Source organism: Aedes albopictus, chromosome 2, assembly GCF_035046485.1.
Source record: "Aedes albopictus strain Foshan chromosome 2, AalbF5, whole genome shotgun sequence".
In the NCBI taxonomy this organism is placed as follows: Eukaryota; Metazoa; Arthropoda; class Insecta; order Diptera; family Culicidae; genus Aedes; species Aedes albopictus.
Window position 1 is genome coordinate 104,933,071 of NC_085137.1, and position 144,179 is coordinate 105,077,249.

At 40.4% G+C, this 144,179-nt stretch overlaps 4 protein-coding genes and 1 long non-coding RNA gene across 6 annotated transcripts in view; 3 read left to right on the forward strand and 2 right to left on the reverse strand.

Annotated features, from left to right (window-relative positions):
* LOC134287690 (uncharacterized) overlaps nt 1–21,469 on the forward strand; it is a 303,954-nt gene extending 282,485 nt beyond the window's left edge. The window contains exon 2 of the mRNA XM_062850187.1: nt 10,590–21,469. Coding sequence (XP_062706171.1) covers nt 16,173–17,624 — 1,452 coding nt within the window. The 5' untranslated portion in view covers nt 10,590–16,172 and the 3' untranslated portion in view covers nt 17,625–21,469. The remainder of the gene's footprint in view (nt 1–10,589) is intronic.
* LOC134284001 (uncharacterized) overlaps nt 1–22,437 on the reverse strand; it is a 25,090-nt gene extending 2,653 nt beyond the window's left edge. Inside the window, exons 1-2 of one of the 2 annotated variants that reach the window (XM_062850189.1) lie at nt 21,476–22,437; nt 1–366 (exon numbers count right to left, since the gene is read on the reverse strand). The exon at nt 1–366 is cut by the window's left edge and continues 2,653 nt beyond it. In XM_062850189.1, the coding sequence (XP_062706173.1) occupies nt 158–366; nt 21,476–21,878 (612 nt within the window). In that variant the 5' untranslated portion in view covers nt 21,879–22,437 and the 3' untranslated portion in view covers nt 1–157. The remainder of the gene's footprint in view (nt 367–21,475) is intronic. The other variant, XM_062850190.1, reaches the window with a different exon arrangement.
* A 4,837-nt stretch (nt 22,438–27,274) lies between these two features.
* On the forward strand, nt 27,275–39,418 carry LOC109417135 (geranylgeranyl transferase type-1 subunit beta). The gene is made up of 4 exons (XM_019691262.3): nt 27,275–27,856; nt 27,929–28,079; nt 28,142–28,459; nt 38,620–39,418. Exons 1-4 carry the CDS (start codon nt 27,747–27,749, stop codon nt 39,139–39,141), a joined length of 1,101 nt encoding a protein of 366 aa, XP_019546807.1. The 5' UTR covers nt 27,275–27,746; the 3' UTR covers nt 39,142–39,418.
* A 16,173-nt stretch (nt 39,419–55,591) lies between these two features.
* On the forward strand, nt 55,592–113,250 carry LOC109417125 (thioester-containing protein 1 allele S3-like). The gene is made up of 14 exons (XM_062850184.1): nt 55,592–55,879; nt 67,541–67,721; nt 67,785–68,147; nt 68,207–68,534; nt 68,593–68,891; nt 74,934–75,037; nt 75,151–75,412; nt 75,479–75,691; nt 75,757–75,799; nt 75,869–76,282; nt 76,344–76,637; nt 111,520–112,784; nt 112,853–113,006; nt 113,083–113,250. The coding sequence occupies exons 1-14, from the start codon at nt 55,779–55,781 to the stop codon at nt 113,169–113,171; spliced, it is 4,110 nt and encodes a 1,369-aa protein (XP_062706168.1). The 5' UTR covers nt 55,592–55,778; the 3' UTR covers nt 113,172–113,250.
* LOC134287689 (uncharacterized) lies at nt 92,024–106,925 on the reverse strand. Its single transcript, XR_009997457.1, has 2 exons — nt 92,638–106,925; nt 92,024–92,563 (listed from the first exon to the last, which is right to left on the reverse strand). It is a non-coding gene; the product is annotated as an uncharacterized LOC134287689 (long non-coding RNA).
* Nucleotides 113,251–144,179: the final 30,929 nt, after the last annotated feature.

Genomic DNA, 144,179 nt, shown 5'->3' on the forward strand with positions numbered 1-144,179 from the left:
ATTAGTATATAATTATTCCGGCTATTGGACAACACAATACATGATTGCAAACAACACTAAGTGTACTTGACTATGGAATTAAGCGGCTTGTTAGTACGCGTGAATAAGCACCCAGCACCGTAGAGCCATGCGGAGTTAATTTCCCGGGGATAAGCACTCAACCTAAAAACCAAACAAAAGCTAAACTAACGTAAAAACTAATACGAAACCAAACAAAATAGCAATCTGCCTTCCTACCGAACTTTTTCTGCAGCCAGTCCTCCGGCACGGCACAGTACGAACCGGTAGGATCAACGTCCCCGAGGGCTGGTTTCAATTTGGCCGGCCGTCCGAACCTGCTTCGCCACACCGTTGCCGCCAACTGTCCTGGAAGTTGTCGATGAGGCGAAAATCACGGTGTTTTTTTTTTGTTTGTGGCGGGTGGGTGGTTGTTCCCCGTTTGTGTGTTCGTGTTTGCGGGTAGGCGTGTTTGTGGGTGGGCGTCGTCGTTGTGGTGGTGGCGGTGCGGGAAATCATGCGAGCGGAAAATATAGAGAAAGTCAGAAAGAGTTGCGTTTGCCATTTAAGCATAAAAGAGCATGATTAGACAGGAGTTTCCTTAAGTGCTATTATTGTTCTGGAGTTTTCATTGGAAAGATGGACATGATTTTTTTTACACGTATAATGTTTGTGATAATAAAATAAAGACTGTCATAGAAGGACGGGTGATATAAAAAGCTGCTCAAAACGTTTTTAATCAGTTGGTAAACTTTGTTCGCCATGTGATATTTGAGATTTTGGGCGGAATATGTGATAGGACTTTTCGGATATACCTAGGTAGTTGCTCACATCAAATTGAAGCATTAAAATCCCACATAAGAATAGCTATTCCTTCTGTTTGTTTGAAAACCTAATAGAATTACAAAAAAAAATCAAGTTGCGCTGCCTGTTTATCAGAAAAGGGTCCACGTGAAGTGCAAAAGGTACTAAATAAGAGCTTGTTTCTCATAAAATGGTATCGTAGATACTAATACAGGCCATCAACCTAAAATCTTCGGGTGCCTTTGAAATGAGAACAGCCAATTTCCCTCGACTTTTCTTCTTTTCGGAGGGTCATTTCTGATGGTAAACTTCCAGCACAGACGATAAGCTTTTTGCTTAGAAAAGAGCCCATCGTCCGATGATGGCGATAAAGAAAACCGGAGGTTGGATGGAAAGTGCCGATAAGATGGAATTTGTGCTACACAGCACGGCAAGTCAACAACACACGCAGATGCTGGTGACAAAAAATCTTAAATTGAAAAAAGGCAAAAGGCGGGAAAACGGAACGGCGCTGCTAGCTGCTTCCGAACGTTACGACTACACGATAACGATATATTAGATCTACCGTTCCGTCTTTCCGGCAGCTAGTAAACGGAATCTGGTTTCAATTACCTCGTAATCACGTTTTTATGGCGCTGCATCAAGAATGATTCTGGGATTGCAGCGAAACACAATTTTAGCTGATTATAAACTTTGATTTCCTGAAGAAAATGCTGGAGTTGAAGTATATAGTACGGACGGAGGAATTTGGAGTCTTAACCACTGCATTTTTTTACATAAAATGAACAGAACGAAAACATCATCTTCCGCTTTCCTCTCAATTCCCTATCATACGATTGGCTCTGACGCAGCAACTGCTATTCATTCACGCGAAACCAGTCAAGTACGGTCAAGGGTACGGTAAACCTTAGGAAAGATTGGAGCGGATGATAATCGCCCAAATCCAACTTCCACGCTGAGGGATGTTAGGGATGTGATTCACCTGCTCAAAACTAACAAATCAGCAGGTAAGGATAGTGTCGCAACAGAACTCATAAAGATGGACCCTTAAAAGTTTCCCAAATGCATGCACCGATTAATAGTCAGGATCTAGGAAACCGAACGGCTACCGAGGCGGAAGGAAGGGGTAATCTGTCCCATTCACTAGAAAGACGACCACTTGGAATGTGAGAACTTCAGAGCGATCACTATTTTGAATGCTGCCTACAAAGTGCTATTCCAGATCATCATCCGTCGTCTATCACCTAAAACGAAAAAGTTCGTGGGAAGTTATCAATCCGGCTTTATTGATGGCCGGTCAACAACGGACCAGATCTTCACCATACGGAAAATCCTCTAGAAATGCCGTGAATACCAAGTCCTAAAGCATCACCTGTTCATCAACTTCAAAGTGGCATACGACAGTATCGACCACGCAGAACTATGGAGAATCATGGACGAAAACGACTTTCCCGGGAAGCTGACTAAACTGATTAAAACAAAGATGGACGGTGTGTAAAACTGCTTCAGGGCTTCGGGTGAACTATCTAGTTCATTCGAATCTCGCCGGGGACTGCGACAAGGTGATAGATTCTCATGCCTCTGGAAGATATGATGCAACGAGCCGGGCTCAACAGCCGGAGAACGATTTTCACAAAATCCGGTCAATTTGTGTGCTCCGCGGACGGCATGGACATTATCGCCAGAAAATTTGAAACGGTAGCAGAGCTGTACACCTGCCTGAAAAGCGAAGCAGCAAAGCTCGGACTGAGGGTGAATGCCTCAAAAACAAAGTGCATACTGGTAGGCGTAACCGAACACGACCGGATCCGTTTAGGTAGTAATGTTACGATAGACGGGAATACCTTCGAGATGGTAGAGGAATTCGTCTACCTCGGATCCTTACTGACGGTTGACAACAAGGTGAGTTATGAAATTCGAAGGCGCATCATCAGCGTAAGTAGGGCCTATTACGGGCTCCACAAAAATCTGTGGTCTAAATAGATCTACCCACGCACCAAATGCACCATGTACAAAACGCTAAGACCAGTGGTCCTCTACGGACACGAGAGATGGACCATGCTCGAGGAGTTATTGCAAGCACTCGGAGTCTTCGAGCGACGCGTGCTAAGGACGATCTTCGGCGGTGTGCAGGAGAACGGCTTGCTGCACTTTACGGCGAACTCAGCATCCAGAATGTGGTCATACCCGGAAGAATACGACGAGCAGGACATGTTGAAAGAATGCTAGATAACAACCCTGCAAATTTGGTGTTCGCTACTGATTCGGTTGGCACAAGAAGGCGTGGTTTCAAAGTTTAATTCTTATATTTTGCCGTGTCAAAATATGCTGATATTCTAGATAAAGCGTGTTTCGGTGGCCAACATCTTAACGATTAAGTGAATTCTCATAAAGCCCCTGATTCTTGGATAATTTATCCTACCTCGTTAAATTTCCGTTTCTATGCGAACAAAATTGAACCTAAAGTAACCAAAACAAATAACGCAGCTTCACCCTCATCAAACATTTGCCAAGCGAGAGCATTTCTTTCCACACAGGTTGACTTCCACTTGGGGCTGGCTGTGTAGAGGTACGGCATCAGCGTACACTTCCGGAACCGCTCTATTATTTATTCAACAAACAACCTCCTCCACGAGGAAAGGGCAACTTCGGCGAAGAATCACTGTGTGGTGCAACGTTGTTACTTAGTGTCGACATCAGTTCCGGATCGACTCAAGAGAACGAGAGAAGATTGCGACTGACTGACTAACTACAGACGCCGAATCCGAGTAGGAAGCTGCAAAGAATTCCGCTTCTCAACTGTTGCAGAGTGGAGCTTACCGTAGTTAATCGTTTTCTGGTCCACATTTGGTTCAGGGTTCTGTTTTTGTTAGACACTACCGAATCAAGTTCGTAAAGATGCTGAACAACGCGTAAACTCGCCGGAATTCAATCCCCAGCGGTTCCTCAAAGTCAATTCGGAATTCAAAAGAACACCGAAAAGAGTGCCAAGAAAATCCAAACCGACGAAAATTTCCTACCAGCTGCTGTTTGCCATTCCCATCCAAGCCCAAGCCGCTCGCTGGCTGACGCACCATGAGTCTTTCCAACAGAAAGTCATGAATATTCAGTAACACTTTGCTGGATGCTGGATGTTGAATGCTGCTCGTACAAAAATTAGATCCCGGGTACTATAATGGGGAAGGGGGACTTGGGTATTGCCACATCTCACTCACCCAAAAACGACGTAAAGAATGAGTATGGCGCCAAAACAAGAGGAAATTACATTTGATATAATGGAAATTCATTTATTAGCTAACCGTCCTGTCAGATGAAATGGGTCGGAACTGGCACCACTACATAATTGGGTATAATCAGGAAGCACTGTGTATGCTAGGGTGCCGATGAAATACAGGGAATGGCGATTTTTTTTGGATAGGCAACTTTTTTCTTTCAGAAAAAAGTTCAATAAGCTGTAACTTTTCATAGAGTGCATCGAATATTTTCAAATTTAGAGTGTTTTCCAACCTATTAGGGTCTTGCACCATTTGGGCATGTGTACCTATTTTGAGCACTAGCCGCTCTAACTAAGTCAATTTCAATCCATTGATTTGAATTTTTGTACAGAGTTAGAAACTGTACGTGCCTAACTCTATACAAAAACTCAAATCAATTCGTTTGAAATTGACTTAGATATAGCGGCAAGAGCCCAAAATAGGTACAGCTGCCCAAATGGTACAAGAACCTATATGTGCATCATTGGTTTAAATTTGAGCTTGATTGATTGATCTTTCGCGAAGCTAGATCCGTTTTCGTAAATACTATTTTTTAACTGTATAAATTCACCCGTTCGATAAAACAGAATACTGTCTTCGGCAAAGTTTTTGCAAATTGAGTCCTCTATTAGGGAAAATAAGAATATTTGTATTTGGGACTTCATTGATAACCTAGAACATCCTGAACACCATGAAATTAGGAAAAACGAAATAATTGACAAACCAGTTGATCTAAAAGCTGAACTTGGATGTGGGTTGTGTTTATATGTATTCATTTAGCCTTCGTTAAGAATATCAAATGGTGTTTTATATTCTGGGATGTTCAAGGTGTTTCAAACTGTCCTATAATTAAGTCCTTCAAGTCTACAAGAAAAATTTAATGTATTTTCGTCACAAATAATAGCATTGCATAACTTTCTGGGATCCGTGAAGCTCTTGACATCTACAATGTCATTTATAGACACTATAGGGTTATTCCAGGTCAGCCAAACTACATTGGAGTTCAGAACTACAGGTCTACAGTCGTAACAGTAGCCATATCTGTTATACTGAGTAACTTTGCATAATCAATCGCGGTGACTGGAGCAATCTGAAGTCTACTAGCTTATTATAAACCTTTGTGACATTTAGGGTCGCCCAAACTGTTCTATAATGAAGTCCTTCAAGTCTACAAGAATAACTTTATGTGGTTTCACCATAAATAATAGTATTTCATAATCTGCTGGGAACCGCGAAGCTCTTGAAATCTCAAATGTCAATTATAGACACCACAGGGATATTCCAGGTCAGCCAAACTACCTTAGAGTTCAGGACTTCAGGTCTACACTCGTCGCAACATCTTCTAAAGCCTGTATCCGCAATAATCGGGACACAGAAGTATGGCTGTAGCTCTGGAATGAACCGATTAAATTGGCCAAATAATTGACTGAGAACTCTTTGGAGTATGTTTATTATTTGTGCCAAATTTCATAAAAATCGATGCATTACTTTTAACTGTGGATGAAAAACAAACAGACGTGGTTTTAAGCATTTTGTACAATCATGACCAATTTTCATTCGCATAATAGATGGTTCTTTTACGCTACAGTTCAAAGTTCTGCGATGACATTTATGAAATTTCGTTAGCAGTTATGATACTTATAGAAACACTTTCTTGCAAAACATCATCAACTTTGATCAATTGGTTTGAAAGCTGCTGGTGTTGATAGGGGTGAGTGTTAGTGAACATTTTTCGTGTTTTTCATGTGCGATGTTTGCCTATTCATAACTTTTGAATTTCTCTGCCAATTTTCATGAAATTTTCACACAAGGTAGTTGATTATGTGTTTGTTATGCCTGCAAAATTTGATGATTATTGGTATAGTACTTTCAATAGTACAATCGAAACAATACAGGCTACTGACTAATTGCTGTCTGAGGGGCTAAAATCACGTTCGGTCCCAATACATGTTTCGACTGTTAAATTGTTGATAGGGCATCGATTTTTTTGAAATTTTGCCTATGCATTAAATGTAGATTGAGAGGTTTAAGTTCAAAATTTCAGCCATTTCCTTTGGCAAATTCAAAAGTTACAGCGCTAACAAGCAAAACTAGGGGCTGTACAAAATTCAATGGCGCACATTTCACTCTTTCGTTGCTACAACAAAAAGTACAGCACCGATTCACATGAAATTTTGTAGGAGAAATGAACACATGTTAAGATGCTATTAGTCAAAATTTGAGCAATTTTAATGCATCTATTGCAGAGTTACAGCTGTATTTCTCTGTCCCGATTATTGCGGATACAGGCTTTACACTGAGTAACGTTACATATTTATCCGTGGTTATTGTATCAACCTGAAGTATACTTTTTTTTATTATAGACCTTTGGGACATTCAGGTTCGTCCAAACTGTTCTATAATGAAGTCCTTCAAATCTACAAGAAAAACTTTATGTGTTTTCGCCATAAATAATGGCATTGCATAATCTACTGGGATCCGCGAAGCTCTTGAAATCTCAAATGTCATTTAGAGACACTACAGGGATATTCCAGGTCAGCCAAACTACCTTGGAGTTCAGAACTTCAGGTCTACCTTCGTAATAGAAGCCACATCTATTATACTGAGTAACCGCAGTTACTGGAACAATCTGAAGTCTAATGGCTTATTATAAACCTTTGGGGCATTCAGGGTCGTCCAAGCTTTTCTATAATTAAATGTACAAGAATAACTTTGTTAATCGTATAATCATGACGTATAATCGTAGCTTTGTATAATGAAAGAAGTTACCATTACATCCGTAGACTTGAGGATATAAACTCAAGAACAGTTTGGATGACCAAGGATATCCCGACTGACCTTATATTGTCTATTAACCTTTCAGGAGACATTCTGAACATGATAGATTACAAATAATAGCTTTGTATAATGATTGAAGTTAACGTTACACCCGTAGACTTTAGGATCTAAATGCAAGAACAGTTTGGATGACCTAGGATATCTTGACTGATCTGATATTGTTTATTAACCTTTCAGAAAACTTGCTGGACATAGATAGATAACAAATAATAGCTTTGTATAATGCAAGAAGTTACCGTTACACCCATGGACTTTACTATCTAAACTCAAGAACAGTTTGGATGACGCAGGATATCTCGACTGATCTGATATTGTCTATTAACCTTTCAGGAGACTAACTGGACATGATACATTACAATTCGTAGCTTTGAATAATGAAAGAAGTTAACGTTACACCCGCAGACTTTAGGATCTAAGCTCAAGAACAGTTTGGATGCCGTAGGATATCCCGACAGATCTGATATTGTCTATTAACCTTTCAGAACACACACTGGACATGATAGATTACAAATCGTAGCTTTTTATAATGAAATGAGTTAACGTTCCACCCGCAGACTTTAGGATCTAAACACAAGAACAGTTTGGATGCCGTAGGATGTCCCGACTGATCTGGTACTGTCTGTTGAACTTTCAGAAGACTTGCTGGATATGATAGATAACAAATCGTAGCTTTGTATAATGAAAGAAGTTAACGTTACACCCGTAGGCTTGGGGATCTAAACTCAAGAACAGTGTTGGTAAAAACTCAATTTCTCAAATCTCATGGTTGAGTTGTTTCACGCGCGATTCTTGATTCGCCAAACTCACCGCCGAAAAAATCATGCATGAGTTGACTCGTGATTTCACTCATTGCTTGATTTCTTGGTGTTCTTATTATTTACACCGAAGTTTTTAGGATTGTATGATAGAACAAAAGCAAATCTAGCATACACCAACATTGAATGCCGTTCAAATTAATAAGGATTCGTTTTATAAGCGAACGAGATTTTGACGCTTGACTCGTGAGAGCGAGATTTTGCATGAAAATCTCGCGCACGATAAAATGATCCAGAATCGCGTGCGAGTTTGCTCACGCAGGAATGGTTCATGAGTGCGCTTTGAGTGTGAGTTTACCAACACTGCTCAAGAATAGTTTGGATGACCTAGGATATCCAGAAAAAAATATTCTTCATAATTTTCTACCGTTTTTGTAGAAAAAAAACTCCATAATAAAGCTTGGAAAAATTCCGGCTTCAAAGGGTTTAAACAATTAATTTTTGAACTGTCAAGTCTCCGAAACCAGTGAATCGAATTTAATGATATGTATTTTAAGCATTCATTAACAATAAATTGATTCTTGATATAATTGTTATAAAATGTATTATTTTCTCACAACGAATAAAGTTATACCGGTTTGACATTTTCAATCAGAAAAATAAGGCAAATTCACAACACCACACAAAAAATACTAAATGTGTTGTTCCTTTAATTCAAATAGAATTTAACATATCAGTTTAAAGATACATATCTTGAGAATAGAAGCCGACAATCTTGGGATATCAAAACTTAAATGCAATGACATTGATGTAAAAAGTTAACTTTTTTTCGAGAAAGATCCAAAAAGTGTCAATCTATCACAACTTTTATCAACGTTAAAAAAAGTACCTACTTTTTAAAGACTTTTAAAGCATTAACATATTGTTGATAAACGTTCAAAATTTCATTCGATTCGGTTCACTGGTTTCGGAGATATGACCGTTAAAAAATTAGTTGTCTAAAAAGTAGTGTTTTACGAGAACGGTTCTGGCTTAGCGAAAAATGACCCAACAAATCCGAAATTTGTACCAATGATCAACACATATAATAAGTTGACAAAAAGTCAAAATTTGAGAATTTTTGATGCACTCAGTGAAAACATACAGTTTGTTGGACTTTTTACAGTCGCACAATTATGGGTCACTCTGTCACAATTATTAGTCAGTCAGTTCTCCATGCAATTCTAATAGAATTGACCCATAATCATGCGTCATTGTGTGCCATGACTATTACTGCCCATATCCGCATAGTCGATGTAACCACCACTGGCAATGCCACCGTACAAAAGCTAATATCTAACGCGTGTGCATATTTGTGACCAGTTTTATTCAAAAGATCACCAGATCTAACCCTTAGTTAGATGTCAACGCGGAAAAAATCTTGAACTTTATATTTATTCATTGTTAAAATTCAAAAAAAAAGTCTATCCCAAACATTTTGGAAAACTGTATGGTATCAAAATAGTTATTTATGTAACGAGTTGCAAAAGGTTGAATTTTTCAGCACGAGTCGTGGATTTATACAACAAGGATTGAATGTGGAAGTATGCATTTTTGACCCATTCTTACCCCCAACGACGGTACTAGGCTTTTGTAACTAGTCATTTTTGGGTAACTTTCGCTGAGACCGTCCCACTATTTACACCGTGTCTTCAAAAATGTTTGAGGTGGAGATTTTCTGATAGTCCTCCCCAAAAAAGTAAGGAAAATGCATTTGGTTAATGAAATTGGTGGACCCCCCGTTAGTTAGAGCCACAAGCATTTTGGCGGACCCCTCGATTTTGGTCAATTGTTGGCTCATTTAAACCGTTATAACTCGAAAGTTTCGCCAGAAACCACTTAAAAACTAAATGTTGTTGAAAAGAGAAAAGGTAGAGGTACTCTTTGCAGTTATAAAAAGTTTGGTCGGCCATATTGGTTTCGGCCGCCAACTTGAACTTATATACCAAAACATTTTTTTCACCATGTTGGCAACCACAAATTTCTTGCGTCAATCGAAAGCTGGGACATTTTCATACAACATATTAAAAAAATTAGAGATGTATCTTTTTCCTATCAAAAGTTATCTGCACTTAAGGTTTTAGAAAATTTGGACCTAATTTTCAAATGAATACATTTGATCACTTCCATTGCGATATAAATTGAGAGGTTTTGAAGCAAAGGGGTGTAAATCACAATACCCCACATACGAATAAATAAGGTATAAAGTTATTCACCGATTTTCCATCCCATACAAAATGTAAAGAGTTTCTATATCCACTCAATTTACTGCGGTTTATTGTAATTTTTATAATGAGTATCTTATTCTTACAAATATTGATTTTTTTTTTCAATTTGCAGTGCACTTTACGTGTTTTGATAAAGTTACAATCAAGTTGAGGTGCCTTATTAATCAGATTCAGTAAAAAAATGGCAAAAAGTTGGCAAGGTTTTAAAACAAATTTACACATTCCATGCAATACTGCAGAACTTCACAGATTTTAGAGCTGCTGTTCTGACTTCGGTAAAAGTTTAGATTACCGAAATTCAGCAAAAAATTACTGAAGAAGCAAAAACTAAAATATCATTAAATAAACTGATAATTCGGTGAAAGTTTTCGATAGTTTTTAGTATTCTGCACACTCAATCTTCATAAGTGCGAACATCTGTAAGTGCGCGATCACATCAAATTGGTGTCTTTAGCACACTTATTTACGTTTTAGCAATCTTGAAAAGTGTGTGATAGTCCAGGCATTGGTTTAAATATGGGATGGTCTTCTGATGTAATCGAAATCTAATCGAAAGCTAACTGAAAATAAATATACTATATACTTTGAACTAACACTCATAATATAAAAGATTGAATAGAATTGGGGGAAACCACATTTCTAGAAATAATTGTAAAGATTCTACAAAAGAGTAGGTACAGTATCGGACAATAAAAATGCACCAAAGCCGTTTTCCCATACAAACTAGTCAACTTTGGATTGCCATATCTCAGTTATGTCTCAACCGATTGTCTTCATTTTTCTATGACGAACTACAAAACATTTCAATTTTCAAAAACTATTGAAAAAGTTCAGTGATAACTATTGTTACAAAAGTTACAGATAGGTTGAATTTTGACAATAAAAATGCACCAAGACAAAAAATTGTGTAGCTTAAAATGTTGAAGTTAAATATCTATGGTGTCTTCAGCAAAATTATTGGTCATCACACAAGAAACATATTTGCCGAAGCCACCATAGTGATTTGACTTCAGCATTTTTGGCTACATAATTTTTTGTCTTGGTGCATTTTTATTGTCAAAATTCAACCTATCTGTAACTTTTGTAACAATAGTTATCACTGAACTTTTTCAATAGTTTTTGAAAATTGAAATGTTTTGTAGTTCGTCATAGAAAAATGAAAACAATCGGTTGAGACATAACTGAGATATGGCAATCCAAAGTTGACTGGTTTGTATGGAAAAACGGCTTTGGTGCATTTTTATTGTCCGATACTGTAGTTGTAAATTTGGAGGATAACTAACATTACTATTTGTTATAAGCTAAAGAAGGCATTTATTACACTATTTATCGCCAAAACCTTCGCGACTCACCTAGAATTAGTTTGAGAAACGCTGGATTAACCAAATGCATTTTCCTTACTTTTTTGGGGACGACTTTCAGAAAATCACCACCCAGATTTTTGAAGACATGGTGTAAATAGTGGGACGGCCTCAGCGAGGGTTACCCTTTTGCTTTTCAAAGCTTGGCGGCATGTTCTATTCTTATTGGCACCCTAATACAATGATATATGGTACTATATGTGATATAGCAAGAGCGATTGCTCTTAGTTCAGATGGGTTACCTACACAGCACAAATTGTTTAATCCTTGGCGAACCCGAAACGGTAAGCCGCGCGCTCCTAATGAAGATGCATGGTTATTTGTTTGAATGAGATACTAAGTATACCTTCATAGATGCTTTAGAGTAAGTACGGGCCGGGCAGTTCGCTACCACATGTTTTAAAGCACGATAAGATAGGTAGATAGACAGTGAGGTAAACGAGAATGAGTAGGTTTAGAAAAAAAGGGAAACGAAACAATCGAACGACAATCAGAGCTCGTGCGAATTTGAAGTGGGTTCGTACTATACTCGAACGGATAACATCAGTTCGATTGACCCATTCAGGTACGTGCGACAGGATTACCAACGCAACTGACAGGTATAGATAGATAAGGTAGTTTGCTGCAGAGAGACGTGATAGATAAGAAAATTATGACAGTGATTTTTTTTTGTGATGCATAGAGATAGAGAAGAGACGACTGGGTTTGTTTCATTTAGATGTAGCCATGTACAACAATGCAGATATTACACAACTAGATATAGAGAAACGTCGAACAGCAAAGATTAAAGATTCGTTTTGTTCAGCAAAAGACAATTCACATGAGCTGAGTTTGCGATGTTTCAATTTTATTTTTCAATTTCACTTGGGTTGTTTCAGTATATGAGTTGCGATACAGTAAATAAATTATTATTAGTTGCCAAGTCCCTACCAGATGATCATGAGATAGTGTTCATCAATTATAACGTAATAATGATGTCACTCGTGGGTGTAACTGGTTTACACCGCGTATCAGCACGAGATGAAGAAAAGTGCTTCGTAGTTTGGCTATGCAAGCATGTGCCGGTGCCATTCTATCGAAACCGCATCATCCGCTTCGTTGCGGCGAACATTTTCGATTTGCTACGTTTCCTCAGCAGCACAAACACACATTCCTACTTCTCTCTATACGCGTGGTGGGAATCAACGAACAATGTCAATGCTTATCCAAATATTTGCCAAAGGCAATTGCGGATTCTATTTATAGAAGAGGCATTCCATGCCAAATCGATGAATGGTTTAGCAAAGGCCATTTCCGATATCTCATAGAATTATTCAGCATCATGTAATGCAATTTATAATGTGTATAAAAATGACTAAGGCACATTTTTTTTTGAAAAAAAAAGCACGAAGAAAATAAGTATATCTGCAATTATTAAGGATTCCCAACCAACATATTACACAGCCCAAGTAACATTTTGATGACCAATTAGTCTTTTTATGTTGGTTTTATGATGGTTTTAAGAACCTCGTCTAGTCGATTTGAATAGAAAATGTTACTTGGCAGCACTACACTGCCTCGATTCGCACAACAGTCCCATGTGAATAGGAAACCCAGCAAACATGGGATTGTTATGCGAATAGGGGCAGTACAGAAGGCTTAAAAATAGCGTCAACTAATAGCGAAAAATACAAAACCTGTCAAGCAGTTTGGAAGTCCGCATAATTTCAGCATGGGTCTCACTAGTCCAATATAACATAAGGTAGGTCTTTATTTCGAAAATATTATCAATCACGAGATTAAAATGGAAGAAGGTCCAAATGGAACAGGCTGACGAGAGCTCTGTCCCCCTCTTTGAGGAGAGAGACCTCACTATCTCCAGTAGTTTTTTCTCAAATAACTGATTGTCATAAATACAGTTTCAGCATATAGTTTCTGTAGTTTGGTATCGGAACGGAAAGTTCCCATTTTAACTGAGTTGATGGAAGTAGTCCAGCAGTTATTCCAATAACTTCGTTATATGTTGGAGCAAGGCAGGTGATTAGCGTATCTCCAGCCAGTCAGAAGACTTTGCTGTTCTAACAAGGGTTCCACTGTTGCTACATTAATGCGGTTTAGACAAGGTACGGAGGATGTTCTATCTTGTCTGACGGTTCTTCCTGATTCCATTCAGATGAGCTTCAAAATGTAGCTGGCGATTGAGTTGCACTCCGAGTACAGCTATTGGTCTTCTTGTAGGAATCGGTGCTCTAGTAATGTCCAGTGCGTTTGCATGCTGAAATAACGGGTCCAGTTGTGAGATGTTGAAATAACGGGTAGCCGAGATCATCAGGGCCGGCTAATTTACCCTTGGAATGATGTAAGACGAAGTTCAGTTTCTCCACACGGTTCGGAGAGTTATCAAAAGACGTGCGTTTTCATCCGGTATTACTAGGTTTGCTACGCTGCCAATGGATGCTTGATCCCTTCGAATGAAACTGGTATTGTATTGATCTATTTAATGATGGTAACGATTCCAAGTGGTCAGCTATAACGTTGGCTATCGTGAGTGTGTCTCGTGTAAGTCTTTCTGACAATCGTAATGTCAAGCCTGTGGTGCTTCGTTTGCCGCTTAAATCGTAAACTCGATTTCGCAGTTCAGAAGCTGTTTGGTTGTCATTGATTCAATCAATGAAGTCCTCAAATGTTATTCTATTGGTCTCTCGAATTCGTTTCGTGTTGAGTGATGAGCGTCTATTCATATTCGTATACGAATTGAGATTTTACCGGACGACCTTTTAGTAAACGTTTAGCAGCTCGGAGCTGTTTAGCTCTTTTTGATCAGCTTCTTGATGTCTACATACCACCAGACCTTCGACCTGGATTTGGAGCAGTTCGAGGAACAAAAGATAACGCCGTTCGATGGATTGTACTCAGAAAGCCTTCAATATTATTAGGTGCTGTGCTGTGATACTTCAGAGTCTACTATCTCTTGGAAGTGAGGTCTTGGCCAGTCTGGCTGATTAACTATTAACTATGTTTGGGCTGCCATCAACCTTAGGCTCTTGTTGGCCTCTGATGAATGTTGTAGCTCCGTTATTAAGAACAACCAAATCTAGAGATTCTGCAACTTCCATAACGAGAAGTCTCCTGTCATTAGATGATCGACTTTTCCCACCGAATATAATTGTGAAAGGGAGCCGGTACTCGAGTCCCACTCCCACTAGGCGTAGATTTGTGTTGAGTTGAAGCGTAGAATAACGAAAAGTGTACAAAACAGCAATGGCAATTGAGTGGTAGTTGTTTTCGTTGCATTTTAGGCTCCACTAGGGTAGGTAATCAAAAGTTGAACCAAATTTGCGGCTTTCTGAAGCAGCGCAAATTTTGAGTGATTTTTTCTACCACATGGAAATAATTCACTACTATAAAATCTTTTGTACATGAAAGCCACGGGTATAAGCATTCTGTTAAATGGTGAAAAGTTTGTATTTGCACCGAATTTTATTGAAATATTCGAATATTTATCAACAATGATTTTTATCTTAATTTGAACCATCCTAATCATAATTTGAACCAATTTTAATCTTAATTTGAACTACTGGCGGCAGCAGCTCGAGCAGCTCCCAGAGCAGCCAATTTCGTGCTGAACAATAGAAAAACACATGAATCTGCTAATTCCCATAACTATTTTTCATTAGGCAGTGGAATTTCAACTAACAATGTTCAAAATTCTTCAGGAATTTGGAAACAAAATTTGGAAATTTTCATCCTCCAAGAGTAAACAAAGCAGCGCAGTCTGCTGGCCAATACTAGAAGCTTACTAGTTCAAATTTAAATTACACATAGTTCAACTTAACCCTATCCCGCCCATGACTTCTTTTAGTGTTTAAAAATAGTTTTTATTATTTTTGCTCAAAATGGTAGAACAAAATCTTATTTTCTAGGCCAAAATTATCGTTTAAGGCTATTACAACTCAAATATGAGGTGGTGCTCTGGAGCACCACCAGGCATTTGAAGACCTTTTTTTCATGATTTTTCTCGTTAAAAATGGTCAAAGCACAGGATGCTTCGTTTTACAATCCAAGAAAAGTACTTTCCGAACCAGTTTTATACAAATTTATTACAATTCGAGACAAGTTGTTCTCAAAAACTTCAAACTTTTTGCCAACAGAATTCTAGAATGGGATGCAAACAATGATTACATTGGAAAATTGCTTATTTTTTGCACGCCATGTGCCCAGTGGTGCATACATATATGCACCATGCATATTGTATCAAATTAAGAGTTTAAATACACATTTCAGATCTTTTAAACGTATGACTACACAAAGAAATAGTAAATCTGCTTGGGAACTATTTTTATTTCAACCCATGAGGATAACTATGCCATTGATTAACACGTCAAAGTTAGTCATTATTTTTTTGTATTATTTTCCAGAGCTATGTAATCCATTCTCCTTGGCTGAGTTTAATCTGGCTTTATCTATTACCAAAAATACAGCTCCGGGTATTGATAACATAAAATTTATTGTTTTAAAAAAATTGCCTGATGAAGGAAAACTTCATTTACTTTCGATATATAACAGCTTCTTTCTTCAAAATATCATTCCTTCCGAATGGCGCTCCATCAAAGTAATAAGTATTCTTAAGCCTGGTAGAGATCCTTCATTGGCTGACAGCCGAAGACCTATCAGTTTGCTATCATGTTTACGTAAACTCATGGAGCGAATGATTTTAAATCGTCTTGAATTTTGGGCGGAAGAAAACAACATTTTTTCTCCTTTGGATTTAGAAGGGGTTGTGGTACGCGTGATTGTGTTTCACTTTTAGCTTCAGAAGTTCAACTTGCATTTAATCAAAAACAAGATGTAGTTTCTACTTTTTTAGATGTCTCTGGAGCTTATGATTCTGTTCTGATTGATTTGTTGTTCAAAAAAATGAACAATTTGAAAATTCCATGTTTAATTTCAAATTTTTTATATAATTTATTTTCATTTAAAATTATGCATTTTTTTCATAATAATTCTTCCAAAACAATAAGATATAGTTTCTTTGGCCTTCCACAAGGATCATGTTTAAGCCCGTTTTTATACAATTTATTCACTAGTGACATGGCATCCATTATTCCTAATGGTTGCTATTTGCTTCAATTTGCTGATGATAATGTTCTTTCCATACGTGGAAAAAATAGAGATGTTATTGAACATTTTATGCAATGTGCTTTGGATAATTTGGATATGTGGGCTCATGAAAATGGATTCTCATTTTCAGTTCAAAAAACCAAATTTATTTTATTTTCGAGAAAACATTCGCCCATTAGCATTAATTTATTTCTCAATGGACTTCAAATAGAACAAATTGATGAGTATAAATATCTTGGTATTTGGTTTGACTCTAAATTAAATTGGAACACTCACATTATACACATTCAAAAAGTTTGTTCAAGAAGAATTAATTTTCTTCGTACAATTACAGGCACTTGGTGGGGTGCAAATCCTTCTGATTTGATAACGCTATATAAAACCACTATTCGTTCAGTAATGGAATACGGTTGCTTTACTTTTGGTAGTGCTGCACAAATTCATTTTTCAAAACTTGAAAGAATTCAATACCGTTGTTTGAGAATTTGTTTAAAACTAATGAATTCCACTCATACTCAATCAATAGAAGTTCTTGCTGGTATTGTTCCACTTAAAATTCGTTTTCAGGAGTTAAATTGTAAATTTTTGATAAATTGTTTTGCAAATAATCATCAAATCATAAGCACATTGGAGTCGTTATACCAAATTAATCCTTCGAATAGAATATTTGATTCTTTTACTCACTGTAAAAATCAAAATCTTTTACATGTGCATTTAAATAACGTTTATGATTTCAAGTTAAACATACATACATATGAACCATTAATTGACTTGTCCTTATTTTATGAATTGCGGCAAATACCAAAGTTGCTTCATTCGCATTTTGCAAATTTTCTATTCCAACGTAAATTTGAGGGATTCAACCCTACACAAATGTATTTCACAGATGGTTCTCTGATTGATGGCATTGCAGGTTTTGGAGTGTATAATTTATGTTTAACTCATTTTCATAAATTACAATCTCCGTGTTCTATTTTCATTTCAGAACTAATTGCTCTGTATTTTACATGTACAATGATCAGAGATTGTCCGCCCAATTTGTATATCATATTAGCGTGGTTCAAAAAATCGTTTTTGCTCCACACCGCTTATTCGATCCCTAACCAGATTATATGCCTTCTCACAAAATTTGAGCTCATTTGGTTGAAAACTGAGACTGCACAAGCCCGTCAAAGTTTGTATGGGAATTACTATGGGAAAACGATGTTTTTCATTCAATCAACCGTAGTATTTCCCCAAGTGCCCTAGTGGGTTAGTCGACCCTTGGTAATCCAAGGCACCTCTATCAGCTGCAACTTTGCCGAAGACCGCATTCAAATCGGACGCCTCATTAATTAGTTACCGATTTTTATCCAGAATCGAAATCTTTGCTTATGATGGTTAAACTATTCGGTGGGCATCACTGCATTCTGCAGTGGAACATAGTAGCCATGATTTCAGTGTGCTATCTTTGGCGCCATATGCAGCAATGTTGCCTGCTGGGAAGCTGGAGGATCATAGCTAAAGTTTGCCCAGTTGGATACAAATCGATAACTAATTAATGAGGCGTCCGATTTGAATGCGGTCTTCGGCAAAGTTGTAGCTGATAGAGTAGCCTAGTATTACCAAGGGTCGACTAATTCAATAGGGCACTTGTGGAAATGCTACGGTCGATTGAATGAAAAACATCGTTTTCCCATAGTAATTCCCATACAAACTTTGACGGGCTTGTGCAGTCCCAGTTTTCAACCAAATGAGCTCAAATTTTGCGAGAAGGCATATAATCTGGTTAGGAATCGAATAAGCGGTGTGGAGCAAAAATGATTTTTTGAACCACGCTAATCATATGCTCTGATAGTTTCAGTTGTCTGAGTGCTTTGAATACTATTAAATCCAATTTTAAATCACATCATATCATGTTGATGTTGAGAAAAATATTATTTGATTTGCATTATGAAGGATATGTTATTAAATTTGTTTGGGTTCCTGCTCATTGTAATATTTATGGCAATGAACAGGCGGATTTATTGGCAAAATTTGGGGTTATGCGTGGACAAATTTATCATCGTGATATATTTCCTTCTGAATATTTTCCCAATCTGAGAAATTATTCTCTAAATGCTTGGCAAATCAATTGGAATTCTAGTGATAAAGGGCGATGGTGTCATTCAATATGTCCCAAGGTGAATCATTTTCCTTGGTTTAAAAATGTATCTGGGAGTAGAAATTTCATTTGTGCTTTTTCGAGATTGATATCCAATCATTATATTTGTAATAGTCATTTGTATCGTATCAACATTGTAGATTCAAACTTATGCGAATGTGGCTTATCGTATGAAGACATTGATCACATTATAATTAATTGTTCTCGGTTTATTGCACCGAGGAAGATACTATTTGATAGCCTAATTGCAGCAGGTTTTTCAATTCCTGTATCTATACGGGATATTTTGGGCTTAAAAAATGAACATATATTGAAACTTTTGTTTAAATTTCTAAATGATATTGCTTATTTTGTTTGATACTGTTCCCCTTTTTTTGTTCTCTTTATTTTCAGCCTTGAAGATTGGTTTTTGATGACCCCCTGACCCCTTCTCCTTCCCCATTAGGATTTCTGGATTTCTGAAAACTCGTTTTATGATTTGGCATGATGTCCTCTTTCAAGATATCGGCTCCGTTATGGTTCACTGCCGTGTGAGCCTTTAGTTTTAAGTTATTTTTATAATGTTTTTTTGAAAAGAAAAAGAGGTTTTGTGCCTCTTTGAGAAAGATTTCGTTTTTGAAATGCCGAAATCACTCAAAGGGGTTTTTCCCTCTTTCAAAATTTCAAGTTAAAATAAACAATAACAATAACAATATTTTTTTTTTGTCGAAAAAATAGCTATTCGTGAAAACTTTTTTTGACAAAAACATTGAATTTTTATGCGCATACTTAGTGTAATGCTTTTAGATAGACAACAACATGTGAAATCATGATTTACAATTAAAAACATTCAAAAAACTTCACTAGTTTCAGAGATACAAGGGTTGAAAGTTATGGTGCTCTACAGACACCATGGGCGGGAAAGGGTTAAGATAACATTCTCCAAGTAAGAATTACTTAAATTTGATAATGTTTTGACAAATAATGCGAAATATTATTCGGTTGGTCGATTCTACGATAAATAAGCTTTCATTTGACGTATTCACTTGCGTGTGATATAATGCATGAGCTGTACGAGTGCACCGAAAATGTGCTTTCTTTGGGGGAAAATGGGTGTAATCACAGTGATTTTTCAATTGCTTATTTTCGATGACAAAAGCGCTTTTTTCAATGCTTTTAAAGTCAATGTTATCAGGTTATATTACAGAAAACTGTTTAACATCTTTTTCGGGACAATGTTTGCCCAAAAAGTACGTCGTTTTAATGAATTTCAAAATGGTTCAAATTAAGATTACAATTTGACTAGTTCAAACTTTGATTTCTTACCCTATACATAATTCTCCCTGGCCAAGTTCGCAGGGGTTGACGGTAGTAAAGTGAAGGAGCTTCATTTTGATTATTGTAATATAGTGTTCTTTAGTGAAACATATCACCTTTTTAACACTTTAATGCGCCTCCAATGCACTTTAACGCGCCTCCTTTTTAACACTTTAACGCGCCGTGGCTCAGTAGAGTCTATTCCTAAGCAATAGTTCCAAGTCGGTTGGATTGGAGAAGGTTTTGATGATCGTTGCAAATCCTAATAAAGGTATTATAGGATTTGTAACAGGTTTTGGAACCTTTTACAGCCAACTGACTTCAAAATGTTGTTTGGGCTTTCTTTCCCACGTTTCTCGGTTGATTTTGATTAATAATTTATTATTGCCATAGACGCTTTTTCGAATTTTGATTATGTTGGTCATATTTTCTTTAAATAAAGCAATTAAAATCAACCGACGAATTAATAGTGGGAAGGAGATTTGCAGCACTTAATTGTGCTGATAGATTTGAAGCTAACGTGCGAACACTTAAACGCATTGTTGACGTCAACGCGTTCGACGTGACATTTTGGACAAAAACTGACTGCTTTTTACTAACTGAACAACGTTACTTGTGTATGACTAGGTTGACATTTCTAAGCTATAGCGTATACGCTTGGGAAAATGACATGGCTTATCTAGGGAGGACCGACAGGACAATTGAACGAATTTGGAATATTTTTCATAGTTTTTGTAGGGGGATTAAAGCATAATAGTTGACAAGCAATCTTTATTATTTTCAAATTTTAACGAAATCAACTGACCAGCTTGGTGTATTTTTGTTTATCTCTCAGATGGTATTATCACATTAACAGAAACATATCAATCAGGAGTTCAATTACATATTTCTGTGGATCTTGGACCGATGACAATTTAAGGACACAATATATGAACACAGAGAAGTAGGAAACGATTAGCGAAATCAAGAAAACAATTTGACACAGGACCGACTATATATTAACAAACGGCACGGGTTTCGAATGATTCGATAAAAAAAAAACAAACATACGAAAACTGACTTAAAAAGGCAGAAAAACATTAAACCATACCACAAAACCAAACAAGAAGACAAATACAAGACGTGTGAACATAACACTACATAGGCAAATCCTGACTGACTGATCAATTGAACACTTTCCAATCTTCTACCGTAACTTTCTGAGTCAGTTTGCAACAGTGTCTTAATGGATATCATTTTCCGCGTACGTCTGACAAATTGCTTCTGAAAGGTTACGCACTCTTTCCTATCTTCAGGTCTAGTGTAGAAGTTTCAACTCTATTCAGAGTGCAGCTAGATACGTAGTAAAAAATATAAATAATTCTCTCAAACTAGTATGGAATGATAAAGGCGGTTTTTTCCAATACCAATAGACAAATTGTTCGTGCCCATCATAAAACAAGAATTGATTAGAAGAAAAATCGAAACATCGCAAACTTTTGCTCAAGAGTGTACTGTTAAATCGGTGATGGAACGACTGAAGACTTATTCTCCTAACATGAAAATAAAAACCGGAATGATAGCTGTTTCAATGCTACCATCCGAAACATCAAGGCAGATAGGTGCTGAAATATACGTTTTACCTAAGTAACTTTCCTGAAAATAAAATCCAACTCGTTACCTTCAAATTGAGCCTTCTGCTTGTTGGACTCGAACTGCTTAAGCGTGTTCATCAGAAGTTCCCGTTCGTCCTCGTTGAGACGGTACACCAAATCGTGCAGTTGCTCTCTTGTCAGTGTGGACGCTGCCTGCGTATAGCCTCTTTGACTGCTTTGGATCGCCCACAGCTGCCACGGTGTCCCTCTGTGGCCGTTGATGTCACTCCGACTGCTAATCCTACAGGTGTTCTTTGTCAAGCTTCGCCTGCTACTGCTCAAACTGCTGAATCTACTTTTTTGTGCTCGTTCCACACAGGGCATCCCACTGCAGGCCACTTGGACCACCATAGTCCCCGTCACAAGTTTCGAATACTGTCCAAGCATCGAATTCGATACCCGGACCAACGACGAAACACTGGCATTCATTTTGCTTCTTATTCGTAGATCAAACACAACTTTTCGAATTCTTTCACCAAATTCCCGGAATCAATCCACTTTGGCCAAACAAAACCCTTCCGAATTCGGCAGAATAACACTCACAGGTTCACTTTATTTTCTCACCTCGGCCACCCACGAGATTTGTATCACTGCCGTCGCACACTGTACATCCAGAAAAGGCAAGGTACTTCACTGTTGATAACAACCCTTAAATGCCACCAGAGCAAAGCAGTGGCCACAGGATTCTGCCTTCCGCGGGGAACGATGACGACAACACTCACGCACGACGACCGCCACACCTCGCAACTATACCAGCAGCACTCGAGGAACGGAACGGAACCGATTGTATGCTTGCCGCACGCACGCACGAGAACGAGAACACTACTGAACCGGATCGGTCGGGCCCACGTCGAGTTTATGCTCGGCGGATCGGGTTGAGTTTTTCCTCTCGGATTTTCCTCGCACCTGGAGGAGAAGGAGGTTTGCTCTGAAGATTATGGATGATGGAGTTTTGTTTTGATTCTCCCAAGCGCACTGGGCAGGAAAAGCCAAAACAAACAAAGCAAGGTGTCAAATCGCGTAGACACACGGAGATGCGAGCCGATGTTGTTATGGTAAAATGTGGAGCATTTTGAGGTTTTGGCGATTTTATTACCAGTACGTGAAAATTATAGACACTATAGATTCCATAGACTCGCGGAGACATGGTTGAGCAATTTAATTTTAGTGTGTTTTACCGTCAATTTAGAGTGTACCGAGCGAATATGATGTCACGCAATCCATTGTCGCTATTGAAATCGTGACGTCATGCTCGTTTGGCTACACGAACTGACAGTTCGTTTGGCTACAGTTGTCTACGTCTCCGCGAGTCTATGGAATCTATAGTGTCTATAGTGAAAATGAGCCATTTTTCGAAACGACCAATGTTGATAATGATATAGCGCATTTAGTTCCCCACTGGACTATCGCACTAGTTTTCACGAGTGCGAAAACGCTAATCAAAGTGCGCGATTTCATCAAATCAACTCGGTGTCTTCAGAGCACTTGTTCACCATAGATTGAAGAAATAGTGCGCCGAAGACATCAACCTGATTTGATGCAAACGCGCACTTTTATTTACGTTTCCGCAATTATGAAGTCGCAGTTCGCAGTCCAGTGGTGAACTAAATGCGGTATATTACAAATCAGCACAAACTTCATCGACTCTCTTTTCTGCAACTTAAAGTGACAAGATGCAAATTCAATCGATATTTTTTACAATTCTAGATTGAGTTTAAATAAGGGCAAAAGTAACATGAGAGAGTTCTCTTCATCGACTCTCTCTTCTTCAAATTAAAGTGACAAGATGCAAGTATGGTTGAACTTTTTGGTTATAAATCGCTAGGTTGCGATGAAATCTAGCGTCTTAGTGTAAAAAAGTTCGATTTAATTTTCATCTTGTCACTTTAATTTACAGAAGAGAGAGTCGATGAAGAGAACTCTCTCATGTTACTTTCGCCCTTATTTAAACTCAATCTAGAATTATGCCGTTTTTCTTTTTGAACCTGGGTTGGAACTGGATTGGCGGAAAATGTGTAATGGCTAGTTTCCACTTCGTACGTACTGTGCAAAAAGATAGGACAAGTATTGGTCAAGTAATTATTCCGCTTCAAAATTACTTGTGCAGTTCGCAGATGGCAAGTAAGGAAAAAAGTGTAACACTCGTAACGCCTCCCATGCGAATCAAATGGAGCTGTCATTTTTCCTTGCGGAAAAATATAGTCCGCGCTATTATTCCGTAAGGAAAAGTAACGTTTCTCCCCATACTGGAGCAGTTGTCAAAATTACTTGCGGAAAAAGGTGGAATTTTACTTGAGCGCTCTACTTGGCAACAAGAAACTAAGCTTAAACAAACAAACGTCAAACAAACTCAAACAAACTTTAGTACAAGCGAAACCGAAGTCGGGTTGGGGTTGAAACTGTGATCTCATCCAGTTCCAACCCAGGTTGGCAGGGCCGGATCTAAGGGGGGCCGGGGGGGGGGAACAGGGCCCCGGGCCACCACATTTTTGGGGCCCCCACAAAAATCATTTTATTGCTACAAATTAACATTTCTGTTCAAAAACAAGGAAAAACTTTTTTGCTCATCGCTCCGAGGGGCCTCCACATCTGTTCTGGCCCCGGGCCCCCACAATCCTTAATCCGGGCCTGCAGGTTGGAACTGGATCAAAAAGAAAAACGGCATTAGACGCTCGCTGAGACGCTAGATTGCATCGCAACCTAGCGAATTATGACCAAAAAGTGCAACCATACATCTTGTCACTTTAATTCAGGCCAAACATTTCAATAGGTCCTATCTGCATATGAGAGGCTCTCTTTGTTCACTTTCTATTTCAATCATATAATGATACACTTTTCAACTACTTTTGCAGTACAAATCAAAATTGTATTGACCATCGTTCTATGAAAGGAGACAATCATAATTCAAATAAACAGCTGAGATATTAACGAAAGAGAGGGAAACCACAGAGAGCCTCTCTTCTGCAGAAATGTTTGGCCTGAATTTGAAGAAGAGTCGAGGAAGAGAACTCGCTCATTAACTTTCGCCCTTATTCAAACTCAATCTAGAACTATTTTTTTGCTTTTTCTCACTAATAAATGAATATTAGTGGGAGTTTACCTTGGTATTTAGGGTCTGTGTCAATTGGCGAATTAAAGTTAATTTTCACTTAAATTTGACAGTTCAACACTTAAACTTGACAGTTTTCCTAAGGAATTAATTATCGAACTGTCAAGTTTAAGTGAAAATTAATTTTAATTCGCCAATTGGCTTTCAAGGGCAAAACAAAACATACTGTTACCCATCTTTGCTTCGGTAGCGCAACTATCGAACTGATGATGTTTACCTTTTTTTACATACCTATCAACATAATCTGTTGGGGGAATTATTTTATTTTTCCTTCTTACAACCCACATCCGATCATTTTTTTAAGTGGGAATGGTAGAACTTTCAATTCTCTCGGTCGCACGTACTTTAATTTTGCATTTTGTTCCACCATTTCCGTGAAAAATGAAATCCGGCTTGTGCAAGTGAGGAGTTGAGGTTAGAATTGTATGATATTCTAGGTTAGATTTGCTATCCACTTCGCCTGAACGATTTTCAGACCCAGAAATATCGTACTTCTAATTAGTTTTCACTGCAGTAAAAAATACTGTTATGCTCAGAATAAACAGTTATACCTTCGGATCACACTCATTTACTCGTAAATCTCAATCTGACTATAAAAATAATGAATTTCTTTCCAATGTTTTGAAACCCCGAACGAATTTGACATTGCTCTCGGGAAGCATCATCACGACGACGACAACACTCCCAAGCGGTCGAATCGTCGTTTTGGGGGCGAATTGACACAGACCCTTACACGCTCGCGTCAGAATACCCATTTTTTCATTGCTATCTCTGTCGCTCTTCAAGAGGCCCCATTTAAAAATACCCATTTTCAAGTTGGGCCGCCCAACTTGAAAATGGGTATTTTTAAATGGGGCCTCTTGAAGAGCGACAGAGATAGCAATGAAAAAATGGGTATTCTGACGCGAGCGTGTACACGGAGAAAAATGGATATACTTTTTAGTTTATTACTTAATAAAAATTTTGCATTTTACTGTTTTAAACTTTGTCATGCGTAAAAAGTATGCATTGCAATCATTTACATTATGCAATCCCCTGTATTTACAGCATTTATTGGTTTCCGTGAATATCAAAGCCCATATCTTAATCTTAGGACTTGAGAAAATTTAACTCGACCACCGCCATTGCTAGAAAGTTAAATAAATCATCCGTACTGTTATATCTTGTTTGTCCGCGAGTTCCTCGAGTGTTCAGAGTCCTGTTGGAAGCCGGAGAATCGCCGGTTGCAGTTATTCGTTTCATTCACAGTAAGTACTTAGCCATTTGTTTTTCTCACGGACATTAAATTTGAGTTACCCGCATCAGATTCCGGCAGCATCGGAAAGCTGTATCGACCAAGTTCCTGCCGAGGTTCCTGCTCCTTGAGTGATCCGAAGAACAGGTGGAGCATTAAGCGATGGAGAAAGAACGTTGCGGAAAGGAAAACGATGGAGATGGAACCTTTCCGGATGATGTCTGAGTCCTACCAAGGATGCTGCTCATCAGTTTAAATATCATCGATTCATACGTCATATCCCATGTTTAGAGTTAGGTGAATTGTATTTAGTTTATTCAAATTATTGTAATGTATATCTAAGCAAAATGATAATAAATTTGATAATCTTCTCTCCGATCTTGCTAAACTACTTATTTTTCTTCTTGGTTATTGTGTTTATTAAAAAAAAAACAAAAACAAATTCGAATATGCATTCAGCAACGAATAAAGCCGGTGTATGCATTCCAATGCATAAACGATTAAAAACTATGGGATGATAAACTCTAAAATATGCATTCCAAAGGGTGGGCAGATCGAATATGGTTTTAGTATGGAATGTATGCATTTTAGCATTTTCTTTTTTATCCGTGTAGATACGTTGCTGCGCTGTTGCTTAAAAACGCCTCACATCTTGCTAAATCCAAGGGGTTTTCCAAAGGAAATATTTATGATTGTTTAAATTTTAGTTTTATTTTCAAGATTTTTCATAAATATTTTTTTCATCAGGATTTCCCACTTTATTACGCATTGTTATCACTTGAAGAAAATATTATACCTAGTATAATACTAAGTTTATTGAATATATTTTCTTTTCGCTATAATAATGATCGTCATTGAGTGAAAAATCTTTTATTTTCTTTTCAGTTATTTATATTGAATATTTATTAAATTTTATTTATGAACGCAAATTTCAATCTATTTTACGAGCCGATTTTATGAATGAGTTTTGACAGGAGGTAGCGTCCAATAACCCGTGAAAATCAATATTTTATCATCAGCAACATTCGCCTTGACGGAGGCTCTCTGAGAGAATTGGGCTGTGCGTGAAAACAATTTTTTTAACATGGGAAAGGATAGGAGCTGCATTTTCAAATGCTTCTAATTCTTTATAGAAATTTTTTTAAGCAAAACGTTCTTAATGTTATCGAATGAGATTTTGATACGCTATATTATAGACATAACATTGTGATTTAAAAACATTTTGTCTAAAACCAGTTATAGTGTAGCTAATTGAAAGTATATTGCAAAACATTAACTCTTTTTTCAATCTGAAGTCCCTAAAATATTTTAGAAGCATTTGAAAATGCAGCTCCTATCCTTTCCCATGTTAAAAAAAAATGTTTTCACGCACAGCGCAATTCTCTCAAAGAGTTCCGTCAAGGCGAATTGATGTCACTTCGTAAAATGGCTCATTGTGGGAGAGCCCCTCGGCCATATCAATCATTTTTTGACAGTAAACATTGTAAATAAAACCTTCAGCTCGTCCATCGTCGTCGTCATAAAAAAACGCGAGCTAAAATTTTTTTTACCAATTTCGTCTCTGGTGTTTCTAGTGTCTTTTCTGTTTCTGTATGACTTAATTCTGATTAAAGTCTACCTCACAATTCTCACGTACTATCTGTGTAAATATTGGATTTATCATACTGCTGGTGCTGCTGGAATTTGTGAGTGCAATCAACACCTCCGCACAATGTTTTGACTCGAGAGCAGAGATCTTCCGCTGGCTGGCTTCCACGACGACGGCGTCCGAGCCACATCAAGAGATTGTGCTGCAAGGCAATATAATTCGGTCCTCGGGCGTTATCATTATCAGCAACAACAACAACAGCAAGACTCTCTGTTATCAGATCGCAGTCGTGTAGTTTAGTTTTTTTTTTTGGTACGGTTGAGCCACAGCTAAACAGGAATCCTGGGTGCGCTAGCCAGTCTCATCATGGACGCGGCCACCGAGGGAGACGAAATTCTGTTCCAGAAACATGCCAAATACTTTGTGCGGTTTCTGAACATTCTGCCGGCACGATTGGCCTCCCATGACTCAACCCGGTAAGACGATGTGATGCTGGTTGGTGACTTGTGATTCTACTATTAACGTTTGATCATCGATTTTTTTTTCAGAGTGACGATTGCATTTTTCGCCGTAAGTGGACTGGATGTGTTGGATTCACTGCACCTGCTTTCGGATCCTTTCAAGAAGGACATCATCAACTGGATTTACAATCTACAAGTAATACCGAAACCCGGGGGAAGACCATGCGGAGGAATTCAGGTATGTCGTGGTCTAGTATTTGTGTATCCAATTTTTATTGTTAATCATTCTTTATCTTACAGGGATCCAGCACATTAAACATCCTAAATCCTCCAGACTGCTGTGGATTGGATGCATATCGCTGGGGTCATTTGGCCATTACCTACACAGGAATTGCAGTTCTGGTGGCGCTAGGGGATGACCTGTCACGGTTGGACCGGAAAGCGATAATCGACGGAGTAGCGGCGGTTCAGCGGGAGGATGGCAGCTTCAGTGCGACCATCGACGGGAGTGAGCACGACATGCGGTTTGTGTACTGTGCGGCTGCCATCTGTGCCATGCTCAATGATTGGGGCAAGGTGAACAAGAGAAAAATGGCGGAATACATCCAGAAGAGCATCGTAAGTTTTATCATGTTTTATAGCCAATGTGCAATTTTTCAGAAATCCGATTTACAGGTATACTTCGATTTAGTGGACAATTCAATTTTCGAAATGTCTATAAAATCGAATTTTACATAAAATCGAAGCATTTTTTTATTTAATTTGTGTTTGAATTATAAACTAAAATGTACCAAAACATATAAAACAGCATGATAACTGAGATTTCGATAAAAGACTCGGAGTTTTTGGCATATAGTAGTAATCCTCGATAAATAACGAATAAACTACTATCTCGCTTCGATCGAAATCTTTGGTCCTCAAAAATATGTATGGTTGATTCAAAAGCCAATATTTTGAGCACTGGACATTCACAATAGTAAATTGTATAAATGGGATTGACGCAACTCCCCGACGGCAGCAAGCAGGGTACCGTGCCGGAAGATCCTATGTGGACCATATTGTCACGCTCCGTATTATTCTGGAGCAAATAAATTAATTCCAAGAGTCTCTCTACCTGGTGTTCATTGACTACGAACAGGCTTTCGACCGTCTCAATCACGAAAACATGTGAGAAGCCCTCAGGCGCAAGGGTCTCCCTGAGAAAATCATCGGCCTCATTGAAACACAGTACAGGGCATTTTCGTGCAGAATACTGCACAACGGTGTTTTGTCCGATCCCATTCGGGTCGTTGCTGGAGTGAGACAAGGATGTATACTATCACCGCTACTATTCCTCATCGTAATCGGCGAGATCCTGGTATGTAGGTGCGATTGACCATGAATCAAATCGTGGATTGCTGTGTTACCATGGAGCACCTAATATGACTCGATGATCTTGCCAATCGCTCCTCAGCGGCAGATCTTGCCATCAACGCCAACAAGACCAAATCGTTGGATGTAAACACGGTCAAAGGGTCAACCCTTCCAGCTTTACGATAGCTGGGCAATCAGTAGAGAATGTTGAAAGCTTCTAATATCTTGGTAGCCAAATGGCGGCCGATGGCGGCACCAAGATCGACATAGGTGCACGGATCAAGAAGGCAAAAGCTGCTTTTGCAAGTTTGCGAGCTGTATGGAAAAACAACCAGATCAGTCGTCGCACCAAAATCCGAATTTTTAACTCGGACATGAAATCTGCGCTGCTAATACGCCAGTGAAACCTAGTGTGTATCAGTGGAGAACACTTAACGGCTGCGGGTCGTCATCAATAGATGCCTGCGGTATATAATTCGTGCATGGTGGCCTCACAATTGGATCTCCAACGTAGCGCTCCATCGTCGATGTCATCAAAAGCCGATAGCGACAGAAATTCGGGAGCGCAAGTGGTGGTGGGTCGGCCACACTCTACGCAGGGGCGGAAACGAAATCTGCAAGCAAACGTTAGATTGGAATCCAGCAAGACTTTGCAGCAGAGGCAGACCCAGAGGCTCTTGGCGCCGCAGCCTCAACAAGAAAATCAAGCAAGTTGACAGAAGTTTGACCTGGCCACAGATCAAGGCGATGGCTGGCAATCGCCCAGGATGGAAATCTTTCAATTTGGCCCTCTGCACCACCGTGGGTGCCCAGGACCAAGGGCATAGCCAGCTTTTCGGTCAGGGGGCAAGCACTCTTAGCAAATTTGTACTTAGTAACTGAACGCAATACTAGGAAATTGAATGTACCTAATTATAACATTATATTCTAAAGGCATTATTTATTCCTTCAGCAGTCATTCTGTTGTATTTTGTACAATACGTTAAAAAAGACTCGCCATATATACATAAATCAATATGGTTGTGGTAGCGGTGACCAATTTCTGGAAGATTACGGATTTTCATTTACTTGTGCATTATTTTGCTCTGATTTTTTTTTATGAATGTTTATAACATTCATGAGAAATTATAGCTGAACTCTTTTGGGAATTACGAACTCTTTTGAAGACTAATCTAGAATTTCCTGGTTCCTGTATGAGTCCTTTATAAATTATCTTCCAATACTATTCGCTGGATGAATTCTTCCAGAAAAGTTTGAAATAATCCAAAAAAAGACTCATCAGGTAATCCTGGAGAAGTTCTTGGGTACATCCCTGAAAAGGTGATAGAAGGATTTCTTAAATTTCCGAAGGAACTCCTGAATGAATTTTTCAAGAGAACCTAAGAGGAATTTCCGAAGAATTCATTCGAGGAATTCCTGTAGCAATCCCTGGATGAATTCCCGGAGCAATCCCTGGAAGACTTCCTGGATAAATCGCTGAAAATACAGCTAGATGAATCCCTGGAGCAATTCCTACAGGAATGCCTGAAGGAAGCCCTGTAGAATCCCTGGAGCGATTACAAGACCGGAACCATCCCCGGATGAATTTCTGAAAGTATACCTGGAGCAGTTCCTGTATAAATTATGGAAGGAACACCTAGAGAAATATCTGAAGAGATCTCACGAGAAAATCGTACAAGAAACCCAATATAAATTTCTAGGGGATTGATTCCTTGTAGGAAATTCGGGAGAAATTCCTGAAGCAATTCCTGGGAAAATTTCTACAAAGAATCCTGGATAAACGTCTGAACAAATTCCTGGCGTAATTCCAGGAAGAATTCCAGAAAGCAATCCCTGGAGAAATCTCCAAAGCAATTCTGGGAAGAATTGCTGGAGAAATTTCTGAAAAGAAATCCCTTGAGAAATTCCAGGAGGATTTTCTGGTGGAATCTCTGGGAATATTCCTCGAATAATCCCTGAAGCAAATCTTGGACGAATCTTTGGAGGAAAGCCTGAAAAATTCCAGAAAATATTCCTGGGAAATTTCCTTGAAGAATCTCTTTGAGAAATCCTTAGAGGATTTCCTGAAGAAATTCCTGGAGGAATTCCTGGCATAATTTTTGAAGGATGTCCAGGAGCAATTCCTGGAGGAATTCCTGGGGTATTTCCTGGAGAAATTCCTGGAGGAATTCCTGAAGGAATTCCTAGAGGTATTCCTGTTGGAATTGCTGGAGAAATTTTTGAAAGAATTACTGGATGAATTTCTAGAGGAATTCTGGGAAATATTTATTTATTTTTCTGTTATTTTTCTATTTCTAAAAAAAAACCATTGAGAAATTCCCGGAGGAATTTCTAGAGGAATACCTGTAAAAATCCTCGATAAAATCGGAAAATCCTTGAAGAAATTTGTGTAGGAATTCCTGGAGGAATATCTGGGGCGGACCCATGATAAATTTATGAAGGTATTCCTGGTGAACATCCTGCAATTTCTGAAGAAATCCATAGATAATTTCCTGGAAGAATCCTTCTGGAGGATTTCCTGATGGAATTTTTGAAGGATTTTCTGGAGGTATCCATGGCAAAATCCCTGGAGAAATTCGTGGAGAAATCTCTGGAGGAATTCCTGAAGTAATTCCTGATGGCATCTCATGAAAAATTCCTGGAGAAATGTCTGGAAGAATTGCTAACATAGTTTCTAAAGGATGTCCAGGAGCAATTCCTGGAGAAATTCCTGAAGAAATTCCTGGGGTAATTCCTAGATGAATTTCTGGAGGAGTTCCTGGATAAAATCCTGGAGGAATGCCTGTGGGAATTGCTGGAGGAATCTGTAGAGAAATTCTTGAAAGAATTACTGGATAAGTTTATAGAGGAATCTCCAGAGGAATTCTGGGAGATTTATATTATTTTTATATTTCTGAAAAAAAAAATCCTTGAGAAAATCCAGGAGGAATTTGTAAGCGAAATTTTTGGATTGATTGATTGATTTGTCTTTATTAAAGAGACTTTCAAAATTTTTGGAGGAATTCCTGGAGAAATCCTAGAAGGAATTCTTGACGGAATCTCTGGAGGAATCCTTGAAGAAATTTTCGAAGAAATTCCTGGAGGAATCTCTAGAGGAATTCCTGGAGGAGTCATTGAAAAAATCCTGATGTTATTCCTGGCGAATTTCCTGGAAGAGGTTCTTAAGAAATCCTTAGAGGATTTGCTGGAAGAATTCTTAGAGGAATTGCTGGAGGATTTCCTGCAGGAATCCCTGGGAGATCCCTGTAAAATTACGTGGAGAAATCCCTGAAAAAAATCCAGAGGGTAATATTGAAACCTTTAAAAATCTCCACAAGGTTTTCTGAAAAAAAATCCTAGAGAAATTGCTGACATAATTTCTAAAGGATGTTCACGGGCAATTTCTGGATCAATTCCTAGAGAAATTGCTGGAAGAAATCCTGAAGAAATTCTTGAGGTAATTCCTGGAGAATTTCTAAGTGGAGTTCCTGGATAAAAATCTTGGAGGAATGCCTGAAGGAATTCCTGGAGGTTATCGTTTGGGAATTCCTGGAGGAATCTTTGGAGGATTTTTTTCAACAATATCTGGATGAATTGCTGGGGGAATCTCTAGATGAACCTTGCACTATGGGCCAGAAATCAAAATTTCGCGACAAAATTCAAAAAAGTTGTTTTTTTTTAGATATTTCTATTTTTATATATGTATGATTGTTTGGGCTATGTTTGATTGTATGCCGACTGATTTTTTTTTATTTGTAACAAAATTGTATCGTTTTTTGTATGGAGAAACATTGTTCACCACAAATTACATTTTTCTTAATATTGGTTAAAATTGAGAATTTTCGCTTACAAGAAGAAAATTCTCAATTTTAACCAATATTAAGAAAAATGTAATTTGTGGTGAACAATGTGCCCAACAAATATAAAGCCTACATTTCCCAACAGCGGGTCTCCAGTTAGCTTAGTGGTTAGGGCTATGGATCGCCAATCTGGAATCAGCGGGTTTGATACCCGGTTCCGGCCGGGAAAAATTTCTCGACTCCCTGGGCATAGTGTATCACTGTACTTGCCTCACAATATATAAATTCATGCAATGGCAGGCAAAAAAAGCCCTTCAATTTATAACTGTGGAAGTGCTCAAAGAACACTAAGTTGAAGCGAGGAAGGCCAAGTCCCAGTGGGGATGTCGAGCCATAAAGAAAAAGATAAAGATTTCCAGTAAATTTAGTATATTTTGCATATTTGATGCACAAATTGCGATATCTTTAAGTTTAAATTAAACTTTTACAATATTTACTCAAATTTTATGGTTTATTTGCCAATTTGTTCAAAAAGTAGTAGTATTCGACCGTGTTCGACATGCAACTGGTCTAGGAAGCTAGTTGACACTCTTCTTTTTCGGATGCTACCGGACTTTTTTTGCGGGAATTTGCGGGGAACCAAGATAGAGTGATTTTAGTGCATGCGTTAATTTTACAAAACTATGTTACGCTGTGCTTCAATAACCATCAACACTAAGATCCATTTTTGCCATTACGACGCAATCTCTTTATGGCTTGCGAAACAATGCGCAACAAAGGTTTCGTTTCAGGTAAGACTGTGATTGTAGGTGTTTAAATCAATACCACACACTTATTCAAAGTGCAAAGTTTCGGTACATCAATTGGCCACACGAATTTATGATTTTTAATAAGCTCAATTTATGTATACAGGGATAAGTTTTGGATGAAAAAATCCGCTGCTCAGGTGTTTCAGATGTCCGGCATTTGGCCGAATGTCGCTTGGTCGAATTATGTTCAAAATAGTTCAGAGACCCCTTTTCACATTCTAGCTTCCAATTTGATCATCATTAATTGTTCCTTTTTCCTTCCTCCAATCATTGATTATTCTTTCTAGTTTCACAATTCAGGGGTTAGTTGGCGTTGAAACTGTCAATATTTTATCAGAGAATTTTCCTCCTTTTAATCATAGGCGATTATCAGTGGCGTCGCGTAACCTCACTTTTTACCTGTGCACCAAGTATAAATTCTAGAATTTTTCGAATAAATTTGCTTGTAATAATTAGAAAATGACGAGAATAACTGCTTTCACTCATTTGTATTTCGATTTCGAACATAAATCCCTTGCAATTACAAGTTTTAGGGTCGGTGCACAGGTAAAAAGTGAGGTTACGCGACGCCACTGGCGATTATTTTGAGTTATATTGACAAGGAGAACAGTGGCACGATCGTTTCTTCTTCAGCCAAACGACATTCAGCCAAAAGGCGTTCGGCCAAATGGCGTTCGGATAAGTGGCAATCATCCAAATGACAGTCGGCTAAATGACTCGGAGCCGGTATTTGAACAATAAATAAATTACGCTCGCTCTTCGTACATATGTGCGAGTGGGATGGACATATTTGCGATAAAGAGAAATATTTAATTTTCCTTGAAATATTCAAAATGCCGTGTCATTGATTGGCTCGGTAGCTAAGTCGGTAAAGCACTTGTGCAGCATATAAGGGTCGTGAGTTAAAATTTCACTTGAGCTGTGGATTTGGCCCTAATTTCATTAATAATGTATCCATCTGTATGTACGTTGGATTAATTTTAATTTTTTATTGATCACACGGATTGATATACTTTGCACATTGAGTAAGTGTGTGGTCTTGATTTAAAAGCTTATAATCACATTTATATCTGAAACAAAATCTTTCAGAATGGTAGTTGTTTGTTGCTATGAATATTGTTTCGCAAGTCATAAAGTCATTGCGTTGTAATGGCAAGAGTAGATGATTATTGAAGCCCAGCGTGAAATATTGAAAAATTAAAGCAAGCACTAAAATCACTCTAACTTGGTTTCCCGCAAACTCCCGCAAAAAAGTCCGGAAGCATTCGAAAAAGAAGAGTCCAAACTAGCATCCTAAACCGGTTGCATGTCGAATACGGTCGAATACTTCTACTTTTGGAACACATTGGCAAATAAACCGCAAAATTTGAGTAAATATTGTAAAATATTCTTTTTAAGCTTAAAAGCATCGCAATTTGGGCACCAAATATGCAAAATATACTATATTTACTTTTCGGAAATGTATGCGTTTTACTAGTTGGGCACATTTTTCACCAAAAATAACATTTTTCTGAATATAGGTTAAAATCGAGAATTTCCGCTTATAAGAAGTTTCTCCATACAAAAAACGATACAATTTTGTTACAAATCGAAAAAATCAGTCGGTATACAATCAAACATAGCCCAAATAATCATACAAATATGAAAATTGATTGATCTTAGAAAAACAACTTTTTTGACTTTTGTCGCGAAATTTTGATTTCTGGCCCATAGTGCCTTGGGAGAAATTTCTGAAAAAATCCCCAGAGAAATTCCTGGAGAAATTTTTGAAAAAAAATTTAGAGTAATTCCTGGAAAAATCCTCGAAGAAATTTCTGAAGCAATCCCTGGGGCAATCCATGGAGAAATTCGTGGAGAAATCCCTGGAAAAGTACCAAGAGGGATTTTAAGCGGAATTTCTAGAGGAATCCCTGTAGCAATTCCTGGAGGAAAATCTGGACAATTCTTGCAGGAATTCCTGAAAAAATAAAATTCTAGAAGGTATTCCTACAGCAAATCCTGGAAGAATTTCTGTAGGAATCTTTGAATGCTTTCCTGGAGAAATTCCTGGATGAATTGCGGACATAATTTATGAGGGAATTCCTTGATACTTCCAGGTGAAATTCCTGGAGGAATACCTGAAGAAATTGCTGGAGGAATTCCTCGAGGAGACCCTGGAGAAATTCCTGGATGAAACCCTAGAGGATTGCCTACATGGATTTCTGTAGGGATTTGGAGAATTCTTGAAGCAACCCCAGTAGAAACTCCTAGAAGAGGAATCCCTGGAATAATTTCTAGAGAAATTCATGAAGAATTTCGTGGATGAATCTTGTAAAGAATACCAGAACTAATTCCTGAGGAAATCTCAGATGAAATTCTTGGAGAAATTCTGGAGGAATCCTTAGAAGAGTTCCTGAAGAAACTCCAGAAGGAATTCCGGAGCAATTTCAAGAGGAATTCCTAAGGGAATCCCTTAACAGTTCCTGGAGGGAGTACTGATTAATTCCTGGAAGAGTTCCGTTAAGAATGCAAGGAGGAATTCCTAAAGGAATCCTAAGAAGAGTTCATGGGAAACTTCTTGGCTAAATTTTTAAAATAAATTGTTCCAGAAAGAATGTCAGGAGTAATTCCCGAGTTAAGCCCTGCAGAATTTCTTGAAGGAATCCCTGGAGGATATCCTAGAGGAATGCCTGATTAACGGAGGAATCTCTAGAAATAGTCCTGGAGGAATATCTAGAAGAATTCCTGGAGGAATTTCTGGAATCCCTGCAGCAATCCCTGGAACAATTCCTGGAGGAATCTCTGAAGAAATTTGTGGAGGAATCCCTTGAGAAATTCCTGGAAGAATCCCAGGAATAATTCCTGAAGAAAATGCAGATGGAATCCTTGGAATCCCGGAAGCGATTCCTAGAGGCTAAGGGAATCCCTAAACAGTCCCTGTAGGAAGTGCTGGGTTAATTTCTGGAGAAGATCCTGAAAGAATTGAAAGAGGATTTCCTGAAAGAATTCTTAAAAATGTTCGTGGGGAAATCCTTGGAGGAATTTTTAAATCAATCCCTGAAAGAAACATAGCAGGAATTTTCGGAATCCCTGGAGGAATTCTTGAAGGAAAACCTGGAAGAATTTCTGAAAAAATCCTATGCGGAGTTCCTTAGGAAATCCCAGGAAACTTTTTTTAACAAATTCCTGGAAAAAAATCTGTACGAAAGAAAATATGAAATCCATATCTGCAATAATTTTTGGACGAATTATTGTTGGAATCTTTGGATGGACTCCCAAAAGAATGTTTTGTACAATGTTTTAAGGAACTCCTGGATTAATTTTCAGCTAATTTCCGGTAAAATTCTGGTATTCCTGCTGAAATGCTTCGAATTCTTCCAGATTGATTTATTGGAACAATCACTAGTGGAATTCTCAAAGGAATATATAGAGAAATCCCTGAAGAAATCTCTGCAGGAACACATAAATACTTAAAAGAATTTCTGTTGACGGGAATCCCTGGAGAAATTCCTGGGTGAATTATCGAAAAAAGCACTGGAACAATCTCTTGAGGAACCTCTCGATATCCCAGGAGAAATTCCAGGAAGAATAAATAAAAGAAAATCGGGTTAAGTACGGTTCCTTTGAATTCCACTAAGAATTTGCATCCTTTGACAGATACGTATTTCGACCTCAACTGTAAGGTCGTCTTCAGTGTCTTGTACTTGACGAGTCAAGTACAAGACACTGAAGACGACCTTACAGTTGAGGTCGAAATACGTATCTGTCAAAGGATGCAAATTCTTAGTGGAATTCAAAGGAACCGTACTTAACCCGATTTTCTTTTATTTACAGATATTCCCCTAACAAGCCCAGGTTAATCATCACCAGGAAGAATGTCTGGTGAAATCCATAGAGGAATTCTTGAAAAAGTCTCTAGATCAATCAATGATGGAATTACTAAAGGAAGCTATGGAAACATTCTTGAAGGAATTCGCCGATGCAGAAGTACCTGTGAAAAATTCTGAAGGAATCGTGGGATGAATTCTTGAAGCATTTCTTGGAACAAACCCTGAGATCATCACTATCGGAACCCTGCAAGATGCTCATGGAAGAATTCACGGAGGAGCAACTCCTAGAGAAGTCCCTTGTGGAATTTCTGAGAGAATCCCTGAGAAGTTTCTGAATAAATGCCTAAAGGAATTTATGCATGTGCCCTTAAAAGAATCCCTAAGGAAATCCCTGGTATTTTGCTCGTCATGTTAGACGTTTGTTTGAATTGAGTACTAGTGAAAATTCATATAGCAGTAGCACATAACTGCACTCTTCTATAAAGTCGTACTTAAACCGGTTCCGGTATATCTGGAGAATTTGGCATGCTGTTTTTGTATTCCATAAATAAACATCACAAAATTTAGCCATTCAATCAAGCTTGTTATTTGGTAAAATTATATGATAAGAATGAAGTGGGGAACTACTTGGCGAAATGTCCTGAGGTTCTCGAGTAAAAAAGGTTTGATAATTGTGGATAATAACCTAAATTATTAGAATAGTTTATTTTTTGCGATTTTTTTTCTGGAACTCTGAATTATAGATAATTTTTGAGTTGGCTCGATTTAAAAAAAATAAATCTGGCAGCCAGAGAGAGGGGGGAGGGGCACGGCCCCGCTGCCCCCTCTGGCTACGCCTATGCCCAGGACTGAAAGTATTCCTTCAGATTTGTTGTTACAGATGTTACAGATCCTCCAAGAAGAGGATCGTGGACGAATCCTGAATCTAAAAAAAAACATCAACATTTAATATTATTTCACTTTGCCAGTTCTATCCCTATTGCAATCTTTAACTCTTCAAACAATTTCTTTCTCGTTTATTCTCCTAGCGATACGATTTCGGCATAAGCCAGCACTACGAGATGGAATCGCATGGCGGGACCACCTTCTGTGCGATAGCAGCCCTAGAGCTGAGTGGCCAACTCGACATTCTGACGCCGAAAGTGAAGGAGAAAATCGTCCGCTGGTTGATGTTCCGGCAGCAGGATGGTTTCCAGGGACGACCCAACAAACCGGTGGACACGTGCTACTCGTTCTGGATCGGCGCGACGCTGAAGATTCTGGATGCGTTTGAGTTAACAAGCTACAAGGATAACCGGGACTATGTGCTTTCGACGCAGGACAAGGCCGTCGGGGGATTTTCCAAGTGGCCCGGGTCCCACACGGATCCGTTCCACACGTATTTCGGCATCTGCGGGTTAAGCTTCCTGCAGGAACCGGGACTGCTGGAGGTGGTGCCAAGCTTAAACATATCGCAGCGCGCCTTTCAAAGACTGAAACAACTGCACTCGGTTTGGGAGGCGGAAGCCGAATTCAAGCGAAAGTGCGACGTGAGAGTTAACATAGAGTAGATGCAAATGCTGGAACTGGTTTCCTAATATCTCGCACACAAACCAACATACGCTAGCCGCCGGAAGTAAGATGTGTTACCAGATGATGGGTTTCCGTTTAGTTTTGTATTTAATTTTGCATACTTGATTTTTTTGTGCAGAACAAAACGAGTCACGGCCAGGTTCGCCGTGTGGAATCAAATTAGCCTAGTAGGTAAGCTTAAGATGGTCGTATATTAGAATTGTAAACTAAGCTACCGTGGAAAGTAAAAATATATTGAAATGTGTAGGAGCAAAATGCTCTTTTATTCTTCACACAGTGATTATCACCCTTATTGACGGTAGAAAGCTGGAAGTAGAAAGTTGAGTCAACGAAAGTCAATGAAACTCAACATTACAGGGTGTGGATTTACATTTAATTTACATTCACTGCGTGGAGAGTTGCCTTTCTAGTATGCGTGTGCGAGGAAAACCTAATGTTATTCGGAAAACCTTCAAGGTTCTCCATACAGTGAGAGAATGCAATTCTTTGCAAGTGAATTATCTCATCGCTACCGAACTACAGCAGTTCATGCCCATAGCTTTTCCATCCAATTAGTGCGACCACGACCTCAATTGCGATTAAGACGTACAGTCAACCACACCATAACAAGACAACACCCCTGACGATCAAGTGTTAAGCTAAATTGCGCAGGTGGCCCTTTTCTTAAACAGTAATTTAAGAACCCCAGGCTGAATTACTTGAATCGCCAATCCGGAGACGACGGATTCGATTCCCGTTCTGATCAGGAGCTTTTCTCGACTTTCCTGGGCATAGTGTATTATTGTCCTCGTCTCACAATATACAAATTCATGCAATGGCAGACAAAGAAAGCCCTTCAATTAATAACTGTGGAAGTGCTCAAAGAACACTAAGTTGAAGAGAAGGTAGGCCAAGTTCCTGTGGGAACGTAGAGCCATAAAGAAGAAGAAGATCTTTCTCAAAGTAATCACAACATATCACATGCATTTTGCCAGTATTAAATACTGTATACAGTTGTTCTTATGATCAAACTAAAATCAAGAAAGGTTTCTTGGACTGTTTTTTTTTTCTTGCTTCAATTTGTTTCTTCGTGAACCGATATTGTGAGGGTCCCCTGAAATGTAAGGGCTCGGGCCCTGCCCTCCCTAAATCCGACTCTACTGATATAGATAGACATGTTAGTAGCTGTTATTCTAACAATATATTTCAATATTATGCTTTATAATGATCCTTGCTCGATTATTCCTAGTGGAATTAATCATTATTGCTGTACTGCCACATTGACCAGAAAGACTCTTTTTCCTCACGAATCGCGATTTATGATTTGCTGAGAACGAAACCGCGCTCCCTGCTGACCGATGCAACTGTTGTGTTGCTGTAGCATACAGTATATTTGTTCACATATTGCAAAATAAAGGAATCCCCCGCTTTAGATTAATCCCATGATTGTGTGATGGATGTATTCGTGTTCAATAGGCACTAGGTCGATCCTACTTTTGGAGTCCTTTGAAATCATACGAGCTTATCATTTAACAAAAAAAAATCGAATTAAATACTCTTCTGTTCACAACTTTTTTTTGCATCCTATTGAAGATACGTATTTCAGTGCCTCGTACCTTTTGTTTATGGAAATGAAAGCAAATTTTCTCAGGAACAATTTTTTTTTTATTTATTTATTATTGTTTCATTCATCTGTAAGGTCAGATGAATGAAACAATAATAAATAAATAAAAAAAAAATTGTTCCTGAGAAAATTTGCTTTCATTTCCATAAACAAAAGGTACGAGGCACTGAAGATGATATTAAGTTGCGGTCGAAATACGTATCTTTAATAGGATGCAAAAAAAAGTTGTGAACAGAAGAGTATTTAATTCGATGAATATCTAATCCTAATACATACATATCAAAATCAACAATATATCATCAAAAAACATCAATCACATTTCATTACATACAATATCAATACAACACGGGTGGGTTCCACGCACCCTGCACGCTGCAAAACGGTGAGTCGATAAGGAGAGCGTCCAACATAGCTCTGGTCCTCACAAGCTCCTACCTCATGCTTCCACGGGTAAAGCGATGACAAAGACCGCCAGCTAAGAGTTGTGTGCTTAGCTGGTAGTGCAGCCTGGGCACTGTTGTCCTTTTGACTTCAGCTAGATTGAGGAGGTACGATCCGAGCGTCTGTTCACCAAGGAGGTGCGTCTCAAACAGCGTCTGTTCTGGCATCCAGCGGCTGAGTAAGGAACGCTGCACCACGCCCAGCTAGATCCAAGGTGGTAGCCCCATCACGCTGGTCGTCCCAGTGTTGGTTGGGACGTTAAACAGAACTGGCAAGATGGCCCTCCGGCGAGACAGGAGTGTTGACGTCCCAAGTAACAATTCAAAATCATTAATAAACATGCCAGTTGATTAAATGTGCTACAAAGGCGCCGACAGTTGTAAAGAGTAAATGTTGAACAAAATGGCAAATAAATGTTTCATGCAGTGAAAACTGCACGTTTGTTACACGCAGAAAAATGTCGCATATTTGAAACAAATGCATTACCACTTTGATTCAAATTCAATACTGTTTTTTAAATCAAAGCAAAAGAACATTTGATACTAATACTATGTGACTTTGATTCTAAAATAAATGTATAAGAAACAAAGTCGTTGTGTCTTTGATTTAAAAAAATAACTACTTTGAAACAAATATAGCCTTTTGCGCAAGTTTTTCCCCTGCCATTTTGTTTTTGTTGTCATAAGGTGAAAAAATAAAATACTCGCTGGACGAAATAGTCGAAGAAGAGGTCGTAAATAGAATACTAAAAACATTAAATTAACAATAAATTTATTTAAAACTTTTGGTTTCTCGAATTACACAGTGCCAGTGGGTGCCTACATTAATGGTAAGTACAGTAAAGTGAAACTTATGGTTTATGTCTAAGATTCATATCATTTCTTCTAGATAGCGGCTACACAGCTAGCCTGCTCATGATAATCTAGCGCAAGGAACTGGAGGAACTCATTATGTGGCCGCATGTAATGGAGAAAAGTTCTGGTAAGTATCTACTATTAATGAAATTATGTTTATTAAGGAAACCTTTTTTATTGACAGAATCTTCCTTCGCTATCCAGCGAACCTTCCACCGAATCTGCATACGCCACAGCCTCCTCCTCCACCGGCTGTCGCTGATGTAGCAAGAGGCAACTGCGCATCAACTCGCTACAAACATCAGCAAAAGGCCGGTCTATCATCGAAAAATATAAAACTGCAAAATTCGACAAACTATTATTAAGATTATGTTATTAGGTTAATATAGTAAATATTGTTCCCCAAAAGTCTTATCCATTTTTATTGGATTATCTGCTTTTATTGAATGCGATCTTATAACTAACGGGAGCCTTCTGATCACATGCTCTCAGTATTTATTAGATCGCAATCAATCAAAGCAGGTAATTCATTCCAAACATATTTTCATGGTCTTTTCTGATATATATTACTATTAATTAATATTATTTTTAAAACAAAAAAAAATCTGTATTTGATTCAAAAATATGTGTTTTTTGCATGGTTTTTTGATTCAAAAATAAATATTTTTGAAATAATATATTTGTTTCAATGAAATTGAATATTAGAATCAAATATTTTTCACTTTGAATTTACATTCAGCCTTATGACAGCTAGACTTTAAAACAAAAAAATAAACGCTTTGAAACAAATACTCGCTGTAGTTGATTCAATAAAAATCGCACTTAGGCCGTGGATCAATGGTATTTTATTTTTGTTTCAAAGTCGTTTATTTTAGAATTTAATATATATTTTTCTGCGTGTAAACATATTTCTGCTCATTGAATAACCAATGGTACAAAAGTTGAAAGACAGTTGCTTAGGTGTTCACATCATCTGTCTAATAGTGCTCTAATAAAGATAGAATACAAGCTGCTTCCGACGTATTAGATGCCGTTATTCCACATATGATCATCAATCGAACAAGTAGCTTATTTAAAGTTTAACAACTTTTGCTTGATCATTTTATTCAGGCACACTGATATAGCTTAACAACAAGTTGCTACCATGTTTCTTCAATACAAATGTTACACTTTTATTCAAGTAACGTTGATTAGCAGTGGTACTGTATCACTTAATTTTCGTTGTTCGCCCTGCCCCTTTTTGTAAACACGATTGCTGATTGCTGAGCCTAAGAAAAGCATCCGCGGCTACAAGCTTGAAGATCAAGCAAACTTCTTGCAGCAGCTCAAAATATTCACTTTTCACAAATATTCTAACTCACACTCCACTCGCTCCAACGACAGCAAAATCAGCAACAAAAACACCAGAAAATGCAGCTGAAGTGGATCCTGGGCGGCTCCTCTGTTTGGTATTGGTACCCACTTTGGTGGCACCGGTCAAACCGGGCTCAGCTTCCTTATGTTCATATTTTATAGCTGCTTGGAGATATACACAAGCGTTACACATTCTTCTCCCGACACAAAACAGAAGCAGTGAAAATAAAACAAAGTTCACTTGTTTAGGCGTTCAAATGAATCAAAAGTTCGAAGAGATACCTACCAATCTCACAACACAAAACCGTGAATTACTGACGGACTAGCAAAATAAATAGCATGCATGCCTTATGATTAAACGTTGCGGTTACAATTATTCCAACATTGATCAGCTTCAATGTTCATGAAGATAATTAGTTGAATAAAATATTTAAGCAATGTTTGAGCAGCATATGTATTCCACTCAGGGAATGAATATTTATATACTGCTGAAATTTTCCGATTCATGTAATTCGGATTGAAGCAGAGCGGATGCAGGCGAGTGTGAACCCAAAGGTCCAGAGTTCGAATCTTTCCATTAATGTGATTTGTCTCATAAAATGTAATAAAATAAAGATGTTGGGGTACATAATCAGAGAGAAATATTCCAGATTCAATACAAATGTGTATGGTTAAATCATTTTTGCTATTTTATTGTTACAATGATATTGAAGAAACGTTTAAGAATCGTTTTTGTAGCAATTGTTAAACCATATCTATTAATAGAAATAAATTGAGGCCGTGAGTTGTATCACGGCCCCAGCATGTTTTGATTGTATTATGGTGGAATAAATATCGAAGAAAGCTTGTTATTATACACTATGCCGCACAACAATGGTTTCTAAAACCATTCTTAAATGATTAAACAAATGGCGTCATGCAACATTGTTTAATAAACGTTGAAGAAAAGTTTATGATGGTTGTGTAAATTGCTGATGGTTCTAACGTTGAACAAGAGTTCCACAACCGATGAACGATCATTGGATAAACATTCATTTAGTCGTGCTTATATAACGGTTGATGTTGAATAGATTCTCATTTTTGGGCGAACAAGAGTTGAAGAACAGTTTTATTTCAAAATTATTCAAATATAATACGACTTTCAGCTTAATAACGTTGCTTTGAGAAACATTTCTTAAAGCAAAAATTGTTTCTTGGGGTAGGCCCAATAAGCCACCCGTAAAAATCCCCATTGCGAATAACATAGGAGAAAATACAACTCGAAACAATCGGCAAAGACCCACGTGACGAAATAAGGACTACGATTGGAAACTTGGAACATGGAATTGCAAGTCACTAGGTTTCGCAGGATGTGACAGGATAATCTACGACGAACTACATCCCCGCAACTTCGACATCGTGGCGTTGCAGGAACTTTGTTGGACTGGACAGAAAGTGTGGAAAAGCGGGCATCGAGCGGCTATACCTTCTACCAAAGCTGTGGCACCACCAACGAACTGGGAACAGAATTTATAGTGTTGGGCAAGATGCGACAACGCGTGATCGGGTAGCAGCCGATCAACGCAAGGATGTGCATGTTGAGAGTTAAGGGCCGTTTCTTCAACTACAGCATCATCAACGTCCACTGCCCACACGAAGGGAGACCTGATGACGAGGAAAAAGCGTTCTATGCGCAGTTAGAGCAAACATACGATGGTTGCTCGCCGCGTGACGTGAAAATCGTTGTCGGCGACATGAACGCGCAGGTAGGAAGGGAGGAAATGTACAGACCGGTAAGCGGGCGAAACAGCCTGCACGCCGTATCGAATGATAACGGCCAGCGATGCGTAAACTTTGCAGCCTCCCGTGGTATGGTAGTCGGAAGCACCTTCTTCCCCCGCAAAGATATCCACAAAGCCACCTGGAGATCACCCGACCATCAAACAGAAAACCAAATCGACCACGTTCTAATCGACGGTAGATTCTTCTCGGATGTCCGCACATACCGCAGTGCGAATATAGATTCGGATCACTACTTAGTAGCTGTATGCATGCGCTCAAAACTTTCGACAGTTATCACCACGCGTCGAAGTCGAACGCCGCGACTCAACATCGAGCAGCTGCGTAACGTAGAAGTGGCTCAAGACTACGCGCAGCAGTTAGCAGTGGCCCTACCAACGGAAGAGCAGCTTGGCAAAGCTACACTTGAAGATGGCTGGAAGAACATACGATCCGCCATAGGTACAGCACTAGGCTTCGCGACCCCGAATCACAGAAACGACTGGTACGACGGCGAATGTGAACAGTTGAAAAACGAGTAGAATGCAGAATGGGCGAGAATGCTGCAACACCGTACGAGAGCGAAAGATCTCGAGGCACGTTACAGACAGGCGCGGAACAGGTAGAACTCTGTCTTCCGGATGAAGAAGCGCCAGCAGGAAGAACGAGATCGCGAAGCGATGGAAGAGCTGTACCGAGCTAAGGACACACGAATGTTCTACGAGAAGCTGAACCGTTCGCGCAGAGGCTTTGTGCCACAAGCCGACATGTGCCGAGATAATCACGGGAATATTCTCACGATCGAGCGTGAGGTGGTCGACAGGTGGCGGCAGCATTACGATAAGCACCTCAATGGCGACGTTGCAAGTACCGAAGGGGGCGTGGTAACAGATCTAGGAGTTGTTACCTTCGAAGAAGTTTCCACCATAAAATCTGCCCTTTGGTGTGCTTTGCCTTATGATCATAACACCAATGTTAGTTAATGTAAATCTCATGCAAAAGGAAATTTTGAATTGTAACCAAGACCAGCACTCAACTGTTCGAAGCCAGCAATGTGTGAGGAATACAATTCTTATTGGGAAATTATGTGTGCGTGGAACCTACGCCTCATCCGATAGGAGGGAAATCTACCCAAAGGGGATAAAAACCCTCTGCACCCACCAGGAGGTCTCTTAATCCTGGGAAGCATCGAAAAGTGTACAGAGTGCTATTTCAAAAGTTATGTTCAGGCTAAGCCTGTTCTAAGTGATAGTTAGTGACACGTTACAATATCAGCTCGCTAATCGTCAATGAGTGTTACCTCGCGACTGAGTATCGTGATTCACAGAATTCCAACCGTGTAGTGAGTTTCTGTGAAGGTCCAAGGACCTAAACGACACGTGTTGAAGAGTGCTAGTGGTAGACGATCTCCGAACTATCGGCACTGGGACCTCCCAGGTGGTCCATCGGCCGTCCGTCGAAATACGGCCAACTCAAGCGCTCCTGAGAACTGTGGCAAGTTATTCCCGCCACCCTCAAGCCAAGTCATCGGTTTCCCACCTCCCGCGGCCTACCGAGCAACCACCCGGCCACGTGACGCATCCACAGGACACGTGGTACCCGACAACAGCCCAGCGAGTCACCGAGAATCGTCGAGAACCGTGAGTTGAGTGTTTTAAAGCTAGGCCACCAAGATTTAGAGTTTTCAATAAATAGTAGGTCATAAAAATTCAATTTTACTTGTGTCGCGTAGTCCCTTTTGCATGCACTAAAGAAGGCGGTTTGAGGTGAAACGGATTTAAGTCGTCCGAGTGGTCTAAAGGTGAGTATTCTCTAGTGTGAATTGTCGGCCCTGAGATCGATAGAGGTGAGCTGGCCTAGGGCGTGCGGACGTCCATGCCCCAGACGCGTGGGCGTCATCGGCAGTTACAGAGTATGTGCACAGGACGGAAGACTTCCAAGAGATTGAGGAGGAGGTTGGCCGGTTGAAAAACAACAAAGCCGCTGGAGCAGATCAACTACCAAGCGACCTTTTAAAATACGGTGGAGAAGCACTGGTGAGAGCACTACACTGGGTCATTACCAATATTTGTGAGGAGGTAGTATTACCGGAGGAATGGATGGAAGGTATCGTGTGTCCCATCTACAAAAAGGGCGACAAGTTGGATTGCGGGAACTACCGCGCGATCACACTACCGAGCGCTGCCTACAAGATACTCTCCCAAATTTTATACCGCCGTCTATCACCGATTGCAAGAGAGTTCGTGGGGCAATATCAGGCTGGATTTTTGGGTGAACGCGCTACAATGGACCAGATGTTCGCCATCCGCCAGGTGTTGCAGAAATGCCGCGAATACAACGTTCCCACACATCATGATGTTCAAATACAGTGACCCCACAATTTATGAATCGGCAAAAATGACCACAGTTTATGGATCACTCCATTTGATCAACATGGTGATTCATAAATAGTGTACAAAAATTAAGGTGATTCATCGGTGTGGGGTCACTGTATCAGGGACACTCTCGAGTCCCTTCGAATCTCGCAGAGGGTTACGGCAAGGTGATGGTCTTTCGTGCTTGCTGTTCAACATTGCTTTAGAGGGTGTAATTAGGAGAGCGGGGATAAACACGAGTGGAACGATTTTCACGAAGTCCGTTCAGCTGCTTGGTTTCGCTGATGATATAGACTATAGCTCGTAAATTTGAGACGATGGTGGAAACGTACATCCGACTAAAGAGTGAAGCCAGGCGAATCGGATTAGTCATTAATGTGTCGAAGACAAAGTACATGATGGCAAAGGGCTCTAGGGAGGAATCTCCGCGCTCGAAAACCCGAATTTATATCGACGGTGATGAAATCGAGGCGGTTGAAGAATTAGTGTACTTGGGCTCACTAGTGGCCGCCGACAACGACACCAGCAGAGAAATTCAAAGGCGCATTGTGGCAGGAAATCGTGCTTACTTTGGACTCCGCAGAACTCTACGGTCGAATAAAGTTCGCCGTAACACGAAGTTAACCATCTACAAAACGCTGATTAGACCGGTCGTCCTCTATGGGCACGAAACATGGACCCTACGTGCAGAGGACCAAAGCGCCCTTGGAGTTTTCGAACGGAAGGTGTTGCGTACCATATACGGCGGAGTGCAGATGGAAGACGGGACTTGGAGAAGGCGAATGAACCACGAGCTGCATCAGCTGCTGAGAGAACCAACCATCGTTCATACCGCGAAAATCGGAAGGCTACGGTGGGCGGGTCACATCATCAGGATGTCGGATAGCAACCCGACTAAAATGGTACTCTTTTTGGCAACACTGCTGCTAAGTACAAAAGTGCGGTTCGTATCGGCTCGATTAAATTATAAAATTAGCAGAGAAAAGTGATTTTATAATTCTCGAGTGATTAGTGCACGTAGTTTACGAGTGCCAAGAATTACATTTTTGTACGTAGGACGGTGGACGTTGCGTGAAAAGATTAAATTTATTAGTTTTAACTCCTAGTGATAATTTGTGATCCGGGAGAAAACAATATTAGATCTCAGTGCGTGAGATCAATAAATGCATGAATGAGATCTCGCATGCAAGTTCGGTTCCCCTCCAAAATAGAGGGAACAAAAAGTGCTTAAAAATCAAATGTGTGGTGATGGCTAGTGTCGTTCGCATATGCGTATGTGAAAAGAATAGCCGACATCCACAATCTACAGCCTATACGGCAACTTGGGCATCAAAAACCACCGGATCGCAAATTAATTGCAAACGGTTATATTTGGATGCATTCAAATACTCCTTTGTTTTGGCTTGCGAACTGTGAAGTGAGTCTATTATGGGCAAGTGAGATGCAAACACTCACAATATTGCTGGCGTTTTCAACACCGTAAAGGTAGTGCACAATGACTAAGGTAGGGGTGACTGGGGACAAATGCTCCTACATCAGTAAGTAAAGATATTAAAAGTTTTTATTTATTTTTATTGTGTATACGTTTTTTTTTTATTTTCTTGACACTACAATTCAATTAAATATATTCTAATTATTCTATACTTTTTTGGTTTATATATTTATTATTAATATTTTTATTTATTTATTTATTTAATTTTATGTGTGTGTGTGTGTGTGTGTGTGTGTGTGTGTGTGTGTGTGTGTGTGTGTGTGTGTGTGTGTGTGTGTGTGTGTGTGTGTGTGTGTGTGTGTGTGTGTGTGTGTGTGTGTGTGCGTGCGTGCGTGAGTGCGAGTGTGTGTGTGTGTGTGTGCGAGTGCTTTTGTGTGTGTGCGTGTATTGTATTGTGTGCGTGTGTTGTATTTTTAAGTTAATATAGTAGCAAAAGACCAAAGCATAGGGCTAAACTAACTCTAAAAACCTACAAGAAATTAGTGATATCGTGATGATCATTGATCAGTACGCAAAAATCCTAGGATTGAGTGGAGTTAAGAGGACAGAGAACCCTATTATGCTTGGCCAGACTACAAGTTCTGTTGATCTAACGTGTAAAAATCAACAATTATTGGATCCTAACGATCAAAATGCAAACTAAAAATTTACGGTTCATCCAAGTAAATCTTCATCACGCAAAGGGAGCAACAGCTGTACTTTGCAAAAGATTTGCTGAGAGTAAACTGGATATAGCTTTTATCCAGGAACCATGGACGAACAATTGTAGGATAATGGGAATCCATACAGATTCCTCCAAATTAATATATAAAGTAGGGCAGTTACCACCAAGATCTGCAATTTTAGTGAATGGGACTGTGAATGCAGTTCCAATTACACAATTTATTAATCGTGACATTGTTGCAATTATGATGGAAGTACCAACAATCCACGGGAAAACGGAAATTTGTGTAGCTTCGGCATACTTTCCGGGAGATGTGGATGATGTACCTCCACCAGAAGTAGCAGCTTTTGTCTCTTATTGCAGAAAGCTAAATAAAGCTTTCATCATTGGTTGTGATGCAAATGCTCATCATACGATATGGGCTAGCACAGACATTAATCGAAGACCACTTTATCAACAAGACTTGCAACACTGCTGAAAATCGGGAGTCACTGCTAGCAGCGCCATCTCGGATGAAGGTGGCACTATTCATGATAGTGTGTGTAAATTTTCATACTCGCACCAATACACTCTTACACTTTTACACAAATGTACCACCTTAGTTCACCAGGCGGCGGTGCCGTCGGTGACGCTTGCCGTTAGTATGGGAAAATAACAGAGTTGCATGTCTTCTTGATAAAGTAGTCTTCGCATTAATAGTAGGGGAGAACACCTCTTGGATTTCATTTCAAGAAATGAAATCGATTTATGTAACAGAGGCGATAAACCTACCTTTACAAATGCTATTAGGCAAGAAGTTTTGGATTTGACATTGTGTAGCCCTACACTCTCGGAAAAAATAAAAAATTGGCATGTGTCAGATGACATTTCTTTATCTGATCACAAGCATATACTGTTTGAATATGAGGCTGGCTGTCAACTCATAGAAACTACTAGAAATCCCAGGAAGACTAACTGGGATATGTACACCTCAAAACTTTTATCGGGAATGGATAACTTAAATGCCATTCAAAATTCTCGTCATGGGCTTGAAGAAAGCGCTTCGACACTTTCGAGCATAATTAAACAGGCTTTTCATGACAGTTGTGCACCAAAGAAACGCTCTTCAAATAGAGATGTTCCTTGGTGGAATAGTAACTTGCAAAAACTGCGACAGAAAACCCGGAAGTTATTTAACCGGGCTAAAAGAACACAACAGTGGGAACAATACAAAGAGTCCCTCACAATTTATAACAGAGAAATTCGAAGATCGAAGAGGATAAATTGGAGGCACACATGTGAAAACATTGAAAGTACTCCGATTGTTGCTAGATTGCAAAAAGTCCTCGCTAAAGATCATTATATAGGTCTTGGAACTCTAAAAAAAGAAGATGGTTCTTTTACAAAGAGCTCCGAAGAAATCTTGGAAACAATGATGAAAACACACTTTCCGTGTTCCATTGTTGCTTTCACTGAAGACCAGAATACATTTGTATCGCAAACTGAGGCCAATGAAACCAGGAGATATATTCATTAGCCTGGTACACGGTTTATATGGGAAAATATAAAAAATGGAAAAACTCCAACTCCTGTATACTTTTTGAGCTCCATTTTGGTCCCATATCAACTGTACAAAATTTCAGATCGATCAAAGAAACTATATTTTAGCGCCCGCCATTCTTAGTTTTTCATACGATTTACTATGGGGAAAATTTACCTCTTCAAAGAAAAATCGCTTGAGGTCAACCATTGATCCCTAAAAATAAGTCGTTGAATGATTTCTGTAGATAACTTCATGAGGAATCAGACCACCGAAGACCGCAAAGCGATGCGACATTTGTGGAAAAAGTTATTAAGCCTTACCCGATCGATAAAATGACGAGATTTTATTATTTATTGTTATTCCTTACGTGTTAAACAGCGTGGGCATGTCATTCGGTTTTCAGTCAATAACTTTTTCCACATGCCTTCGATCGCTTTGCGGTCTTCAGAGGGTTTGTTCCTCGTAAAATTTCCAACAGAAATCATTCATCGATATATTTTTAGTGGTTAAAGGGCAACCTGTGGTGATTTTTCTTTGAAAAAGTGATTTTCCCCATAGTAAATCGTATGAAAATTTAAAACGGCTGGCGCTAAAATATAGTTTCTCCGATCGAGCTGAAATTTTGCACAGTTGATATGGGGCCAAAATGGAGCTCAAAAAGTGTACAGGAGTAAAATGTATTTTGGTGTCCCACACTAATATTCATGAAGATGATGAATCAACTGTGTTAGAAGGCACCAGGAGTGATGCATGCATTCTGGGCGATCAAATTATTACTGAACAAAAGGTTAAATGGGCAATTGATTCCTTTGAACCCTTCAAAGCTCCGGGTAGGGATGGAATTTTTCCTGTACTACTCCAGAAGGGTAAAGAAATCTTAACACCTATTTTAACCAAGTTGTTCCGATTAAGCTTATCACTAAGCCATATCCCTACAGCTTGGAGAGAAGTGCGAGTCACTTTTATCCCAAAGGCAAATAAGAAGGATAAATCATCACCAAAATCCTTCAGACCCATAAGTTTATCGTCCATTATGTTGAAAATAATGGAAAAAATACTAGGCGAGTATATCAAATCGTCATATTTAACAAAAAGCCCATTGAGCCAAAATCAATTTGCATATCAAGAGGGTAAATCTTCGGTAACAGCACTTCATAAGCTGGTTACAAAATTGGAAAGATCCTTTGAAGCAAAGGAGATTTCACTTGCTACGTTTCTTGATATTGAAGGAGCGTTCGATAACACATCTTACGATTCAATGAGGAATGCTATGTCAAGACGTGGTTTTGATAGATGCATTGTTGATTGGATTGGAGAAATGTTATCAAAAAGAGAGATATCATCAAACCTTGGCAATTCTTTTATTACCGTTAGAGCAGTAAAAGGGTGCCAACAAGGAGGCGTACTATCACCTCTATTGTGGTCTTTGATAGTTGATGATCTTCTAAAAAAACTGGAAGCACAGGGCTTCGAAATAATTGGCTTCGCTGATGACATAGTCATAGTAGTTCGTGGTAAATATGACAATGTTATCACTAACAGAATGCAAACTGCCTTAAATTTAGTCTCCTCGTGGTGCGATAAGGAAGGATTGAACATAAATCCTTCTAAAACCACGATCGTACCATTTACACGACGGAGAAAAATAGCAATTTCTAACTTAAAACTGAAAGGAACTCTTTTGGAACTTTCAAATACCGTCAAGTATCTTGGAGTTTATCTTGACAGCAAACTAAATTGGAATTTACATCTTGAGCATGTAGTTGGTAAAGCTACAAGTGCTCTATGGATCAGTAAAAAGACTTTTGGTAAAAAGTGGGGATTGAAACCGAAAATGATCCACTGGATTTATTCGGCAATTGTGAGACCCAGAGTTACCTATGCGTCACTGGTCTGGTGGCCTAAAACAAATGAAAGGTTAGCACAGAAGAAACTGGAAAAACTTCAAAGATTAGCTACTCTTTCAATTACTGGTGCAATCCGAAGTACACCGTCTAAAGCGCTTGACACTTTGCTTCACCTACTTCCGCTGCATCAATTTGTTCAATCAGAAGCTGCAAAGAGTGCATTGAAGCTCAAAAAAGCTACGCAACTCTTTGATGGTGACCTGAGAGGGCATCTTAGTATTCTGAAAACAATTAGTATCGGCTCTCTCGTCGTAAATAATAGTGATTGGATGAGCAAAAGATACAATTTTGAACGCTCTTTCGAAGTGATTAATCCAGGGCGAAATCTGTGGACAAATGGTGGCCCAGAACTACACCCAGGATCAATCGTATTTTACACTGATGGTTCAAAATTGAACGATCAAGTAGGGGCAGGCGTGACTGGCCCCAGGATTAACATATCAATTCCTATGGGCAAGTGGCCTACAGTTTTTCAAGCTGAAGTCCAGGCGATTTTGGAATGCAGTAATATTTGCTTACGCAGAAACTACAGACATTCAACAATTTGCATGATGTCTGATAGCCAAGCAGCTCTAAATGCTTTGAAATCAGCAACATGCTCTTCTAAACTTGTATGGGAGTGTATTCAGTCACTTCAACAGTTAGCTTGCCGTAATCAGGTGAAGCTATTTTGGGTTCCAGGGCACTGTGGAATTGAAGGAAATGAACAAGCCGATATGTTAGCAAGACTTGGATCGTCTCATCAATTCATAGGGCCTGAACCATTTTGTGGTGTGTCTGGTTGTTTTCTCAGAATGGAGTTTAAAGCATGGGAACATGAGAAAATAAAATCCAACTGGGAAAACACCACTATTGCGAGGCAGTCGAAACGTTTCATAAAGCCGGATGTTTCAAGTACTCGTAAAATTCTAGAACTTTCTAAAAAAGATCTTAGTTCTTTTACTGGCCTTCTAACAGGTCATTGTCCGAGCCGGTATCATCTGAAGCTAATTGGAAAACTTCAAGATGATTTATGTCGCTTTTGCGGCATAGATACAGAAGACTCGGAGCATTTGTTGTGTCGTTGCCCGGCAATTGCAGCTAAAAGAATTAGGTTCTTCGACAAGGGGCTGACAGAACCCCTTGATGTCTGGAGAACAAACGCCAATGCGGTAGTACAGTTCATCTGAACTGTGGCACCGTGTTGGGATCATGCTTACAGTCAAGGTTTGGTTATTGCTAACTCCAATGGTGATACGTCAACTTGACATAGCTAAACAAAACTGGGGCATTTGTCACAATAGATCTAAAAACAGGTCGCAGTGACTTATATACCCAACAAGGAATAAAAAAAAAAAAATGGTACTCGAGAGTCATCCGACCGGTACAAGAAGACGTGGAGCGCAGCAAGCTAGGTGGGTCGACCAAGTGGAGGACGATCTGCGGACCCTACGCAGAGTGCGGAACTGGAGACAAACAGCCATGGACCGAGTGGAATGGAGGCGGCTACTATGTACAGCAGAGGCCACCCCGGCCTTAGACTGATTGTACGTACGTACGGTTGCGGCTACACTTTGCGCATTGCAATTGAAATTTGTATGAGATTTTGTATGGGAAACCATACTTTTTTTTGCATTCTTGTCATAAGTTGAAAAAGTTTGTCTGAAACTTTTTAACCGATACTGTAAAATGATAGCCTAGGATGTTCTGAAAAACTTTGTTGAAGACCGCAAAGCGATCCGATGCTTGTGAAAATAGTTAGTATAACCAACGAACCGCATGTATGTGTTTATGTTTTAACATGTAAAGGAATAATAATAGCAACAAAATCATGCTGTTTCGCCAAGCAATGTCAACGCTATAACTTTTTCCATAAGCATCAGACCACTTCGCGGTCTTCGACAAAGCTTTTCAGGACATTCTAGGCTATGTTTTCACTTTATCGGTTTCATAGTTTAAGAAAAATTCGAGCTTGTTATGAGAGAAATACAAAAAAGTGTGTTTTCCTATGTAAAACCCCATACAAACTTCAAACGCGATGCGCAAAACGTAGACATAACCGATCCTGCCCAAATTTTGCACACTTATTTGGGTCCTGAAATGGGATCAAAAAAGCTTTAATCTGATGGGATACCATTGATTTTTTTTTTATTTTTCCATATAAACGATGACCCACTATAATGTATAACTTTAGAAGTATTAGCATTATTATTGGTATTAGGGTACAAAGTATCTGATAGAATTCTGTGGGTAGTTAGAATGTTCCTAATGCAAGAGAGCGATGGTTCTCTTATACAATTTTGACCATGCCATGGTATCCCCTTTTCGAGGAAAAAGTAATAATCATGTGAATACGGGCAAATTTTCTTTAAATATACATTTTTCGTGAGAACTAGCTTCCATGAAACTTCCTAGCAGCCTTTATAAAAATTCACACAAACGAAGGGGCCTGATAAGGATGCAAAATAAATTCCCTTCTCGTGCCAATCCGACCCGATAGTTCAGTGCCGATCATCGTCGCGAGTGGACGCAAAAGAAACGTCTCCGAATCAAGTCATCTCAGGAGCGTTTATTCTGAGAAGTTCAAGCCCAATAAGTGAGAGTGACCAGGCACACGCGGTGCGTGCGATTGATTGGCTGAAAGCTGAAACCGTTGTGTATTGTGGGATGGGAACCATACCGGCGAGAAGACGTTGGCAGACGATCGTATGGATCTTTCCGCTACTGCTGTGCTGCGGGATGCTGATCGAGCGCGCCGAGAGTCAAGGGTCAGTTCAAGCGTGTTTATAGATTGCTCATCTGTAGAGACTTTCCGAGGGGGATTCCCTACGATTGCGAAAATCCCCGACGTGCATGCGATAGTGTTTAATAAACTGAAGAACTGTTCTGCGATTGGTGAATGGTTGTTTGCAAAAAGCATGAAGAGAAAAGTGAATTATCTGGACAAAAATGGTATCACCGGGATTGACCGCAACTGGTCACGGTTGCTGCTGTGAACAACACTGTTAATGATTGTTATGGGGCACTGGTGCAGCCCTGAAAAGCTTCCAAAACGTATATATTTATAGATTGGAACTTTTACCAGAAGATAAAGCAATTTCATGTGGTGTGCAGATGAATTCCTAGAAACGCATTTTCAGGTGAAATTGAAGGCTAGGTTTTACAGTATTTTGCAACTAGATGAATGATGAACATGCTTACTTTTTTCATTAAGTGCATCGCAATTAATGCAATTAGTTTAAATTATTCGAGAAATTCTATGTACAAGCGAAAAAAAATCTTTTTATACAGCAATTTGTCAGTAGACATACTGGGATAGCATACAATACGTGGAGTGTGGACTTGGTGTGATAGATAGAGCACTTAACTATCATGCCGAGGACCTGGGATCGAAACCCACTCCCGACAAACTCACAAAATGTGAGTTTTTCCTTCGGAAGAGAAGTAAAGCGTGGGTCTTGGTGCTGGTGTCTATTCGAAGAGCTTTCGGCTTAAGGCTCAAGCATCCGTCATCATTTTTCGGAAAATAAAAAGCATTTTTTCGCTGCAAATCAAAACAAGGATCACGAAAATATATTCACTGCATTATATTCCCCATGTGGGTATGTACAGTGAATATATTTTCATAGTAAAAACTTTCGTTTTGAACGAAAAAACTGCTTTCAAATGATTGATGATGACGATAATTTTAATGACGAAAAGTTCAACGTTAAGGCTTTACGGGGCGTCATCAGAATCATTAATCATTGCTCTCAAACTTTGAAGATGCAAATCTCGAGTTCTACTGCATGAAGTGGGCTGAAAATTCGTTCGTTTGTAAGCTTACATGTGATGACCAGTCGACTAAGTTTTCAATAAGATCATTCCACTGGAACTGGAGATTTGCATCGTCAAAATTTCGAGGGTAAAAATGATGAAAGAGACGGAAGATAGCAAAATTAACACGGTGTTCTGTATCACCTTGAGTAAAAATATCATAAGTAATCTGCTCATAAGGATTTTTGTTATATTTGAAGCAATGCAGGTAAGTCGGATGTAAAACATATTAAGGGGACTCACTAAACAGATTAAATTGCTGCGTTAGCCATGATTTTCTACTATTTGAAATATTTCATGAAATTGAGAATGAAATAATCCAAGATTGCCTTGCTTGTTGATCTTCAATTAATTTAATTTGAAAAACATCCAATCAGCGATTAACGCGGTTGAACAGCGTAAATTACTGCGTTAGCCATGATTATCTGATTATTGAAATGAATGAAATAATTAAAGATTGCCATGGTGATCGTGAAGTGTAATAAGAATTATTATTTTATTCAGCCATTTTACAGCGAAACAAAAATTAAGTATTGGTCTGTCTCAAGAGCAAACTTATGTGTCTCCGACAGATTTTGGGCCGCTGAAGCCGAATCCGGGCTCAGAGTTGCTCCAGCACGTCACAAATATATTTTTTTTAGCAATCAAAGGGTAAATTGGTCAATTAACATCTAAATTAGCGATCTATGCAAAATATTTCATGTTACAAAATCGAATTCGATCGTTTAAGCGAATTAAGTTCGGTACGATATTTCCCATACAACTTAACCTTCAAAAGTTGCATGCAAGTTTATTTACTAAATTAATTCTACCAAATTTGATTTTTTAAAACGAAATATTTTGCATGAGCCGTTACCCTTTACTCTTTAATTGCTTAATGGGTAACTGTAGTTACAATTCATCCTTTGATTGCTTAAAAAAATATTTACATTGCAATGGCTTGCAATCAAAAAAGGCCAAAATCGCATTTTTTTACCCAATAAATTGAGGTAGCGCTCAAAATTGAGACTCGCTGGAGCAAACCTGAGCCCGGTTTCAGCGACCCAAAATCTGTCAGACACATAAGTTTAGTCTTGAGACAAAAAATGTTGCGCTGTGTTTACGCTGTTTAGTAGCCTATTATATTATATTCGCCCCAGTTTGCTGCATTGTTTGACACCAGCTCCTACAGGACATCCATCAGACTTAGAATTAACTATTAGCTTAAACTCCTTAACATTCATGGTAATTATAAAATGCTTTAGAATTCCAGAGCAACCTGATGCTCAATGAAGTGGGGTAGAAGTTCCAAATATGGATGCAGAGTGCAATGTGGAATCAACTGAATCAAATCGTATTCTTTGTTCTAATTATGGCCACAGTGTTCTTGTTATGGCGATAAAGGTATAGCAATGATAGAATATCAACTATTTTTCACAAAATAAGCTAGAATACTGTTATAGGGGGATTAGGGGCATAATGGACACCCGGGGCGAAATGGACACCCCTATTTTTGCCGAAACCGTTGGCTTTTATGTTAAATTTTTAATGCATAAGTGTAAAGGAACAAATCACTTTTCAAAAGTACCATTTATATTTCTTCAAAATAACCAAAATATCATTGAAATTGAACTATGTTTTTCATATGGTGGATTTCTTATAATTTCGAAGCAGCAGCAAATAAGGTATTACGCTAGGTATTACGAGTGTTTAAGTGTGTCGACTATAAATACAAGTGAATTGTTGGCTTATCTAGATGTACACGCAGATTTAGCAATGGATGAAGTATTATATTTTTGATCAGTATTAACTCAAAATAGCAATTTTAATGTTGTTGTCGATTCGGGGTGAAATGAACACTGGCAATTATCAATGGATGTACGCGCGTTGCATACTGTTAGGCGTTTTAAAGAGTTTGGAAAAAAAATAATCCGATTTTTTAGCCTAAAGTTCATTTAATTAACTTTGATGTTATGTAAACTCGTCTAAGATGGAGTATTATATCTGTGGTATTGATCTCCGTAGGCAAATTACTTAACTAGTCGATGTTATCAAAGATACAGCATAAAATATGCAGGGGTGTCCATTATGCCCCGATGGGTGTCCACTTCGCCCCGTACCTTCCCTGCCAACCTCAAAAAAACACACGGTTTACAATTCATTATTTCTTCACGATAATGACATTCCACTTGATGTAAACGATTCAAATTAGTAGAAAACAAGTTAAAGTTGTAAGCCAACTGATAATATGTTAAGGTTTTGCCTGTTATACAGGCCTAACGTACTCATTTGCTTAGGGTGCCCATTATGCCCCTAATCCCCCTACTAGTATATAAAGGACATATATCATTGCTCTGTTGTTGTTTCACTCGAGTTAAACGCTATTTTAGTTCTCTGCTTTCGAACTTATTACTACGTGAAATCCGCTTAAGCTATTCAATATTTGAGTTTCTAGTGCTTAATGCTCCTGTGCTCGCCCCGTGTGTTGACAAATTCAGTGTCTGAACTGTTGCTGTTACTGAGGATCAATTATGTGCCCTATCCAATAATATCGTTTGGATATCTGACGATTGCATTTTCGAATATCGACCAGAGATTGCACTCCGGAATCTCCCGAGGCTCAACCGTCGGATAATTCTTCATTGGAAACAGAACTCGAGGAAATGAAATTGCAAATCGGATCGATAAACAATTCGATCGCGAAATTGCACGTATATAACATCCCTATTCCCACCCAATAGGATTGTTTGCAGCCAACATTAATTGGGTTCCCCCATTGACAAAGTATTTGAGTTCCATAAACATTGGTACAAGATGCGGGAATTGAAAACGTGGTGCGAAATTGTCTATTGCTATCGCATCACCTTCGTCACTTGTTCCAGCACAACGACACTCAACACCAATCAACTCTCCACCGCAACCGTTAAACAATGCTAGTGACTGTAGGGGAAAGTGGGGTAAGATGCCATTTTTCAAACTTTCATCGTTTTCAATGATAAATAGCTTCATTTACTAGGCTTTCAAAGTGTTAACAGCAACTAGAAAATATTTACTCGATACTTCAGCAAAAATATTTACTAAACTAATGCGTTTTCATCGATTCATAGCGATTTCAAAATCTGGTTCGTAAAACGGAAGTGATGCAAAAAGGCCGTCTGCCATGGCGTAAGATGCCACTTCATGAAAACGTTCAAAAATTACGTCCATCATTTTTCAGGCATTTCTGACTCCCTTTGCTCCTCTGGTCCGCTTTTTTCGTATGCTCAATAGGCATGGTTCACAAATTACGTAACGCTAAAATCGGCCATTTCAGACCCCCTCCCCCCTATGTAACGCTTTTTGTATGAAAACCCAAAAAAAAATTTATGGATCGTAAAGAAACGCTGGACTCCCCCCCCTCCCCCTATGCGTTATGTAATGTGTGTCACCCCTCTCCCCGCTAAACGATGGTCGGCATATTTGAATGACCCCTAACATAAAAAGCGTAGACATCAACAACCATGCGCCTCCATGTATGTCTCAATCTGCTTAGAATAAAGTGACCAGATGATCAGAGCTCCAACGCGGGACATTAATTTGGAAATCATGATCAAAGTTTTTATTATTTTATTTTTTTGTTAACGAATACGTAACGATTTTTGTTTGTTTGTAGAATACGAAGCACTTGTAGGGTCACCATCCGTCCTGATATAGCAAGACATGTTCTTATTTTGGCCGAAAATTGGCAAAATATTTCTTAACAAATCCGAGGAGTTTTACTGATTTACGAGAAAATACATGAAATGTCCTGATCTTCTAGGCTGAGTAGATGGGAAATCTAAGCACTTGTTTCTACCAAGCATATTTTTCAACGTTGTGAGTTTCGCAGAAGTGGGGCAAACTCATAAACATATTTTGTACAGTCTTCTAAAGAAACCTGATAATTAAATCTAGCATGCAAAAATCTACCCTTTCATGAAATTTGATTTTGAGACAGTTTCGTCTACTATTTATGTAATTGTACTCTTGTCACTCTCTATTATATTCACCGAACTGTAAAATAATGCTGCCTGACTGTGCATAAAAATAAACCAAAAATTCGATGATGATTAACCTGGGCTTGTTAGGGGAATATCTGTAAATAAAAGAAAATCGGGTTAAGTACGGTTCCTTTGAATTCCACTAAGAATTTGCATCCTTTGACAGATACGTATTTCGACCTCAACTGTAAGGTCGTCTTCAGTGTCTTGTACTTGACTCGACTCAAGTCGAGTCAAGTACAAGACACTGAAGACGACCTTACAGTTGAGGTCGAAATACGTATCTGTCAAAGGATGCAAATTCTTAGTGGAATTCAAAGGAACCGTACTTAACTCGATTTTCTTTTATTTTCAAAAATTCGATTTGTTTTCATCAAAAAAAAAAAAAGCTGGGACTGCTATCGCTTGATAAAAAAAAGCTTTCAAAAGTTCAAACGGTAACTGTAACCCAGATTCTTCATGTACTTTCTCGCAAAAATCTTTCAGTTTTTGAACTCTGATGTTGAAAGTTTTGTTAATATGGTTGTTGTGATTTGTGCTTTATACAAAATCGCTTTGACTATTTTGGCACTGAAGTTACTACAATATGTTGTAAGCTTGTTGAAATTTTGTCAAACGCGGGACATTTTTAGGATTTGAGACGAATGCGGGACATTTCGCGGGACATAATTTGTCGCGGGACATTTAGTCAAAATGCGGGACTGTCCCGCGAAACGCGGGACGTCTGGTCACTTTAGCTTAGAAACACTTGGCTGGTAATAAAATCACCCGAAAACCTTAATTGCAAGCACGAAAAACCGGAAGTTGGCAGTTTTCATTGGGAAATCAAAAGATTTTCCATGGGTATGGCGGCTTAGCTTATAGAAGAATCTTTTATGTAAACATATCTTGACACAATTCACCTGTAGTAATGGTCACATCACATCGAGGAATGATTTTATGAATTGGCCCATCTTGGAATTTTGGGCTTTGTTCCCCTACATCCAATAGCTCTTGCACTCGCATAGGCACATATCTATTGATTCGTTTTCACTGCTCTTAACAAACGTCGACCGATGGGTGACAGAAAATAATATTGCTCGCCTGGTATCGCAGTCCCACTGAGCTCCGGAACCCGAGTGTTTGGAAGTAACGAAATTAGTACCTCGTTAAAAGAGTTGCGATGATTTGGATTACATCTCATTCGAGATTGTGTTGGCTAACCGTTGGAAGCTAATAGTCATGATTACAAGCACCTGGCCACGCAGGATAAAGTTTCGTGAGTTTGCTCGTAGGAACAACGACCGCTAAGGAACGAAACAGTTTATTGCCCGCAGTCCTGTATATGAAATCGATATATAAATTGTTACACGATTCTTGTGCACGTATTATCTGCAGTTATTGTTCTTGTTAAATGGCTTTGTATTCAATTTGTTACGTTTGTTGATTTTTTCAATGTAATGTGCTAGATTTAGTTCTAATATGTAATGTTTAAAATGATGAATTGTAAATTAAACAATCATTCTCTTCTCTGTCTCTATTTCTACAGTATTATGCTTTTGTTGTAAGTCTTAGCTTAGTTTTAAAGAAACCATAATATTAAGTAATTCAGGCTATACAGATAACCTGAAGACGATGAAAATAAATCTATATATAAGGACACAGTTTCTCAAGTAGGGGAAGGTGGGGTAATATGCTTCCCCTAAGCAAACGTGGCCCTATTACTAAGATTAAGATGATTTTATGGGTGTCTTGCGTATTAAATGTTAGTTTACTTATTTATCTAAGAGTCGCCAACTTTTGGTCCGCGTGATATCAATTTTACCGAATCAAATGAACAATTTAAAAAAAAAGTGTTACTTTTTGGGTGCTGAAAAACTGTTGGGGGCAAAACGCTCCTTGAGGTGGGGCAATACGACCTCTGGCATTTCCCGCTTTGAATTCTAATGAAATACCAGGCGGCTCCATCTTACTGTTTACTGCAGCAAATGTAAGGTGTAGGAGGCGGATGATAGTTAATAGGTTGATTTCATATAGGGGAAGGTGGGGTAATATGCACCCCTTAAGCAAACGTGGCGCTATAGCTAAGAATAAGATGATTTTATGGATGTCTTGCGTTTTGAAAGTTAGTTTACCTATTTGACTAAGAGATGCCAACTTTTGGTCCGCGTGATATCAATTTTACCGAATCAAGTTAACAATTAAAAAAAAGTGTTACGTTTTGGGTGCTGAAAAACTATTGGGGGCAAAACGCACCTTGAGGTGGGGCAATCCACTTATCCGTGAGCGGTAATGGCGGCGGCGGGCATATCCAACCGGTTCGGATTTTGACGTTTCGTGGGGGAAAGTCAAAACAGTTTTATTCTCCTCCTCACCCCTTCACCGTGTGATGGCGCCAACCGATTGCGATCCCCACGAAACGTCAAAATGCAAACCGGTTGAATGTGCCCGCCGCCGCCATTACCGCTCGCGGATAAGTGGATACGACCTCTGGCATTTCCCGCTTTGAATTCTAATGAAATACCAGGCGGCTCCATCTTACTGTTTACTGCAGCAAATGTAAGGTGTAGGAGGCGGATGATAGTTAATAGGTTGATTTCATATAGGGGAAGGTGGGGTAATATGCACCCTTTAAGCAAACGTGGCGCTCTAGCTAAGATCAAGATGATTTTATGGGTGTCTTGCGTTTTGAAGGCCCATATAGCCGAGGCGGTAAACGCACGGGTATTCAGCATGACCATGCTGAGGGTGACGGGTTCGATTCCCGGTCGGTCCAGGATCTTTTCGTAAAGGAAATTTCCTTGACTTCCTTGGGCATAGAGTATCTTCGTGCCTGCCACACGATATACACATGCAAAATGGTCATTGGCAGAGGAAGCTCTCAGTTAAAAACTGTGGAAATGCTCATAGAACACTAAGCTGAGAAGCAGGCTTTGTCCCAGTGAGGACGTTACGCCAAGAAGAGGAGAGAGAGGAGGAGCGTTTTGAAAGTTAGTTTACCTATTTGACTAAGAGATGCCAACTTTTGGTCCGCGTGATATCAATTTTATCGAATAAAATTAACAATTTAAAAAAAGTGTTACGTTTTGGGTGCTGAAAAACTGTTGGGGGCAAAACGCACCTTGAGGTGGGACAATACGACCTCTGGCATTTTTCGCTTTGAATTCTAATTAAATACCAGGTGGCTCCATCTGACTGTTTACGGCAGCAAATGTAAGGTGTAGGAGGCGGATGGTAGTTAATATGTTGATTCCATATAATCAGCGCGCAATTGCTTAAATTGTGTGCGCTTCAAACTAGACAATCTTTCCAAATGTGGAAAATCATCGTTTTCCACGCTTTACATTTGAATATTCTTTGCATTCTTGGGCTTGTCTCAGTTTTACGTCTAGTTCGCTTGCATCGAATGAAACTTCTCATATATAATAAAATAGCGTCAGGGCGTTTTGCCCTGGGGGTGCGTATTACCCCAGGTTACCCTAATCGGCACGCAATCGCTTAAATTGCGTGCGCTTCAAATTAGACTATCTTTCCAAATGTGGAAAATCATCGTTTTCCACGCTTTTCATTCGAATATACTTGTCATTCTTGGGCTTATTCGGCTCAATTTTACGTCTAGTTTGCTTGCATCTGATGGAACTTTACTTATATAGTGAAATAACGTGAGGGCGTTTTGCCCCGGGGTGCGTATTACCCCAGGTTACCCTACAAAGCTAGCAGGGAGTATGACACTCATCTTCCATGTTTCCTTTTCTATCTCCCTTCCCCCCACTTCTTTCCACTGCTTGAGAGAGGGTCTGCTTGACCCGATAAGTATGTAACTAACCTGTTCGTACAATGAAAAATTTGCTACTAAAAGCATTCCACACTGAGGACCTCACATCCAAATTATTTTTGAGACGGAATCTGCATCAGTTAATTAAATAAATTTATGCTGATAAAGTTCATCCAAAGATGTTTGGTTTCACTAATAATATGTTTTCTTCTTACTCTTGCTGTTGTTTTCTTACACTTTCTTTGACGATCCTGGAAATCATTTTTTAGTATTAATAATACAGTGTTGATCCGATTTTTACAGCTCCCGATTGTGTCTACCCCCGATTTAGTCAACTTCTAATTTTGTTAGCTTTTTGACTCGTTTTTTCAGCCTTTTTTGTACAAAGAAAATAAAAATTGTGTTTCACTTTGCATTGACATTTTATGATCACTATAAATTCAGTTGATGTGTTTTGGGATATAAATTACGCAATGAACAAATCTCGCGTAAGTTTTGACAATGACCAAACTAACCCATTTCTGCTCGCTTAGCCCTCAACGTGTTCTAACTCTTTCTAACTATTCAATGTTATATTGTTTTAAATAATTGCCAAACCTTGTCCGTTGATGTGATCATATGTCAAGATATCCATGTGATGCTGGGGAAGAAAACAATTCTTTAACTGAATCTCGTTCTAGTCATGCAAAATTTGTTTCTTCTTTCGAGAGATTGCGGAGGCAGATTTGTCCAAGAATTTTAAGTAGCCATTCATAAACCACGAGGGAAAGGAGGTGGTCTGGCTAAAGTCTACGCAATTTTTTGTATGAACAAAAGCCTACAAGGGGAGGAAGGGGTAGTCTTTGATATAATCCAAATGTAGTCTATGTGGATTATGAACGAGATTGGTACAAGATTTCATGCTGAGATTGTTACAATAAATTATGCTGAGGTTTATGCGGTAGTTTTCCTCGTGGGATTGCTGTGTGAATTCTTCCTGTTTTTTTTTTCAAAATTTCCTCAAGAGATTTCTTACAGGTTTTTTTTTCAAAGATTTCTGCCAGAGTTGCCATTGGAATTTGTGGCAAGATTCCTCAAAACATTCTTGCTGCGATTCCAGAATTTCTGCTGTGATTTTTCTATTAATTTCGACTGGTGTTTCTTCAGGTATTCCTTCGGGAACTTCTTCAGAAATTCTTAGGGATTTTTTATAAGAACTTTAGATATGTTCCTCAGATTGCTTGAGGCATTCCTCCAGGATTTTTTCTTGTATTTTCTTTGGAAGCTATAGTTGGAACTCCTCCAGAAACTCTTGGTGGGATTTTTACAGGATTTTCCCCAGGAATGTCTACAGGAACTCCTCTAAGGATGTTTCCAAAAATTTCTGTAGTTTTTTTAGAATTTACTCTGTGTGGCTTTGTGACCGTGCGGCTAGTGTCACCAAGCATTTAGTCGCATCGTGCTGGGGAGCGCGGGTTCGATTCCCGCCGCAGCTGTCAGGAAAAGTTTTCGGCTGTGCCATTGGGCGTTGCATGCTAGTCCGTTGTCTAGTGTCGTGCTTTCTTCTCTGTTGCACCAACAAAGTAATTTCCTTCGCTGCCTTGATATCCCGTGCCAACATTCTCCATTCAGGAGATCGCCGAAGTGCTGCTTCCACCTTTCGATCCTCACGTTTGGTCGTCAGGAGGCTCCCGTCCTTATCCCTGCAGATTTTGGCTTGCGGCACAAAGCCCTGTCCAGGTGTAACGATACGGGATTCTGTGCTGGAAAAAGGTACTACGAATGGCAATTGGAGGCGGTGAAATCGATGAGGCGTAGGTCATTTTCGTTCGTCAGCTGGTGAGCGCTGAACTTTCCAATCGTCGGTCTGAATTCCTCCTCCTGGCCTACCTGAGCGTTTAGGTCTCCTATGAATATCTTGCCGTCGAGGTATGGGCAGCGGTCGTACTCGCGTTCGAGCTTCGCGTAAAATGCGTTCTTGTCATCATCAGTGCTTCCGGAGTGAGGGCTGTGCACGTTTTTTATGCTGATGTTGAAGGATCGGCCCTTGATTCTCAACCTGCACATTCTTTCGTCGATCCACCAACCGTGGCCACCAACCGATCACGCGCCTCTGCATATTGCCCATCACTATAAAAGCTGTTCCCAGCTCACGTGTGTTGCCGCAATTGGCATAAGTTATTCCATGTAAAAGTAATTTTAGTGAACAACCACTTGTGCACTGGAGCACGATCTGCAACTTTTTTTTTCTCATATTTTCATGATAGCTTGAATGTGTGAAGAATCTTTAAGCTTTTTTCTCACACCTGGAAATCGCGGATAATTTTGGGGAATGGAATAAAATAATTTTTGTTGCTGTAGTGCTCAACCTCCCCGCTATTGATCTTTGCTGAGGCTCTAAATGCTCCTCGTATATCCCGCTTCATCCTACGCTGTCTAAAGATGGAGTTCTGGCCTTTTTTTAATCACAACAAGCAGTGCTGAAAAATTCATTTCGTCATATCTAAATTCAACCACCTACAGCTCATTTTAGAAGCTGAACCTGAGAATATGGCATAAGAAAAACATGTGTGGCTAGATCAATACTACAAAAAAGTCACAGAAAAACCGCAATTTTTCGAATATTTACCATGAATATCATTGGCATTTTTCAAAGGTAGTCCGTGACATTTACCTTAAATATTCGAAAAAGAGCGGTTTCTTTTTCGTGAGTTTCTTGCAGATTGGGCTAGTCGCACAAGTTTTTCATATACCATATTCTTCAGTTTAGCTTCTAAAATGAGCTGTAGGTGGTTGAATTTAGATATGCCGAAATGAATTTTTCAGCACTGATAACAAGTACAACTGAAACTATATTGATTATCCTTTCTTTATCATTACAGTTTGTCAGTGATTGGACCAAAAACTATTCGACCTTACAGTAACTATACAGTGGTGATCGGCAACTCTCTGAATCAGCTGATTCGATTAAGCGTAACACTCGAGGATCAAAATTCGCAATTATTTAGTTTCACTAAACGAACCAACGTTCAACGAAAATCATGCACGACAATCCCCATCACAGTATGTTTTACTGCAATTGCTGCAATGTGCATGTGTATAAGAATGTTTTTAAATTTTTTTTAGGTAGGAAATATCTCCGACGGGGATTACAGACTAAAAGTTCAAAGCACAGAACGGACGTTTAGTTTCGATCAAGATGCAGAAATTGTCTTCGAGTCCAAATCAATGTCGATTTTCATCCAAACTGACAAGCCCGTCTACACACCAGGAGATACAATCCGATTTCGGGTTATCGTAGTTGACGCTAATACTAGACCTGTTACTACTATCAAATCACTTAGTATAGCGTTAGAAGATTCTGAGACAACATCTATCAGAAAATGGCCCTTCGCTCAGCTGAACAAAGGCGTATTCAAGTCTGAAGTTAGGCTAGCTTCCTCGCCAATTCTTGGGAACTGGACCATTACTGTGAATGCTTCTCAACAAGTAAGTAACGAATCAACACCATTATTAAAGGAACTCATGCTAATATCGTATGATTGTAGGTTAGCGTTACCAAACAAATAGAGATTAAAGAATACGTATTGCCTAAATTTTCCGTGAAGGTGAAGCCTACGCGGATTCTTCTGGTGGCAGATAAAAAGGTGTCTCTAACCATTGAAACATTTTACACATTCAATGAACCCGTTGATGGCAATTACGTAGCTAAGCTTTTCCTTGATCCTCACATAAGGAAGCCTGACTTTGAAAAAAGTGCTCGGATCACCGGTAAAGCTTCGTTTGAGTTTGATCTAAAGGAAGAAGTCGAATTGGATGGTGATGATCAGTACTTTGATGTAACTGTCAACGTTGTAGTGACCGAGGCGTTTTCCAGTAAGTATATAATTGAGCTGTGCGTTAAACGTTGTTTTTAATTATATGATTTTTACAGATCGTACAGTGAATATTACCGAGTTAGTTCCGATTTATCAACAACCTTACGTTGTAACTATTCTTCCACCCACACCATCGTTCCGGCCAGGAGTTCCATACGATCTTAAAGTAGTTGTGGAAGATCATCTTGGGCAGCCACCGCCACTTGAAGATGATAAGGCATTGATTCATCTAACTGCAGAATTCTTGTTACCTATCAACAGTGACATAAAATCTATTACCGTTAATCTAGACGAGAAAGGTGAAGGTTCGTTCACTTTAACGCCACATCAAGATGCTCAAGAGCTGATAATCACGGTATGTAAGTTTTACTTGACTGATTATCCTAACTATACAGGGTGTTAGGTTCCTGAGTGCAAACTTTTTAAAGGGTGATAGAGAACCATAAATGGTGAAAAAAAATTGTTCTACGCATATGGTCAAATCTCAACCGTTACGTAGTTATTGAATTCCCCGTGTTTTTACTCTTATTGCCTTAACTGGCTATAACTTTAAAATGGTCAAACTAATCGCAGTTTTTTACTCTTATGCGAAAGATCATTGAATTTTCTATCAAATGGCATCTTTGAAATGATTGGTTTAGGTTAATAATTAAGTTTTCCAGACCAAATAACTAAAAATAGTGTATTTTTATTTGTTTATGTCAATTATCTTTGAAACAGCGTAATAAATTAAAGTTCGTTCTTTGGCAAAGTTGTGGCCCCTGTTCCAATCTACAATTCTTTCTTTGGCGCCAAACTTCTAACTCTTATCGTTTACTTGCAATTTTGATTTAAATGTGCGGCACTGTGCGCAAAAAAGTACTTACCATGACGATTGCAAATTTATGATCTGAAACGCAACGTTTAAATCGAAATTAAACGAAAACGAAAAGAGATTGAAGTTTGATGTCAAAAAACGATTTCTAGAGTGGAACAGGGGCCACAACTTTTCCTAAGAAAGAATTTTAAATTATTACGGTGTTTCAAAGATAATTGACAAAAACAAATGAAAACACACAACTTTTAAGCTATTTGCTCTAGAAAACTTAGTTATTTAACTTAACCAATCGATTCAAAGATGCCATTTGATAGAAAACTCAATAATCTTTCGAATAAGTTTAAAAAAACTGCGATAAGTTTGACCATTTTAAAGTTATAGCCAGTTGAGGCAATAAGAGTCAAAAACATGGGGAGTTCAATAACTACGTAACGGTTGAGATTTGACCATATGCGTTGAACAATTTTTTTTCACCATTTATGGTCCTCTATCACTCTTTAAAATTTTTGCACTCAGGAACCTAACACCCTGTATATCCAGTGGTACAAGCAACACATTAAGCAAAAGAATAAGTTTAAAGAACTGATAGGTACACATATTTACTAAGTGCTACACCATGATTGATAAAAGCCTGTATCCGCAATAATCGGGACACAGATGTACGGTTGTAGCTCTTTAATGAATCGGTAATTTTGGCCAAATAATTGACTGAGAACTTTTTGGTGTATGTTTATTATCTGTGCCAAATTTCATAAAAATCGATGCATTACTTTTAACTGTGGATGAAAAACAAACAGACGTGGTTTTAAGTATTTTGTAGAATCATGACCAATTTTCATTCGCATACTTCTTCTTCTTCTTCTTGGCGTAACGTCCTCACTGGGACAAAACCTGCTTCTCAGCTTAGTGTTCTATGAGCACTTCCACAGTTATTAACTGAGAGCTTCCTCTGCCAATGACCATTTTGCATGTGTATATCGTGTGGCAGGCACGAAGATACTCTATGCCCAAGGAAGTCAAGGAAATTTCCTTTACGAAAAGATCCTGGACCGACCGGGAATCGAACCCGTCACCCTCAGCATGGTCATGCTGAATACCCGTGCGTTTACCGCCTCGGCTATATGGGCCCTTTCATTCGCATAATAGATGGTTATTTTACGCTACAGTTCAAAGTTCTGTGATGATAATTATGAAATTTCGTTAGCAGTTATGATACATATAGAGACACTACCTTGCAAAATTTCATCAACTTTGATAAATTGATTTGAAAACAAGTGGTGTACTACTAACTTGGGGTGAGTGTTAGTGAAAATTTTTCGTGTTTTTCATGGGCGATGTTTGCCTATTCATAACTTTTCAATTTCTCTGCGTATTTTCATGAACTGTTCACAGAAGGTAGCTGATTATGTGTTTATTATGCCTGCAAAATTGGTACACTAAAACCTCTTTTTATGCATTTTTAATTTATGCACCTTTTTTTATGCCCTGCATAAAAAGAGGGAAAGCTACTCAGAACCAATATTGTGCATACGAATATTCAATAATGACAGGAACTATTGCAACGGCGACCGGGGGGTGTTTACAGATGAGAGCAAAGGAAGGTTACAGGCTCATTTTTGGGTGTTTCCGAAGGTCTCATGTACGTTACATGGGCTCCGAGTGGGTCTTAAGGGGATTTCGGAGTCATTTCACGAGTCTCAGAGCATTTTAGGCTGGTTTCAAAGCCGTCACGGATGCGTTTTTAGGGGTTTTGGTTAAAAAGGATTTTTTTTAGACATTTCTAGATGTTTCAGATCATTTTCGGTGTGATTCAGAGGCGTTACGGAAGCGTTACGGAGAAGTTTTCGGAGTGTTCGGAGCCTCTCAGTTGCGTTACATGGGGTCCGAGGGGGTTTAAGGTGGATTTTTAAGGCATTTCAAGACGTTCCGGAGCATTTTCGGTGGGATGCAGAGGCGTTACGGAAGCGTTACGAGGAGTTTTCGAGGGGTTCGGAGCCTCTCAGGTGCGTTACATGGGGTCCGAGGGGGTTTAAGGGGGATTTTGGAGGCATTTCAAGACGTTTCAGAGCATTTTCTGCGGAATTAAGAGGCGTCACGAAAGCGTCACGGATGCGTTTTTAGGGGTTTTGGTTAAAAAGGATTTTTTTTAGACATTTCAAGATGTTTCAGACCATTTTCGGCGTGATTCAGAGGCGTTACGGAAGCGTTACGGATGAGTTTTTGGAGTGTTCGGAGCCTCTCAGGTGCGTTACATGGTGTCCGAGGGGGTTTAAGGGGGATTTTGGAGGCATTTCAAAATGTTTCAGACCATTTTCGGCGTGATTCAGAGGCGTTACGGAAACGTTACGGAGGAGTTTTCGGGGTGTTCGGAGCCTCTCAGGTGCGTTACATAGGGTCCGAGGGGGTTTAAGGGGATTTTGGAGGCATTTCAAGACGTTTCAGAGCATTTTCGGGGGATTCAGAGGCGTTACGAAAGCGTTACGGTGGAGTTTTCGGGGTGTTCGGAGCCTCTCAGGTGCGTTACATGGGGTCCGAGGGGGTTCAAGGGGGATTTTGGAGGCTTTTCAAGACGTTTCAGAGCATTTTCGGCGGGATGCAGAGGCGTTACTTAAGCGTTACGTGGATTTTTCGTGGGGTTCGGAGCCTCTCAGGTGCGTTGCATGGGGTCCGAGAGGATTTAAAAGGGATTTTGGAGGCATTTCAAGACGTTTCATAGCATTTTCGGGGGATTCAGAGGCGTTACGGTAGCGTTACGGAGAAGTTCTCAGGGGTTTCGAAGCCTCTCAGGTGCTACATGGAGTTCCCGGGGGTTCAAGGTGGATTTTTGAGGCATTTCAGGAAGTTTCAGAGCAGACTCTTAAATCGCCCCTTAAACCTCATGCAACGCCCTTTAAAGTCTCCTGAGATCCCTTGAATTGCCCCTAAAGCCCCTTGGAACGCCCCTGATACCCATTTAATACTATCGAAATACCCCAGAATTCTCCGTAATCCCATGAAAACACCAAAAAATCTTGACAGAACACCCTTGTAAGGCTCCTCAAATCCCCCGAAACAACCCCTTAAAACGCCCCTGAAGCCCCTTGGAGCCCCCTTTTTGGGCTCTCTGGGAACATTCTGGAAACCCCCTTAGCCCCACCTCATCTGCCTAGGAGCAAGATCTGTTCTCGCAAACTAGATTTTCTAATTAAAGCCCAAACTTAATTTATGCATAAATTTCCCTCTTTTTATGCCTTTTTTAATTTATGCACATTCTTAATTTATGCAGTCCCAGCCATGTGCATAAAAAGAGGTTCCAGTGTATAGTACTTTCAATAGTACAATCGAAACAATAAAGGGTGCTAATTGCTCTCTGAGGAGCAAAAATCACGTTTAGTCCCAATACATGTTTCGACTATAAAATTGTTGGTAATGCTTCGATTTTGTTTTGAAATTTTGCCCATCCAACAAATGTAGATTGAGAGGTTTGTGTTCAAAATTTCAGCCATTTCCTTTGCCAAATTCAAAAGTTACGGTGCTGATGCTGACAAGCAAAACTAGGGGCTGTACAAAATTCAATGGCGCACATTCTACTTTTTCATTGCTACAACAAAAAGTACTGCACCGATTCACATGAAATTTTGTAGGTGAAATGAAAACATCTAAAGATGTTATTATTAGGCCTAATTTGAGCCGTTTTAATGTATCTATTGCAGAGTTAAGGGTGGTGGGGATAAAGTGAACAACCTAAGCATTTTGGTCCTTTCCCGCGGAAATGCGGCAAAATCCATCAGCTTTTCCGAGTAACATGGAAGGTAATGATATACTCTAGAAATCTTGTAAGGGATTGCATTTTAAAAATATTGTTTTCTTCATCAGAATAGCGTGAAAAAATGGGTGGGGTCAAATGGACAATCGATGGGGTAAAGTGAACAAGTCATTAAAAGATATATAACAGCATATTATTTCTATGTTTTTAAATACAAACTATCAAATTTCATACGATATCTTTATTTTGTTGTTTTCAAACTTTTACAAACTTTGAAACACAAATAACTATTGTAAAAATAGTGTAAAAAATAAGTACTATTTTGGATGAAAATTATATTTTGTTGATATAAAATATTTTTTTATAACTTTTTACTTCAACTATCTCACGATACGTATGACGGCTGATGATTCTGAAGTTTGCAAAAAAAAAAATGTAATTTTTCTAAATTTGAACCGATTGTCCATTTTACCCCCACGGTCTTTTTATGTTGAAATTATTTCCAAAACTTTTTTTTTACAATACTTAATTTTTTTTTTCGGTCAGATATATTTATCTCCCTGGACTTTATTGGGTTAGGGATTAAAACTCATTTCCAATTTTTCACGTGATTTTCAAAGTTCTTGTCATTTTGAAGAGATTTATTTTATTTTAATGTTCAAGATTAGCAAAAGTATAATGATTCATGCTTTGTTATTCCTGTTCGGGTTTGTCACTGCGACCAGTTTTCAGATCTATTGTGACATTACCCGTATCCTTAGTGTAGTGCATGTCGCATTACTCAATTGCCATTGAGGGGCAATAAAGTATCGATTTTGATACAGTTTTTGTTTTGTTTTCTTAGAAAACAAAACAAGAGTACTGATATTGGCCATGCATCGGAAACCTAGCATCACCCTTGTTTTACTGCTAAATTCTCCCCAGTAAGAAGTTTAGAACCCGGGTTTTAACATTACCAGCAATACCATTCTAATAATGGAACATATGTTCAGTAATAAGGATTCTAGTATGTTCCTTGCATACCAGCACTTACCTGTCATTGAAGAGTTAGTACATACATGGATCCCTAACCCGATTTGAAGTCCTTTGCATCAAGTTTAGCCTCGAACGGCGAGCTTTTTAACTATCTGCAAAGTAAAGTTGGTTAACTTAGTTTTATTCAGAGACCGTAAGCCACCACGATACCAGTGATAAGGACTAAATACTATGATTCCTTGAATTGCCAGAACGCATATTCCAAAATTGGAAAAGTAGGACGACACTAGGTTTCGGTAGATTTTTACTCCGTAACGCAACACGAAAAGGTGATCTACCCACGTTACGGGCTCCGTTAACGATCGAACATCTTTGAAACCCCCTCAATCATTCATCCATCAGCACGGGTCGCCTGACACCTTGGATTGGGGTTCCCTGTTTGGTGGACTTTTACCCTCGGAACAGGGGGTCCATAGTGCTATTCTAAGCCGGCAGCTACACAAGATTCATGCTTAGGCATAAGCTTCAATTGTTGAAACATTTTCAAAAACAATAAAAGCCATGAAACTATACCCTGTCCATTTTACCCCACCTGTCCACTTTACCCCCACCACTCCTACAGTTGTATTTCTGTGTCCCGATTATTGCGGATATAGGCTTTAGAACAATCGAAAATGTACAGAGAACCAATGGATGGGGCTTGAAACTAAATTACCATTTCAGTATGCACATTTCGGGAGATCTGCATTGAAATAGTCAATAAGGGTACCGGCTACTATAGAAAAGGGGGGGGGGGTTAGATTAGTCCTTATTCTTATATTTCTGTCGAATATCACATTCTTATCTACCTTCTCCTTCAGGCTACATATGACTCACAAGAATACGATAAAATCCACAAACAGATACATGGCGCCGTATCGGAAAGTAAGCAGTACCTCAAAGTTACTCTGAATAAAAAATACATGTAAGTAGGACGTTTTGCAGCAATCGCAACATTCTTTTGAAACATTCTTGTCGGGGCTGAAAATCTCGTTAATAAAGATAATAATAAAACAATAACGTTTCCCTCTTCACCAGCAATAATGTGAAAGTTAACAGAGACATCATCCTCGAAATCACCTGTACAGAAACGATGACACACTTCTTCTACATCGTGGTCGCCAGAGGGAATATAGTGAAAGCGTCGAGCACTCCCGTTTCAAATAAAAAGAAATATTCATTGAGATTAAAAATGACGGCGGAAATGTCACCAGAGGCCAGAGTTATAGTGTATTACAACAATAAGGATTATCTTATATTTGATGACATTGAATTAAAATTTGATGAGTTCAATAACGAGGTGTGTTACTATTGTTGTCCAGGAGTGAATTTTAAAATTGATGAAGTTGTTTTTTATTCGTTGCAGTTCAAATTCTTCTTAGACTCGAAAGAATATTTTCCAGGACAGGAAGTTCAAATCGATGTATACGCTGCAAAGGATTCGTATATTGCATTCAGTGGAATTGATCAGAGCGTGTTTTTGGTACGAAATAGCCCACACGATATCAGCAGAGATGACGTGCTCAAAGAGCTTGCACTCTATGGGGCAACACAACCGAACGAGTTTGATTACTTCCATGTAAGTTGGACCATTCATAATTATGGAAATACTGAAAGAAATTGTATTATCATTGTTCCAAACAGACCCGTGGATTATTCCTGCGATCTACCGCCATTGTTGATACTCGTTAGTATTGATAAAAATTTAAATTGTATTACCCCATATAGTTAACAAAGCTTAAATCTCATATTACAGCTGTTACACGTTCTCAAAACGCGCGATATGGTGGTATACAAAAACCTAGAAGACGTCCTATCGAAATCAGGACAAGATTTTCCGAATCGTGGTTATGGAGGGACTTTACCATGGATGGACGAAGAGATTCCAGTATTATATATGACAACGTTCCAGACACAATTACCACCTATCAGTTATCAGGTTTTGCTCTAAGTCCAACGCTGGGACTAGGGGTAGTCAACCAGCCAGTGAATTTTCTTGTGAGGAAAAAGTTTTACTTGGTTGCCAATTTGCCCTACTCGATTAAACGTGGTGAAGTGGCGCTCATCCAGGTCACCGTTTTCAACTTTTTGGGAAATGACGTCACAACCGATGTGACGCTGTTCAACAAACGAGACGAAATTGAGTTCGTCGAGAAAGCATCCACATATAGTAAGCATTTTGCATATTGTAACAAACAGTTTGATTCGTTGTTTAACCCTTACGATTTCAGATTCACATCGCACGAAACCAGTGATTTCTACAACCAACAATGGAAAGCCAGTGTCATTTTTGGTTAAAGCAAAAAAGTTGGGACTTATTGCAATCAAAATTCAGGCGACAAGCTCACTTGAAAATGATGCTTTGGAACATATGCTTCGAGTTACTCCAGAGAGCTACGAAGTGGAAGCCAATGTAGCCAGATTCATTGAATTGCCAACGTTTTCAAAAAAAGAATTCGACATCATCCTGAACGTTCCCAAACGAATCGACGAGGGCTCGACACAAATAAAATTCACATTGGATCGTGAGTATCGTTATGCTTGTTTGTACAGTTTGTATGAAAGTACACGCTCAGAAAACCGTTCTGATAAACGTGAACAAACAAGCGCAAATATGAGAACAAGCAAATATACACCGTGAACTGGAACTAGTTCCAGCTGTCAATATGGGCGTTCTAGAAAACGTGAAATCTAGTTCACGGTGTACATTTCTTTTTGTTGTTATGGTTGCTATGCATAGTTCTCGTTTGTTCCCGTTGCCGTGATTGGGAGTGCACGTGTATCGGAACGGATTTTTTGCGTGTATATATGCATGTATAGATGTCATTCCATTTAATTGGTTTAGTTCAACATCTTTACATAGATAAGACTAAGTCTACAATACGCCGCGCATTTCGGTTCGCTGTTGCTTTTTCCAACCTCGGTCACGCTCAACATATTTCTTTCCAATCCGTTTATTTTAAGGCTCAGGCGTGTCTACTTTACGGAGCCTAGCTTCAGTTTTGTACATTCATTGATTTAGTTAAGGACTGTATCGGAAATTAACTATAAACGTTCACAATTGCCTGAAAAATAATCTGTTCGAAATAAACATAACTTTATTTTTGGAGATACTATGTAAATCACTTAAATAAAAAATGGCAGTTTTGATTTTCAAGAAATAATCATTTAATTTGGACTTTTATCTCAAAGATTGCACACATGTTTTTAAAATTTTGGACACCTCCTAAAAATTTAAAATTGCGAAAACTGTGGGAAAATATTTAATTTTTTCACTTATTTTTGCGCAAATATATTCTTTTCCAGAATGCTCATGATATAGGAAAATTATTTTTATCAAGAAAAATTTCCTCCGCAGTTTAGGGCAATTCTTAAAAATGAAAATAGGCCATTTTTCGAGGAACTCTTTTTTATGCGTCTTTAAAGAACGATTACGCAAATAAAAAATACATAAAGTTGAAAAATTTGCATTTTTTTCGATTGGGTATGTATTTAAATCTATTGAAGAGGTAGTTGTGCCAGAGAACGGAATTTTATAACCTCTAAAGATATTTAAAACAGAGCGTCAAAGTTCGACCAAAAAGTAGGTGTTTATTTGGGATAGACCATATTCTTAATGTTGAAGGTTTTTCTATCCAAGATAAAAATTTTAAAAGTCGGTTTTGAGTGATATGTTATGTGTACGTAACTGCTAGTAATAATCATTATTTTCCAGATTTTTTTCCGTACAAATTTTTTTCGCTAGAGATGTTTGAAACGTTAAAAAAATTAAAATTAAAATGATGTGTGTACAGATTGTTGTTTTGTGTGGTATACTCATAGAGCCATATTTTCAATAATACTAAACATTTTCCAAATTTCTTTAAGCTGTTCTAAACTTAACTATATTGTGAAGATTTCATAGAAGAACCGGAATGAAAAGATCAACCGTGCGTCGAGATAGAGCATTTTGAATGTTTATAGTTAATTTCCGAAACAGTCCTTAGTTAACATCAAATTCATGATAGGGTATGTGTGCCATCAGTAATCTCATGCTCCCATATTCATCCTATACGAAAACAAGCGATTACGGCACCGATTGATTCCGTTCTTTTTGTTTTCATGGGTGAATTCTTTAATAAGTATCTTTAAGAATCTTTGAATTTTCTAGCAGCATTACTGCAAAATATGGTTAAGTGCTTCTTTGTGGAATGCAAGTATCATGTGGGAAGAAATCTGGTTGAATTTGCAATGGAATTCCAGCAAAAGTTTTTGAATTCCTAGTGAGAATAGATGCTACATAATAAGAAATGATCCATGTAGCTCAAGCGTAAACGCGAGTGTATTCTTTAAAACCATGCTGGAGGTGATTTCTAGTCGTTCACTAATATCTTTCCGGGTATTTGTGCGTCTATCAAACAATGCACACATTCAGAAGGCCATTGATGAAATTTTAATATATTTAAAAGCTTTTGCTGAAAGGGGTAATCTTGAAGGTATTCATGGTTGGATTTCTTAAAGATTTCTCGGAGATTATTGTGAAAGAATTCCTGGATGACTACTTGGAGAATTTCTTGGTTTCTGTGTCCCTCTAAAATTATCTAAAAGAATTCCAATACAAATCTACGAGTAATTCTAAAAAAAAAACCCTGGAGTGAATCCGTGATAAAGATTATGAACGGATTACTGAAATTTTTGAACTTATCGCTGAATAAATTTTTGTAAAAATCCAGAGAGAAATTTCGGAAGAAATCATTACAGGAATTCTCGGAGCAAAACCTGCAGGAATCTCTGGAGAAATTTCTGAAAGTATACCTGGAGGAATTCCTGGGTGAATTCCTGGAGGAATCCAAAGAGCAATTATGCGAGAATTTCAGGAAAAAAAAATCTGAAGAATCCGCATCAGAAATCCCTGTAGAAATTACCAGAAAAAATTTAGATGAATCCTTGGGGGAATTTCTGGACGCATTCCTGGAGGAATCTCTGGAGGAATTCTTCGAGAAATCATAGGAGCAATTCCTAGATGTATTTCTGGAGGAAATCCTGGACAACCTTCTGGACAAATTCCATGCGGAATCCCTGAAGAAGTTCCTGGACTAATGCCTGGAGCATTAGGGAATTTTTTTTATTATCGTACAAATTGGTACGAAATCCTGGAGAATTTTCTGGACAAATTCCTGGCGGAATCCCTGGAGAAGTTAATGGAGAAATTTCTGAAGGAGGCATCCCTGGAGAATTTCCTGGAGTAATGCCTGGAGCATTAGAGAAATTTCTGATGAAATTCCAAGATAAATTTCTAAACGAATTCCCAGAGGAATTTCTGGAGGAATTCCAGGAGGAATTCCATGAGGAATTCTTGGAAGAATTCTTGGAGGAATTTCTGGAAGAATTATTGGAGGAATTTCACGGAAGAATCCTTAGAGGAATCCCTGAAGGAATTTCTGATATATTCCTGGAGTAATTCCTGGTGGAATTTCTGCAGGAATCCGTGAAATAACTCCTGGACGGATTTCTAGAGGAATCTCTCTCTCTTCTTGGCGTAACATCCTCATTGGGGCAAAGCCTGCATCTCAGCTTAGTGTTCCATGAGCACTTCCACAGTTATTAACTGAGAGCTTCCTCTGCCAATGACCATTTTGCATGCGTATATCGTGTGACAGGCACGAAGATACTTTATGCCCAAGGAAGTAAAGGAAATTTCCTTCACGAAAAGATCCTGGACCGACCGGGAATCGAACCCGTCACCCTCCCCAAGTAACACACTTGTCACCGAAGAGTCACGGCGGCGCAGGTTTTTGTTGCGTAGAAGTTATTATGACTTAATTCTAACAAATAAGTACTTATTTGCTAGAAGTAAGTCATAGTGACTTCTGCGCAACAAAAACCTGCGCCGCCGTGACTCTTCTGTGACAAGTGTGTTACTTGGGTCAGCATGGTCATGCTGAATACCCGTGCGTTTACCGCTTCGGCTATATGGGCCCTTTCTAGAGGAATCTCTGAAGTTGAATTTCATGGATTAATTCTTGGAGGAAACCTGCAAGAATTTCCGGAGGAATCCCTTGGAAAAATTCCCATAAAATTTCCTAAAGAATCTCCTGAAAGAATATCTGAAGTAATCTCTGAAGTATTTCCTGCAGAAATTCTTGAAGGAATGCTGTTGGAAATTCCGAAGAAATTCCTGGAGGGATTTCTGGATCAATTTCTGAAGAAATTCCTGTGGGAATTTCTGAAGAAATATCTGGGGTAGATCTTCGTGGAATTCCTGGAGGAGCCCCTGGAGAAATTCCTGGAGAAATTGCGGTAGTAATTTCTGAAGGCATTCCTTTAGGAGGACTTTCTGAAGGAATTTCTTGGGCATTTCTGAAGTAACCTCTTAAGGAATTCCTGGAAAAATTCTTTGAGAAATTTCTACAGAAATTCTTGGAAGAATCCCTGGGGGAATTCTTGGAAAGAATCCTGAAGGAATCCCTGAAACAAATTTCTGGAGGATCCTCTGAAGACATTCTTGGAGGAACTTCCGGACAATTTCCATGCGGAATCCCAGGAGGAATTCCTGGAAAAATCTTTACATATAGGAAATCTTGGGGAAATTCCATGAAACTATTCATGGAAGAATTCCAGGAGGAATCCCTAAATCAATTCTTTGAAAAATCCTTCAATGAATTCCTGGAAGCATCTGTTGAGGAATTCTGGAAGGAATCCATGGAGAAATTCCTGAAGAAATTCCTAGAGGAATTCTGAGAGGAATTTCTGGTGGAGTTCCAGGAGAAATTTGAAAAGGCATTTCCGGAGGAATTACTGGAGGAAGTATCGGTGGAATTTCTGGAGGAATCCACGAAATAATTCCTGGAGGAATGTGTAGAGGAAACCGAGGAGAAGAAATTCCTGGATTAATTCTTGGAGGAAACCCTGGAAGGATTTCTGGAGGAATTCCTGGAAGAATTCCTGAAGTAATTGCTGTACGAATTCCTGGATCCATTCCTGAATAAATTCCCGGAGGTATTCCTGAAGAAATACCTGGGGTAATTCCGGTCAAATTCGTGGTAGAAATGTCTGGATGAACTCCTGGAAGAATGCCAGGAATAATTCTTGAATGAATTCCGGAAAGAATTTTTGGGAAATTTTTTAAAAGAATCCCTTGAGGATTTCCTGGAGGATTCCTGAAAAATTATTTGAAAGAATTCCTAGAGAAATCTCTGGAGGAACCCCTGGATAAATTTCTGGAGACATTCCTGTATCAATTGCTGGAGGAGTATCTCGAGAAATTCATTAAGAAATCCTTTGAGGAAACCCTGGAGAATTTCCTTCAAGAATTTCTGAAGAAATTCGTGGACTAATGCCTGGAGCAATCTCTGGATAAATTCCTAGATGAATTCCTGGTGGAGTTTTTAGAAGAATTCTGGAAGGGACCTCTAGAAGAACTCCCGGAGCAATCTCTAGATGAATTCTTAGAGAAATCCTGGGATGAGTCCATGGAGAAACTTAAAGGAGAAATTTCTAAAGAAACCTCTTGAAAAATTCCTAGAGGAATCCTTAGAGAAATTTCTAGAGAAATTCTTGGAAGATTCCTGGGAAAATTCTTGGAAAAATCCCTGGAGGAATCCCTGAAGCAATTTCTGGAGGAACCTCAAGAGGAATGCCTGGAAAGTTCTGGACAAATTCCTTGCGGAATCCCAGGACGAATTCCTGGATAAATTTGTAAAGAAATTTTCGGGGAAATTCCGAGGAACTATTCCTGGAATAAATTCCTGGAAGAATCTCCAGAGAAATTCTGGAAGCAATTACTGGAGGAATTTCAGAAGAAATTCCAAGATAAATTTCTGAAGAAATTGCAAGATAAATTTCTAAAGAAATTCCAAGAGAAATTTCTGAATAAATTCCAATAGAAATTTGTAGAGTAATTCCCAGAGCGATTTTGGACGAATTCCAGGAGGAATTGCGGTAGTAATTTATGAATGGATTCCTATGGGAGTTCCTGGATCAATTCCTGGAGGACTTTCTGAAGAGATTCTTGGGGTAATTCATAAGAAACCTCTTGAGGAATTCCTGGAGGCATCCTTAAAGGAGAACTATTAACCTTCATCCAGCCAACGTACATTTTCCACCTTCGGAAAAGCACAAAAATGGTCATAACTTTTTTGTTTTTCGATGGATTTTGATGAAATTTTCACAACTTCCCGAAAAACTCTTCTAGTTTATGATGCCGGGGACATGGGTGCCTGGTCCACATGGTTCCGGAGTTATTCCGGATTGTCTTGGGGTACCAACATTGGCCACATACTTTGCGCAACGTATATCTCAAGATCCCGATGAGCTAGAAGTACAGTGTCTTCGGCGAATTTGTTCAGCAGGTTAAGAACTGACTGGCAACGGCGACTTTGGTTCGCGATTCAGCCGCTAGGCGGCGCTAGTGTCAAAAATGTTCAAATCCTCATATCTCGGAAACCTGATAAGATAGAATGATGCTGTCTTCGGCAAAATTCTTCAGCAAGCTCAGAACTATCTGATAGTAAAGTCTTTGGTTTGGGATTTATCCGCTAGGTGGCGCCAGGGTAAAAAATCTTCAAACATCTATTTCTCAGAATCCTGATAAGATAGAATGATGCCCCCCTGCAGACAAATTTTGTCACACCACAATATTACTCCGTTTTTTCTTCCGGGAATGTCTCCGGGATTTTCTACTGGAACTCTTCCGGGGATTTTTCCAGGAATTTCTCCGGGAATTTCTCTATGAATCCCTTTGGAAATGGCTCCGGAAATTCTTCCGGATTTTTTTTCCAGGATTTCCTCTTCAGGAATTCTTTTTTTAATATCGCCAGGAATTCTTCTGGGAATTTCTCCAGGAGTTCTCCTGGAATTCCTCCCCATTCCCTCAGAGAATTTTCCCAGGAATACCTCCATGAGTTCCTCCGGGAATTACTCCATGAATTCCTCCGGGATTTTCCTCAGGAATTCTTTCAAGAATTTCTCCAGGATGGATTTCTCCGAGAATTTTTCGAGGAGTTCCTCCAGTAATATCTCCGGGAATGTATCCGGGAATTCCTTCTGGAATTTCTTTAGAAAATCCACCAGGAATTTCTTTGAAATTTTTTTCAAGAAATTGTCCGGGAAGTCCTCCAGGAATTCCTCCGGGATTTCCCCCAGAAACTCCACCGGAAATTTCTTCAGGAAAACTTCCGGTTTAAAAAAAATCCACTCAGATTTTTTTCTAGGAAGTCTTCCTTAAGGAAGTCTTCCGTGATTTTTTTTTTCAGAAAATCCTCTGAGAATTTCTCCAGCATTTCCTCTGGGAATTTCTCTAGGACTTCCTCGTTTGTTTTCTCCAGGAATTTCGCCGGGAATTTCTCCGGGAATTCCTTCGGGAATGTCTCTGGAAATTCTCTCTGGAATTTCTACAGAAATTCCACTAGGAATTTCTTCAGGAAATCTTTTCAAAAATTTTCCTGGAATTCCACTAGGAATTTCTTTACGACTCCTTCAAGGAAATATCTCCGGTAATTCTTCTAAGACTCCCATGAGCAATTCCTCCACTGATTCCTTCAGCAATTTCTCCAGATTATTTCCAGGAATTCTTTCGGGTATTTCTCCAGGAATTATCCCGGGGATTCCTCCAGGAATTCCCTCTGGGGATTCCTCCTAAGATTCTTCCAGAAGTTTACTTCGGGGAATCCCCCAGGAAGGAGGATTCCCTGAAGAATTTTCCAGAGGAATTGCTGGAGAAATTACCGGAGGAATACCTAGAGAAATTTCCTGAGGAATTCCTGGAGCAAATCCTAGAGGGATTCTCAGAGGAATACTTTGTGAAATTCCCAGAGGATTTTCTGAGAAAATCCCGAAGATTTCCTTTAAAAATTCCCGGTGGAATTTTAAAAGAGTCTCCGGAGGAATTCCTGAAAGAATTCCCGGAGGATTTTCTGGAAGATTTCAAGAAAAAAATCCCAAAACCATTCCTGGAGGAATTCCTGGAGCAATTCCCGGAGAAATTACAGGATAAATTCCCGGAAGTATTCGTAAAGGAAGTCCTAGAGGAATTCCGGGAAAAATTCTCGAGGGTTTTGTGAAAAAAGAAATCACGGAAGACTTCCCGAAGAGATTCCTGGAGAAAATCCTTTCTTCTTGAACAAAAAACGACAGCGGAGGCACTCATGGACGAATTCCTGGAGAAATTCTCAGTGAAATTTCCGGAGGAACTCTTGGAAAAAAGTCCGGAGGAATTCCTGGAAAAAATCCCAGAAGAATTCCTGCAGAAATTGCCGAAGGCTGCTGATAGGAGTCCTAGATGAAAACCTGGGGAAATTTCCGGAGGAATCCCTGGAGGAATTCCTGGAGGATTTCCTAGAGGATTTCCCAGAGGAACTTCTGGAGAATTTTCTGGAAGATTTTCTTGAGGAACTCCCAGCGGAATTCTTGGATAAACTCCCAGTGGAATTCCCGAGAAATTCCTGGAAAAAATCCCGGAAGAGTTCCTGTAGAAATTCCCGGAAGAAAAAAAAAACGGAGCAAAAGTAGCAATATTGTAGTGCGACAAAACTTGTCTGCAGGGGGTCAAAGACGGTGTTGAAGTATTGCCTCTTGTACCACCGTACTCGACCATCTACTATCCTGCCAAATGGCTCTTAGCTTGCTGAACAACCAGATACGTCTTACTTCCTCTTAACTTTCGGAACAATTTGCTGCACGTTTTTCGTTTTTTGAGATAAAATTGTTTGAGTGTTTTGATTGCTGGTGTCACCTAGCGTCCCCATTGCCGGATAGATCTCACCTTGCCGAACAATTTTATAGAAAACGCCATGCTTTTAGCATATTACAGTAACGATATACACGTGTTTAAATATTATACACAAGGTGCCACCTAGCGAATAAATCACGAATCAAAGACTCAACTATCAGACAGTTTTTAGCTTGCTGAGATATAGGAGTTTGAAGATTTTTGACCCTGGTGCCACCTAGCGGACGATTCTCGAACCAAATACGCCATTACCAGATAGTTCTTAGCCTGCTGAACAACTTTGCTGAAAACCGCATGCTTGCACCTCATTAGGGTATCGAGATATACGAGTTTGAATTTTACAGACACAATGCGCCACCTAGCGGACGATTCTCGAACCAAAGACGTTATTACCAGATAGTTCTTAGCCTGCTAAATAACTTTGCTGAAAACGGCATGCTTGTACGTCATTAGGGTATCGAGATATACGAGTTTGAATTTTACAGACACAATGCGCCACCTAGCGGATAAATCCCAAACCAAAGACTTTACTATCAGATAGTTCTGAGCTTGCTGAAGAATTTTGCCGAAGACAGCATCATTCTATCTTATCAGGTTTCTGAGATATGAGGATTTGAACATTTTTGACACTGGCGCCGCCTAGCGGCCAAATCGCGAACCAAAGTCGCCGTTGCCAGTCAGTTCTTAACCTGCTGAACAAATTCGCCGAAGACACTATACTTCTACCTCATCGGGATCTTGAGATATACGTTGCGCAAAGTATGTGGCCAATTTTGGTACCCCAAGACAATCCGGAATAACTCCGGAACCATGTGGACCAGGCACCCATGTCCCCGGCATCATAAACTAGAAGAGTTTTTCGGGAAGTTGTGAAAATTTCATCAAAATCCATCGAAAAACAAAAAAGTTATGACCATTTTTGTGCTTTTCCGAAGGTGGAAAATGTACGTTGGCTGGATGAAGGTTAATGGAAGAACTCCAGGAGGAATCCCTAAACGAATACCTTGAGGAATCCCTAAATCCCTCTAGAGGAATTCTGGTAGAAATCCATGGAGAAATTTCTGAAGTAATTCCTGGAGAAATTTTTAGAGGAATTCTGAAAGGAATTTCTGGTGGAGTGCCGGGAGGAATTTCCAGAGGAATTTCTGGAGGAATTCCAGGAGGAATTCCGGGAGGCATTCCAGAAGGATTTTTAGAAGGAATTACTGCAGGAATCATCGGTGAAATTTCTGGAGGGATCCATGAAATAATTCCTGGAGGAATGTGTAGATGAAACCCTAGAGAAGAAATTCCTTGATTAATTCTTGGAGGAAACCCTGGAAGAATTCCTGGATCCATTCTAGAATAAATTCCCGGAGGAATTCCTGAGGAAATACCTGGGGTAATTCCCGTAGAAATTCTTGGTAGAACTCTTGCAGAAGACACTTATAACACGCGACGCGAGACAGACACAACACTTATTATTCTTACAAAACGTTAAAAAGGAGATATAATTACCTTTTTGAGTCGACCGGGTTCGGGCTCGTTGTTGCCCATCGACAGGACGATGATGTCCGACCGATGGGCAACAGTCCGACTCTTGCAGAAGTCCCTGGAGAAATGCCTGAATAAAATCCTAGAGGATTGGAATAGTTCTTGAAAAAAAAAATCCGGGTGGAATTTCCGAAGGAATCCCTTGAGGAGTTTCTGGAGGAATCTCAAGATTTATGATGAAATACAAAGTTCGATTTCTGAGAGAATTCCAAGAAATCTGAGGGGAAATACTGAAGAGACCGCAAACATTCTTGAGGAAATCCTGAAATCCTGGATTAATTCCTGGGGGAGTTTCTGAAGGAATCCCAACAAGAGTTCTTGCAGGCATTTGAAATAATCCCGGAATTCGTTTTTGAAAGAATAACAGAAGAAATTTCCGGTGAATCCCTGGAGGAACTCCAAGTAATTTCTGAAGAAACCCGATGAGAAATCCCGGAAGCAATTCCATGAGGAACTCTATGGAATCTCAGGAGAGCTTTCTTAGCGAATACCTGGAAGAATTTTAGTAGGAATATTCCTAGATAAAAAAAATGAAGAAATCGATGTCTGCAGTAATTGTTGAAGGAATACTAGGATCCCTAAAGGTTTTTTGGTACAATTTTTTCAAACAATTCTTGGAGTAATTTTTAATAATCTCTAAGTAAAATTTTCTAAAAGATTTTCTGGAATACATTTCTGCAGAAATACTTCGAATCATTCCAGATGTAATTATTGGAGCAATCTCAAGTGGAATTCTGGAAGCAAATATGGAGAAATCCCTGTAGAAATATCTGAATACCTGCAGAAATACCTTAAAGAATCTCTGGAGAAATTCCTAAAGGAAACCTCGAAAAAAGCACTGGAACAATTGCTGGAGGAACCTCTAAAGATGTCCCTGGACAAATCCCGAAAAAATGTCTAGTGGAATCCCTAGATGAATTCTTGATTGAATTTCTGGAAGAAGCCATGATGGAATCACTGAAGCAAGCTATGGAAAATAATCTTGGAGGAATTGTTCGTACTTATATAGTTTACGAAACTATGAACAAATCTAAAACAGTCATTTTAATTACTCAAAACTACCAAACCAATTTGCATATTCACATATCGGGCGCCCATCCCGCTTAAAATTCATCTCTAGTCAGGCCCCCCCTGGGCCCCCTCCAGGAAAAAATCCTAGTTACGCCAATGATTTTCCATAGCTCTGTGCGGTCGATACTGTCGTATGCCGCTTTGAAGTCGATGAACAGGTGGTGCGTTGGGACCTGGTATTCACGGCATTTCTGGAGGATTTGCCGTACGGTGAAGATCTGGTCCGTTGTCGACCGGCCGTCGATGAAACCGGCTTGGTAACTTTCAACGAACTCATTTACTTTAGGTGAAAGACGACGGAAGATGATCTGGGATAGCACTTTGTTGGCGGCATTCAAAATGGTGATCGCTCGAAAGTTCTCACACATTAACTTGTCGCCTTTCTTGTGGATGGGACAGATTATCACTTCCTTCCACTCCTCCGGTAGCTGTTCGGTTTCCCAGATCTTGACTACTGACTGGTGCTGACAGGTGGCCAACTTTTCCGGGCCTATCTTGATGAGTTCTGCTGCGATACCGTCCTTACCAGACGCTTTGTTGTTTTTGATCTGGTGGATGGCATCCTTAACTTCCCTCAGCCTCTATAGGACTGTACTCCAGCAGTCCTATAGAGGGGCCACATTGAGCACACCCTCGTCCGGCAACGCTGCCTCGAGATTCTGCGCGTATGCGGTGGCGACATCCGGTTGCTTCAGTCGCTCTAGATCGTACCGGGGTAGCCGCCGGTACTGTACATTGTTAATAACGGAGAGTTTTGGGCGCACTTTAACCATCACCAGGTAGTGATCAGAGTCGATGTTGGCGCCACGATAGGTTCTGACGTCGATAATGTCGGAGAAGTGCCGTCCATCAATCAGAATGTGGTCGATTTGCGATTCCGTTTGTTGTGGTGATCTCCAGGTGTAACGATACGGGAGGCTGTGCTGGAAGAAGGTGCTACGAATGGCTATGTTCTTGGAGGCGGCGAAATCGATGAGGCGTAGGCCATTTTCGTTCGTCAGCTGGTGGGCGCTGAGCTTTCCAATCGTCGGTCTGAATTCCTCCTCCTGGCCTACCTGAGCGTTTAGATCCCCTATGATGATCTTGACGTCGTGGTTTGGGCAGCGGTCATACTCGCGTTCGAGCTGCGCGTTAAATCCATCTTTGTCATCATCAGTGCTTCCGGAGTGAGGGCTATGCACGTTAATTATGCTAATGTTGAAGAATCGGCCCTTGGTCCTCAACCTGCACATTCTTTCGTCGATCGGCCACCAACCGATCACGCGCCTCTGCATATCACCCATCACGATGAAAGCTGTTCCCAGTTCGCGTGAGTTGCCACAGCTCTGGTAGATGGTATGATTACCTCTAAACGTTCGTACCATAGATCCTGTCCAACACACTTCCTGCAGCGCTACGATTCCGAACCCGCGGTCCTTCAGTATGTCGGCGAGTATGCGGGTGCTCCCGATGAAGTTGAGAGATCTGCAGTTCCACGTACCGAGCTTCCTTTTCGCAAGTCCTTTTTCGTCGCTGTGGTCGTCGCCATTGGTACCGGTTCACATTCTTCTCTTGTTGATTTTCCGGTGCTAGTCTTTTTTACGGCTGGCTCGCAGGGCCTGACACCAACCCACTAACCCAGGGAGCTGGGCTTACCTTCCCGAAGGTACGGGTTCTGCATTGGCATTTCCTCCAACTACAGTGCTAAATAGCTAGGCTCAAGCGCCAGTCTTCGCCGGGGGTTTTGTTTTTAATGGACGCCCAGGAGATAATAAGTTTTGTACATTATAATAATAATAAAAATAATAATAATGAAAGGGGTTGCCAGTTAGCCTAGTGGTTAAGGCTATGTATCGCCAGTCCGGTGACGACGGGTTCGATTCCCGTTCCGGTCGAGAAAATTTTCTCGACTCCCTGGGCATAGTGTATCATTGTGCTTGCCTCACCCATTCCGACAGCTCGTTCTCCTCCATTTGGGAAATTTGTGCCATCGCCATGAACACGAGCCTATTCATCATTTACCTGACGGAGAAGGGAAGGAAAAAGGATAGGACATGGGAAAAGACAGGTAAGGGAATATAATCCTATAGGATCGTCAAAAGCGTACCACAATGGGTTCACATAGCGTCCTGAAAGGGACACTGTAATAACGCATAAGCGTACCACAATGGGTTCAAACAGCGCCCTGAGAAGGGCACTGTGATAACGCATAAAGCGTAAAGCGAGTCTATAGCTCTTTACCACAGCAGGTCAAGAACAACAGAACGTCCTGATGATTCAGGATTCTAAGTCAGTTTCACTTAATAAGTATTTTCCGAGTACTCGGAAACGCAATTGCGCAAAAACTGGACAGTTACATATTAAATGATACGAAGTTCCATAATCGGATTCACAGCTATCACAGGTAAATGAATCAGCTTGCTGAATATTCGCCATGTGATAACTGAGTCGGCAGTTGCCAGTCAATGCTTTGACCAACATGCTGCAATTCTGCTTTGACAGATTTGTTAGATAGTTTGCCACCCCTAGAGATGGCTCAGTACAATACAATTTTGTTTGACGACTTGACTCCAAACTATTCCAGTATTGTTTGTGCTGAGTGGCAGCCCAGGTGTCAATCTGAAGCTTTACCCAACACTTGGATACCGGAATAGCTGGCTCAGGGCCAATGAAGTCATGTGATGCTCCAGTGCGAGCTAGCTCATCAGCCAATTCATTTCCAGCGGTGGAAGAATGGCCAGGTACCCATACAAGGTGAACAGCGTTTGCGGAATTCAGCTCCTCGATTTGAGTTCGACAAGCGATATCTATCTTCGACCTGGAGTTGGCCGGAGCAAGTGCTTTAATAGCAGCCTGGCCATCTGAACAGAAGTATATTACTTTGCCCATTACGTGCTGCTGAAGTGCTGATTGCACTCCGCACACAAGAGCAAAGATTTCGGCCTGAAAAATGGTGTAGTGTCTACCAAGAGAATAAGACTGATGCAGCCTTAGATCACGAGAATAAACACCAGCACCTGCTCGACCTTCGAGAAGGGAGCCATCAGTGTAACATACGATGCCGTCTGAAATACTTCTTTCCAGATAACCATATGGGAAAGGAATTTCGTGGAAAATGTTCTATATGGAAAATTGCAAGCAATCGTAACATCACTTGGAGCAAGGACAACTTTGTCCCAATTCACCAAAAGTGGAAACAACGAGGTGTGTGTTGAACTGCGGTTCACAGGAGTTTCCTCTAGTAGATCGAGTACCCATAGACGGTAAGTGCAAGAAAGTGCTTCTTGTTTGAGATGAAAGTGTAGTGGGGCAACGTCAAAAAGAATTTCGAGCGCTGCCGTAGGAGTTGAAGAGAACGCTCCAGACATCGCCATAAAGCAAATTCTTTGGAGATGGCCTAATTTTGATTGGACCGTTCTCACTTCGCCCTTTTGCCACCACACAAGACACCCATAAGCCAGTATTAGACGAACAACAGTTGTGTAAATCCATTTGATATACTTGGTTGTACCAAAGGTTCGCCGGCATTGCCCGAAGGCCATACAAGCTTTTTTGATTCTGAACACAACATGAGGTGTCCAGGAAAGCTTGGAATCAAGAATGACTCCAACGTACTTTACCTGTTCAGTCACATTGATTTCAGAATTAAAGAGACGTAAAGGTCGAAGACCATTACGGTTACGCTTTTCCGTGAAAAGAACAATAGATGTTTTACTCGGATTTACGGATAGGCCATATTGGCGACACCAACCCTCAACTACCTGAAGGGCGTTTTGCATCAGGTCGAAAAGGGTGCTGATGCACATACCGACTAACAATGTTAGGTAGTCGTCGGCAAAACCAAGACTCCCCCTTAGGGGCATCCACAAACACTCAATTTCCTAATCGCCGCTTGACGCAAAGTCGAGAAGAGATGTCGGTTTTTGAGCATTTGATGAATCCAATTGGAAATCATAGGTGATATGCCATGACCCCGTGCGGCTTCCAATATGACACCAAAAGGCACGTTGTCAAAGGCACCCTCGATATCTAAGAAAACACCCAAGCAGGATTGCTTTTGAGCGAATGTCTTCTCGATATCGTAAACAACTTTGTGTAAAAGAGTCACAGTGGACTTTCCAGATTGGTAAGCATGTTGGTTCACATGAAGAGGCACATTGGCCAGATGAACATCACGGATGTGATGATCGACAATGCGTTCTAAGTATTTCAGAAGAAAAGAGGTCAAACTGATAGGTCTGCACGGAGAAAAATATAAAGTTATATCAATCATATTGCGGTCGCGAACAAGCATATTTGTGCACTGACTTTTATATACGCCCTTTTTGAGATTGTATTACGCATAATACCATAGAACGAAGCATAACAGATGCTTGAAATGATCAAAATTGATGAACTGATTAGAGCGAGAAATATGGTTGACTCAATCATATTATGCATGCATCAACAATATTTATTGTTGATGGTTTGACAGCTCTTTTATTGTCATAATAGATTCAATGATATTTATGCTTAACTCAACCCCTCTTAACCCTAAACTTGAGGCTTGAACTAACTGTATCGGATGATTGTTTCGAATATACACAAAACTCGTTTGAATGAGGTTATGTTGCATTTCAAAAAATCGAAAGCTTTACATTTTGGATGAACATTTCTATAATGGTCGTATTTTAGTGCAATATGTTATAATTGTCACATAATACACTAACTACCACCATTTCAGGAATGTTCAATTATCAAAGAAAAGTCCTTTATTTTACTTAATACATAGGTAGTCTGTTCAAATAATTTATGATTCAAGAAAATTACTTCGTGATACGATCGGTCGCCGGCCAAACCGAGAGTATGGCGCACTAGCAGAAGTTGTTGATTCCGGACTCCATCACTGCAGCGCATCTTCAGCAGGTCATCTTCTTGGGGTTGATCTAGATTCTAGGGTTGCACCATCCAACGGAAACCGTCCAGGAAGAATAATTTTTTCTCTCCGGCTTTTGTAGATTGGATAACTCAGAATGATTCTGAGGAGGCTGGGTACCCTTATCCGAACCGAGCGGTCTTAACAGGCTTGCGATGATTCCGTCCGGTGGTTTGTTCTTGCTCCGGTTTTTGTGCTGCGGCTGCTGCATTTCGGGTTTGGTGATGTACTATTTTGAGCTGCACCTGGAGAACATTGAAAACAACACAGGCATTATGAGTTTGCGAATTCAGAACCTCATTACCGGCTGCACACTTACCTGAAGCCGAAGCGGCGAAATCCATAAAGATTGATTATTACCAGACGCACACTTTTCATTCCCCCAGGAAAAAAGGATCCACAATATAATATAACACCACCACCGCCATCATGAACAATAACTGAGTAGACAGCAGCTCGGCCTAGGTCTCGGCAAGCAAGAAGTTAGTGTAATGACATATATGCTTGGTTTAAGCATTTGATGGTTGATGTTCAATGATGTTGTTTTGACCGAAACATACACACTTAAAACTGATTCTCGAGCTCGGCAAACAAATTTGCTGATTTCAAACGGCAACTCGATATTTTGCTGATATTTCAGCAAACAACACGTTTTCGCCGAGATTGTCCAAAATGCTTTACCGAAATATCAGCAAATTGTTTAAGAACTTGGAAAACTGACAGCATTGTTTGCTGAGCCCATCGGTAAACATAAATTTTACTGAAATCAGCAAACGAGATTACCGAATTTCGGCAATACAACTGTCAGTTTTGCAGCTACCATGTCTGCCAAAAAAAAAAAACACAACAGGTGCTGGTGCTGAAAGTGCTGAATCTACATCATATATTTCAAATCAAGTGATTTTTCAAACGAAGTGTGTGTAAATTTGTAAGAATGTGATATCTTTTTGTAAGTACTTATTACTGATAATTTACATATTTAATCGATTACAGAATGCCAGTTTGACGCCATTTGACGCTGTACTTCAGGGAGGTGTTCGCGTTGGGGAAGCCGATAAATTATTGATTCAATGTGTTTGCTTGTGAAACGGAATGAACATTTGAAGCAACAAACTGATTATTCTGTACGACATTTCTTTGAAAAAATTGAAAAATATATACGAATAAAACCTTTCCATTCTGTTCCCGTGCGAGCGCAAAATATTCTTTTTAACTTTTTTTCTTCCATTCTGCAAAACATAAACAATACAAAATGCCGAGATTCAGCAAATCCATTCGTACTTAGAAATGATTTTGCCGAGCACTCAGCAAATATATTTGCTGAGAATCTCGGCAAAATATTGATAGCTGTCATTATTGTGATTGCCGAGTTCCCGGCAAATCTATTTTTTGCTGAGGTGGTTGCCGAGCACTCGGCGGTGCCAATCTCGGCAATCGGTTTGCCGAGATTCGGCGAAAAAAACTTAGTGTGTATGCTTGATGCAGACATCAAATCATTGTGAATCAACCATTTTAAGCAATTATGCCAAAAATATCTCCGAAGCTTGAGAGAACTATGGAAAAAGTTATATGAATCAGAACACATTTCTGTCCGTGTGAAGCTCTTTGCTTCTTCATACGACGCACGACCTACTTTCGGAATAAACTTCACAGTAATATCCCGCCAGGATTTGGGAATATACCCTGTAGCAAAACTGCAAACAAGTAGTTGTTTCAAAACATGTTTGAAATGATCAAATTTTAGTCTACGTGGTTTATAAATACCTCCTAAATGGATGGTTAACTTCCCTCAGCGTGGGAGTAGGATAATTTTCGTCTTCAACTGCTTTGGCGTAGTTGTTCCATTCGTTGAATTGGTATCCCGTGATTACATTCTCCACGCCGTTCAGATGCTCATCGAAGTGCTGCTTCCACATTTCAATCACCTCACGCCAGTCCGCCAAAAGACCCCCATCTTTATTCCTCGCGGCACGAAGCAGTTGCGGAATGCGTTAAGCTTCTGATAGAATCACAGACAAACAGACATATATCTTAGAAGAAAATTTGTTTCAAAAACATCGTTTGGCATCTCACTAGCACCCTGTATAATGCCGAAGACTACTTTATCAAGAAGACTTACAGCACTGCTCAAAATCAAAGTCACTGTTAGCAGCGCCACCACGGGTTAAGGTGATATGTGTGTAAATCTTCATACTCGCACCAATACACTCTTACCCAGTAAACCTCAAATCGTAATGGAAAGTGCATTCAAAGTTGTATGTCTCGCTGTCAGCAATCAAAATCGTAAAATCTGTTGAATCTTGTGATAAAAAATGTCAAGTCCCATTGTATGTATATAAATCGTTGCTTTGTTTTGTTTTGGATTAAGTTTGTTGTGTATAGAGCAAGTCAAAAAGTCGTCGCTGTTTGCATACGCTTACAAGTCATATACAGGGTGTTTGGTTCCGGGTTTTGGATATTTTCAGGGCCGATAGGTCTTGATGAGAGATGAAAAAGTTCCCATGGAACATAGGGTCACTGCTAAGTGAGTTAATCACATTTTAAGTTTTTAAATTTTGCTTATCTTTGAAGTCCTGTATCTACTAAACTATCAATCGTACAAACTTTCTCAGCGCACGAATTGAAAGCTAATAACTTCAGCTTTCTTAGTCTCTTGGACATAAACTTTGTAAAAATAGTTTAAAAGGCCTTAAATTGAAAAAAATCACTCTTTTTCGGACATTTTTGATGATTTAAATATGAAAATAAAGCTATTGTTAAAAAAGTTCTTCTACAAAACATGCACGAACTTGTTCCCCAAAAATGTTTCTTTGTCACCAAAACTCTATCTGTTGTAGTTAAGTCAAAAAATGATTTTGAAAATAACGTTCCAAATTGCATTAACTTCATGCCAAAACAATGGTCATCGCTCTGGCATGAGGACGACTACAGCTGCTGGCTTGGCTGCTGGTGATGTCATCGCGTACAGAAAACGAGATCGCTCTTTGTCGCGTCACATCTCCGCCTGCGGAATCATTCGAGGCGGAGTTTGAATTTCAAAAGACGCGTGCGCATACTAAGTGCGACGTGTAGTTAACTTGTTTTTCGACGGAGCGAAACCGCCGACGAAAGTATATTTACAAAAGCAACCATTTAAATCCTTCGCACTCGTAGCTCCTCTCTAAAATAAAAACTCTCATATTTGGTTAACACCCATGGATTGTGTTGGAAACACACATTTTTTAAAATTGCTCGTACGCTCACATTTTTGCAAAATATCAATATTTTTCGGTATTTGAAGGTGGTTTATAAGGTTACCATGTCGAAATTATTGCAAAATACATGCTCATGTGAGCGTACGAGCAATTTATACAAATGTGTGTTTCCAACACAGTCATTGTGCGGCATGGATGTTTAGGTACTAAAAATGTGCAGGCCGAACTCATTTTTAAGCGTAGGCTTTTTTGCGTGTCTGCTGCGGTGCTGTTCAGATGGGGGGGTTCTGTGCGTGCGGTAATTTAGAGCATGCACTTATTTGATGCATTTCCAAATTCACTACATGTATGATGGGTAATGATAATGATTCTTCATATTTCTGGCATAACATCCCAACTGAGACAGAGCCTGTTTCTCAGCTCAGTTGTAAAACATACAGCAATAAATTCCTATGGATCAAATCTAGACCAACATTTGAAAAGGGCGGAAGAGTCAAAATGTAAACAATTCACTTTTCAGCATAATTTGATGAAACAATTCATAGACATATGATTTTTCCTGACGTTAGCTCAAAAATAAGTTTCCACTTCTGGAAAACAATAATTTAAATAAAGGCGGATTTCCACATATGATTATGATCACTTCATTTGGTTGTTCCGCCAATGATCTTGCGCCTTTGAAAAAAAGCACAAAAATGCACAAAATTGTTAACACTGTTGAATAAACAGTCGAGAACACCATCTCGCCATTCATATTTATCAAATTTACACAAAACTTTTACTCCCACTTTTGATTAAAGTCGCCCCAAACTACTTACACCGTTATTGAAAAGCCTTCGTCATTACGTCGTGCTTCGGCGCCCATCAAAATGTCTGAGTGGAAATCCGCCGTGCACTTATTGCTCTTGTTGCGCACGGATGGTTCTTACGCCCAAGATCAAATCGGGCGTTTTTCATCGTAAAATTCAATAAAGTCGCTGACTAACTGCAAGAAGTGGCGATAACATGGCTTCAATGTATATTCAGGATATATTTTCTCCAAAGGACCCACAGTTGGATGATATGCAGCTGGTAAAGCTTCAGTGATAAAAATTTTGACGAATGGTCTCAAATCAATTGACCGGCATAGGTTACAGCAGGTAGATTCAGCAAAAGGTGATATTGGGGACCAGGCCCGTGCACAGAAAAGGCGACAAGGGAGGGGTTTTACCCAATTTTTGCAAAGGGTGGAGGAGGCCTTGGGTGTAGAGTATCGGCAATGGGAGGAGTTTAACCCCCTAAAACGCCTCTCTTGTGCACGGGCTTGTTGGGAACATAATATGCTGCCTGCACTTCCCCATCGGTACTGTAGTTATATTTTTTTTCAAACGCGCATTTTGGGCAATGGCAGGGACAACTCCCACCTTTGTTGTACGATATTAGATAAACTGTAAAGAGTTGTTGTTCATAGATAAGAGCTAGAATAACCAACCAAGAGCAACCGAAATCTGATTTCCATTGCATTTTACTCATTGTTTTTTACCACTCATCGTAGGCAACGTCAAGAGAAAATTTTCCTCCTCTTCCATTGTACAATATCAGATAAACTTCATTTAGTTACTTTTAGTTAAGAAAGCTTCAAAATCAATTTATTGCAGTGGGTTAGGTTCACAATCTATTGCATTCCACTAATATTGACCAAGCGTAATTCCAGTGCTGGCGACCAAGCGGCGTAGCATGTCGGGCGTAATGACCAATGAGTTTTTATTTAGGCGTAATTTTTATTTCATTCATTTTCTTCAAGGAAAAACGCTTGTTTGTACTTTTTGACATAACATCACCAAGAGGATAGTGTTTTCTTCTAAAACAACGAAAAAGATTGAGTGCCAGGGTTCCTGATTTCCACTTTTCATCTTCTTCCACATTCGAAGACAGTCAGCAGCGAACGGTTGTCGCTTTAGTTCGTGTGTATGCTTGTCAGCGACGACAGCAAACTCCGGCGAACGGTGGGAAGCCACACTTGGAAATTACTCATTCGTTCATATTCGCATCGCAAGCGAATGCGATTCGTGAGTGATGCGATTGATATTGTGCATACGAATTTTTGATGTTTTCAAGTTATTTTCTTTGCTAATCTAGCATTTCAACAACAATACAGTAAAAATATATGCATTACATGCAGAAATTCTCTTCTACTTATGATAATAGCCGCTTCGATCGCTCACCAGCATTCTTCACCATTCGCCATTCATTCATTCGCTTGCGATCCAAACTGCGACGAATGGCAACGAATATTCATGTCAAGCAGCTAGCTCATCGCTTCCCACTGGTGATGGGGTTGCGTGTTTGATCACGACGATCCGTTTGCTGCCTCTTCCTTGATTCGCTTCAGCAAAGAGGAGTGAATATGAATGGAGTGAGGCGAATATACCGATCCTTGGTGCACACGCACAAAGTGTTAAATAGGAATTAGTTTTAGATTGTGAAACTTTGCAAGCGTTTTTCTCGATTCTAACATTTTGGACATCCGCCCTTTTCACATGTTGGTCTAGAAATCATGGGGGTCTCCTTGTGAAATGATGCCTTTGGGGAATCTGACGAACAAGTTGGACATTTTACGAGAAGTTGGGGATTTATAAAAAACTTTAGGAAGATATTGGGGATTTTTAGGAACGTTGGGTATTTTTTGGAGATATTGGGGAGGGTTAAGAGAACTTAGGAATTATGGGGGTCTTCTGCTTCTGGGAAATGCTGCCTTTGGCGAATCTAACGAACAAGTTGGACATTTTATGAGAAGTTGGGGATTTTTAAAGAAGATTGGGGACTTTTAGGAGATATTGGGGAGAACAAAGGGAACATAGGAATCATGGAGTTCTTCTTGGAAAATTATACCTTTGGGGAATCTGACGAACAAGTTGGACATTTTAGGAGAAGTTGGGGATTTTAATGAACATTGGGGACTTTTAGGAGATATTGGGGATTTTAGGAGATATTGGGGAGAATAAAGGGAACATAGGAATCATGGAGTTCTTCTTGGAAGATGATACCTTTTGGGGAATCTAACGAACAAGTTGGACATTTTAGGAGAAGTTGGGGATTTTAATGAACATTGGGGACTTTTAGGAGATATTGGGGATTTTAGGAGATATTGGGGAGAATAAAGGGAACATAGGAATCATGGAGGTCTTTTCGGAAAATGATGCCTTTGGGGAATCTATCGAACAAGTTGGACAATCTAGGAGAAGTTGGGGATTTTTAAAGAATATTAGGGACTTCAAGGAGATATTGAGGGATTTTTAAGGGTCGTTGGGCAGGCCTGCAAAATATCACTGTCAGTGCCTGATTTTCAGCCAAAAATGAATGAGTGCGGCGGTCGTTTTCAGTTCCTTGATGTGAGAACTGACACAGTTCGAGAGCTCTATTTGTGAGCGGCCAAACAAGATTAATTCCCAATCATCCACGTACACGGAAAGATCGATGTACACAGAGCAAGGAGTAACTTTCACGCAGCGATTGAAAAGACAAAAGGTTTCATGCAAACTTGTGTGAAAATTCACGCAAATTTGTGTAAACCCGGATCAGCACATTTTTTGTGCTGATCCAGTCGCACGCAAATATGAGTGAAAAATCCTTTGTCTTTTCGCAAGTTACTCATTCGCTGTGTACTTTTGTTTTAGGGTGTACTACTCATGCTGGGATTCATTCAAATATTACGTAACGCAAAATTATACAATTTTGAGCCCCCTCCCCCACGTAACAACTTTTGTATGGGGAATTTTTAAATTTTGTATGAAGCGTAACACAGTGCTAGACTCCCTCCCCCCCCCCCCCCCCTTGACGTTACGTAATATTCGAATGAACCCCTGACAGGCCATTCGTCTCAAGCGGTGGCTTGTGAGAGTGAGTGCCCTATACGCTACCACGGGTGAAAACACTCAACTACAGAAAATTGAATGGAAATTTTGCCCTGTCAGCTCTCGCTTTCAGCACGCTGCGTGCGACTGTGAGTACCTACCTACAGGGGATGGCCAAAATGTTTGGGATAGGCACCTTTTTTTCTCTCACAAAAAAGTTCAACATGCTATAACTTTTCATAGAGTGCATCAAAAAATCTCAAATTTTGACTGTTTGTCACCCTAGTATATGTGCATCATTGGTACAAATTTGGGCTCGATTGATTAATCTTTCGCAAAGTTAGAACCGTTCGGGTAAAACACTATTTTTTAGACAACTCATTTTTGAGCTGTCATATCTCGGAAACCAGTGAACCGAATTGCATGAAATTTTGAACGTACACTAACAATATACAAATGCTTCACAAACTATTAAAACATAGATACTTTTTGAACGTTGAAAAAAGTTATCATAGATAGACACTTTTTGGATTTTTCTCGAAAAAAGGAATTTTTTTCACGTGAATGTCAATAAATTTTAGTGTAGATACCCAAAGATTTTCCACTTCTGTTCTCAAGTTATCTTTATTCAGATATATTAGAGCCAATTTAGCTTGAAGGAAGAACACATTTAGTAATTTTAGTGTGGTATTGTAAATTTGACTAATTTTCCTCTATATGGGTAAAAATTTCAACCCGGTATAACTTAATTTACCGGGAAAAAATAATACATTTTATAACGTTGTATTAAGTATCAATATATTGTTGATAAACGTTAAAAAAATCATTCAATTTAGTTCTCTGGTTTCCGAGATATGACAGCTCAAAAATGAGTTGTCTAAAAAATTGTGTTTTACCCGAACGGTTCTAACTTCGTGAAAAACTATTCAATCGAGCCCAAATTTGTACCAATGATGCACATATAACAGGTTGATAAACAGTCAAAATTTGAGATTTTTTGATGCACTCTATGGAAAGTTACAGTATGTTGATTATTTTTTGTGAGAGAAAAACAGTTGCCTATCCCAAACATTTTGGCCATCCCCTGTATTTCATTTTGCTCCCGTGTTGCTGATCGGAAAGCAACAATGACAAGAAAACCAAAATGGAGAAAATGAAAAAAGCAAAATTTCGCTATCATAAAGGCCTGTCGAAAATTTACAGCACTGTTGTTGACAACTACTGAACAATTAGCGTGATGCATTTTCATCCAAATCCGTTCAACGGTTCCGAAAAACGGTGTTCTAGAAATTTTGAGCTATGTACTCCAAATACCTTTTCCTTAATAGTCACACCCGAAAAATGATTACAAAAACTTTACAGTGGAAAACTGCCGAAAGGCGTAGCGCTATTGATCGCTCTACGTGAAAACGCGAAATAGACGGCACATTCATACACTCTTGAAACGAATCCTGACTTGATTATGTTTAGGAATTATGGTTAAAATGAAATTCCATCTAAATAATAATCTACATCTCTTGGCAAATATTGTATCCTACTGCCTATTGCATTTTTAAATATGATCTCGGCAAAATGTTGTTTTATATTTTCGAGGTTTTCTTAGTTTCCTCGTCGATTTTCTTACGCAGAAAGAACGAGCTTTTCATTCGCACTAGCCCAATATCTCTTGGATTTGTGCTCAATAACAGAATATACCTATCTTTGTAGATCTGTCCGGAAAAAGGCAATGGAGACGTCGTGTTGATAATAAAAACATAGATAATGAACGCCATGCTATCATATTTTTCATTTAACCATTAACATACATCAAAAATTTGCGCTCAGCAAAATTTAAATTGATCCTCAAATTTATCGGTTTATCTAAAAAACGAACGCTTTATTTATTTTCTTCGCTAATATTGAGCACTCCACTTGAATAGATTTTTTTTAAATTTAAATTTGAAATAGATGAGAATATAATGCGTAATATTCGTACGTTATATTATCTGTAACTGTAAAAAATAGCATGGTCAACTTAGTATGGCTAACTGTGTAAGTAGCAAAAGTGCATAGTTGTGTAGTATTTTTGATTATAATTCTTTTGCTTCGTTCAGAAATAAAGAAAGCATTCTAGAAATTTTCAAAAGATATAGTTAAGGATCCAATTTTGATCCATGGAGCTTCAGAAATGCACAGGAAGTGAATAAAAATGAGGACGTTAGAGGATTTCTTGGAATTAAACATTTACTTGACAACTTAGAGCATTAAATAATTTTAATCATTCGAACCGTGCACCGATTTATTGGTTGATTCGAATATATTATGGGTAGTAGAATGGGTTTGTCATGATAGTTCTCAAAACTGATGAAGTCTTTTTGACAACAAACCGTTAGTTCGAAAAAAAGTGATGAATTGATATTACATTTCAGTGTTTTTTTTATTAATTAATGTCAATACTTACTTTAACGGTAATGATCGACCCTCCAGCGTACCGCGCTGCCTCAACTGTTGTCAACTCAGTAGCTCTATACCGAGCTCGGTATTAATCTTTGCTAACCATTGCTAAACATTATTATCGTCACTGTTGGAATTGTGTCGCTTCTTAGAACAGGAAAAGCTTGGTTTCAAGCAACAATGATTTATCAGCGCGTTAAGAAGTTGTAGGCATGGTAAACTCTTGGTTTTAATTTGTTGCCCGTACTAATTAGTACATGTTTTTTATCTGTATTAACGAGATTTTTAGCCTTAGGCTAGTTCATCTCGGGACCCATACTTTACTACCCTTCCGAATGAAGAACTCACATTTCGTGAGTAGTGGGATCCCAGATCCTCGGCGTGACAGTCACGGGCTTTAACCATCACACCAGATCCGCTCCAGAGAGTACATGTTTGTTCCTCTCATCTATGGTTTGTATGTATGTATGTAAAGTTCTGTTAATTTTTAAATAAGTGTTTCTTCTGAAGCACATTATACAAACACATTATGCACAGACCATGCTATTTACTAAATATTTAGTGGAAAATAGTCTCTTTATGGTGTATAGAAGAATCCACATACCAATGAACATTTAAGCATCAAAACACTATAAAAACAAAACAAAGCTTTACATGTGTAATTTAAAAGATACCTTATAGTTACCTGATATCCACTCATCTCTAATGGTTTGCATACACAGTTAAAAAATGTTACATCGTATCACCTGTAACAAAAGGACCCCGTCATATCACACACATTTTTCCATCATTTTTTAAATTTACAGCTTGCTCTCAGTATGAAGCTTGTGTTCAAAATTCTATACAAGAAATTGTTTATTGTAAAATTCATTGAGACATAATAGAAACTTATACGTCAAATTTCTTTACGTCGGGTGTAATTTTCAGAAATTTTTGCTGTGTATGATTGCTTTGATTGAAAAAAAAAATACGTTGAAATATGTGTTTGCTCGTTGTAAACATGTTATTTGCAACGTTTTCTTGTTATAAATCCATTAATTTCAAAATTTGATAAGTTGTTGCATTTAATGGGCACTCAAGTGCCATATATGTTCTGTCAGTGCACTCCGATTCACGTTAGTGTCAAAGTTACGTTGCAATTAGCGTATGTCATTTGCTCGTTGAAAAACAAATGTGTTGCAACAGGTGAACGGCCGCTGTTGTAGATGGCTTCCTATGAAAATATAACGACTAGTCGTTGGTTTTTTGGCTATAAACGGTAAGAGATTCCATTTTGGCGTCAAAAAATGAAAGGAAGAACATTAGTTTTTGCGCTAGGAAAAATTTTGTTTAAAATAATCTATGATACAGACGGTACTTTTATCAGCATTTTTAGACGTTTTTTTTCTCTATAGTGAAACATTTTCTGAGAAACTTTTTTCTCAATGTATTTTTATTGGTATGCTGAGGTAATTTGGCGTCGATTTCACTAAAAAAGTTTGTTCTACAATGCATAGTTTCTGAGATATGTTTTTTTGAGTTTGGGGTATTTTAGAAAATTTTGGAAAATCGCGAAATTTCATCTAGCATTTTCGGGAAAATTGTTCACTATGATTTTTTTGAATTCCATATATGATCATATATCCACGACCTCTAGCTCTGGTGAAATTTTCATTGAAATCGGAGACCCTTCGGCCCAAACCTGTTAGGTAATAAAAAAATGCCCATCTCATAATTGCTTCTCGCTAGTTCTTTTCTATATAAAAAAGGATTTGGCAACGAAACCGTCACTAAACACAAGTCAAAAACCGGTTGACCATAGGTGGTTTTACACTTTGTATTTGTTTTTGGTCAGTCCGTATGCGATAATTTTAGAAAAATACCTAAAAATCCAAATTCCTTCTCCCAGAAAATCGTGAATAACTTTAAAACGGATAAAAAACACCTTGATATCTTCGGCAACATTTTTCTTAATAAAATTTAGAATTAATTTTATATTTACATTCGGATGAGATCATTTTTGGTGGTGAAACATTGTGGTAGAAATAGAAGGTAAATAAGAGTGAATTTACAGGGTAAGGCAGAAAATAATGCGAAAATATGTTTTATGCAATTCAGTATCATAATTTCTATTTTATACTATTCATCTCAGTATCATAATGGCCTACTTTTCCGTACCGGTTCATTATGCAACTGAAATGGGTTGCATAATGAAAAATAGTTGTATAATGTTCATTATGTGACCCATTTGAGTTGCATTATGAACATTATGCAATTCAAATGAGTTGTATAATGAAAAAATCATCGCATAAAATTTTGTATGGAACTCGTTGCAAAACTCGATTTTTTCAGCACTCTTCGTAATTATTCAACTCGGCAAGCCTCGTTGGATAAATGTACGACTCGTGCTGGAAAAATCAACTTTTTGCAACTCGTTACATAAATAACTATTAATTTCAAATCTTATTTCTATCCGTTTGACGTTAACCAATGCTTGTTTAGACGTCCCATCATCTCTATCAGACTATTTTTTCATATGTTATGTGAAGTATTTTTAATATTTGTCAGTAACCTCCATAAGACAGCGCCACAGTGGGAGAATAAGGTACAAAACAGTCAAAGAATCCTATAACTTGTGAAAACCACAAATGCGGTTTTCGAAGTCATACTTTTCTAATGTAAAAATGTGCGGGGAATCCAATGAAACCAGTTTAATATGTCGCACGGATCGTTAACATACTCATTTTACCCCAATTTTCCAATTTCTAGGGATTTCGATAGAAATTCATATGTATTTTCAGAAGCGATAACTCAACCCATCAAGCTCATATAAACTGCCGATACAAATGAAAATGTCAAACTTGATCGCATGAATTGTCATGTCCGTTTCACCATATTATCCCATATTATCGCATTTCTGGTTAGACATGCCATTTATCTAGGGAGAATATCAACAAACACCCATCCAAATGAGTTTTTATTCGAAAAATACATTTGAGCCATCTAATAAATGAAGTTAGAAAGTTCAAACAAACTTGTATCTTGGCAATTTTGCCTTGATGTCCCCAAAAATATAATGTTTTGTGCTAAAGAATTCTGTATCTTTTGAAAACCATGAAAGCGACTTACGAAGTCATACTTTTACAATGTAAAAATGTACGGAGAATCGATTGAAAGTGGTTTCATAGGCCTCATGGATCGTTAACAAACTCATGTTACCACAATATCCCAATTTTTTGGGATTTTTTTTATGTAAATTCATATGCATTTTCAGAAGCGAAGAAGCGACCTTGAGGTAAAAAGCTCAAAAAATCAGTAAATGCCCATCAAAATAAATATTTATTCGAAATCCACATTTGAGCCATCAAGGAACAAAAATCGGAGAGCTTGTATTTTGGTCATCTGGTAAAGCGTTCCTAATAAAATATAATACAGTGACGATTCGTTCGTTGACAGCTCGTTAGATGGGCTATCTCGATGGTTGTATGTTTACTGGTTGGGGCAAAACCCAACTAAAAAGCACTGTCAATGTCAAAATAGATGTCAAAACGAGTTTGACGTCTGATCACCATCACATCACAGCTCGTGTATGCAGAACGTTTGCGTAAGTATGTGAGTGTTTCCTGACGTATTTCTCGTCACTTGCGTGTGTCGAGAGCATTTTGATCAGTTGTCAGTTGCCCCAACGAACGAACACGATTCGCTACTTGGGGCGCAGTCGTGACCCAACCAGTGAATCCGAACTGTAATAATAAAAAAGTGCTTATTCCTAAAAGTGAAATTTCTAAGATAAAAACTCTATGAGTTGAATAGAAGCCCGCATTATAAATAATGACTTATTTTACCGCTATTCTTCGATGAAAATAAACTATTAAAATCAAGTTTTTTTTTGTTGGACATTTGTTTACCGGACAGGACGCTGTGATATCTGGTAATATTACATGATATCCCGATGATGGTTGTTAACAGACTGCGTTTTCAAACGTAAAGCTAACTTAAGTCTAATGCAAATTTCTTGATCTTTTCATTATTGTTATTCTAATGGGAGGTGCTTGGAGTTGCGCTAAGATCAATACGGTTCAATAAGGGAATCCAGAGAGAAAGAGGATGAGAGATTAAAGAGAGTGAAAGTAAGGCACCAACCACGGAACGGAAGAGCAACTTAGTGCAAATCGCACATTCAAAAAGTGGCAAATTTCATCCTTGAGGTCTCCTTAATATTTTTTTCGTGTAATTAGACGACTAGTAAACCAGTATAAATGTTTTGAAATGTCCGTTGGTCACAGTCAATTATTCTTAATGCGAAATTCGTGATTTTTTATTTGTTGAATGAATGCATGGTACATTTTCAGTAACTTTGTTGAAATCCTTCTGTGATAAACGATGTAGTATTTTTGAAATCATCCATTGAATACATATTTAAGAGTTTATGGGACCATTTTTCAATTCAATGTTATAATTGTTATACTATTAAGTCGACTATCCCAAGGGGAATGACATATCCTTTCCTAACCGGGGAATCCGCATTTTTCCGTTCCTCACCGTCGCTAACTGAGCAGCAGTTAAACACGGTTAACGACGGTTAGCAACGGATAAATGCGGCTCTGACTGTCGGCCGATGCACACGGGCGGCGCGTCCACGCAGCGTGCACGCAAGTGCGTCCTGAGTTACACACAATCAAATGGGAGGATGCACACGAGAACGCAACGCTACCGCACCGCAACCGCGCCGCACCGTGTGCGGCACGCAATGTCAACGCATGCCCCACAGGAACGCTGCGGCGACGCTGCGTGAATTCACGCAGCGTCAGTTAACGCTCGTGTGCATCGGCTCTTATAGTATTTTACTTCATTCTTAAGCTGCTAGTACACAGGGTCAAATATTTGTCCAAAAAGAAACCAATGCTCAAACATCTTGTTTGACTCGATCGAATTTTCATTAGTGTCAAACTGATGTTGTTTCTTGAGTTCTTTCCTTGTCAAATATTTGACCCTGTGTACTACTGGCCTTAAGCTGCTAGTACACAGGGTCAAATATTTGTCCGAAAAGAAACCAATGCTCAAACATCTTGTTTGACTCGATCAAATTTTCATTAGTGTCAAACTGATGTTGTTTCTTGAGTTCTTTCCTTGTTAAATATTTGACCCTGTGTACTACTGGCCTTAGCCGCCGAGTACACGGGGTCAAATATTTAACAAATAATGAACTGAAGGGCCAACATTTGTCTGACACTAATGAAAATCTGATCGTGCCAAAACATGTTTTAGCAAAGCATTGATTTGTTTTTTGGTAATTTAACATTTCGTCAGGGTCAACTATTCCTGTGTACTAGCGGATTCATGGGAGATAACATTGCAGAGTTTCCTCAAGGTGGATATTCCTTTTCAAGTGGGTTTATCACGTGTACTTTCGTAAGAAGCGGTTTGGAATCTTTACAAGGGCCGCGCGGTACGTTTTCCGTCCCGAAACCATTATGATACGGAAATATCGATTATATTCAACTCTACTAGTACAAAACCAATCGTCTAATTACCGTTTAACTAAAATTGTATCGAAAAACAGTTTTGCCGGATTTCCGCCAGAGACTAAGTCCATGTAAACAAGTTCGCTGAACTGTCAGTGCACGGCTGCGTGACATCTTCTTGCGGTATCCTTTTAGTTTTAGGAGCATCCATAAATTACGTCACGCAAAAAATGTCCATTTTCAACCCCCCTCCCCCATATGTGACACTTTTTTATATGAGACCTCTGATTTTTTGTATGGGTCGTCACACTTTGTTGAACCCCTTCCCCCTCATATCGTGACGTAATTTATGGACGTTCCCTTTCGCCAAAACTTACGTATTTTTTATCTCGCAAATCAAAATACGAAAATATTTATCACTGCGCACCTTTATGTTGATACCTTGTTAATGTATACCAGCTGGTCTAAAAAAGTGTATACAAATTTAAAATTTTCCGTGTAAAAAGCGTGATTTCAACCGCAAGGTGGCACACCGATCAGCGTTGAAAATTTGCCACTTTCTGATACTGAACATGCACTTCCTTTCCTTGCATATATGCAGATTGAAGGAACCGACCGAACTATCGAGATAGGAGATATCGAGATGAAGAACATCGACATGCGGATAGTCCAGGGGGAATGACACTTCCTTTGCCATCCGGAAAAATCCGCATTTATCCGTTGCTAACCGTCGTTAACCGTGTTTAACTGCTGCTCAGTTAGCGACGGTGAGGAACGGAAAAATGCGGATTCCCCGGTTAGGAAAGGATATGTCATTCCCCTTGGGATAGTCGACTTTATAGTATAACAATTATAACATTGAATTTAAAAATGGTCCCATAAACTCTTAAATATGTATTCAATGGATGATTTCAAAAATACTACATCGTTTATCACAGAAGGATTTCAACAAAGTTACTGAAAATGTACCATGCATTCATTCAACATGTTAAAACCTCGTTAATAAATAAATAATAATAATAATTCATTCAACAAATAAAAAATCGCGAATTTCGCATTAAGAATAATTGACTGTGACCAACGGACATTTCAAAACATTTATACCGGTTTACTAGTCGTCTAATTACACGATCAAAATTTAATGCGCAAGAAGGAAAAAAATATTAAGGAGACCTCAAGGATGAAATTTGCCACTTTTTGAATGTGCGATTTGCACTAAAGGCCCGAACGCAATGCCGACCGAAACGGAACGGGAACGGAATGCGGAATGCGGCAACGGAATGCGGTTCGTACTAAAAAAAAAAATCCGCGGCGGTGCCGCTGAGGCAAAACGCAATGAGTGCGTTTTTTTGCGGATTTTTTCAAAACAACATTAGTTCTCTGAGAATGTTTATGATTCCGGGACGAAGCAAATTTTCGGAAAGGTTTTTGATTCTGGGGAGGATCTCCACTACCAATACCGAGACCAATACAAGAAAGAAATAGGAATTCTGGAAGCAGGCTAATGAATCTAGAGAAAAATCTGGGAAAAAGCTGGAACATAGCTCCAAAATATAGATCAGGTTTTATTTGAAGAAATCAAAAGTTTCCGGAAGGCGGGGATGCATCGGGAGTACATCTAGAAATTTCAAGGAAAATCCGGTAGTTGATCCTCCAGGAATTCCTCAGAAGTACTTCCAGTAGCTCCACGAGAATTCCAGCAGGAATTCCTCGAAAATTTCTGCAGGAGTTTTTCGAGAATTTCTCCAGGAATTAATCGGCATTTTTTCAATGATTTTCTTTGGAATTCCTCCAGGTCTTCCTCGAGAATTTCTCTAACATTTTCTCGGCATTTTCTTACAGAAGTTGCTCGGGAATTCTTCTGTTCCCAGGAAACTCCTCCAGGACTTTCCCAGATATTTCTGCAGGAGATCCTCGGAAATATCTCCAGGAGTTCTTCGGGAGTTCCTCCAGGAGTTCTTCCAAAAGTTTCTCAGGAAATCCATCAGGAATTCCTCGGGAATTTCTCCATCGAGAATTCCTCCAGCAGTTCCTCGGGAATTTCTCCATTGTTTCCTTGAGAATATCTTCAGGAGTTTCTCGGGAATTCTTCCAGGAGTTCCATGGAAGTTGCTCCAGAAGTTCTTCGGAAACACCTCCATAAATTTCTCGGAAAGTCTTTTGAGAGTTCCTCGTTAATTCCACCACGATTTTCTTGGGAATTCCTTGAAAATTTCTCCAGTAGTTCCGTGGGAATTCCTCTCAGGAATTTCTCCAGGAGATTCTCGAGAATTCTACTTATTGTTTGGGAATTTCTTCATGACTGCTTCGGGAATTTCCCTGGAGTTAATCGAGCATTCCTCCAGGAGTTCTTACAGTTCCACCAGAAGCTCCACGGGAGTTCCACCAGGATTTCCTCGGGAATTTCTCGAAGAGTTCCTAGAAAATTTCTGGAGGTGTTCCCTGCCATTTTTCCCAGGAGTTACCTGTCAATGCATGGGAATTCTCCCTGGAGTTCCTCAAGAACATCCGCAGGAGTTTCTCGGAAATTCCTCCAAGTATTCTACGAAAATACCTCCAGGAAGTCCTTCGGGGATTCCTTAAGGAAGTGCTTCGGGGATTCCTCCAGGAAGTCCTTCGGGGATTCCTCCAGGAAGTCCTTCGGGGATTCCTCCAGGAAGTCCTTCGGGGATTCCTCCAGGAAGTCCTTCGGGGATTCCTCCAGGAAGTCCTTCGGGGATTCCTCCAGGAAGTCCTTCGGGGATTTCGGCAGGATTTTTTTCAAGGATTTCTCCAGGAATTCTTTCAGGGATTCCTCCAGGAATTCTTTCAGGGATTCCTCCAGGAATTTTTTCAGGGATTTCTCGAGGAATTCTACCAGAAATTCTTCCAGGAATTCCTCCAGTAATTCTACCAGGAATTCCTCCAGGAATTCTTCCGGGGATTCCTCCAGGAATTCTTTCAGGAATTCCTCTAGGAACTCTTTCAGGAATTCGTCTAGGAACTCTTTCAGGAATTCGTCTAGGAATTCTTTCAGGAATTCCTCCAGGAATTCTTTCAGGAATTCCTCTAGGAATTCTTTAAGGAATTCCTCCAGGAATTCTTTAAGGAATTCCTCCAGGAATTCTTTAAGGAATTCCTCCAGGAGTTCTTTAAGGAATTTATCCAGAAATTCTTTAAGGAATTCCTCCAGGAATTCTTTAAGGAATTTCTTTAGGAATTTTTTAAGGAATTCCTCCAAGAATTCTTTCAGGGATTCTTCCAGGATTTTTTTCAGGGATTTCTCCAGGAATTTTTTCAGGGATTCCTCCAGGAATTTTTTAAGGAATTCCTTTAGGAATACTTTAAGGAATTCCTCCAGGAATTCTTTCAGGGATTCCTCCAGGAATTCTTTCAGGGATTCCTCCAGGATTTTTTTCAGGGATTTCTCCAGGAATTTTTTCAGGGATTCCTCCAGGAATTTTTACAGGGATTTTTCCAGGAATTCTTTCAGGGATTTCCTCCGTTGCTCTTCCGTTCCGTGCAATCGCGGTAATAAAATGACGACCATTCAGTGAAAAGTTCAAGATTGCTGACTGATAAGTAACAATGTTTACCGAACTTTTTGACTACAGGGGAGAACTTAGATGTGCTGAACATATCAGCAATTACTTTCACCGTACACAGCATATGATCTTGAAAAAATAGCAGTCGCCAGTAGTTTCTGATGCAATGTTCAGTACAGGCTCGAGAAAAGCACCGAGTGTTCAGCAATTTTGTAGTTTTGACGAACTTATCCGCTAAAAAAGTACCGAACATCGAGTTTGGGATTGAGTGTGTAGATTGAGTTCAAGTGCCTCGATGTTTCGCGGTAAAGAGGGAATTAAATTACGGTCGTTTACCGTCTGTATCGGAAATTAGTGTTTCTTGAGATGATTGCCATCTTGTAATTAAGTGGTAAATAGCTGAGTTTAGGAAGACGGTTGGTTTTTGTCAAATGTGTTTCTGGACTGTGTAAAAGTTTAAGTCCTAGAACATGTGGTTGAGAAGGCTAGGAAATAATTGATGAGTATGCTACAACGCAATTGAAAAGTAACTTAAGAATTCCATGTAAGCTAAACTTTGCTGTATTTGTATGTAATTGCATGGAAATGCCAAAACTGACTGCACGAATGATTTATGATATTTATTTTAAACCAGCCAAGGGCTGAAAGTCTCTCTAATAAAGACAAATCAATCAATCAATTATTTATTTTAATTGATATAATTTATGATATTTATTTTAATTGATATGATTTATTAAAATTGATATACAATACTTTTTCTCATTTCTTTACAGCGGACATTCTGGGTAAAGCCATCGAAAACCTGCATGAATTGATCAGGAAGCCTGCTGGTTGTGGGGAACAGAATATGCTCTATTTTGTGCCAAATATTGTCGTTTTGGACTATCTCAGCGAAACCAACACGGTAGCCGAAAACGTGAGGACCAAAGCGATAGATTTTCTCAGCAGCGGCTATCAAAATCAGCTACGTTACAAACGATCCGACGGTGCGTTCAGTGTCTGGGGCCAATCGCACCAGGGCAGTACGTTTTTGACGGCCTTTGTAGCGAAATCGTTCAAAATAGCGGCCAAATACATCGATGTGGACAAATCTGTAGTAGATGCTGCATTTGATTGGTTAGCGAAACAGCAAACCCCAGACGGGCGGTTTCCGGAAGTGGGACAAGTTTTTCATGCAGATATGCAAGGCGGAATTCGTTCCAACAGTTTCGCTCTCACCGCATACGTTCTGATTGCATTTGCAGAAAATGAAGAAGTGTTCAAACGATACAAATCGGTTATGACCAAAACTACCAATTATATAGCAAACAATCTTTACAATATGACCGATGCGTATGAACTCTCATTGGCTACCTATGGACTGATGTTAGCAAAACATGGCAATCGGATAGACTTCCTTGAAAGACTCGTAGAACTTTCATCATACGATAATAAAACATCTGAGAGATTTTGGGAGAGAAACCCGGTGTCTGTTGAAGTAACCGCATACGCTATGCTCTCGTTTATATCCAACGATAAATTATTTGAATCTACGCCTATGATGCGTTGGCTTAACAGACAGCGATATGGTCTAGGGGGTTTTCCTGGAACACAAGATACGTTTGTTGGATTGAAAGCATTGGCAACGTTCGCTGCTAGGTCGTCTGGTGCTAAAAACGACTATCGCGTAACAGTAAAATACAGCCCGAACTTTCTACGAACATTTGACGTAGACAAAAACGTTTCCATGAGTACACAAGAGCTAGATATTCCAAACAATATCAGGAACATGAAAGTGGAAGTCGAAGGAACCGGACATGGTTTCTTCCAGGTGTGGTACCAGTACTATCAAAATATACAAGTGGCTAAGCATAGATTCAACATCACAATTAATCAACTTAACACGACTACCGACAACGTACAGCAGTTGGATGTATGTGTGAATTACAATACAGGAGAGGCTTATAAACTATCGAGTATGGCTTTGGTGGAGATATATTTACCCAGCGGGTTTGTAGTAGAAGCTGATGCCATCACAGATAAAACTGGAAGAATTCAGGTAATCATTGTTACATTAATTTTCTGGTATTCGTTAAGGAAGCATAATATTTCTATTATCGATTGCAGAAATTTGAAAGACGCTACTCAGATACTTCGGTTGTTGTATATTATGATAACATGGGACCCGAATACGAATGTTTCAAAGTTACTGCCTACCGTCGTTATAAAATTGCATTGCATTTGCCGTCCTACATCAAAGCGTATGATTATTACAATAAAGGTATATTCACAGTAAACAGCGTATAGCGTTGCAAAGCTTATAGCTTCCTGTTAATCTATTCATAACTGTTTTTTAGATCACTTTGGCATTAAACAGTACGAGGGAAAGGTGCTTCAGTTATGTGATATTTGCGAAGACGACGACTGCGAAACATTATCGTGTTGAGAGAGCTCGAAATAGAAAAATTGTGTTCATTCGAAAAAAGGAGAAAATGACAATATAAAATACCTGATAAATAAAATAACTCCAAGATTGCAAATTATTTGATGAACATTTTTGTCCTTTCCGTATGATATTTATGATGGTGATATTTTTCTACCATCTACTGTAGCAAGGCAGTTGCCTATAGCTAAGGGCATTTTCAAGATTTTTCTACACCCCCTCCCCCTCCTTACAAGATTTTTGTATGAGAACCTAAATTTGTTTGTTTGACGCGTAAGATTTCTCAAACCCCCGTCATACATAAACCCTTACGTAATTAATGGACAGTTCCTTATGGCATGTTGTCCCCATATAAGAGTTCATTAAATCACTCACAAACCGCTGCCGTCGTATATTCAGGAAGACACTAATCATCCTGCCAGCTTTCCTCGGAACACAAAATTATTTCAACACAAGCAATCTGCGTTATTTTTCTTCAAACACGCTGCTGCCAAAGGAAAATAGGCAAACTAGCCCTGGATGTCACATGTGGGGATTTTTTTTTATTATCGTACAAATTGGTACGAAGGTTCTCAGAATTCGATGTTTTTTTAATAGGTAGGGTTCATATATCTATATATATAAAAATGAGTTTGGCTTCCCTTTGAGGCAACAAAAGTCACGAACGGCTGAACCGATCAGAATGAGTCTTGCATGGTTAGATTTGTATTCATGGTGGCTGTGCTTATATGTAAAAAAAGTTAGGAAAATGAACCAAAAATGTAAGAAAATAGACAAAATGCTGATTTTTTATGATCTGGGAAGGAAATCAGCACGATCGAGTTGAAACCAATCTAGAGTGCGGTGCTATTTTGGGTTCAATAATTGTCAAACCACCACAAGTCGGCAAGACAAAGTTTGCCGGGACAGCTAGTATACGAAAAAAAAAATAATTTGAAAAAAAAACAGAGAAGACTAATTTTTCGGAAAATTCCAATCATTTTCCACAGACACTACTCTGAAAAAATCATAACTCAAGAACGAAGCATCACAATTAGTTTTTTTGTGAAATCATAAGCAAATTTTTTTTAGCAATTAAAAAAATACAAAATAAAAATAGTTTTCCACAAAATTTTAAACTGTTTTGGAAAATCTGTTTGAAAAGTCGGAAAAACTACATTCGAAGTCCGGAAAAAATCCCATTTTTATTTGTTTTTTTTTTTTGAATGGAAACTTGATAAGCTATATTCTGTAAAACTTTCAAGATGTGTTTTTTCTCCGTTCTTGAGTTCTTGAGTTTTGTGGAAATTGAGCCGTTTTCTTTGAAAAATCATTACTTAAGAACGAAGCATCGTAGGCACAATGATTTTTTTTGTGTGAAATCGAGAGACTTCTAAGGGTATGAACCATTTCGCTTGTTCGTTTAACTTTTAGTTAAAATTTGACACTTGGATAGTTATTTTGAAAATAACCCCACTCGCGAGCAGGGTTATGTCGTTTTCGGATTTGAACCTGGGTTAGAGCTGACCCTGACTCGCAATAAACGAACGAAAACGGATCCAGATCCGACCCGAGTCGAGTCAACATGTAAACAATGTGAAAATGCATCAAACTGTCAGTTGCGTATTTTCATTAAATTACTCTCCTCAGCGCACAATTGGATGCTGAAATGCTATTTGGTGCACTAATTTAATACTGCACATACCATCAATGAAAGTTTTCTATCCTCTGATTGCTCAAAGAGATAGCAATTTTGATTTTCACGTTTTGTTTTGTTGGTTTGTTTACATCCATTTTGACAGATGGACCCCGCTCGGGTTGGATCGGAAAAAATCGGCAGAGCGAACCTCGCTCTGTTTGGGTCGGATCTGGGGCGGATCCAGATCCGACTCGATTGAATAACCGAACGTTTTGACAGCAGTTAGGGCGGATCCAGGGCGAAACTAGGTTCGCTCTAGGAATAAACGAAAACGACATTAGTCTTGACAGTTCGATAGTTATTTTTTGTTCGCAATGATGTGGCTGCGTACTCTATTTTGTTCCAAATAACTACTCCTGTGTCAAATTTCAAATGGGCCACCGTCGTGGTTATTTTTTAACTTTTCGATGGCAAATAACTATCCAAGTGTCACATTTTAACTAAAAGTTAAACGAACAAGCGAAATGGTTCACACCCTAAAATAGTTTTTCCGACTTTTCCATCCGATTTTCTTCAGCAGTGGAAAATTTTGTGGATAACAATTTTTATTTTTTCATTCGTTGTCGAGCTACTGCGCGAGACAGTCGACAGTTTCACGCGTCCGGGATTCTCCTCGTTTTTTTTCAAATCCAGTTCGAGGTGCGAGTGTAGCAGTGTACTTACCTTACCGATCAGGCTAAGGTCGAGGTGGCCTTCTTGTACCGGTCGGATGACTCTCGAGAACCATTTTAGTCGGGTTGCTATCCGACATCCTGATGACGTGACCCGCCCACCGTAGCCTCCCAATTTTCGCGGTATGGACGATGGTTGGTTCTCCCAGCAGCTGATGCAGCTCGTGGTTCATTCGCCTTCTCCAAGTCCCGTCTTCCATCTGCACTCCGCCGTAGATGGTACGCAACACCTTCCGTTCGAAAACTACAAGGGCGCGTTGGTCCTCTGCACGTAGGGTCCATGTTTCGTGCCCATAGAGGACGACCGGTCTAATCAACGTTTTGTAGAGCGTTAACTTCGTGTTACGGCGAACTTTATTCGATCGTAGAGTTCTGCGGAGTCCAAAGTAAGCACGGTTTCCTGCCACAATGCGCCTCTGAATTTCTCTGCTGGTATCGTTGTCGGCGGTCACCAGTGAGCCCAAGTACACGAATTCTTCAACCGCCTCGATTTCATCACCGTCGATATAAATTTGGGGTGGCGGGCGCAGTGATTCTGGAGCCCTTTGTCATCATGTTCTTTGTTTTCGACACATTAATGACTAATCCGATGCGCCTGGCTTCACTCTTTAGTCGGATGTACGTTTCTGCCTCGTCTCAAATTTACGAGCAATAATATCAATATCATCAGCGAAACCAAGCAGCTGAACGGACTTCGTGAAAATCGTTCCACTCGTGTTTATCCCCGCTCTCTTAACCCTCTTATACCCAATCCCGCCTTTAGACGGGCTATAGTTTGAGCATTTTTGTAATTTTTGTTTCACGCAAAAACAATATTTTACGCTGATATTTAGGACTGTTTTGTATATCTCAAAATGGTTTTTGGTGTATTTTAAAGCGTATTTACATTTTTTAAAAATCATTGAAAAAATGATGCTTTAGTCACCTTTTTGAAGTCATTGTTTATTTTGTTGTGAATCGCTACAATTAACTTATTTTAAAATTTTCCCAAACCATTTTATCCTTGTTTAATAGTTTAAGGGAATTCTATGAGATTCTATGCCTTCTCCCAAATTTTGAAAATTGAGAGTGCACAAGCCCTTCAAAGTTTGTATGGAAATTACTATGGGAAAAGGACGTTTTTCATTCAATTGACCGTAGCATTCCCTCAAGTGCTCTAGAGTGTTTGTTAACCCCTGGTACTTCTCTTCTAGGTTACTCTATCAGATACAACTTTGCCGAAGACCATATTCAAATCGGACGTCTCATTAATTAGTTATCGATTTTTATCCAACTGGAGAAACTTTAACTGCGATCGTTAAGCTTCCCAGCAGGCAACATTCCTGCACATGGCGCCAAAGATAGCACACAGAAATCATGGCTACTAGATTTCAAGGCAAATTGCAGGGATGCCCATCGAATACCACCATCATGATCAAAGATTTTCATTCTAGTCTAGTCTAGTCTACACATACACAGCCATTCATTGAAAGAATCCTGGAAAATGATGAAATCGACTACTTCCATAATTTTTCTTGTCATTATTAATGATTGCAGTACATCGAAGATGCATTACAAGCATTAAAGCGGCCAGGCCTACTGTGCAGCGTTTTCAATTACATAAATAATAAAAACAATGAGAGGGGACATCCCGTACCAACCGCTCAGTTTATGAAAACGATAAATATGGTGAAAATCGGTGGGGGTGACGAAGCTAAGAAGGTTAATGTCACCCCTTGGTCCTTGATTTTCCTGGGATGGCACACAGGTATTTACTCCGAGTCCTGACCCTAGTGCCTAGGCTTAAGCGCCTTTGCTCGCTCTCTGAAAATAAACCAAAACGTTATGGTCCCCTAACCCCTCAATGATGACCCATTTTTTAAATATAAATCAACATAATATTAACATATAAAATGTAAAATAACATATATATATTAAAAAGGATAGATCTCACCGAATGAAATTGTCCAAAACATTGTGCCAACAATACTCAAAGATGGTATGAGCATTCCCCTCGCTTGATTTTGAAGCATTTCATCTGTATTTGTCTTTTTTCTCCTTTCAACTTTTTTAAATTGTATCCACATTTATTCAATGCATAACGCACACTAATCACAGTAAGCCTGACGTTTTGAACTGCTCGATGCTCTTCATCACGCAAGAACGAGCTGTTGGCATGGCGACACTAGTTGCATCCCGGCAAAGAATTCCGGTTCAATTTTCACCATTTTTCAAATCTTTTCGTTTGTCCCTTCAATCGACATAGACATTCACAAGACATTCGATGAATATTCCTTCTTGTTGGTATGCATTCATTAACGATCTTGTCACTATAGGTAATATTTAAAAGCCCCAATTGGTCACATTCATGGTCATATCACGCCACTTAAAAGCAGCCCCAACAACGCGTTACAACAGAAAAACCCAAAGACAAAAATATTCGATTAGGCACCGTTTCTCTTCTTTGTGTGTGTGTGTGTGTGTGTGTGTGTGTGTGTGTGTGTGTGTGTGTGTGTGTGTGTGTGTGTGTGTGTGTGTGTGTGTGTGTGTGTGTGTGTGTGTGTGTGTGTGTGTGTGTGTGTGTGTGTGTGTGTGTGTGTGTGTGTGTGTGTGTGTGTGTGTGTGTGTTTTTTTTTCCTCCCGACCTCCCGAGCAGAGAAAACCGATTGGAAAAACTGCTACACCTTGACGCCTCGATCCCCCTGGTACCACTGATGCGACTGCTTCAGGGGGGGCAATGCGCTCATGCGCTCTTCTTCTTCTGTGCTCATGCACATTTTGTCGCTTCTAAATTTGTTATTCTAATCTTTTTAGTGTTCGTACCTAACCTATCGCCATTCAGCGACACAGTTGGTACAAACATACATACACCCAATTTGTTATTCTAATGCCGTCCGTGTGCCATTTAGCACTCCGGGTTTTCGCGCACGACTCGGATAGTCCCGGACGGTGGATCTACCCTATCCGACGAAGAGATCCCCGACACTGAAACTTCTTCCGTTACCGATACTTCCCAGGCTGGTGCCAAGGTCGGTTCTGAGATTCCGGTTGAAGACTGGCTTCCGGTTCACAGGCGCCCTGACGACCAAGCACCGGTGCTTTTTCGCGGTCTACTCGGTCTAGTCCCCGGCGGTGAACGGACCTAGCCTACTCCGACAGAGAAAGACCCCGACGGTGGAAGTTCTCTCGACACCGATGTTTTCATCCCGACCAGTAAGGTGCCGAAGTCGGCCCGGTGATTCCGGTTGGTGGAAGACTTCCGGTTCACCGGCGCCCCGACGACCTATAACCGGTACTACGCAACGGACGACTCGGTTAAGTCCCCGGCGGTGGATCAAGCCTACTCCGATCGCGACCCACTACTCCTTGATCTTCTCGCCATCTCCGCTGGAGAGCTGACATAATCCGCGTGACCGCTCTGTTCACCGCATTCCATACGGTTTCGTCCTGACACATTCTCTCTACCACGTTGTTGGGACTCGAATTTCCAGCAGCGATAGCTAGCATGTCGCCACGTACTTCTTCAAATCGCGGACAGTCGAATATCACGTGCTCCGGTGTCTCCTCGTTGTTTGGGCATGTTGGACAGAATGGGGACTCTGCATGGCCGAATCGATACAAATACTGTCTGAAGCATCCATGATCTGACAAGAACTGTGTTAGGTAGAAGTTCACATCTCCGTGTTTTCTGGACATCCATACCGACACATCTGGGATAAGCCGGTAGGTCCATCTACCCTTCTCCGCGTCATTCCACTCTTGCTGCCACTTAGCCAACGAGTCCGCTCTGATTGTCTTCCTCACGTTTGCAGTGCCTCTTCTCCGGTAACACTCTACATCCTCTGCCAGGGTGATGTGTATGGGAACCATCCCGGCGATAATGCAGACTGCTTCCGACGATATCGTCCTGTACGCGCTCGCCACACGAATAGCCATGAGCCGGAACGTGCTCGAAAGTTTTGTTCGATTCCGCTTCAGTTTCAGCGCTGTAGCCCAGGCCGGAACTCCGTATCTAAGTATCGAAGAGGATACTCCCGCCAGAAGACGTCTGCTGCTGCTGCTCGGTCCACCGATGTTCGGCATAATCCTGGATACAGCATTAACAACTTTCGCTGCCTTCTCACAGGCATAGTCGACGTGGCAATTGAAATTCAATCGGTCGTCCACCATCACGCCCAGGTGTTTTAACGCACGCTTTGACGGGATAACCTGTCCGCCGACGTTGATTTCGGCCCGTTGAACTGCTTTACAGTTGCTGACTAGCACTACCTCTGTCTTATGGTGAGCCAACCGCAGCTTTACTTCACTCATCCAGGCCTCGATGGAACCGATCGTCTCCGCCGTCAGCATCTCTACTTCTTCCAGGGTCTCACCGGTTATCGAAAGGACGACGTCATCCGCGAAACCGACGATCTCGACTCCTCCGGGTAGTTCAAGTCTTAACACTCCGTCATACATAATATTCCACAACGTTGGGCCGAGTATGGAGCCCTGTGGCACACCCGCCGTGACTCTAACCGATCTCTGACCCTGGTTTGTCTCGTAGACCAAGACTCGATTCTGGAAGTAGCTTTTCAGAACCTTGCACAGATAGTCAGGGACCCTCATGTTGTGTAGTGCAGTGGCGATGGCTTCCCAGCTGGCGCTATTGAATGCGTTCTTCACGTCTATAGCTACCACGGCGCAGTAACGATTACCTCTCCTCTTCTGCTTTGAGGCTTTCTCCGCATTCGCAATGACTGTCCGGATTGCATCCACAGTCGACTTCCCTTTCCGAAACCCGAACTGCCTATTAGACAGTCCGCTCTCGCTTTCCGTACACTTTATCAGCCTGTTCAGGATGATTTTCTCCAGGAGTTTGCCAAGCGTATCCAGCAGGCATATCGGTCGATACGATGCTGGGTCTCCTGGCGGCTTGCCAGGCTTTGGCAGCAACACCAGCTTCTGGATCTTCCAAATGTCTGGGAAGTAGCTATCCACCAGACATTTCTGTATCGTTATCCTGAACATGTCCGGAAACGCTTCGATCGCCGCTTTCAATGCCATGTTGGGGATACCATCTGGACCAGGGGCTTTCTTCACTTTTAGTCCTTTGGCTATTGTAAGGAGTTCCTCGTTAGACACCCGGTTTGCACCGGCAGCTACTTCCACCCCGTCGACGTACGGCGTAGGTGGCCATGTGGTTAAACCGTGATTCGGAAAGAGGCCGTTCACAATTACCTCCAGCTTTTCAGGGCACATTTCAGCTGGTGTAGCTGGGCCCTTGATCTTCGCCATCACGACGCGATAAGCTTGTCCCCAGGGATTGGCGTCTGCTTCTCTGCACAGCTCCTTGAAGCAATTGGCCTTGCTCAGAGCAATCTCCCGCTTGAAAGCGGTCCTGGCCTCGCGGAAAATCACCTTGCGTTCCTCTCTGCTCGCTTCGGATCTTGCTCTTTGAAATCGTCTTCTAGCTTTAAGGCAGGCAGCACGTAGGGTGCTGAGCGTTTCATTCCACCAGTAAGCTGGACGCCGGCGGTTATTCGGTTCGAGTTTCCTGGGCATAGTAATATCACATGCCCTCGCTACTGCTTCCGTTAGTTCCACAGCGGTCATAGCGGGAGTGTCGCTGTCTGTCCGAAGTGCCTCGACAAAAAGCTCCTTGTCGAACTGCTTCGTTTTCCACTTCCTTTCGCAGGTCCTCCGGGTGCTCGGCAGAGCGGAGATCCGCCGACCGACGCTGTAGTGGATGGACTGATGGTCACTGTACGTGTATTCTTCGCTTACTCTCCAGTTCATGTTGTTCATCAGCGACGGGCTGCAGAACGTCACATCAATAGTGGATTCTCGTCCGTCCTTACGGAATGTACTCACAGAGCCTTCATTGCACACTTTAACATTCAGCTTCGCTAAGGCTTCCAGCAGACAGTAACCCCTTGCGTTGGTCAGCCTACTTCCCCACTCCACCGCCCAGGCGTTGAAGTCCCCGCCGATAACAACCGGCGCACGTCCTATCAACTTATCAGTTAGTAGATCCAACATCCGATTGTATTGCTCAGGGGTCCACCTTGGGGGCGCATAGCAGCTGCACACAAAGACACCGTTGATCTTGGCGATAACAAAACCTTCATGATCGTTATCCACTACTTCTTGAATGGGAAACCCGCCTAATTCTAGGAGTCCAAAAATCTTCAAAAGACGCTGTGTGGGATTCAAATGTGCGCCTACCCACTAAAAACACACTCCTAGTTCCCCTCCACCTTAAATTCCCCTCCGGTACCACCATGCAGTATTTCTTCGGAGGGGAGGCGTTATGTGCCTTGTGCACCATCACCAATTTGTTATTCTACGCTGTTATTGTTTAAATTTTCTATGCTCTTTCGCTACCTCCATGCTAAGCCATTTAGCTCATGTTATTAATTTGTTAGGTTTCGCCAATCAGCAAGCAACATGCGTCATGCTGAACCATTTAGCTCCTGTTAGTAATTTGTTAATTTCCTACATTTTTCGCCATTTAGCGCAGACCCGCCCGGAGGCAGACATCTTCTACGCCTTGCGGACATTACGAACTTACCGGCAGGGTGCCGAAGTCACTCCAGCGATGCCGGTGGGTCCTGGCGTCTGGTTCACTGGCGCTCCGACGACCCAGACCGGCGCTACGACGCGTTCTACTCTACTAGCCCTCGGCTCTACTCCGTCAGAGAGTTTCCCGGCGAAGGAATGTCTCCCGAAACCGATCGTTGTTCCTCCCGCCAACTTTGCTGTAGTACAACCATGATCTGAACTACAGTCCTGTTAACTACGTTCCACTTTTCTTCGTCGCTGCACATACGTTCGACGATATTTTCCACATTTACATCGACGCCGACAATTGCTGCCATTTCTCCTCGCGAATGCGCGAACCTTGGACAACTGAAGATGACGTGCTCCGGTGTTTCTTCTGTGTCCCGACACTCAGGACAGATCGGTGAACTGGCATGGCCGAATCTGTACAAGTACTGCTTAGGGTGTGAACCATTTCGCTTGTTCGTTTAACTTTTAGTTAAAATTTGACACTTGGATAGTTATTTGCCATCGAAAAGTTAAAAAATAACCACGACGGTGGCCCATTTGAAATTTGACAGAGGAGTAGTTATTTGGAACAAAATGCAGTACGCAGCCAAATCATTGCGAACAAAAAATAACTATCGAACTATCAAGACTAACCCTGCTCGCGAGTAGGGTTATTTTCAAAATAACTATCGAAAAGTCAAATTTTAACTAAAAGTTAAACGAACAAGCGAAATGGTTCACAGCCTTAAAGCACTCATGACCAGACAGAAATTGTGTCATGTGGAAGTTAACCTCCCCGTGTGCTCTGCACGGAACCGCCAAACTACCCAAAATTGAGTTCTTTTGACGCAATCCCATAGTTCCGCCCAATAAGCCAAGTTTGAGTAAATCGATTAAACTCACACTAGGTAAATTGCCTTTACCTCCAGCAAAAAAATATACTTAAGAGTAGGTAAATTCAACTCAATACCCCCCTCATTCAACCCAAATTTGAGTATACCTACATTTACTCAAAATTGGCTTATTGGGCTCAAGGACCCCCATTGGGTAGATGCATCTCTGTTTGTTTTTGACAACATCGGTGGGGGAAAGAGGGAAAACAACCTAATTTTGGGCAACTAGTTTATTCGATATACTCAGCTTTGAGTGAAATCGACCCAAAAATTAGGTAGTTTGATTTCTCCGTGTGGTGATCCACATCGACACGTTGGGAATTAGACGATAAGTCCACCTGCCATTCGCAGCGTTATCCCACTGCTGCTGCCACTTGTGTAGTGTGCTGACTCGCACTCTCTTCCGAATTCCTCTTGTGCCTCGGTCCCTTCCAGTAGAAGGCAGATAGGGATCATCCCGGCTATTACACACACGGCGTCTGACGAGATGGTTCGATACGCACTCGACACTCGCATCGCCATCAGCCTGGACGTACGGTTCAGCTGGGCGCGGTTTCTTCCAGTCTTTAATGCTGACGACCACACTGGGGCTGCGTATCTGACGATGGACGCTCGCTAGTAGTCTCCACTTGCTGCTGATGATCGCAGAGTTGTTAGGCATAATCCGGGATAGTGCCGAGATCACCATCGTGGCCTTCTTGCAGACGTAGTCAATGTGGTTGTTGAAGTTCAGTCGGTCGTCTAGCATCACTCCCAAGTGCCTGACTTCGCGCTTCGAGTCGATAGTACACTCGCCAACCACAATTATTGCAAGCTGCACATTCTTCCGGTTGCTGATGACAACTATCTCAGTCTTGTGATGAGCTAGAGATAGCTTCTTCTCTCGCATCCAGTCTTCCACCGTGTCTATCGCCTCCGTGGCCAGTACTTCTACCACCGACGAACCGACGTGACAGCTAGAACAAATAAATTCAAATTTGTTGTCCGCGACGCCATGATGAAAAATAGCCGAACACTATCGCCACCTCTATAACGGCTCGCGATGATTTGATAGCTCGACACCAAACCCCCGTGTGTTCATATAGGAAACGGTTCGCGTCTGTGCTGATTTGACAGAAGCGATCGCTCGCTTCGCTGGTCGACCGTTAAATTAGGGGGGGACAGTTTTGGATCGCTACTGTCACGTCGGTTCGTCGGTGCTTCTACTTCCTCTCGTGTTTCTCCGATCACAAGCAGCGCCACGTCATCCGCAAATCCGACGACCTTTACTCCTCTGGGAAGGCTCAGTTTCAAAACCTCATAGTACATGACGTTCCAGAGAGTCGGGCCCAGAATGGATCCCTGTGGAACGCCCGCCGTAATAGCCACACTCCTCTTTCCGGCGTCTGTTTCGTAGATCAATCTGCGGTTCTGGAAATAACTTTTCAGAATCTGGCACAGATACTCAGGTACCCTCAGCCTGTGCAGCGAATCGGCAATTGCTGCCCAGCTGACACTGTTGAAAGCATTTTTGACGTCTAGGGTGACCACCGCACAGTAACGGTTTCCCCTTCTCTGTTGCTTCTGCGCCGTCTGCATAGCATCCACAACCGTTCTGATGGCATCTACAGTGCTCCTGCCTTTCCGGAATCCGAACTGCAATTCTGATAGACCGCTCTCACTCTCAGTGTATTTCGTGAGCCTGTTTAGGACCACTCTCTCCAACAATTTACCAACGGTATCCAATAGGCATATCGGCCTATACGCTGATAGGTCGCCGGGAAGTTTCCCAGGCTTTGGCAGTAGCACCAATTTCTGTCGTTTCCAGATGTCAGGGAAACTGCCCTCCTGAATGCAATGTTGTATTGTGCTCCTGAACATATCCGGGTTTTCGTAGATTGCTGCTTTTAGGGCCACGTTTGGTATCCCGTCCGCGCCAGGGGCTCTCTCGATTGGCAAGGCTTTCGCTACCGCGATCAGCTCTTCGTTAGTCACCCTGATTTCTTCATCGTGGGTATCCTGATTGACGTACGGTGTGGGCGACCAGATTGTCGCCTCGTGAATCGGAAACAGTGCCTCGATGATAACTTTCATCTTTTCCGGGCATCTGTCGGGTGGTACCGCAGGACCTTTTATCTTCGACATTGCTACTTTGTACGCACTACCCCATGGATTCAAGTTGGCCTTATGACAGAGATTGTCAAGACAGGCTTTCTTGCTGAGCTTGATCGCTTTGTTCAATGCGGCCCTTGCTGCTCTGTAAGGTAACCTACGTTGCTCCCTATCACCGTCATTTCTAGCCCTCTGCATCCTTCTTCTAGCTTGTGACACATTCCACGCGTTACGTTTTGCGCGAGAATCGAAGTTTTGCTTCCAAAAATTGTTATGTTGATAAATACATGCTAACCAGCATATCAAATGATCAGATTTGAATAGAAGATTCATTTTATGCTTTCTAATTGGGAATCGGACCTTTGTACTTCGAAAGAAATCACGAAATACAGCGTAACGGGACACCATCGCAAAACATGACGAATTTTGACCGAACGCCAAGAAATTTGCTACTTTCTAGTAGTAGTTTTTAAAGATTCAGGTACTATTAGTAAAATATAAGTAATTATCTTCATTTTGGTGCAAAAAGATTAAAAATTGACAGCAAGAACCCGGAAATATCATTCAATGAAGTTCAAACACCGCGGTGTAGAAGTGCGTGGAATGTGTCTTGTAAGCACTGTGCTCGCAGATCAGCAATCGTTGGGTTCCACCAGTAGACGGGGTGTCGACTGTTTCTTGGTTTTCCCATCCTTGGCATTGTAGCGTCGCACGCGCGGGATAGTACCGCTACCAGCTCGTCTGCACTGAGGTTCAGTGAATTGCTCTCCAGCCTTAGCGCCTCAACAAACACGTCCTTTTCGAAGTTCGCTGTCCTCCACCTCCGCTCATTCGTTTGTGTCCCACGTGACTCCAGCCGAACCCTGCCTCCAATATGGTACCGGATGGCTTGATGGTCGCTGTGGGTGTATTCCTCACATACTCTCCAATTTATCGCTCCCATCAGAACAGGACTGCAAAAGGTGACGTCGACGATAGACTCTCTACCTTCCCTACGATACGTACTGGTGCTACCTTCGTTGGCGATGTCTATGTTTAGCTTAGCTAGGGCCTCCAGTAGACTACTTCCTCTTGGGGTTGTGAGACGGCTACCCCATTCGACCGCCCAAGCGTTAAAATCGCCGGCAATGACGACTGGTCTTCGGCCGATTAGCTCCTCGGTTATCCTGTCCAGCATTTGGTTAAACTGCTCTATCGTCCATCTTGGTGGGGCATAGCAGCTACATATAAAAATTCCGTTGATTTTCACAACCACAAAACCTTCATCTGCGCAGTACACCACTTCTTGCACGGGATATCTTCCCGCTGTCCAGACTGCTACTGTTTTCGGCCTATCTGCTGTCCAGTTTCCATCTTCGGGGGGATTCGGTATGGCTCCGAAATAATAGCAACATCGCAGTTTTGCTCCACAACGGCTTGTCGCAGCAAAAGCTGTGCAGTCTCACAGTGGTTGAGGTTGATTTGGATTACCTCCACTGGGACTTAGTTGCACTCACTTGCTTGAAGGCCGGGCATCTTCGGCCACCTGTCGGATGATTGCTGTTCTCTGTGTTTGCGCAGATGAGGCACTTCGGGGACTTCTTGCAATCCTGAGCTTTGTGGCCTTCCTCACCACACCTTCTGCATAATTTGCTTCTGTCAGGCCCTTTGCAATCTCTTGCCAGGTGGCCGTACTCTAGGCATTTGAAACACACTTCCGGTTGCTGAGAGATACTCAGGGGGCACACACACCAGCCTATTTTGATCTTGCCAACTCTTAGTGCCTTATTGGCTGCATCGATCGGTAGTTTGATCGATGCCACCTTCGTGCCAGAAGGTCCAGAGGCGTCTCGTGACCCGTAAAGCTGACTGTGCACTTGAAAAGTTTTCACATGGAAACAGCAGGAACCTGAACTCTGCTAGACAAGCGAATCTATTGACGATTTCGTAGTGAATGAAAATGCCACCCATTCAGGTCCACCCAAAGGCATGCACGCATGCCAAAAGAGTGCAGTGGATGGGCGGCCTCCGTTGAATGGTACAAGTTCTCTCGCTATGCTCTTTCGCCTCGCTCTCTTGCTGAAGCATAGTAGCTCAAATGCGACGTTGCCAAACTTAGCAGCTTCCCTGCGAGCGCAAGCTTGGTGTAAACAAACAATCTTTCCTTTCCTCCGCCACCGATGAGGCCCACGTCCATTGGAAGAAGTGCACAAAAATTTTACTAATACATTGCCAAAGCAGCACAGAGCGGTCGAACACAAGTAAACACAGTTCTTGTATGCATATACAGCGCTCCCGTGTACTTCTGGAAGTGAACTGAGGCGAGAGATTTTTGGCGATGCTGTCACATGGATGTTTCGCATGCTTCGGCGTGGAGTACTCTGGCAGCGGCAGGGTGGTGGCATAGCGACATTATGTCGCTTTCGTTTATTCCTAGAGCGAACCTAGTTTCGCCCTCGATCCGCCCTAACTGCTGTCAAAACGTTCGGTTATTCAATCGAGTCGGATCTGGATCCGCCCCAGATCCGACCCAAACAGAGCGAGGTTCGCTCTGCCAATTTTTTCCGATCCAACCCGAGCGGGGTCGATCTGTCAAAATGGATGTAAACAAACCAACAAAACAAAACGTGAAAATCAAAATTGCTATCTTTTTGAGCAAATATAAGGTTGAAAAAGTTCATTGATGGTATTTGCATTATTTAATAAGTGCATCAAATAGAATTCCAACATTCATTTGTGCGCTGAAAAGATTAATTTAAAGAAAATGCGCAACTGACAGATTGACTCATTTTCACAATGTTTACATGTTGACTCGACTCGGGTCGGATCTGGATCCGTTTTCGTTCGTTTATTGCGAGTCAGAGTCAGCTCTAACCCAGGTTCAAATCCGAAAACGACATAAGTTGGAAAATTTACTTGATTCCTATTGGATACGCACTAGTACACAGGGAAAAATTTCTACTCAGTGGCTGAGTTGGTCTTACTCAGAAATCGAAAAATCCTTTGTTTTCTTACTCAGTTTCCGTCAAAAGTGGGACAACCCATTGCCAATGGGTTGTCCCACTTTTAGTCGAAACTGAGTAAGAAAACAAAGGATTTTTCGATTTATGAGTAAGGCCGACTCAGTCATTGAGTAGAAATTTTTCTCGGTGTATTTCATAGTGGTTTGTTCACTTGAAGTTGTGAACATCAAAAGGATCGAATGAGTAGTTTATGTCGTTTGTAGCAAAATGTTGACATTATAGTGATTTATTTTAGTTGTTTATCAACTGTGTAGTGAACGCAGTGGACCTACGGACGAGACGCCACTGCCGTTTCTTACACGGATGGTCCACCTGGCTTCTCCTAGCTCGCACTGCTCCTTCATAGCTAATTCAACTTCCTGCTCCGATGTAACCTCGTCCAAGTCTTTGCATAGGAGGGTTGCTTCCGGACATAGGGCCCTGACTTCGACCTTATCGCCCATAGATTTCTCGGTAAGCTCTTTGTAGGAGGAGCTGCTTCCTTTTGGATCCCTTCTTAACTCGAGGATCATTTCCCCATTGCGGGTGCGCCTAATTTTCTTCACGTCTTCCCCTAGCTCCCTAAGGTCCGGATTAGTCCGCATGGTGCGCAGAACTTCCGCGTACGAGTCGTCACTTGTTTTGACGATGAGAGCTTCACCTTTATTTTTTCTCTTTATGAGATTCCGTTTGTCGGACCTGCTTTTACCGGCCGACTTCGCTTTTCTTTTGCCGACGACCTGCCACGGGGTATGGCTGTCTGCGACGACATTCTCTTCTGGATGGCGTGCACCAGTAACGGGGGCGTCCTTATGTTTCTTGGAGCCACCGGGCCTCACTTCTTCTGGCGATGCCCTTGGTCTCTTCGGCGTGAAAAAGGGTGTAGTTTGCATCCTCTGGGGGATGCTTTCCACCACGCTATTTTTCTCCGCAGTTATGTTGGTGATCTGCCTTCTCGCTTCCGATGTTCGGCTTGCATCACTGGCAGTCTTGGCTGCCAAGAGCTCCTTCTCTGCATCTTCGGCTCTCTGTGCCATACTCTTCCACTCTTTAACTGCCGATCCAAGGGCCCCTTGGATCTTAATCACCAACGCTTTGATGTCCTTGTGCACGTTGCTCCGTTTGTCGACGTATTCGTGCAGCTCGTCTACCAGCTTTTTGGCTACTTCTGGTAGTTTTGGTACTCTCGACCATGCGCTGTATTGCTGCTGCTGCATCTGTTGGTGCTCCTTCTCTTGCCCTTGTAGCTTTTGCACCTGCTGGGTTTGCGATGGTGGTGTCCTCGCCAACCCAGGATTTGCCGCTCCTGCTTAGTTGTTTGTTGTTTGATCTTCCATTCTTCAGGGTCCCCCCTCCGCACCGCTATCACCATCCGTTGTATCTAGTCGCTTTCGTGATCTCTTGGTTATCTATGGATCAGGGAGTCCAAGCGAGGGTTGGACACGTTCCTTCATGGGGTTCATGTCCAGAGCCAGATCAGCGTTAGTCGGGAATGGTTCATCCGAGCCTAGTACGCATCAGAGATGATGCACAGATGATGAACGTATCCGGAGGCCTGCCAAGGTTTGGCTTTAGGACAGAAGGTCGAAGGACAAATGGTCGAAGGACAAAAGGTCGAAGGACAAAAGGTCGAATGGACAAAAGGTCGAATGGACAAAAGGTCGAATGGACAAAAGGTCGAATGGACAAAAGGTCGAATGGGACAAAAGGTCGAATGGTTCATGTTGTTGCTCATTGAGAGAAACATTAGGGTGCTTTTATAGTAATCATATGTATTTCAGCCACTGACATTTCCATAGGAAATTTTTCCTTCTTTTGTTTATAGGCTATTCTTTCAAGTCGTGTTGATGTAGTATTTAATGACAATTTAGTTTGATGTTTTGTTTAGTAATTTTTCCTTCTTAAATTTATAGGCTGTTCTTTTAAGTTTTGTTACTGAATTAATTATCGACTATTAGGTACTTATAATTCAATCAGAAATTTTGCCTTCTTTAATTCAATAGCTGTTCTTCCTATCTCTACTGCAGAAAAAAATACTACTTGTGATAAGTGATCATCCGGGATGATTTATCCCCTCTTGGATTTACAGGTGGTTCCGACGAATTACACTGTATAAGTATAAATAATTTCTTCGAATTTCGACTGCTGATGATTATGTTGGGAGGTATGGCGTTCAGTCTTTGCAAGAATAACTCAAAAACGGATTCTTAAGCTTTCATACGTTATTCCTCCAAGGATTGAAAGCCATACCTCCCAACCCGTGAACCGTATAGTACATTTTTTTTTTTTCATTATCGGATTTTGGAGGCATTCCAAAGAGCTTCAGAGCATTTTTCGGCGGATTTCACAAACGTCACGGAGGCGTTATATGGCGTTTTTTTAGGGTTTCGGAGGGCCTGAGGTGCGTTACATGGGGTTTCTGGGGGTATAAGGGGGATTTTGGAGGCATTCCAAAGAGCTTCAGAGCATTTTTCGGCGGATTTCAGAAACGTTACGAAGGCGTTACATGCCGTTTTCTTGGGTTTCGGAGGGTCTGAGGTGCGTTACATGGGGTTTCTGGGGGTATTAGGGGGATTTTGGAGGCATTCCAAAGAGCTTCAGAGCATTTTTTGGCGGATTTCAGAAACGTTACGAAGGCGTTACATGCCGTTTTCTGGGGTTTCGGAGGGTCTGAGGTGCGTTACATGGGGTTTCTGGGGGTATTAGGGGGATATTGGAGGCATTCCGAAGAACTTCAGAGCATTTTTCGGCAGATTTCAGAAACGTTACGAAGGCGTTACATCCCGTTTTCTGGGGTTTCGGAGGGTCTGAGGTGCGTTACATGGGGTTTCCGGGGGTATTAGGGGGATTTTGGAGGCATTCCAAAGAGCTTTAGAGCATTTTCGGCGGATTTCACAAACGTTACGGAAGCGTTACATAGCGTTTTCTGGGGTTTCGGAAGGTCTGAGGTGCGTTACATGGGGTTTCTGGGGGTATTAGGGGGATTTTGGAGGCATTCCAAAGAGCTTCAGAGCATTTTCGGCGGATTTCAGAAACGTTACGGAGGCGTTACATGCCGTTTTCTGGGGTTTCGGAGGATCTGAGGTGCGTTACATGGGGTTTCTGGGGGTATAAGGGGGATTTTGGAGGCATACTAAAGAACTTCAGAGAATTTTCGGCGGATTTCATAAATGTTACGGAAACGTTACATAGCGTTTTCAGGGGTTTCGGAAGGTCTGAGGTGCGTTACATGGGGTTTCTGGGGTATTAAGGGGGATTTTGGAGGCATTCCAAAGAGCTTCAAAGCATTTTCGGCGGATTTCACTTTCATGAATAACATTACTTTACATCCTTCTATTGGCTTCTACATCTACCATTCTAGGCATCTATTTCGGATTGCAATGCGGTAGTAAATAGCTGCATATAAGCTAATTGTCGTTTTTCTGTCAAATACTGACTACTTTATCATGTCTTCCGAATTGTCTACTGTCAATTATACCTTTTGTTCTATTCGACCTTTTGTCCATTCGACCTTTTGTCCATTCGACCTTATGTCCATTCGACCTTCTGTCCCATTCGACCTTTTGTCCATTCGACCTTTTGTCCATTCGACCTTTTGTCCTTCGACCTTTTGTCCTTCGACCTTATGTCTTTCGACCTTTTGTCATAGATTCCAAGGTTTTACCGGGACGGAGGCAAACGTACCATTAGCCCCCATTAGCCCACTCGCCGTTTCAAGTTGGTGTCACCTTACTTTACGCAGGGAGTAGAATAGCACGAGTACCAGCCCATCGCACAGTGGCTGATTTCGTCATTTTAGCGCGCTTAATTAATAACTTTTTAACTATGACGTTTTGCGACACGGTGTCCTCGAGAAAGTTTTTCGCTATAATAAGGAGCTTCTTTTGAACTATTGTAAAAACTGATCAATCCCCCTAAAAGTGAGATAGAAAAGTTATTTTTTGCATTTTTCAAGATACAAGGTTGGTGTCTTCACAAAAGTTGTAGATAATGTTATTTGGAGCAACTTTGTCAAAAACGCCAAGTTTGTAACTCCGTTACTTTTCAAGATACGTTACGTTTTTTATCATAGCCCCTTGAAAAGGGTTTTTGCGCAATAACTTTTGAAGGATTGATTCTACAATTTTCTGATGTTCTACAAAGTTATAGATAATGGTAAAACACATAACTTCGCCGAGCACGACATTCTTCTAATTTCAAAAATAAAATAGTTATAACGGTTTTTATAGTTTTTTGGGCCATATTTCAAACATATATAACCTAGCTATAGGCAATTATATGCAAATTTCCTTTTGAGCATGTGAATATACAAGTAATTGCCTCTCTGAGAAAGCCAAAACCATCAAACTGTAAGAAACTGTAAGATGATTTTTGTACAGAAACTTTCAACCATCTATGTTACTTTTATATGGGATTTATTCATATCTTCAACATATTTATTTGACAGTTCATGGCAGCTTGCATTTTTATTGTTATTGTACGTGTGTGTGAATATACAGAATGGAATGTGGTGCATTCTGGAGCATTCATGAAGTACGTTACACGAAAACTTACCATCTATTTATATTTTCTTACTAACTCACAGTGCTGCATGTAGTCCACGAAAAGAGCGAATAAAGTGCCATTTTTTCTCAAATTCTAAGCTTGCGCGTTACATATTTTGTGAACGCTCCCTCTAGTACATGTCTACAATAGTATCTTATTGTACTTTACAGTAAGGTGCTGTTTAATCGTGATCTGACAAAAAAAAGTAACACTTTATGCGTTCTTTTCGTAGACTACGTGCAGCACTGTCAGTTAGTCAGAAAATAGAAGTAGATGGTAAGTTTTCATGTAACGTACTTCATGAATGTTGCAGAATGCACTACAATCCTTTCTATATATTCACACACTTACAATAACAATAAAAATGCAAGCTGTAATGAACTCTCAAAAAAATATGGTGAAGATATGAATAAATCCCATATAAAAGTAACATAGACGGTTGAAAGTTTCTGTACAAAAACCATCTTACAGTTTCTTACAGTTTGATGGTTTTGGCTTTCTCAGAGAGGCAATTACTTGTATATTCACATGCTTAAAAGGAAATTTGCATATAATTGCCTATATCTAGGTTATATATGTTTGAAATATGGCCCAAAAAACTACAAAAACCGTTATAACTATTTTTTTTTAATTAGCGGGATGTCGTGTTCGGCGAAGTTATGTGTTTTTATGTGTTTTACTATTATCTATAACTTTGTAGAACATCAGAAAAATGTAGAATCAATCCTTTGAAAGTTATTGCGCAAAAACCCTTTTCAAGGGGCTGATGATAAAAAACGTAACGTATCTTGAAAAGTAACGGAGTTACAAACTTGACGTCTTTGGAAAAGTTGCTCCAAATAACATTTTCTACAACTTTCGTGAAGACACCAACCTTGTATCTTGAAAAATGCAAAAAATAACTTTTCTATCTCACTTTTAGGGGGATTGATCATTTTTTTACAATAGTTCAAAAGAAGCTCCTTATTATAGCGAAAAACTTTCTCGAAGACACTATGACGCTAAACGTCATAGTTAAAAAGTTATTAATTAAGCGCGCTAAAATGACGAAATCAGCCACTGTGCATCGTCGCCATCCGATCCGTATTCCGTAACTTGTCCATTGTCGTTTGCGTTGACCAGTATGCCATAATCAGGATGTTACTGGCATCGATCCTGATGTGCCGGTTGGCACTCCGGGTGTTTGGGCTAAGGCACTTTGGAAGCGGTACCAGGTCGCTTGTACGGAGTTGCTTGCAGATGTGTGGCTTTTTATGGGGATCCAACAGAGCCCACTGTTAAAACCCCGCCACATCCTAGGCATCCTCTGCTTGAGCTGTCTGGAAACCAGAAGCTCGGTCACTCCCCAAAGGAAGTGCCAATGGTGGTAATCCACACGGGTGTGTGAACAGTTTTCGCTTAGGAAAAATTCCCAAGCTTCCACCCGACTCGCAGAAGGGGGGGTTCGTCAAGCCCCTGGACTCCTGTCCCTGCTGCCGTGTGTGTGTGTGTGTGTGTGTGTGTGTGTGTGTGTGTGTGTGTGTGTGTGTGTGTGTGTGTGTGTGTGTGTGTGTGTGTGCGTGTGTGTGTATGTGTGTGTGTGTGTGTGAGTGTGTGTGTGTGTGTGTGTGTGTGTGTGTGTGTGTGTGTGTGTGTGTGTGTGTGTGTGTGTGTGTGTGTGTGTGTGTGTGTGTGTGTGTGTGTGTGTGTGTGTGTGTGTGTGTGTGTGTGTGTGTGTGTGTGTGTGTGTGTGTGTGTGTGTGTGTGTGTGTGTGTGTGTGTGTGTGTGTGTGTGTGTGTGTGTGTGTGTGTGTGTGTGTGTGTGTGTGTGTGTGTGTGTGTTTTTTTTCCTCCCAACCTCCCAAGCAGAGAAAACCGAGTGGAAAAACTCTGCTACACCTTGACGCCTCGATCCCCCTGGTACCACTGATATGCGACTGCTTCAAGGGGGGGCAATGCGCTCATGCGCTCTTCTGCTATTGTGCTCATGCACTTTTTGTCGCTTCTAAATTTGTTATTCTAGTCGTTCTCGTTTTCGTACCTAACCTATCGCCATTCAGCGACACAGTTAGCACAAACATACACCAAATTTGTTATTCTAATACCACCAGCAAGTACTTCGGAGCATACTAAGTTTCTCCGAGGAACGGTGCCATTTTAGCACTCCAGTTTTTCGCGCACGACTCGGATAGTCCCCGACGGTGGATCTACCCTACGCCTACAAAGACTTCCCCGGCAGTGGAACATCTTCCGAAACCGTTTCTTCCCGGACAGGTGCCGAGGTCTCTCCTGCGATTCCGGTTGGAGACTGGCTTCCGGTTCACAGGCGCCCCGACGACCAAGTTCCGGTGCTTCTCCGCGATATACTCGGTCTAGTCCCCGGCGGTGGAAGGACCTAGCCTACTCCGACAGAGAAAGACCCCGACGGTGGAAGTTCTCTCGACACCGATGTTTTCATCCCGACCAGTAAGGTGCCGAAGTCGACCCGGCGATTCCGGTTGGTGGTAGACTTCCGGTTCACCGGCGCTCCGACGACCAAAAACCGGTACTACGCAACGGACGACTCAGTCATGTCCCCGGCAGTGGATCATGCCTACCCGGATCGCGTTCCAGCGCTCTCTGGTCTTCGCGCCACTTCCTTTGCAGCGCGGACAGCATCCTCGTTACTGCTCTGTCGACAGCGTTCCACGTAGCTTCGTCGCGACACATTTCTTCGACAATGTTGTCGACTGTCAGGCCGCGCATATCCCTGCGCATCTCCGAGAACCTAGGGCATTCAAAGACGACGTGCGCCGGTGTTTCCTGGATGGAAGTTCACCTCCCCATGCTTCCTGTTCACCCACGCCGACACATTTGGGATCAGTCGGTGGGTCCACCTTCCGTTCGCCGCATTGTCCCACTCTTGTTGCCACTTCACCAGCGAGTCCATTCTAGCAGCTGCTCTCGCATTCCTTACGTTACTCCGCCGATAGCACTCGACGTCTTTAAAAAAAAAAAAAAAAAAAACTCTCATAGCCATGAGCCGGAACACACTGCCCAGCCTTCCACGGTTTCTCTTCGTTTTTAGCGCCGGAGCCCAGGCTGGCACTCCATACCTAAGTATTGAGGTTGCAACATTTGCCAAGAGGCGCCTCCTACTGCTTCTTGGACCGCCCGCGTTTGGCATAATCCTCGCTACTGTGTCAACCGCCTTCGCCACCTTTTCGCAGGCGTAGTCTACGTGCGCGCTAAAGTTTAAGCGGTCGTCGACCATCACGCCCAGGTGCTTCAAAGCGCGCTGCGATGAAATTCTCTCCTCTCCGATCGTGATCTCCAACCTTTGCACTGCTTTGCGGTTACTGACTACGAGCACTTCTGTCTTGTGATGGGCTATCTGCAGCTTCACTCCATTCATCCACCTATCGACTGTGTCGATTGCCTCCGATACCAGCACTTCGACTTCATCGATTGATTCGCCAGATACCGCTAAGACAACGTCGTCTGCGAACCCCACGATAATGACACCTGCCGGAAGCTTCAGTGTTAACACACCGTTGTACATTGCGTTCCAGAGCGTTGGGCCAAGTATTGATCCCTGTGGAATACCTGCTGTCACTCTAAACGACCTCTGCCCTACGTTGGTTTCGTACACAAGGACTCTATTCTGGAAGTAGTTCCTTAGAATCCTACACAGATAGTCGGGGACCCGCATATTATGCAGGGCTACGGCGATAGCTTCCTTGTGTGTGTGTGTGTGTGTGTGTGTGTGTGTGTGTGTGTGTGTGTGTGTGTGTGTGTGTGTGTGTGTGTGTGTGTGTGTGTGTGTGTGTGTGTGTGTGTGTGTGTGTGTGTGTGTGTGTGTGTGTGTGTGTGTGTGTGTGTGTGTGTGTGTGTGTGTGTGTGTGTGTGTGTGTGTGTGTGTGTGTGTGTGTGTGTGTGTGTGTGTGTGTGTGTGTGTGTGTGTGTGTGTGTGTGTGTGTGTGTGTGTGTGTGTGTGTGTGTGTGTGTGTGTGTGTGTGTGTGTGTGTGTGTGTGTGTGTGTGTGTGTGTGTGTGTGTGTGTGTGTGTGTGTGTGTGTGTGTGTGTGTGTGTGTGTGTGTGTGTGTGTGTGTGTGTGTGTGTGTGTGTGATCCAACTAACACCCACTGTCCGGCAATGATATTATGGAAGGAAGATTTCTACGATATCATTTTGATGCTACTGCAAAAAGCTTTAATCCGGGAGTTAGAAGGTGATAGCTCTATTGCAGATTCAGAGACCCATTTCAGAATGGCTGGAGAGACACGTTCATTCAGAAGTCACTTTCACTTACAAAAAGCCCCGCATGTGTGCATTACCGTTATCAATTGGATAATGATAATACAAACACACTTCCTGATTCAAAAATATATAGGCTTGCTCGTCATGCTCTTCGTCTCACCACCATCGCGCACGCATTCAGTCATCATTAGATTCACGTCGCAATTGTCTTCCTGCACTAAAATTCAACACACAACTGTCACTCCTGTAGCTTCAAAAACGCATTTTCAACTTCAGGTAATGCTCTGTTCGAAGCACTTCACGATTGTAGATTATGCAACCGGCATATAACGGCGCTCGCGGTAATTGACGACACTTTCCAAACACGCACTATGCTCATTGCTATCTCTAGAAATGGCACACTTCAAGCAAAGGGATTTCTGGCTTAATAACCTAATCTTTCACGTAAGAAACTAAATTCCGGATGGCATACTCCTGCCGAATCATGAATCTCACGGCGGCAAAGCATCTACTCGAAACATGCGGAAGTACACACTTAATTTATTATGCCGAATCTCGGTTTACGTATGCCGAGATTTGCACAGCCGAGTAGTCAGCTTAATGTTTTCATGAGATCTCAGCTAATAAGGCCGGAACAAATCTCATTTTCTTCTTTTGTCACTTTACTCGTTAATTCGTCAAGGGGGGGCAAGATAAATAATAAATGTATTTGATGCAAAATTACCCAAACAATTAGGCAAAATCGTCAAACTAATCGGATTTGTTACAACCGGATTTCTAATATGTTGTAACATGCTACAGGTGCATGAACAATTTTTCTAAGAAACTCATTTCCACAGATGTTCTAGGTCCTCCAAGAACTTCCATGAGTAAAGACCTGAAGATCTACGAACGTTATCAATGGTTTGTTGTCACATTACTGATACAGTGTAGCGTCCTACAGGTCCAGGGAGCATAGTTCTGTAGAGAAATAATTTCCAAAGATGATCTAGGACCTCCAAGAGCTTCCGCGAGTAACGACCTTAAGATCTACAAGCGTAATCAATGGATTGTTGTTACATTTCTAATACGTTGTAGAATGCTAGGTTCATGAACCATTTTTCTGTATAGAAATAATTTCCACAGATGTTCTAGGACCTCCAAGAACTTCCATGAGTAAGGACCTGAATATCAACAAGCGTTATCAATGGTTTGTTATCACATTACTAATACAGTGAAGCGCCCTACAGGTCCAAGGAGCATAGGTCTTTTTTTTATTCTTAATCACTTAACCTAATTTACAGCTCTATTGTCCACTGGGGCACTACGTGAGCAATTTCAATTGACAGCTGCACTTACATTTTGTACAGCGCCTAGATTCTTTTCTACTTTATCGAACTGGTTGCCTTTCTGCTGCTTTCACTTTTTTTACTTTATACCTAGTAGAATGATGAGCACAAGGATGATGATGGGTGGCCGTTGTTCCTTTCCAGTCCGATTGGGGGTCCATTATGAGTAGCAGTTCGCCGATGTCCAGGTATCCGGGTCCGTTTGAGCCATGGGGCTCAGAAGAGGGTCAGTGTCAGCCGCTCTCGGTGAAGAGCAACTGATGAAAAATTGCAAGTGCCGGGGCTGGGAATCAAACCCATGACCATCCGCATATGAAGCGAACGTGTGACCAACTACGCCACGGGCCCCGGCTGAGCATAGGTCTTTAGAGAAATAATTTCCAAAGATGATCTAGGACCTCCAAGAACTTCCGCGAGTAAAGGCCTTAAGATCTACAAACGTTATCAATGGTGTGTTGCCACATTACTGATATAGTGTAGCGTCCTACAGGTCCAGGGAGCATAGTCCTGTAGAGAAATAATTTCCAAAGATGATCTAGTACCTCCAAGAACTTCCATGAGTAAAGACCTGAACATCTACCAGCGTTATCAATGGTATGTTGTAACACTACTGATACAGTGTAGCGTCCTACAGGTCCAGGGAGCATAGTTCTGTAGAGAAAAAGTTTTCAAAGATGATCTAGGACCTCCAAGAACTTCCACAAGTAAAGGCCTTAAAATTTATAAGCGCAATCAATGGAAGTTCCCAAGAACTTCCGTGAGTATAGACCTGAAGATCTACAAGCGTTATCAATGGTTTGTTGTCACATTACTGATACAATATAGCGTCCTTAAGGTACAGGGAACATAGTTCTGTTGAGAAATAATTGCCGAACATCTTCTAGGTACTCCAAGAACTTCCATGAGTAAAAGCATGAAGATCTACAAGCATAATCAATGGATTGTTGATGATTAACCTGGGCTTGTTAGGGGAATATCTGTAAATAAAAAGAAAATCGCGTTAAGTACTGTTCCTTTGAATTCCACTAAGAATTTGCATCCTTTGACAGATACGTATTTCGACCTCAACTGTAAGGTCGTCTTCAGTGTCTTGTACTTGACTCGAGTCAAGTGTCTTGTACTTGACTCGAGTCAAGTACAAGATACTGAAGACGACCTTACAGTTGAGGTCGAAATACGTATCTGTCAAAGAATGCAAATTCTTAGTGGAATTCAAAGGAACAGTACTTAACGCGATTTTCTTTTTATTTAATGGATTGTTGTTACACTATTTTTTTTATCTGGTTCATTTATTTGGGCTCAATCGCGTATAACGCTTTACGGAGCCGAGGCTCTTTCTTTGTACTTAATAGTATACATTATACAGAGTAATAACTTTTTAATGATATCTGTTAGTGATGGGTGAAAGCCAGGGTACTCGTGGCAGCTCGAGGATAGAAGGTCACATTTTGAGGGATGGACAGGGTAAGGATTGGGCCAAAGGTTTCACTGCAGCTCATCCGGGGGTGAATCGCATCTCATTATACTCCAAAAGAGAGATGCTTTGGAAACAAAACTCGAGTATCATTCGTCCGAATTCCAAATACCTGAATAATAAACGCTCGAATTTCTTTCGGCCAATAAATCACTCGTCCGAAAATAACGTTTCCCGCATAATAAATCTCCAAATGCATTGTTGCAATACTACATCTGGAATTGCGGTCCTATTGTTTACCATAATGCAAATGTTTGCAATTTTAATCCCAATGCCTGCATATCGTGCAGTGATAATCCGTGATTGACGTTTATTACATGAAATAACGTTTATTACATACATCACAAGTGTGATGTTACTGTCGATAGTTGTTTGTTAAGGTCTATATACGCAAGAGTACTTGGAAGACCTAATGCATTCTTGGAAATCAAGACTCTACAGAACTGTCTTCCATGGACCTGTAGGACGTTACACAAGATCAGTAATGCAACAAAACTCCATTGATTATGCTTATTGATCTTAAGGCCTTTACTCGCGAAAGATCTTGGATTACCTAGAAAATATTTGAAAATAACTTCTCTATAGAACCGTGCTCCATAAATCTGTATGATGTTACACCGTATAAGTAATGTAAAAGCAATTGATTAATTACACTAGTAGATTCAGGCCTTTACTTGCGGAAGATCTGGATGACCTAGAACACGTTAACGGAATCTTGTGCCAAGGACCTTTAGGATGTTTCACCGCATCAGTTGTGAAACAACACTTCATTTTAATACTTGTAGACCTTACGGCTTGTCCGGTTGTAGATCTTAAGGCCTTAACTCGCGGAAGTTCATGGAAGACCTAGCATATCTTAAGAAATGAATACTTTTCAGTACAATGCTCAATGGACCTCTGTGACGTTACAACGTATCGGTAATGTAGCAATAAACCGTTGGCTATGTTTGTAGTTCTTGTGGCCTTTAGTCGCGGAAGTTCTTGGAGATTAAAATTAGAGGTCAAGTTTGAAAATTATTTAGTTACAGAACAATGCTCCGTAGACCTGTAGGATGTTGAACAGTATCAGTGATGTAACAACAATCAATCGATTACGCACGTAGATATAAATGCCTTTACTCGCGAAAGTTCCTGGGTGTCCTGGAACATCTTTCTCTACACCACCATGCTTCGTGGACCTGTAGGGTGTTGACAGTCTCCTTGATTCTTCATTTCGTCCGTCTAGACAATCCTTAACACCCCAAAATATCCTTTGCGATCTTCCTTTGAAACAGTATGCACTCTGCTCTTCATAACCCTTGTCCCCTTCCCCACTAACCCCTAGATTCAACCCACTACCCCCCCCCCCTTTTCCTTATTAACTCTCTAAAACAAACCTCGAATATCTGAAGGTGAGGACATTTCAAATATTTTCAGATTTCCCTCAGTTTTTTTTTACACGGATTCCCGAATTAGCACGGTATTTTTTTACACGGTTTCGCAAATTAACACGGTTTTCTGCCTTTCTCGTACACTAAGTGTACTGGAAAGGCTATATGTTCACTCCAAAAATGACTTTTTGATAGAAGGTACGGAGGGTCGAGTCACATATACCAATTAACTCAGCTCGACGAATTGAGGTGATGTCTGTGTGTGTGTATGTGTGTATGTGTGTATGTGTGTATGTGTGTGTGTGCGTGTGTGTGTATGTGTGTATGTGTGTGTACAAAAAACTCACATCACTTTTTGGAAGTAAACCTCAACCGATTTTAATGACCGACGGTTCATTCGACGCGGCATATAGTCCCATTGTTTCCTATTGAAAATGGTTCGGATCGGTCCAGCCGTTCCGGAGTTATGGCCATTTAGGTGTTCCGGACCGGTACCCCTGGGAGGGGCCAGACATAAAAATGAAACATACCCATGCATGCGACACATCAAACCACGGCATTTCCGATAACCTGATGAATGGTAAGCAGGAAAATAATCTCAGACCATATCAGAACCGGTAGTGTTCCGGAACCGGTTCCGGATGTCCCGCCGGAAGTGGCTAAATATAAAAGAGAACCAAACCCGTGCATGCGACACATCAAACCACGGCATTTCCGATAACCTGATGAACGGTTAGCAGGAAAACAGCATCAGACCATATCTGAACTGGTAGTGTTCCGGAACCGGTTCTGGGTGTCCTGCCGGAAGTGGCCAAATATAAAATCTATCATAACTCATTCATGCGACACATCAAACTGCGGCATTTTTATTAACCTGATGAACGGTTAGCAGGAAAATAGTATCAGACCATATCTAAACCGGTAGTGTTCCGGAACCGATTGCGGATGTCCCGCCGGAAGTGGCCAAATATAAAAGAGAACCAAACCCGTGCATGCGACACATCAAACCACGACATTTCCGATAACCTGATGAACGGTTAGCAGGAAAACAGCATCAGACCATATCTGAACTGGTAGTGTTCCGGAACCGGTTCTGGGTGTCCTGCCGGAAGTGGCCAAATATAAAATTTATCATAACTCATTCATGCGACACATCAAACAGCGGCATTTTTATTAACCTGATGAACGGTTAGCAGGAAAATAGTATCAGACCATATCTGAACCGGTAGTGTTCTGGAACCGGTTCCGGATGTCCCGCCGGAAGTGGCCAAATATAAAAGAGAACCAAACCCATGCATGCGACATATCAAACAGCGGCATTTCCAATAACCTGATGAACGGTTAGCAGGAAAACAGTATCAGAACACATCTTAACTGGTAGTGTTCCGGAACCGGTTCCGGGGGGTCCCGACGGAAGTGGCCAAATATAAAAGTGAACCATACCCATGCATACGACACAGCAAAGCGCAGCTTTTTTGATAACCTTAACGTTGGCAAGCAAATTGGTTCAGACTATGCAGGGTGTTAGGTTCGTGCATGCAAACTTTTTAAGGAGTGATAGAGATGGATGGTGAAAAAAAGTGTACCCATATGGTCAAATCTCAACCGTTACGTAGTAATAGAACTTTACATGTTTTTGACTTTGCTTGCCTCAAACTGGCTGCAGCTTGAAAATGGTTAAACTTATCGCAGCTTTTAAACCCTCATTCGAAAGTTCATTGAATTTTCTACTTAAAAGTTCTTTCATTCTATTGATTATATTGGTTTAGTTAAATAACTTAGTTTTCTAAAGCAAATAAGCTCGAAAGTATTGATTTTTATTTGTTTTTGTAAATTATCTTTTAAAAATGCTTTATAAATTTGAAATTTCTTTTAGGGAAATTTGAGGCCACTGTTCCGTTCTATGACTCGTTCTTTGACTTCAAACGTCTAGCTCCTCTCGTGTTCTTGTTGTTCCGAATTCAACATCGTATTTCAGATCATGAAATTGCAACTGTAAAGGTACTTTTTTGCACACTGTGCCGCTAGAGCTAGCGCACGCTGATATAAGCACATTTGCCCAAAAGTACACGCGGCAAATCCCTGAGGAAAGGAACAGCTTAGAGACTATCGATAGTTTTCCGTAACCGGTTTCGGGTGTCCCGACGGAAGTGGCTAAATCTGAAAGTGAACCAAACCCATGCATGCGACACCACTAATCAAGGCTTTTAGGTTACATGATGAACAGTCGACAAGACCAATGTCTCAGACCAATCAGTGCACTACGGAACCGATTCCGTTTGTCCCGCCGGAAATATAAAATGTAAAAGGGAATCAATACATGTGACATGTCAAATGATTTTTTCGGTAACCTGATGAACGGTTAGCAACAAAAAAAGTGTCAGACCAAATTTAGGACAACAGGTCCTGTCCGGGAACCGATTTAGGGTGTCTCGTCATAAGTGGTAAAATATAAAAGTGAACCGAACCTGTGCATGCGACTCATCAAATCGCGGCTTTTTCAATAATCTAATTAACTGTTTGTCAGCAAAAAGTCTCAGACGCACATTTGGGAGAACCGGTAGTGTTGAAGAACAGGTAACGAGTGCCCCACCAGAAATGGTAAAATATTGAAGTAAACCAAATTCATGCATGAGGCCATCAAGCACGTCACGATCCCACGGAGAGGGGGTTGTTAAAGTGCGACAAGCAATGTATTAAGTATAGGAGAAACCTGTACGAAAGGTGCAGAGGGGAGCTTCGAACATTCCTAATTTCAGCGTGACATACTTAATGGATGCTCCCTATGGAACAAATCAATTCGCGGCTTTCAAACCAGCCCGATAACCAGTTGACAAGAAAATAACCACAGACAATATTTGGGACAACCAGTAGTGTCATGGAATCGGTTCCAGGTATCCGCCGGAAATGATCAAACGTGGAATTGAACCAAACCCATGCATGCGGTACATCAAATAGTGGAATTATGAAAGTGAACAAAACCAATGTTAGCGATAAATCAAATCTTGACTTTTTAAAAAGCCTGGTAAACGGTGGGTTAGATTAGAAGTGAAGAAATGGTCAAAGACTTCATATGTGCAAGAGAATAAAATTGTGACCAAAGCAATCTCCTCAAATCACATCATTTCAAATTCCTGTGGTGTTAATATGAAGTAGGATGGATCAACGTGTTATGGGAAAATTATAATTTGATCGCATCAACACTGAATTAGTAGTTTACGCAACAAGGTGCAGAATGACGGTTTTTACAGC

What these genes read in the sequence shown, in the direction of transcription:
- LOC109417135 (XM_019691262.3), top strand. Translation starts at nt 27,747, where the DNA reads ATGGACGCGGCCACCGAGGGAGACGAAATTCTGTTCCAGAAACATGCC. An exon ending in GACCATGCGGAGGAATTCAG is followed by an intron (nt 28,080 to 28,141) that starts GTATGTCGTGGT and finishes TTTATCTTACAG; the next exon opens with GGATCCAGCACATTAAACAT. An exon ending in AATACATCCAGAAGAGCATC is followed by an intron (nt 28,460 to 38,619) that starts GTAAGTTTTATC and finishes TTATTCTCCTAG; the next exon opens with CGATACGATTTCGGCATAAG.
- LOC109417125 (XM_062850184.1), top strand. Translation starts at nt 55,779, where the DNA reads ATGGGAACCATACCGGCGAGAAGACGTTGGCAGACGATCGTATGGATC. An exon ending in CTGTGAATGCTTCTCAACAA is followed by an intron (nt 68,148 to 68,206) that starts GTAAGTAACGAA and finishes GTATGATTGTAG; the next exon opens with GTTAGCGTTACCAAACAAAT. An exon ending in ACTCTGAATAAAAAATACAT is followed by an intron (nt 75,038 to 75,150) that starts GTAAGTAGGACG and finishes CCTCTTCACCAG; the next exon opens with CAATAATGTGAAAGTTAACA.